Consider the following 144,179-nt stretch of genomic DNA (forward strand, 5'->3'; position numbering starts at 1 on the left):
ATTATGAACATTCATGTACAAGCTTTGTTTCAAAATTTTGGGTCCATATTTAGGAGTGGAATTACAGGATCATACTGTAATTCTGTTTAACTTATTGAGGAACCTCCAAATTGTTGTACATAGAGGCTGCACCATTTTACATTCCCACTAGCAATGTATGATGGATCTAATTTTTCCACATGCTCTGCAATACCTGTTATTTTCCTTTTTAAAAATTATGGATGTCCTAGTGGGTGTGAAATAGTATCTTGTACTTTTAATTTGCATTTCTCTAATGTTAATGATGTTGAGTATCTTTCCATTTGCTTGTTGGCCATTTGTATGTTTTCTTTGTAGAAATATTAAGTACTTAAGAATAAATTGACAAAAGATATGCAAGACCTATACACTGAAAACTGCAAAAGAAATTTACGAATGCATACATAAATAAATGGAGAGATATACCATCCTCACAGATTTGAAGACTCAATATTGCTAAATATCAACTCTATCAAACTGATCTATAGATTCAATGCATTACCAATAAAGTCACAGCCAGACTTTTCAAAGAAATTGACAGATGATTCCAATTTTATATAAAAATGCAAAAAGCTTAGGACAGCCAAAATAATTTTTAAAAACAACTAAGTTGCAAGACTTACACTACTTAGTTTCAAGATTGACTGTAGAACAGCAGTAACCCCAGCATATGGTATTGCATAAAGATAGAGGTTAAAAGAACAAAACAGAGAGTTCGGAATATACCCACAGCTATACGGACAATTGACTTTAGACAGAGATGTCAAGGCAATTCAATAGAGAAAGGATAGTATTTTCAACAAATAGTACTGGAAACATTGGAATAGCATATCTTTCATAGATAAATATGACCATTACTTCACATCATACACAAACATTAACTCAAAATCATGGCATACATGTAAGAGACAAAATCATAATACATGGCATCTGAGAGTTACTGCAGTTCGAGGATGCACTGCCAGGCGATCTTTTCCCCAACGTCAAATTTAATAAAAAGACCAAATGAGGCATGGAATCACAGAGAAATTGCTAAAGCAGAGGCTCTACAGCCTCACACTGACTCCACTTCCCCCACTCCCTTCCTGTGCCCCAAGACCTTCCTTCTCTCTCTTCTCTTCCCCTTACCCAAACCTGCTGTGCACGTGTGACTGTCCCATTTCACTGTAGCCTTAGCAACGCACACCTCGGGCTTCTTTATGTAGGTCAAGGGAGCGACCAGCAGATGGCGCTGCTCCATCCGCGCCGGCCAGACTCGGGCTGGAGCAAGGAGCATTTCGCCCAGCTTCAACAGAGTCAGCTTTCTCGAAATGAATAAACCACGAGAATGAGATATACAGGTTTTCAAAAGTTATACGGCGTGCTAGATCTTGAACAAATAAGAACTTCTGGACTAATCGATTATGTGCTTCCGATTGCTATGCACGCCACAACAGTGAGTCGCAAACACAGCAGGGGAGCAGGGCCGGCTCCCCATAAGTCACCAGGGTCTTTTCAGAACACCAGTGACACTGGGAGACAGGCAGTCCCGTCTTCTGACTAGGCTCAGTGCGGCTGGAGCAGGCTTGGAGGGGGCAACAAGCTGGGGTCCAACCCTGGCTCTTCAGGTCACGAAGGAATGACTTCGCCGGGTCCCTCCCACTCTGTGAGCTTCCCTTTCTTCGTCTGCAAAATGCCTAGTGGTTCAGAGGTTCTGTGAGGAATCGGTGAAATAATGCACATCACTCAATAAATACTGAGCACAGTGCCTGACACGTGGAAGTGGTCAGGAAAGGAGGACTAGTCTTTATTAGCCATTAGTCTTATTCATCAGACCAGCTGTTCAGTCTCAGGGACATCCAAAGGCAGCACTATGCAGTGTCCAGGTCACAGACGTTAGATACAGCAGCTCTACCACTTAATTAGCGCTGTGGGAACACCACTGGGCCTCTCTGAGGCCCAGCTTCCTGACTGGTAAAATCAGCGTGTGCAACACCCACCTCCCAGGCTGTCGTGGGGATCGAATGTCGCCGTGTGCCTGTGGAAGTGCCTGGAACACAGGAAGGGCTCCCTAGGTGGCAGCTGCTGTGGCAGCCCGCACAACGGGAGCACCGCCACCACAGAGCAGCGGCCACGGAAACAACTCTTACTTGCGCCTTGTTTGAGCCTCGTCCATCTACTTCTCACCTGCTCTCGCTCAGTTGCACAGAACGGGCAGCAGATATCCAAAGGCAGAACAAAAGAAAACCTAAAACAGAGGGCATTCTATGCACCAAAAGTTTTCCAGATTTGGAAAAGACAGCCACTCTTATAACGTTGACGGCTGTACTACAGCTGAAGCCCTCAGTGAGCCTCCCTGAAGCTCACAGCCTTCCTCTGCTGGCGCCCAGCTTTGCTGGAAACATCCGGACTCCTGGCATGCCTGCACCTTTGGCCTCCCGCAGCCACAGAGCAAGTCTCCTGGTGCTGACTCTCCTGGAGAATGCCTCTGGGAGGACAAGCGAAGGACAAGAGCCGGACCACATTCCTGTCCCCACACCGTTCCTTACTGTGACTTTGCTTTTTCCCCTGGCAGGGAGCAGCGGGCCTTGTAATGCTTTGCACAGTTTCTTGTCCTTGCTTCCTGAGAACTCTCCTAACCAGAATTACTTATTCCCTACTTGTCTGTTCAACCCATCCAGTGAGGCTGTGGAGCCGGGCTTGTTTTTAGTGGAATGAATTTTGAATCCCAGCATTTCAGAGCCCAAAGATAATCTTGATGTTTTTGTTGTTGCTTTTTGTTTGGTTTGGTTTAATCATCATCACTAATAATATTTATTGGACACTGAAGAGAAACAAAGCTGTGGTCTAGGCACTTTATAATGCTGGGTTCCATTATGCTTTTTATAGACAGGATAGATGAAACAGAACGGCTAATATCAGGTAAAGCACAAGGCATTCAACAAAGAACTCAGTTTTGTTTTGTTTTTGAAAGCCCTCCCCTCCCGCATCATTCAAATCTGGCTTTAAGTAGAGCAATATAATAAATACAGTTAAAATTATGCCACAAAGATGATAACAAAGCACAGTTGAAGGGGAAGAAATAGATAGGGCAAAGAGAGGCGTTTTGTAGCCATCTTCTCGACCACTTCCCGAGTCCAAGCTGTCCTGGCCTGGATAATGGTGACGGCCTCCTAACTGGAAGTCTTCTTGCTTCTATTCTTGTCCCTCCATTCTACACACAACAGCAAGGTTGAGTTTTTTTTAAAAAACACATAGCATGTTTCTTCCCTGCCCAAAGCTCTATGATTCCACACTTAAGACTATGCTGCAAATACCATCCTTGTGTTATTCTCTTGTGCTCTCCCAGTGATCTTGCTACATGTGCCTTGGGAGGATTCGTCCCTTTTTAATTGAAAGCCTCACCCTAATCATCTCATTGGACCTTCTGCTTGTCATTCAGACCTCAGCTTAACGTGTCATCCAAAGGGGCCTTTCCTTACCACCCTCTGCCATGCATGCTCATTGTCTGTTTCTCATTAGAGAATGTGAACCCTAGCAGGGCAGCATCCTCGTCTGTCCTGCCCTCCAGGGATCCCCAACGCTTAGAACAATGCCTGGCACATAACAGGTGACTGATAAATATTAGTTTAATAATGATCTATATCATCTCACTGTATATTTTTTCCGTTTCTTAAACATCCAGTGATTCTCCACTTGCTTTTGTGACACTTTATGTGACTTTAAGCTTGAAAGTGGAAAAAGGAACCAGATATGGATTCTTGTCCTTAAGGTATTTGTGATAACTGCTTCGACTTTTCAAACTTCAGCTCTACTTAAGCCCTTCTTACCTCTAGGGCTCTGAGGATTAGATAATAAATGAAAGTGAAAGCTGTTATGAACTGTGAAACACTGTACTACACCGCAAGAGAGGAAGGATGATGAAAAGGAAGCCCAGAAAAATGAAGTGATAGCAAGTAAACAGAGATTTTCCCATTACACCAAGCTATAAGCACAAATATTAAACAACATGTAAATGCAGAAGTAGGGAAAATACCAATACAACACTCTTAGGAGAGGGAATAAATGCTGAACAATGTTGGAAAACTTTTTTTAATGGATTTTTTTTCTTTAAAAATTTCTCTCCTATTTCTCAAATTGCTATCTATGCCTTGAGGATTTTAAATAAGTTCTTAACACCCTTGTCAATATGCTTTAAAAAATATATATTTTATTGGGGAAGGGGAACAGGACTTTACTGGGGAACAGTGTGTGCTTCCAGGATTTTTTCCAAGTCAAGTTGTTGTTCTTTCAATCTTAGTTGCAGGGGGCGGAGCCCATCACCCCTTGTGGGAGTCTAGGAGTCAAACCCGGCAACCTTGTGGTTGAGAGCCCACTGGCCCATATGGGAATCTAACCGGCAGCCTTTGGCATTAGGAGCACGGAGTTCCAATGGCCTGAGCCACCGGACTGGCCCCACTTTGTGTTTTTTTTTTTTTGTTGTTGTTGTTTTTAAGAAATAAAACTGTCTTTATTTGCAGGCAACAATTTTTTTGCACAGGAAATTCAAAGTATCTACAAAATCACTACTAGAACTAACAAGTGAATTTATCAAGGTTGCCAGATGTCAATGTTTTTTAATCCTTCCCTACAGTCTACATGAACTACTTTCAAACATACAATGGTATTGTTTATAATCTTTTGTCTTTTGTTGTTTTTTTTGTTTTAACCTGGGATGGAATTTTCTGAAATTCTATTCAAATAATCAATTAACCCAATTATTTGAAAGTTCAATAGTGACTACAGAATTATAATGTAGTGGAGAAATTTCAGTTCTTTTAGGTATTTGGAGCTTTTCATAGAGATCGCACAGCAGTTCCAACACGGTAAGCTCTGGAGTTAGGTACCCGAGGTTGGAATTCCAACTCTCACTTACTAATAGTGACTCTAACCAATTACTCAACTTCTAAGAGCTCAGGTCCCTTATTTAAAATACAGGGCTAATAAAAATCTGTGGGGGCAGAGCCCCAGAAAGCAGTTTCCAGGCTCTCGGCCTCACATAGACAGGTGCTGGCTCAGGTAGTAAATGGCCAACTGTGATTGCATGGCCATCAGCTGTGGCTAGTTGGCCGTCAGCTGTAACCAGTGAGCCATTGGCCACAATATAACTGCTGTGGCTACGCGAGGAGAGAAGGGAGAAGAATGGGGGCTAGCAAGAAGATGGCGGCTGGGCTGGCAAGTGTGGATGGCGGTTTGCGGACAGTGTGGATCCAGCCTCCATTGAGAGTATAGTGCCGCCAGAGAGAATATAGTGGTACGACTCCCCTACCTATGGCTCCGTGGGTGTTCCTTTTTGGCCTCACCATATCCTGCGTTCTTGTATGGGGAGCGGGAGCAGAGACCCCGCAGGCCTCCCTGCACGACAAATGGCGCAGCGAGCAGGGTATGGTGCCAGCCAAAGCTCTCCGAAAGGTAGTGGAGCAGTTTGTGCGTATGAACACCCAGTCTGAGGAAGACCAGGAGGAGCAGCTGCCGGAGAGCTGGACCCCCGTGGAGGGGTGTGAGGATGTGGACGGTTCTCCCACCAGCACAGGAAAAGCCATGCAGCTGCTGGAGAGATGGAGCCCCGTGGAGAGGTGGAAAGATGTGGACGGTTCCCCAACCAGCACAGACCGGAGAAAGCGAAGGTCGTTGCAGCCCTGTGGGCTGGGAAGTTCCTGCTCAGGCAGCCCGGATGCAGGACTTATAGTCCCAGGAGGTAACGCTTGCTGAGTCCTCCGTGGAAGATAAGGGTGAGGTCAAGGTTGTCCCTCACCCCAGGACAGCCCTGGTGAATGACTATGGACTATGGGGAATTGCCTTCCATCCCTAATTTAATGGACTGCTTGACTGTTTGTTTGGGAACTGTTGTTAGTGGAACTGGGGGATATTTGCTTTTGTCTCTTGACTGGCCGCCATTGAGAATATGTAAGCACCTTGATTGTGAGTCGCTGTTGTTCCAGCAGGGTACCCTGAGAGGCACAGAGAGAGTATCAGTGCCCTGAGAGCCCTGGCTGAGTCCAGGAAGTCTGGCTGAGCCCTGAAGATACCCTGGCTGTGCCCAGGAAGTCGGGCTGTATCCCAGAGAGAGTGGCAGTGCCCTGAGAGCCCTGGCCGAGCCCAGGAAATGTGGCTGTGCCCACAGAGAGTGGCAGTGCCTTGAGAGCCCTGGCTGAGTCCAGGAAGTCTGGCTGAGCCCTGAGATGCCCTGGCTGTGCCCAGGAAGTCGGGCTGTTCCCAGAGAGAGTGGTAGTGCCCTGGGAAATCCTAGCTGTGCCCGGGGAAACTAGTGGTACCCTAAGAAGTCCAGGACGTCTGGCCGTGCCCAGAAGTACTGGTGGTGCCCTGAGAAACCCTGGCTGTGTCTGGGAAGACAGGTGGTACCCTAAGAAGTCCAGGAAGTCTGGCCGTGCCCAGAAGCACTGGTGGTGCCCTGAGAAACCCTGGCTGTGTCCGGGAAGACAGGTGGTACCCTAAGAAGTCCAGGAAGTCTGGCCGTGCCCAGAAGTACTGGTGGTGCCCTGAGAAACCCTGGCTGTGCCCAGAGAGCCTGGCTGTGTCCAGGATATTGCATTCACCTCCAGGCTCCTTGCACAGGGCCCCTTGCGGAAGACGCTTGTCGCGTGGGTGTGAGGCGAGAGCCTGTAGGGGTGGAGTGTGGGGACAGAGCCCCAGAAAGCAGTTTCCAGGCTCTCGGCCTCACATAGACAGGTGCTGGCTCAGGTAGTAAATGGCCAACTGTGATTGCATGGCCATCAGCTGTGGCTAGTTGGCCGTCAGCTGTAACCAGTGAGCCATTGGCCACTAATATAACTGCTGTGGCTAGGCTAGCAGAAGAAAGAGAAAAATGGGGGCTAGCAAGAAGATGGCGGCTGGGCTGGCAAGTGTGGATGGCGGTTTGCGGACAGTGTGGATCCAGCCTCCAGTGAGAGTATAGTGCCGCCAGAGAGAATATAGTGGTATGACTCCCCTACCTATGGCTCCGTGGGTGTTCCTTTTTGGCCTCACCATATCCTGCGTTCTTGTATGTGGAGCGGGACCAGAGACCCCGCAGGCCTCCCTGCACGACAAATGGCGCAGCAAGCAGGGTCTCCCGCACAACACCCCAACTACCACTTATTTGTTTAACTTGCCATTAAATTCCATTCGAGTCTGAATAATCTTCATTTCAAAATAGCATTTTCGTTATATGAAAATGTAAAAATCCAGCAAGACCAGAAATATGGATATATTTCCCTGGCCTTTCACGTCTGTTGATCTTTATTTACAATCTCTTTTTCAAATACAGTTTACAAGTTCACCCCCATCTCCAGTCTTAATATATAAGTGCTAAGTGGCAGAAAAGTCTAGAATAAATACATCCAAAAATAAAAAATAAAAAAGCAAAGCTGTGAAATTAAGTCACATTCAACAGCTTCTATGAGGGTAGGGTAAGTGTCTGGGAGATAAAATAGAGTAATACACAGTAATTGGAAGTTTTTAGCTAAAACAGATCTTTCAATGATCTTTGTCCTTTGCTCCATGGTTTAAGGGTGTGCATGAGCTCAATGTAATTGAAATTTCCCTTTTTGTCAATAGTCTCTGTACAGCTCATCTACTTCCTCGTCTGTAAACTAATCTCCCACTGTTATCAACAGCTCAGATATCTTCCTAAATGCTGCCTGTTGCTACTTCATCAAAGAAAGCAAAAATATTTCTGATAACATCTTCTCAATCTGTGCCATTTAACTTTTTCCCAAACACCATGAAGAGAAAAATAAAATTTATAGACCCTAGGGTCTCATTCCTCATGGCACTGAGGTATGCATCAGCTGGAAACTTCTGTTCTGATCCATCATATTGAAGCCCTCTTTGAACTCCTGAATCTGGCTGGTCAAACCTGGCAAACACGTTTGTTGGAATTTGTGCTCTGACGGCTCTTCTTGGTGGTCTTTGTCCTCATAGCTCAACATGGTGCCTGTTTAATTCTGAGACTCTGTCCTTCAGAAGTTGCAGTTCATCTAGTCAAAACTCAATCTCATTAAAGCAGAAATGAATATCGAGTCAGCCATCACAGAAGTTATTCAATTCAACAGGGCCTGAGGCCAAACACCAGAACAGGGGTTGCCTTGTGTTTTTTTAAGTTCCTATCAGTTGGATATGAAATAAGACTGACAAAATGGTGGTACTTGTTGAAGTTGGGTAGAGGGTATGTGAGTTTCTTATACTTCTCTTTTAGATTCGGTGTATGTTTGAAAATTTCCATAATAAATATAGGTTAAAATATCCCCTCCCTCAAAAGGGCTGTAATCCAATCAATGGTTTTCAATCTCGTTAAAAAACTTAAACAAAAGGACTCCTTTTACTTTTCAAATAAAATCTTAGGTGGAACCCTAATATGTAAAACAAATCAAAGTCCAGCTGTTCTGGCTGAAGCTGGGGATGGGGTGGAGATTAGAGTCCGACCTCTGGCCTTCCATCCACACCAGTGGAGAGAGCCCTTGAGCCACTCTGTAGTCTCTATGCTTGCTTGTGACTCAAAGTGTCGTCCAGGGACCAGCAGCATCAGTATCACCTGGGAGCTTCTGAGTCTAAGGCTCCCACCCCAGACCTACTGAATCAGAACTTCCATTTTAACAAGATGCCCCAGTGATTCAAGTGTACATCAGAGTTTGAGAAGCACAGCTCTGTGGTAGATTGAGGCTCCAGAGGTTGACATAAGTGAACTTCTTTATTTCCAAATGAACTAAGGAAGGCTTACAATCAAGTGCACCAAGCCATACCACTAGTGGGTGGGAGCAACCAGGTTGCCTGATTTTCAGCTCAGGCACTTGTGCACTCTTGTCAATTGCACTCTGTGGCAGATCCACCTCTGGTCCCAGAGGTCAGGCTCATGCTTTGTTTCCGTAACCAAACCCCAGCCTTGTTCCTGGTGCCCATAACAGGGCTCCTGTCTTATGTCCTTGTATCTAAATCCATGATTTGCTTCCTTCCCTAACACCAAGTTTCTCCAGAACTGGGGTCAAAACTTGTCCCCACTACTTCTGCCTCCCAACACATTCCTCACCCCAGTCCTTGCTAGAAACTGTTTTTGAGTGGTCTGGCAGCCTAATGGGTAAAAGTCTAGAGGGTAGGCATTTGACATTGAGAAGTCCTCAGGCTGGATGGAGTGCAAGGCTGGGATTCCAGTTTCTTGGCAAGAATTAGGATGAGCAATGTGGGAACTGCTGTCCACATCTCCTGCTTATTGTTTAGAGTACTCTTTGAATATGTGATCACCTATTGCTTATGCTGGAGCTGAAGCTGTAAGGCAGGGCAGCTGCCATCCACAATGAATATTTCAGCCTTGTTCTTTCTAAAGATCATTTTAAAACATATTGGACACACCATAATACTCTTAAATAGAAAGCCTTAGTTTCTCGACTCAGAACCACTCACACTGAGTCTGGGGATGCTCAATGTAGGTCTTGTTTTGGGCCACAGTGGCCTGGGTAAAACAAGGAGTTGTGGTGTGTCCTAACCCAGGACTGCAGCAATGGACTCCTCTGTAAAGTCCTGGCACCCTGTTGCCAGCAGCAGGCTGGCACTATGTATTTAATTGGATTCTCCTTACACACCTGAAATGCAGTAGCCTACCAGCAGATAGAGATGAGGAGGGAAGAAAACAAATTCCCTCCTCCAGGGCTTCAGTCTGTCAAATTTAAATATCTGAGTCATGCTACCTTTGCCTCAGGACCCTCAGAACCCACTCAGTAGAACAGAAGCTGGGGAGAAGCCTTCTACCTAGTACCAAGATATAAAAGGGTCTGACAATTAAGTTTGCAAACTTGTTGCAACGATATTGCTAACTTTTTTTTTTTTTTAAAGATTTTATTGAGGAAGGGGAACAGGACTTTATTGGGGGAACAGGGTGTACTTCCAGGACTTTTTTTTCCAAGTCAACTTGTTGTCCTTTCAATCTTAGTTGTGGAGGGTGCCATTCAGCTTCAGGTTGTTGTCCTTTCAGTCTTAGCTGTGGAGGGCGCAGCTCAGTTCCAGGTCCAGTTGCCATTGCTAGCTGCAGGGGGCGCAGCCCACCATCCCTTGCGGGACTCGAGGAATCAAAGTGGCAACCTTGTGGTTGAGAGGATGTGCTCCAACCAACTGAGCCATCTGGGAGGCAGCTCAGCTCAAGGTGTCATGTTCAATCTTAGTTGCAGGGGGCGGAGCCCACCATTCCTTGTGGGACTCGAGGAATCGAACTGGCAACCTTGTGGTTGAGAGCCCACTGGCCCATGTGGGAATCGAACCGGCAGCCTTCAGAGTTAGGAGCACAGAGCTCTAACCGCCTGAGCCACCAGGCCAGCCCCTTGCTAACCGTTTTTGATATCAGAGGGATTGTTCATTACAAATTTGTACCAACTGGGCAAACAGTAAACCAAGTTTACTATTTGGAAGTGCTGAGAAGACTGCATGAAAAAGTTAGACAACTTGAACTTTTCACCAATAATTCATGGCCCTTGCATCACAACAATGCACCAGATCACACGGCACAGTCTGTGATGGAGGTTTTAGCCAGTTAACAAATAACTGTGTTGGAACTCCCTCCCTACTCACCTGGTCTGCCCCCCAATGACTTCTTTCTTTACTAGAAGATAAAGAAAATATTAAAAGGAAGACATTTTGATGACATTCAGGACATCCAGGGCAATGCAACAACAGCTCTGATGGCCATTCCAGAAAAAGAGTTCCAAAATTGCTTTGCAGTGTGGACTAGGTGCTGGCATTGGTGCATAGCTTCCCAAGGGGAGTACTTTGAAGGTGACCATAGTGATATTCAGCAATGAGGTATGTAGCACTTTTTCTAGGATGAGTTTGCGTGCTTTATTGTCAGACTTCATGGTTTTCTCAGTACGAATTGGATATAGGTATGCATCAGGGGAGGAGCACCCTACATTTTGAAATGACTTGGCAATTGTTTTGGAAATGATTTGCTGGAGATGAATGATTTGTGTTAAAGAACTGAGCATTTTCACAACTTAGTTCCATGAACATGTCCAATAGTGGAAGGCTGGCAAAGTTTGAATGTTTTTGGGTTCTTTCTAAACCTTTCTTGGCCAAAATGAGGCTCTCATACCACGTTTCCCTGAAAATAAGACCTAGCCGGACCATCAGCTCTAATGCATCTTTTGGAGCAAAAAATAATATGAGACCCTGTATTTATCATATCATATCATATCATATCATATCATATCATATCATATTAAAATAAGACCAAGTCTTATATTAATTTTTGCTCCAAAAGATGAATTAGAGCTGATGGTCTGGCTAGGTCTTATTTTCGGGGAAACATGGTATACAGTATCCATGAATGCAAGATGCATTACTCTGCTGGAAAAGAAGGCAATGTTTTTGTGCTTGTAAGATTAACTGGGGTGGGTTATCACTAGCCAGCTATGCTGATCAGCAGAAGAAGCCTTCATCTGTCCAGTGAGGTTTTAAAAATTTGAGTTAAATCTCAAGATATCTCAGGGGTTCCTGTTGGATTTCAGTACACAAAGCGGAGTGTGACTGGGGACGTGGACTATTTAGAGTTGTTTATGTCCCTGGTGTCTGTGTCAGGTTTTTAGAATAATATGGAAGTGGCCGCTAAAATCTCTACCACCTCTGGGTGAAACTGAGGAACAATGATCCCTTAAGTAGAATAATTTCTCCAGGCCTCTGTAAATTATGTAAGGCCACTAGTATTTTGATGGGGGATAATAAGTGCAACTCTGAAAAGAAATAATATTTCCTCACCACCTGGCCACTTCACAATAACTACCTAGAATGAAAAACTTCTGGTTTCCATGGATCCTCAAAGATATTTGTGAAAACAAACTCCTTTATTACGAAGCCCCTTCAACGTCCTGGATTAAGGGTATCCTTTCTGAATTGGGGTCTTGGCAGGGAAAGGGGCATGCCAAGGATAAGAACAAGGGTCATGAGTCTAGGAACATGTTAGCTGGGTCCTCCGCTCTAGATCTAAACCAGGCTGCAATTTTCATCTAAGGCTCAAGATCCTCTTCCAAGCTCACTGGCTATTGACAGAATTCCTTTCCTTATGGTTTTTGGACTTTCTTGCTGGCTGTCAGCTGGGGGTTACTATGAGTTCCTAGAAGCAGTCCAAGTTCTTTACCAAGTGGCCCACAGATTTTTTTTAAAAAAGAGAGAAACACAAAAGGCTTGAATAGTAGTGGGAAGTCTGGAATGGCAGGGTGAAGACCTGCTCTATAAACTTACTCCTCCATAAAAGCAAAAAAACACTGGCAGAAATTGTCATGTTCAGAACTCTAGAAATTAACCAGAGGCTTGCAACAATCTGAGAGGCTTTTATTCAAGAAAAATTGCTGAATCTCAGTAAGAACTGTAGGTTTTATGGCTTTTTAACTTGGACTATTCCCCATTCCCTTCTCCCCAGCTTCACAATCACAGTGGCTATGAAAACTATCAACCCAAAAAACGAATAACAAAAAAGCCAAAATGGAAATAGCCCAAATGTCCTCACATTAATAGCATTGACCCCAAGAATGAATGTACCTGTTGAGAAGGGCTCCTGGTGGTTAACTGAGCTCAAATATATAAACAAAGCCTAGGAGCCATTGCTAAACAGGGGCCTCTCACACAAGCCATATTTCAGGGAGAAACCTGCATTGAACTGCCTACCTCCCACACTGAACTGCCTACTAGCACTGTGTTCCTGCCAGCTGACCCAACCCTTATAAAGGAGTTCCTGGAATTGTATTTCAACCAATAAAACTGAGACTTGGGCCGGCCCGGTGGCTCAGGCAGTTGGAGCTCTGTGCTCCTAACTCCGAAGGCTGCTGGTTCGATTCCCACATGGGCCAGTGGGCTCTCAACCACAAGGTTGCCAGTTTCGATTTCCTGCAAGGGATGGTGGGCTGCGCCCCCTACAACTAGCAACGGCAACTGGACCTGGAGCTGAGCTGCGCCCTCCACAACTAAGACTGAAAGGACAACTTGAAGCTGAACAGCACCCTCCACAACTAAGATTCAAAGGACAACAACTTGGAAAAAATCCTGGAAAAATATACACTGTTCCCCAATAAAGTCCTGTTCCCCTTCCCCAATAAAATCTTTAAAAAATAAAAAATAAAATAAATAAATAAAACTGAGACTTTCCCCCATCCAGTTGGAGCTACACAGCTATTAGCATCTTCACCGACCAATCAGAGCAGCTCCATTCTGACCAATCAGGACAGTGCCTTTTGGACCAATCAAACAGTGAGGATTTGGAATACTCATTTGCATAGAGATAGACCAATCAAGGACCACGGGCAGGGACTTCCCTCTGTATAAGTCAGCTCTCTTCTGTCTCAGAGAGTGCACTTTCCCTTTCCACCTAAGAGTGAGGACTGCAATTCCCCGGAGGGGCGTTGCCCGAGGGTCACCTGGCAGCCATGTTGTTCCACAGCCCTGCTGTATCACAATATGAATTGTTTGCACTGCATAAAATTTCCTTCTTCACTGCACCTCAAATTGGGGATTCCTGTTAGTGTTAAGTTGGCACCAAGACCATTGGTTGACAATAGTGGTTATCTCAGTGGGGAGTGAGTTTGAGAGACTTTTGCTTTTATATTTTATAGCACTTCTATACAATTAAATTGTTATAGGAGTGCTACTTTAAAAAATAAATAACACAATAAAGATAAAAGAGAGGAAGACAGTTAACTGAAAAATGCTCTAATAATTAAGGGATGGTAGATGGAAATTGTACCGAACTACTTATGACTATTTTGAATTTCAGACCTATATAAGCCATTGACATTCTTTTTGTTTGATGTCCCATCTTTAACATTTCATTTTAGTGAAAGAAAAAAAAAATTCTAAGAGTTTTTACAGACTCACATTTGACCTTTGGTTCATGATTCTAAGTTCATCAACTGTAAATTCTCTTACCACGATGTTTTTCAGGGGCATAACCATAGCAAGTGGGGAGAGACTACAGTATAGGACTTTATCTGGCAAGTTTGCTCTACTACAACTTGCAGCAACAACTGTGAGTTAAATCAGCTATAATCTTAAAAGCTAACTAGAAGCTGTCATAAGCAGCTTTTTGTTCCTAGTGTTATAGCCCGACCTGGGGACTGGAACTGTTTTTGACAATGCAGATTAATGCATCCTGTGCACAAGAGGCACATTAGCAGGAAGATTAGGTAGCCACCTACTGTGTTAGTGTCTCTGCAATTATTTAGGAGGCCACCTGTATGAATGTGCATAGGAAAAAAAACCTGCCATGAAAAAAATCCCACACCTCCCACTCCAGACACACAATTATTCATGTTTTTGTTTGAACCCTGCCGGGTTCAAATTCGCCTCATAATTATTAGAAAGTATCTCTGCTTAAGACCAGGAAGTAACCATGGTGATCAAATCTTCTACAATTATCTATTGACCCTGGATGGGATTCAGATGGTCTTTGATGTCCCTGAAATCATAGGTATAATTTTGTGTTAATGTGGAGCTCGCTTTGGCAGCACATATACTAAAATGTTGTGTTAATGTGAATTTGAGAGAGTGTCCATTGCTTTCATCAGTCTCCTAAGGTGGCCTGTGGCCAAAAGAAATATAAGATCTACTGATCTAAGGGTTTCTTGGATTGAGACTGGAAAGTTACAGCCTGATGAAAGACATTCCTTCATCCCACCTTCCCCCAGATTCTTCAAAGACAGCTCTGAGTCTGGGGTAATCCCTGTAAGAGCAGTTTCTTTGACACTATGTCCAGGCAGAGGATGGAAGCACTGAGGGGAGAGCTGGAGGCAGAAAAACGTGACAAGACAGAAGGCTGCTTCCAAGCTCCTGAACCAAAAGGGTCTTCAGGAAGAAGGATCTGTCCAAGCTTTGAGAGTAACCCTAGTCTTAACCAGGCTGTGGAGCCTAAAGGAGAGGAAAGCTGGATGTTTCTGGATGTGAGGACCAGGCAATGAATAACTGCCATATTAAGAACCATCACAGATCCAGTTTCTAGTTGGATTCAGGGGAATTGTCCCAGCCAAAATAGGACCAAAGGTGCAGGATGATGGAGATAACCTGCTCAGCCTAGAGTAAAATAACCTGGAACAAGGCAGCAGCATAATATATCGGGAGAAGTAAGTGATATCACAAATCCAGAAATTTCAGTCCTTGGCCAACTGTGTACACTTGAGCAAACCCTTAACCTTTTGAGATTTCATTTCCTTCTCTTCAGACTGTGAGTTTTAGACTCATGACACTCACAAGCATGTATCATTTAGAGTTTCAGGTCTATAACCTTTGTTTATGTTTCCAAAACTTGGGAAAGCCTGACTTAGGAGCTAATTTCAGCCAAGTAAGATGTGGCTCAACTGATCACCTATATACTGTACCTACTGGGACCCTGAGATGCCTCACGCTATAGTAGAGTAGATTTTGATGTCTCAATTGCTATCTCGGAGTGTTCAGATTTGAATGAAATGCTAGAGAGGAAAGGGCTGGAAATGTATTATGCTTAGAGCTGCAGCCAGAAAATCGCTGTCCAAAGAGAAGAAATGCATAAATGAATCCTTCTGGTGGAGGCAGCACTCAGCAGCCCTAGAGTAAGAAGACAGAAAGAAGACAGGTGCAGTTGCAATTGATCCAGGATTGAAGTTCTTCTGGGAAAGTGGAGTCGAAATATAAGGAGGATAGGAAGTCACTGAATGATGTCTGGTCTAATCTGGCTGGAAAGGAATTGAAGACAGACGGGAATGAATTGACTGGATAAACATTGAAGGGTCAGACAACTGAAATCTGGTGAGATTAAAACAAATAAAACCGACAACAACAAACACTACAACAACAAACAGACATGTTATAGGTTGAATGTTTTCCCTCCAAAAAAAAAAAAAATCTGTATATGTTGAAGTTTTAATTTCCAGTACCTCAGAATATGACCTTATTTGGAAATAGGGTCTTTCAGCAGTAATCCAGTTAAAATGAGGTTATTAGTATGGGTTCTAATCCAAAATAACTTTATATGCCCTTATAAAATTGGGAAATTTGGACACAGAGACAGATACATATAGAGGGAAAATAATATGAAAACACAGAAAGAATACCACGTGAAGATGGAGGATTGGAATGATGCATCTACAGTCCAAGGAACCCCAGAGATTGCTGGCAACCCACCAGAAGCTAGTAAGAGGTAAGGAAGGAATCTCAGAGGTTTCAGAGGGAACATGACCCTGCTAACACTTTCATTTCAGGCTTCTGGCCTTCAGAACTATGAGACAATAAATTTCTGTTATTTTCAGCCACCAAGTTTGTGGTACTTGTTACAGTGGACCTAGGAAGTAAATACCAGGTATATAGAGAGTAATGGAGTCAAAAAGCCTGAAGGATAAGAGTTGATTAGAGAGTAGACTCTAATTGAGACCAGATCCCTGAAGCAGTTAGGAAATCTTGAGGGGGTGTACAGAATAATCAGTTTCTTCCAGAGTTGCTGAAAAACCCAGATTTAGAGGTGATTCCAAGTAACTAGGAGGCTTCATTGGAGCCACTGGACTCTTTCTCATTTTAACCGAAATCTCACTGGTGGTCCTAGGGCACCTCAGAGCAAACCAGGGGTTCAGAAACTCCCCAAGGTAATTGTTTGAGATGAAATGAGCCCTGTATTGCTTTTACCAAGCATTGCTACAAGGCCATTTTGTGTGAAACTGTAATGGCAAACAGACTTGCGGTTCACCATAGAGTGACTTCCTTTGGCCGTCACTAGGCAACAAATCAGGATGGATCCATCTGTAGCCAATTACATGTCCTCCAGAAAAAGACACGTTATTTAGGAAGCAAACCTAAAAGTCCTATACAATGCCATAACCACAGCAGAAATCCTTTACTTTTGCTGAACACACACCTTTTGGAATTTCTTCAAAACGAAGGCCAAAACTTTATGCCATACATTGGGTTATAAGTTGTAGTTAAGACATTCATTATTGTATGAGAGTGTCTGGTTTTGTTTTATAAAGCTAGGGTGGCAGGTGACCCATTTCGTTGACCTACTTTCAGTCTAAATTGAAAGTGTCAATTAAAACCCACCTCATGGCAGTTGCAGAGATCTGTCTTTCAAAATCGATGCATTAAGGGAAACTATTACTTCAGGTTTCCTCATAATCAATAACAAAGGTCTATTGGACATCAGCTTCAAAAATGACTAGGACCCAGTTCCTGCCCTCAGGGATATGTGGTACAATCTAGTTGGGAAGACAGTACATATAAATATAAAGATAATAATGCAAAATAGTATAGGGACTATTACCTCATTTAATGCTCACAACAATCCTATGAGGGAGGTGCTATTATTGTGGCCATTTTACAGATGAGAAAATCAAGGCACAGAGAGGTTAAATAAATTGCCTAAGAAAACATAGCTACAAATAGTACCTCCTGTGTTTGAGTCCGGGTAATCTGGTTTCAAAGTCCTCAAAAGACTACACTAGAGTAAAAATGAATGACTTGGAACAGATATTCTACGTCTTGAACTAGGGCAAGAAGATGGACAATTAAGAGAGCAAGGCCTTTTGAATACAATTTCACATTCAGGTCTATAGTAGCTTTATAATATGGATAGCTTTTTCAAAGTACACTAGGTTATTATAGACAGTCAGCTGGTACCAGCCAATTATTATAAAAATCCCCAGACATAGGTGAGCGTGTTAAAGGCTCTAGGTCATTTATACCTCAGTGGAGACTCTTCTCCTCTCTGGATTCTTGCCTTAAACATTTCCATTATCATCCTCTGACTCCAGTGTGATGGTCTTCTATCTGGCCAGTTTAGAAAATATTATGACTAATAAGGTACGTACAACCTTACATTTGCATTTAAAGAACAATAGCTATTATGTATTGAGCACTACCTTATATCAGCCTGTTTATATCTATTAACTCAAGCTTCATAAAAAAACCTATGAAATTAGTGTTATCATTACCCATTTAACATCTAAAGAAACTGAGGTCACAGAGGTTAAAATCCATAGTTAGTGAGTTGTGGCTGGGACTAGGTCTCACTGACTGCTGTCTTAAACATGTACCTTAATGAATTCCATATAATAGCAAATGAGAAAATTATGTCTACATGTCAACTGACTGTGCTATTTTATATTCTTATTAATGTTTATGTGTCCATTTTAGCTTAGCTTATTTTGAATGCCATTGCTATAAGACTCCCTGTCATTAATTTATGCAAAGAAACCAGAATCCCCCTATTTCTATATTGTGTGGCAAACTTCTCTAATCTGGGCCGACTCATTCAATTCATCTACTGTCCCTATTTAAGGGTGCATATGTGTATGTGCATGCATGTGTGTGTGTGTGTGTGTGCGTGTGTGTGTGTGAGTGTGTGTGTATGTTGAGCAACAATTCAATTCAGGATATCTATTAAATGAAGGACCTTACCTATAACAACCTTGCACTTTTAGATGCTGTGACAGAGCTACTACACACACGCACACACACACACACACACACACACACACACACACGACTTGTTTCAATATGGCAGAATCATCCCTACCTAAAGGCCCATTAGGCAGGTGACTTTGGGAGTCCTATCTTGCTCAAAGTCAGGTAAACGGAGTGCTGGGAGAGGTAATAAACCCTTGGCATGGAAAAATAACAATTACCTCGCGCTTGCAAAGTGGTGAGAGACCGGCTTTTCTGACTGCTACTCTTTGGCAGCCACCCTCACTCATCCTGATCTGTGATTCCTTTTCCCGTTAAGACTATCTTGATGTGCATATTAATTTGATTTTATTTGGATTTGAAAAATAGATTGCAGTGATCAGAGAAGGCATTGTGAGGTGATTTTCCCAGGTTCCTGTTAATGGTGACTTAAAATGTTCTATCACCACCTATTCTCCAATCCCACCACCTTCAACCTAGCCCGGGCTCTCATTTTCTCCTGCTTGATGATCACTAGCTGGCGCGGATAACTGCAATGACTTCCCCCTTCAATCCATGCCACATATTGATACCAGAGTACTGGCCCTTAAACATCACGCATGACACTCACTCCCAAGTGCTAAATTTTTTAATGGCTCCCTGGATTTCCAATAGCAGAAAATCTAAACTTATCTGTTAGCCTATCAAGACCCTCTCCCATCAGGCCTCATTCCAGCCACCACCCACCCTTATTTCCCACAGCTTCTAACAAGCCTCTTCTATTCTGGTCAGTGCTGTCCCATTGGCACCCCAAGAACTTAGCAAGCTCATTCATTCACAGATTGTCATATTACAATGAGATACTGTATTTGTTTCATTCAAAAGCATATTTTAAGCCTACTCTGTGCCAGGATCTTGATGAGATGCTAGATCCCAAAGGTGAACAAGACATCTGGTGGAGGTGACAGACAGCTGAAAAGACAATCGTATTGTAGCATGATAAGCTGTATGATGAAGGAGGCTTAGGGAACTGTGGGATCCCAGAGGACAGGCACCTTACCCAGACTTGGGATAACAGGGAAGGATTCAAGAAGAAGTGGTGTTATAATCCTGACACATGAAGAATGAGTAAGAGCTAGCTAGCTAGCAAGGAGCTGGAGAGGAGAAATGACATTCCCAGTGGAAAGAGCAGGAATCAAAGAAGACCACAGAGACAGAGTTGGAATATGTTTCAGATAGTTTTGCATTGTACCTGTACCTAGGCACATAGGAAGCACTCAGGAATAGATTCTTAGTTGACCATTCTGCCTCTTCACCTGCTCGGCCATTTAATAGATTCATTTTGGCCAAAGGATGCTGTATTAATTATTCTGTGGTAACAAACAACACAAAAATCTCAGTGGCTGACTACAACAGAATTTGATTGCTTGCTTTCACGAAGTCCATTGCAAGTCCAGGTGACACTCTGGGGCAGCTTTTCTCTATGTGGTGACTCAGTGATACATGCTACGCTGATTTTGTGGCACCTATATCTCCACCTATGCTTCCCCAATCACTATGGGAAGGGGAAGAGAAAGTGGAGGGTCTCACACAGGCAATGAAATGCCAGTCTCACAATTCATTGGCTAGAATGAGTCACACGGCCCCTTCCCCTCCTCTCCTGGGGAAGTGGAATCCTCTAATGTGCTCAGAAAGAGAAGAGAACCAGTTAGACTAATACCAGCTGGGTGAGTGCTAGACTTCTCTCAAGCAGATATTACTTATGATTATCGTGTGCTCAGTTGGTCTGTTGGCTACTGTGTTCACAGAACAAACTATTCAAATGTTTGGGCTTAGATGTTTTTGTTACGGTTGTTGCTTTTCCTGACTGGAAATTATACCATCATCTGTTCTTGGGTTTGAGCCAACAATGCTAAGTCATCTGGCAAAGTGTTTACATTACTTGAGCCACAGTATTACTGATGCTGTTGTCACCATTTGGAAAATAAGATTTGCACATAGTATTAGTGAAACAAGACAAACAGCCAAGTGGCAGACCCAGGACTGATCCACTACACTCTCTAGGTCTTTATTACCTGATGAATATTTTCTTCATCTGTGTCTTTTGATGGGTGATTCAGCTATTTCCTTGGATCAGGCTAGTTGGAACTTAAGTCACACCTGTTATCCATTTCTGTCTATATTTCCTAAATAAAAACTCTATGAAGTAACATATACCACACAAGTTGCATGTTCCCAAAGTGGGCATCTAATATACCAAGCCCTGAGAAATGGCCCTAATAACTTTTGAAGATATTCACAGGTTATATGGAAAAATGATAAAGGTTAGTTAACACTAGCTTCCTAATTCACCCTAAATATGGATGTTTAACATATTATTGGAGCAATCAGAGAAGGAAAGGTTTAAAAGTTTGATAGTATTGAAGAGGATGCAAACAAGCCAACGTACTCTTACTGAAAGTGAAACTTGGTATAACATTTTCAAAAGGCAATTCAACACTATCTGTAAAAGGATAACTTTTCAGACCCTGTCATCCAACGTTTCCAGTGCTAGAAATTTATCCTATGGAAATATCACTTCAAATGTGCAGACATTTATGTACAAGGGTGTTTATTGCAGCATTGTTCATAATAGAAAAAAAATGGAAACAACCCAAACGTCTATTCATAGACGAACTGAGAAAATACACAATGATGCATTACTTTAAAAAAAAATTAAGTGGCTCTGCATGAACTGATATGGAAAAATGTCCATGCTCAGTAAAGAAAGAAAGTTTAAAAAAGCATGAAATAGTTTGCTTAAACATTGTTTTATCTTAATAAATGCTATTATACACACAATAAAAAATATTTGGAGGAATAGATATCAATTTAACAGTAGTTATCTCTGTAGGGCTGGGATTATGGGATACTTTCACTTTCTATAATACTTGTATAGTTCTGTAATGTTACAAAATTTTGTAATCAGTAAATGACATTATAGTTTTTTTTTTCTAATTTACTTTGAATAAAACCTGACTTCTGAGAAAATCCTGGTTTACTCTACAGCTCAGGAAATAGAATTCACAGCTCTTAACTTGACCAGCCAAGTGTAACAGAGTAGAGCTTAGCAAAAGGGTCTGAGCAATTAAAGCTACAGAATAATGACCAGTCATCAGAGCTTCTGATGGAACCCAGGCCTTGACACTGTCGTCTTTGATCTGCTATCAGGGCCTAATGATCTAAGTGTTTAGTGCTTTTGGGACAAGAGCACAGTTCTCATCAAACCACACTCTTTAAAACTTTCCATGGCTACCAGTTTTCTATGGAATAAATCCAAACCATTTAACATGGCATTGAAGGCCCTATGCTATTTCCCAACCCTATAGCCTATATAGCATAGGGCTTATACAGCATAATGTCTAAGAGTTGAGATTTTAGATCTTTAGCCAGATCTAGGATTTAATTTTCTGCCTCATCTCCATTTCAACAAACTCTAAACTATTTGCCTTTCAAAGCCAAGTTTACCTGCCCTTCCCAGATCTCTATCAGAAAGTATTAAATTGTTTTCCCCTAAACTCCTGTAGGGCCATGGCTATATTGTTTTTATAGCACTTACACTGTCTTATAAAGTAGTGTTTTAAAATGATATCTCTATTAAAGTGTCAGCCCCATGAAGGTAAGAACCTCTCCATAGTGTACAGCATCTTGCTTGCACATGCCAAACTGATAATAAATGTTTATGGAATTGAATGAATAAAGAAGGAATCTCCCTTTTAACAACAGCCCTCCAACTTACACATGCTGCCAGCCGGTGGCAGTAGTCTCCTTTGGCTTTTCTACCATTTAGCACACTGCTGCTCCTCAGAGTCCAAAATCATTCTGCATGCGAGCAATTCTCCGTTTATGACAGTTTGGCAGAGATGAAAGTGCAGAACTCAGAGTGAGATGACGTGGCCTTTTAGCCCCAGATCTGCCACTAACTAGATACGTGATTTTCCAGCCAGTTCCCTCACTTTCTGGATCTGTTTTCATGACTTCAGAAATGAAGGAGTAGGTTGGGATGATTTCCAGTTTGATATTCCATGATTTTCATACTCTGCAAACTAACTCAAGATAACTAGAGCTATGAGAGCCTTGGATAGTTGCCACCATCGTTTCTCATCTATTCTCGAATGTACTTATGGTAACAATACAGACAGAGGCATTTCCTTAAAAATCCTCTTCAAATGCTCTTTCCTTGCTTGGATATAATGGGTCATGCCGGGGCCCAACTCTCTCTGACTAGTGTTGACTCTCAAGAGGAAACTGGGTAGTAATTCTTAGAAGTGGGAGGGAAAGGAGGATAAAGGGGAGGAAACTCAGTTCAGGAACATGGAATCAGCCAAGGCCTCTAACAGTGGGAAAAAACTCTGTTGTACTTATTTTGAAACCTCTGTTTTTCTTCTGTTAAAAATGTGTTTAAAAAGTTATATTCTAGGGGAAAGGAGTAGCTACTTTTTATCATTACTATTATAATTCAAGTATTGTTTTTTTAAGCCACAGTTCGAAACACTGTCGCTGCCTTCCCAGTTGGAGAATAGATAGGAGGCCAAGGTAAGTGCACGTAGGCATAAGCAGAGAAATTCTTGTTGTCTAAGTCAAGCTTTAAAGGCAAGAAAGGGCTGCCAAGTTACTTAGAAAAAGATGTACATAAATAGGGTTTTATAGCTGGTTAACAGATTTAATGGGTATTGAATTTAAAGTTTCGGTACTTATAAAGTTGTAATAAAGAGATATATTCTTTTGATAAAAAGTTGTACTTAGTGTAGAAGTATGATTCCCGCTCCAAGGGAAAACATTCACACTTTTCCCATTATTTAATGGGAGAGGGTACAAATTACAAGAACAGTGATGAAATCTGGGAAAAGGATCCCTCTGAAAGGGAAACTAAAAAGTGGGAAAAATGTTTCCTAGTTACAAGGAACAACTGCTTTAACTTTAGCTGAACCAATGATAGTAATACATCTAAATAATATCTACAGAAGACAGTGAGGGGGGAGGGGGGAAGAGGGAAGAAGACAGGGAGAGGGAGGGGGGAGGCACACATGTACCACACACTCACACACACAACCTGGAAATAAAACATTCACAAACAATACCTTATAATCAGCGCTGGTTTCCTAGGCACGTGACCTGCAGGGTAGTATAGGGCTCCATGTCTGGGCCCCATCCTGTCTTGATATTTTTCATAACTTATTTTAGAACTTGTATTTTGCAAGTGAAGTCAGGTGGAACTGGGGAGCATGCCTGTGTGCAGGTGAGATTCGGGCAATATGTGTGTCTGCTGCCATTTGTTGCTGCCCCATTTGCATATATCCTTTGTGATGCCCCATGAGCACAGAAGTTCAGTGGACCCATGATGCGTGGGAGCTCAGGATGGCTCAGTTGGTTGGAGCGCGTCCTCTCAACCACAAGGTTGCCGCTTCGACTCCCGCAAGGGATGGTGGGCTGTGCCCCCTGCAACTAGCAACGGCGACTGGACCTGGAGCTGAGCTGCGCCCTCCACAATTAAGACTGAAAGGACAACTTGAAGCTGAATGGCACCCTCCACAACTAAGGACAACAACTTGACTTGGAAAAAAGTCCTGGAAGTACACACTGTTCCCCAATAAAGTCCTGTTCCCCTTCCCCAATAAAAAAAAATCTTAAATAAAAAAAGACTCAAAGCAAGGACAAGGTCAATGTGTAACATCTACAACTAAATAAGGTGGGGTGGGGTAGGGGAGTGGTGGTGGTGACAAACCAAAGAGGCCACATTTTCCTTTCCAACCAGAACTAGTTTCCAGTGCATAAAGAATGCAAAGAGTTCTGAGAAACACGACGACCAGGGAACTCTATCATATCCTATTGTGTTACTTTCCTGTATTAGCTAACCACTTATGCTGAAAATGACAACATAGAAGGAAAGGAAAAGATAAGCCAGTCTTTTTCCTTTCATCCTTCCTTAATGGTCAGTAAGCTGAAGGTAGCGAGAGTTGATAGGATGCACGTGTGTGAAGAAGAGAAAAACAGTTGAATTAGTTTTGTGCCCACGGTTCTGGTTAAGAACTAAATATGTAATACATATGCATGTATGAACTGTAAAATATGGATTATGTAATTTTGGTGACTTTGCATGATGTGAGCTAAATGCTGTTACATTTGCATTTTAAACTGGCATTGCAAAACATAAAGGTGTATGGTAAATTCATATTAAAACAATTCTTTTTACTTAGGATGATAAGAATTAGGAAATTAAAAAATACTATGACAAGTCAAGAGAAAGACTGTAGAAGAAAGGAAAAAGCTTTACATTTGAATACATTTAACAATACTTTTTTCCTGCTTTTTGATCAAGGAGTCCCACATTTCTATTTTTCACTGTTCCCTGCAAATTCTGCAGCCTGTCCTGCTTATAACGTGTGGGGCCCCGTGATGCTTTTTACTCTGGTCTTCTTTATTTGTTTTTAAATGTTGCTCATGATCCACTAAATTGATTTCATGACCCATAAAAGTGTTGTGATGGGCAGCTGGAAGAACCCTGCCTTAAAAGTTAGAGTGCATGGTTAACATTCCCCCAAACATTTTTCTCCTCAACTAAAGCAAAGCACTTAACAGCCAAGCCTGGGGTCAATCAGAGGTGGTATTGTCCCCCTTGAGGGAGATAATCAGAGGTATCAGAAAAGTCCCGCCAGCACCTTCGCAAGACTGCTTGATTAGTTATTACCATGACTTCTAGAACCAATGAGATGGGTAATTTGGTCCCGAAAGGCCGTATACATATGTCTCTTTGATCTTACCTCAGAAGTCTCTGTACTCCATCAAAGTAATGCTTCAATTAAGTTTATCCCAAAGCTATTTCAGATACTAGGTCAAGAAGTCACCCCTATTCTATTTCCCATCTAAAAACGTGCATGACTCTGTTATTCCAATAAGGTCATCAGACAAGATTACACAATGTGTGCCAGATATTAACATCCTGCAGAGGAAACTACGTTTCTAATAAAATTAATACTAAGGCAGTTCAGAGCATAAGCTTAAGAGTCAATTAGACACAGATACTAATCCTAGTTCTGTCCCTCCCTTGGGCCTGTATCTTAATCTCTCTGAGTTTTGATTTTCTCATCTGTAAAATGGGAATATTAATACCTACCTCATAATCTTGCTGTGAGGATTAGTTAATGTTTGCAGAGAGCCTAATAGCACTTAGTAAATGATAGCTGTTATTGTTGTCATTTACATTTCCAACAGAGAAATTTAAGTAAAGTTATCTACAAATATATCTTCTGTACACAACTTTCATCCTGAATTGTTCAGTCCAGCCAAAAGAGTTTTTCTTGAGTGCCTGTTCAGTGGTTCTTAATTAGGGGTGACTTCGCCCCACCAGGCAATATTTGGCAATGTCTGGAGACATCAGTGATTGTCACATTTGTGGGGGAGGTGCTACTGACATCTAGTGGGTAGAAGCCAGAGCTGCTGGTAAACATCCTACAATGAACAGAACATCTCCTACCCACACAAAACACAGAATGATCCAATGCAAATGTCAGTAGAGCCAACCAAGGTTGAGAAACCTGCCCTAGTTGAACCCTGGACTAGCATCTATAAGAAAGTGCATAGCTCCTTCAACACCTCCAAAATCCCCCATGACTCCTATCTTCCAAAGTTTCCAGAGCTATCACATTACGTTGCACATGGTGTAATATCAAAGAAGAATATCTATAACTATCTGAAAAAGTTATTAAGATAGTCCTCTTTTTTCCAAATACATGTATCTATATGAGTCCTGATTTTCTTCACATACTGTAACCAGAACAACATACAGCAGCCGACTGAACACAGAAGCAGATATGAGACTCTAGTTGTCTTTTATTGTACCAGACATTAAAGAGATTAAAAAAAAAAGCAAAACAATGCCACTTTTCTCACATTTTTTGTTTTGGAAAATGTAAGGTTTTTTTCAAAAATTCATTTTACCTGTTTTGAGAAATACCTATACTTGATGTCAAATTAAAATAGCAAATAGGACACAGCCCTCACCACCTACCCGGATTACCTGTGATCATCTACGAATCATCATTCTGGAAGAAATGTATTCTAAATAAGAATCTAGCTGACTTTTATCATGTTTTCTATCAACTGGAGTGAGAATATGAGGAATCCTGGAAAATGTGTAACTGGGACTGTTTTGGTAAAAACGGAAGAGTATTCTCATAGAAAAGGTTAAAATATTTTAAGGAAGGGAATTGGTGAATAGAAGGGCAAATATATAAGAATGGGTAGAAATTTGAAGTAGAACATGATGGGATAAGGTTAAAAAGTGAAAAGTGATTTGAAGCTGTATCTTAGTCTACTAATGAAACTGGAGTCAGACTGAAAGTTAACCAATGGGAAACTATTCAATAGTCCATTAGCAGGAAGATAGATAAAGAAATTGTGGTGTATTCATACAATGACATGCTATTTAGCAGTAGAAAGGAATGGACTGCTGACACATATAACATTGGATGAATCCCAACAACATTGAATGAAACAAGTCAGACACAAAAAGTATATACAGTATGATTCCATTTATATAAAGAACAGGCAAAAATAATCAATGGTCATAAAATTCAGAAAAGTGGGTACCTATGAGGAATAGGGATTGACAAGAAAGAAGCACAAAGGGACTTTCTGGGGTTACTTGGATAATAGTAACACAAGTATATACATTTTTCGAAGATACAACTGTATGCTCAAGATCTTTGCCTTTAACTGAATCAAGTTGTACCTCAACAACAACAACAAAAAAGTAAGTCAATGAACCAATGGCTCAATCGTGCTTTGAAAGAATCTGTCACTGATCTCACCTGAGATGCTTGTGTCTTTCCAACTGAAATGGTTGCGGCAAGGCTGTTACCACCTGTGGCCTGTTCTGAGACAATTCCTCCCACCCCACAGTATTTCTAGTCTTACGTGTATGTGCCCTTGTGTCCTAACATGGAGCATCATATAATTCCTCACTCTTCAGAGTACAGGGAGGGCCAGGATAGGAAAAAAGACTTGTTTGTTCAGCAAAAAAAATCCCAAATCATCTACTTCTCCCAAACTCCACTATTCCACATGGAGTACAGGAAGAGCCCCCAATGTGGACTCCCTGCTTCCCATCCTGCCCTGCTACAATCCTTTGTCTACACAGCAACTATGTCAATCAGATGATGCCATTTCCCTGCACAAACCTTCCAATGGCTTCTCACCACATTCAGGAAGAAAAGCAAGTTCTTTCCTGTCTCCTACAAAGCCTCACATGAACTGGTACTGCCCTCTTCACCAGCCACTGTGCCCCTTGTTACTGTGTGTTGGCTACACTGGCCTACTTTCAGCTCAAAAACACCAAGTTCTTTCCTGGCTATGGACACTCATGCAGGCTCTTTCTTCTGCCTAGAAAGCTCTTCTCTGCCCCTCTTCAACTGAATAACTGTGATACATGCTACACAGATCTGTTGGAATGTTACTTCCCCAGAGAGGCCTTCCCGGATTCTCCAGTCTGTTAAGTTCTCCTGTGATTTATTCTTCATAGCACATCATGTTCCTTTCTTTCGTGAAACTTCTCATGATTTATAAGTATATACTTATTAGTTTGCTCATTTGTTTTTGTCTGTATTCCCTACTAGAATGTTGTTTCTCCAGGATCTAGTGCTTATTCACCAATAATCATCTAGTGAATGAATGAATGAATGAGTGAATGAATGCTTTCATCCTGCTAACTACCTTGAAAGAGTTTTATAATGAGTACTTTGGAGGATGCTATGAAGATTGGCCTAACAAAAAAGAAAAGGGAACATTAGTAGAACTACTCTGGACAGACTAGTGAGAAAAGCAATAGTGTAATAATAAAGGGCATCTATTATTTAAATGAGGGCCCCCGGTAATTCTGAGGCAGAAGGTCCACTAATGGGACTCACGCTTTCATTGGTGCTTCAAATACTTAATTAGCAGTGGGTGCTGGGGATACAGCAGGGAGCATGATGGAATGTGACAGAGTTCACATTCTAGTGGAGCAAATGACTGCAATATAATGTCAGGGCTGTGATGATGCTCCAGAGCTCTAGCGTAACAATGGGCCTACCTATTTTATCTCCACCCCCACCATTTAGAAGACTAGCAAGTACCAAGATGTACCACTCTGGCCTGATCACGTTGCTTCTTTGCCTTCTCACCGTTGAAAACTACATCCTGATCAGGTCACTGCCCTTTCTATTTTCACTGTATTTCCCCACTGTGGCTGCACAATGGAATTGTTTGAGGAGTTTTAAAAAGTACTGATACCCTGGACATTCCTCCCCCACACATTCGATTTTTATTGTTCTGGCATGTGGTCTGTGCATGTGCATTTTTTAAAACTTCCAAGATGATTCTAATGTGTGACCAAGATTGAGATTCTGCATTAGAAAGAATGCTGCCAGACACAGTAAGGTTTGGACACCTGTGATTTTTAACAAGTCCTTACCCTTAGCTGAGTGCTTCAACCCTAACCAGACGTTCTCAATGTGGGGTCCTCTGAGGGCCTGAATCTGCTGAGGAGCTTGTTAAATGCAGACTTCTGGACTCTACCCCAGAGTTTTGAGATAAGGCCAATGGATCTGCACTGAAACAAGCATCCTCCGTGGCTCTTATGCACACTAGTCTGAGGTCCAAGGGTCCTAGATACTGACCACTTCCACCAACTGTGGGGGGGTGCAAAGCCCTGTTCTAGGTGATGCGGTGTGTTACAAAAAGAAAGAGTAAATCAAGGACCTCACAGCCTAGTAGACTGTTTGAATATCAGCAATTTCATATTTTCTACCGATATACCTCTGCTATGTCATCCCCCGTACTCTACCTTTGACTTTCGGCTATTTGTATACAGCTTTCCTCTCCTCTTCAAGGCTGTAATGCAAAAATACTCAATAAGATATTAGCAAACAGAATTCAGCAATATATAACAATTCTATGTCATACCCAAATTAGTTTTATTCCAGAAATGGAAGGCTGGTTAAATAGTTTTTAGAAGTGAGTCAATAGAATTCACAATAATAATCCAAACACTTAATTATGATTTTATTCTTGAGTATTTTTGCCTCTAAGTTCATGATGGATATTTCTATAGTTTTTGTTTTTGTAATATCTTTGTCTGGTTTTGATATCAGAGTAAAACTGGACTCATAAAATGAGTTGAAAATGTGTTCCCTTCTACTATTTTCTGGAAAATATGGTAGATGATTAGTGTTAATTGTTTATTAAATGTTTGGTAAAATTCTTTAGTGAAACCATCTGGGCCAATAGATATCTTTTTAGGGAGATTTAAAGTTATAAATTCAATTTCCTTTATTGTTATAGGCTATTCAAATGATTTATTTCATATTGAGTGAGTTTTGGTAGCTTTTGCTTTTCAAGGAATTGGTCCATTTTATCTAAGTTCTGAAACGTGTGTAGAGTTCTTTATTGTATTCTCTTACTATCCTTTTAATGGCTACATTCTGTGGTGATATACTGTTTTATTCCTGATACTAGTCATTAGTGTCATTTCTCTTTTTTCAGTCTGGTTAAAGGTCTGTTAGTTTTATGTACTTTTTCAAAGCACAAGCTTTTTGTTTCATTGATTTTCTGTATGTTTTGTAATATTTTCAATTTCAGTGATTTCTTCTCTTTATTATTTCTATCCTTCTCCTTGCTTCGGGTTTATTTTGCTGTTCTTTTTCTGGGTTCTTAAGGTAGGAGCTTAGATCATTGATTTGACACTTTTATCCAAAGAAAACAAAAACACTATTTTGAAAAGATATATGCACCTCTATGTTCATTGTAACACTGTTTATGATGCTTTTCTTCTTTTGTAATGTAAGCATTTAGTGCCATAAACTTCCCCTTTAATACTGCTTGAGCTGGGTCTCAAAAATTATCATATGTTATATTTTCATTTTCATTTTCATTCAATTCAATGTATTTTTTTATTTCCCTTGAGACTTCTTCTTGGATCTATGGATTATTTAGAAGTGTGCTTTGTAGTTTTCAAGTGTTTAGAACTGTTCCATTGTATTTCTCTTATTCATTTCTAGTTTGATCCCATTGTGATCAGAGAACAAACCCAATATGCTTTCAATTCTTTTAAACTAGTTGAGGTTTGCTTTTTGGCCCAAGGTATGGTCTATCTTGGTGTTAAGTTCCATGAGTGCTTGAAAAGAATGTGCATTCTGCTGTCATTGGATGGAGTATTCTATAAATGTTGATTAGATCCTTTGGTTGATGGTGTTAAATTCTTCTACATCTTTGCTGATTTTCTGTCTGCTTGTTCCATCAATTTTTGAGAAAGGAGTGTTGACATGTAAACTCTAAATGTGGGTCTATTTTTCCCTTCAATTTTATCAGATTTTGCTTCACAAATTTTTCAGCTCTGACACTTGGTGGATTTCTAGCATATTGGCTCTTTTATCATTATGTAATGATGCTCTGACCCTGATACTTTTCTCTGTTTTATTGTCCCTATCTTCCTTTAGGTTATTTGAACATATTTTATAATTCTATTTTGAGTTATCTAGAGTGTTTTTCTAGTGGATCTCTTCATACAGCTTTTTAGTAGCTACTCTAGGTGTTACATTATATATACATATATAACTTATCACAGCCTACTGGTGTCATCATTTTACCAGTTCAGGTGAGTGTAGAAAACTTTATCTCCCATTATGTCCTTTTTACCTTCCCCCATTCATCATATAATTGTCTTAAATGATTGACAACCACATTACAGTACTATTATAGTTTTTGCTTCAACCATCAAATATAATTTAGAAAACACAAGAAAAAACAAAAAGTTTACTGTATTTACCCATATTTTTGTTTATTCTGTTAATCTTCTGTCCTGATAATTTGAGACTCCTTTTATTATTTCCTGACTGTTTATGGAAGTTCCTATAACCATACTTTTCTTTTGCTGGCATCACATTCTTTTAGTTTACCTTCATCTGAGAATGTCGATTTCACCTTCATTCCTGGAATATTTTTGTTGGATATAGAATTTTGGATTGCCAGTTCTTTTTTTCTTTTTTTCAACAGTTGAAAATGTCACTTCCTTCTGTCCTCCACGGTTTTTGGTGAGAAATCTGCTGTTTGAATTATTTTTCCCTATTGGTAAGGTGTCATATTTTCTTTTTTATTTCAAGATTTTCTACTTATATTTAGTTTTCAGAATTTTTATTGTGATTTATCTTGACCTGACTTTCTTTGGATTTGTCCTGTTTGGGGTTTGTGCAGCTTCTTGAAGTTGTAGGGTTTTTGAGGGTTTTTTGTTTGTTTGTTTGTTTTGGGGTGGTTTTTTTTTGCTAAATTTTGTGGATTTCACCCATTCTTTTTTGAACACCTTTTCATCCTCTCTCTCTCTCTCCTCTGTTTGGATTATACTGTCATGAATGTTAGATATTTTGTTATAGTCTCACATGTCTCTGTAATACAAGTTTATATAAAAGGAAACTTTTACTGCTCTATTTTCAACTTCAATGCTTCATTCTTATTTCCTTTCCATTCTGCTGACAGGCTATCCATTTAATTTTTTATTTTTGCTTTTGCTTTTTCAATTCCAAAATTTCAACTTGCTTCTTCTTTATAGCTTTCATTTCTTTTCTGGGATTTTCTATTTTTTATTTTGTTTCAAATGTGTCCATAATTGCTCATTGAAACATTTCTATGACTCCTTTAAAATCTTTGTTGGCTAATTCTAATATATCTGTCATCTTGATGCTGGCACCTACTTATTGTCTTTTCCATTGTTAGAGATCTTCCTGGTTCTTTGTACAACAAGTGATTTTTTTTATTGAAAGCTGGATATTTTTGTATTATGTTGTGAGACTTTGGTTCTTATTTAAACCTACTATTTTAGCTGGTTTCTTCTGACACTGATCTGGCAAGGGAAGAAGAGACACTGCCTCCTTACTAACAAGTGTAGGTAGAAGTTCAGGTTCTCAGCTTGGGCTTTGTGGCACCTGGGGTGGTTCATTACTATTACGCAGGGATGGCAGTCCTGGCTCCTCATATGCTTTCCACTGATATCTGCTCATCTAGGAGAGGTTGGAACTCCTTATTACTGTTCCTCCATGGTCTTCATTGATGTTGGGGAAGTGTGGGTGGTGTGGGGTTACCCAGTTTCCACCGGGCAATGGAAAAATCCTGACTCTTCACTAGGTCTCCTCTGACCCTACCCTAGCTGGGGGATTGAGGAAACTAGTCACAGCCTGTTGAGGGTGGAAGTCTAGGTACCACACTAGGACTTCACTAGCATGGGTGGGTTGGGACCACAGTATTTTCTGTGGGGTTTGGCTGGAGTAGAGTAGTTATTGTTTAAAAGTTTTCTGTCTTTTTTGGTGTTGAGTTAAATGAGTGTTTTATAAATTTTGGATATTAACCCCTTATCAGATGTATCATCGACAAATATCTTCTCCCATTCAGTAGGATGTCTTTACATTTTGTTGGTGTTTGCTGTGAAAAAACTTTTTAATTTGATGTAATCCCATATGTTTATTTTTCCTTTACAACCCAATTGAAAAATGGGCCGAAGACATGAAGAGACATTTCTCTAAAGAGGACATACAGATGACCAATAGACATGAAAAAATGCTCAACCTCACTAGTCATTAGAAAAATGCAAATGAAAACCACAATGAGATTCCATCTCACTCTAGTCAGAATGGCTATTTTGATAGTTGCCAGATGGGAGGGGTTTGGGGGTGGGTGAAAAAGGTGAAGGGGATTAAGAAGTACATATTTGTTGTTGCAAAGTAGTCATGGGGATGTAGGGTATAGCATAAGGAGTATAGTCAATAATATTGTAATAACTGTATATGGTGTCAGATGTGTACTAGATTTATCAGGGTGATAGATGGGAGGAAGGTTGGGGGCAAGGCAAAACAGGTGAAGGGATTAAGAAAGTCCAATTGGTAGTTACAAAATAGTCATAGGGTTGTAAAGTAAGCATAAGGAATATAGTCAATAATATGGTAATAACTATGTATAGTGCCAGCTGGGTACTAGTCTAGTCAGGAGGATGACTTCTTAAATTATATAAATGTCTAACCACTATGCTATTGCGGGGACAGAGCCAGGAGAGCAGTTTCCAGGCTCTTGGCCTTATGTGAAAAGGTGCTGGCTTGAGTTGTAGATGGCCATCAGCTATAACTAGTTGGCCATCAGCTGTAACCAGTTAGCATTAGCCACTAACATAACTGCCATGGCTACGCTAGCAAGCGTGGATTGCCGCTAGCAAGTGGGTTGGTAGAGTAACAGACGGCAGATTGCGGATCATGTGGATCCTGCTTCCTGTGTCTCCAACCCAGCCGCCATCAAGAATATAGTGGTATGAACCCCCTATCCACGACCCCACTGGTGTTCCTTTTCGACCTCACCATATCCTGCATTCTTGTGCGGGGAGCAGGAGCTGAGAGACCCTCTCTGCATGACAGCTGTACATCTGAAATTAATATAAAATAACATTGAATGTCAACTGTAATTGAAACTTTAAAAAGGGGGAGGGGAAGGTAAAGGGGAATAAGAGGTCCAGTTTTCCAAGTAAAAAACAAATAAGTCATGGGGATGTAATGTACAGCATAGGGAATATAGTCAATAATATTGTGATAGTGTGGTATGGTGTCTGATGGTTGCTGGATTTATCATGGCGATCACTGTGTTAGGTATATAAATGTAGAATAACTATGGTGTACTGTGGGGACAGAGTCCCAGAAAGCAGTTTCCAGGCTCTTGGCCTCTCATGGAAAGGTGCTGGCTTGGGTAGTAGATGGCCGTCAGCTGTGGCTAGTTGGCCATCAGCTGTAACCAGTTAGCCAATTAGCCACTGATATAACTGCCACAGTTGCATTGGTTGGTCAGTTGGTTGGTTGGCAGGCAGAGAAGTGGACGGCAGGTTGCAGGTCGTGTGGATCCAGCCTCCAGTGAGACTATAGTGCCTCCAGTGAGACTATAGTGGTATGACTCCCCTATCTATGGCTCCGTGGGTGTTCCTTTTTGGCCTCACCATGTCCTGCGTTCTTATGTGGGGAGCGGGACCAGAGACCCCGCAGGCCGCCTTGCATGACATGTACACCTGAAACTAATGTAATATTGTATGTTACTATTTTTAATTCAAATCTTTTTAAAAAAGAAATTCAGAGTTAGCGGGTTCTTAAGATGATACAGTGGTTCTCAAACTTGAATATGCATCAGAATTGCCTGGAGAGCTTGTTAAAGTACAATTTGCTGGGTGGATTCCCTAGATATTTTGATTGGGCAAATGTGGGGTGGGGATTGGAAATTTGTATTTCTAACAAGTTTTAGCCAATACTGCTGGTTCAGGGACCACATTTTAATATCACTCTCTTAGGGATATGTAGCCCAATGATTCTCAACTCTGGCTGCTCATTAGAATCACCTGGTAAATTTAATTTTTTAAAACTTTATCTATTTGTGTTTTTCCAGGACCCATCAGCTCCAAGTCAAGTAGTTGTTTCAATCTAGTTGTGGAGGGCGCAGCTCACAGGGGCCCATGTGGGGATCGAACTGGCAACCTTGTTGTTAAGAGCACCGCACTCTAACCAACTGAGCTAACCAGCCGCCCCCTGGTAAATTTAATTTTTAAAAAAGAATTTCCCATAATCACAGAACCCACAGAGGTAATACATGATTGTTGTTATTTTAAGCCACTAAGTTTTGAAGTAAATTATTTTGTAATACTAGGTAACTAATACATGTGTCTAGACTCTAAAGTTATGATTTCTCCTTCAAAAGTAGCTCCTCCTGCTTTCCTACCAAGGTTAATGGTATCTCCAAGTTTTTTTCAGTGACTGAGCTATTTTTAACTCACCCTTATCTCTCAATTTACACATAATTAGTTCTCAGGTGTTATAGATTTTCCTTTTTACAGTATCTCTGCCATCTATCCTTATTCTTGGTATTTGTCTCTTTCCAGATTAAACTAAAGCCCAGCTCTAATCATTTTCATAACCCTGCTCTAAAACCGTCAACTTTCACAAAAACACAACTTCCAGATGAAGTTTTATGTATGAATATATATATTCGAAATATGTATATATTTTAAATATATATTCACAGAAATAATGCTTTGCTTGTTCACTGCAATAAATTCAGATTTGTTATAACACAGGTGTATACAAAAAAGTGAATGTCTCACTCACCAGAAGTAATTACTGTTAACATTTGCTATGTTACATTCCAGACATTTTTCTGTGTGTGTGTGTGTGTGTGAGAGAGATAGAGCTACATATTATAAACACATATACAATAGATATGTTTAAGAAACAATTTTTACAAAAAGAGGATCTTTATTTAAATAGAATATTTAAAAAAATATTCTGCAATTTTGTATTTTACCTAACATTACTTCCTGGTTCTCTTTTCATAACAACAGTGCAGATCTGTTTCATTCATTTTCTTTATTTGAAAAATTAAATGTCAATTTCAAATTGTAACAGGGCAAGAACCCAAGGGGGCTTCTCCTAGCCCATTATTCTTTTCCCAGCAAATAGCAACAATTCTGTGTGAAATGATTCTAAATTTCAAGACACATGTATCCAACAAATACATAAAAACACATACTACCAAATATCACAGGACGTCTTGAATTTCCAGTGGGATGCCCTCAGCAGGTAGTCCACCTGGCCCAAAACCCCAAGGAGCTTGGGGAGTCCCAGAGTGATGGCCCCATAAGGGGCTTTAGAGCTCATGTGGTTATCCTTGTTTCCCCCACATTTTGCAGATGAAGGCTCAGAGAGAGGAAGGATGTGCTGATTTCCCTCCTGTCCTGCACTCAGCTTCCAGAACTCTGTCCAGAGTGTGTGTGTGTTGGGGGGAGGGTTGGTCAGCGGTGGCTTAGGGCTGAGGCCTTTGCCCTGTGGCAGGTAAGGGGGCCAAAGTGCAGACTGGAGTTGAGCCCATGCTCCAATCACTTCAGAATATTTGTGCTTCTGTCCTAGGAATGGGGTATATTTGAATGGTTTCAAATGTAGAAGTTGCCAAAGTCAATCTAGGGAGGGGACTGCATTCACTGGCTAATGCTCTGGGTGCTGCCCTTCCCTGGTGATCCAGACCCTTGAGAGAGAAGTCACAGAGCAGGGAGTTCTCCCTTAAAGCAGCTGATTATCAGCCACATCAGTGGCTCCAGAGACCACCCACTTAATCCAACCACCCATTTCACAGATGGGCAAACCAAGGTCTGAAGAAGACACAGCTCCTGTAGCATTCACTCCCTCTTTTCTCATTGTCCGTGCTCTACCTCCTTGAACCTTGCAGAGATAGAGCTGGTAGTGGGTAAGGATGGCTCCTTCTGTGGGGAGCCCCAGGCAGGATGGATCCTGTGAGCTATGCTGGCTGAGAAAGCATCTCCATTCTTACCAGGACACCAAGAGAGGTGGACTTTGACCCACTGATAGGTCAACAGATCAGTTGTCTAAACTGAGCTGATGGGTATGCACTAAACCCCTGGCGGTTTGGGGCTTATGAGTTCCTCTTGTACTACTTTTCATCTCTACTCCTGCTTCCACCCTAAGAGTTTGGGAGTTATAGGAACCAAAAAAGGCAGGGAGGTCTCCTTGCAGATTCAATTTGAACACTTTAGTCTGAAGACTCCAACTAGTTTCATTCACATCATGGCATATTTAGAAAATGCTTACATTATTAGGGCACCCAGGAGTCAACAGGGGAGGCTGCTAGGGCTGGAAACTGAGGGCATCAATACCTGAGCCCACCTGTAGCCTGCTAGGGGCATAGGGATGGTACCATTAAAAGCTCTGCCATGTGAGACCCTTCATAGAGGGCCTTAAAGGGACACAGTCAGGGCTGGGCAGAGTGAACCAGCAAACCCTGCCCAATGTATGCCATTGCCACCATTCCCCATTTCACCTATGGGAACACTGCAGTATAGACCCATACTCCCAAAGTTTTTTCGTTCCCAAAGCACAAGGCTTTCCAAGTCTCTCCTTCCTTCCTCAACTGGACCCAGTGCTGCTCTCTTTTCCTGTAAAAATCTGACCCGTCTTCTTCTAAGGCCCATCTCAAGCACCTCCTTTTCTTAGAAACCACCTTCTCTGATCTCTACCCCCTTCCCACTCCTGCCCCCTGCACCAACTTCCCAGAGAACTAGTCTCACTTCCTCTGCCCATATCCAGGCACTTCAGAATGGTTGTGTTTCCGTCCTAGGAAAGGAACATCAGCATTAAGTCTCTTATGGCCATTACCAATACCTTGTGTCATTGTCTTTTTTCTCACCGACTGTGACCTTCTCAAGTTCAGGGGCAAAGTCTGATTAATTCCTTTGTCCTCTGTGTCTAGGCCAGAGCCTGGTCACAGCAGCCATTAATAAATGGTTAGGCCATTGGGCTGGAGTGGGGTGTGTACATACACTCACAGAAGCTAAAATGTGAGTGGTAGCCACTTCCATTAAACATAGTGGGAAGTGTTTGTTTGTTTGTTTGTTTGTTTGTTTGTTTGTTTGTTTGTTTTAGGAGCAAGAAGGTCTACTAATCCCAGGGTAGGATGGCACGTCTGGTCTGCCCAGTTGCCTCTGAAACTCTAGAAAATTTGACCAAGAACTTTCAATATAAAAGATTCAGATTCAGTCTCCCCAGGCTCAGGAGAAAGCCTGGGGTGAAGCCCTACCTACTGTCCCTGGCAGGGATGGGAGAGGAGAGGCCTGGCCTCTCCTGTTCCTATAGCCAGGTTTGAGTCCCAACATGGTACCTGGGATGTGAGGGAGAAACAGAAGATGATTTGAGCAGAGAAAACACTCTGAGCCTGGGACTAGGCCACACTTGTACCTGCCCTGGGACCTGGCACAAACCCTAGCCACACTGCACAAGCTGTCAGCGATTGCCACATGTCATCCTCCAGGCTCTGTTCTGCCCTGCTCTCTCCCTTGCACTGATTTACCTGTCATCCATTAATCCTGGGAACTGCTCTCATGTCATGCCACCATGCACACTGCTCTCCTGACACGATATATCTCTCCTTCACTTTTTGCTCCACCCTGCATCCCCAATGGGACTGCCTTGGGCAACCTACCAGGCCCTTTGAGTATATTTCCCCACTTGCTATTCTGTCTCCCCGTGGCCTACACCCCTGTCTCTCTTTCATCCCATCAGTACCTGCACCTTCCCCTGCTGCTCTGCCCATCCTGCAGAAACGTGCTTTACCGTACCTCTGCAGTGGTCCATGCATGGCCCTGTGCCTCCACTCAGCCCATTCCTGTCCCAAGGTGCCCCTCAGTCCTGCCATCCCCACCAGTGCCCCCCATGCTCCTTCCCTCCCACATCCCACACTGTGCACCGCTTTCCCATGGCTCCACCAGCCTCCCTCACCATACTGGCACTCCCACGGCATGCTGTTCTGCCCAGCACAGTGCCAGCCTCCTCGGCATAGCGCCCTCAGGTAGTGGGATCTTGGGGAAGTCTTGGGCAATCTCTGTCCTAGAGTGGTAGAGTGGGCCTGTGGCCCCACAGTCCAGGGGCCCGACCCCCACAGTGTCCTTGTCTCCCCATCTCCTGCGCTCTGCGCCCTGCTCCTTGTTCTTGGCAGCTGATCACCCTCAGTTTTCCATTTTTCCTTATCCATCTGCCTCTCCCACCCCACAACAGCTACACTGCCACTTGGCTAAAAGTGGGGACCACTGCAGGTATCAACTGCCCTTCTGTATCTAGGGATTTAATTCCTTTGTCCCTCAAGAGCACCTCTAACCTTCCTTTGAGACTGTTCTATTCTTTTTTCAATTAAAGTTTATTGGGGTGACAATTGTTAGTAAAGTTACATAGATTTCAGGTGTACGATTCTGTATTACATCATCTATATATCACGTTGTGTGTTCACCACCCAGAGTCAGTTCTCCTTCCATCACCATATATTTGACCTCGTTTACCCTCTTCTACAACCCGCCTCCTCCCTTAACCTCTGGTAACCACTAAATTATTGTCTATGTCTGTGAGTTTTTGTTTCTTCATTTGTTTGTCTTGTTCTTTTGTTTTCAGTTTTATATACCACATATCAGTGAAATCATATGGTTCTCGACTTTTTCTGTCTGACTTATTTTGCTCAGCATTATAATCTTAAAATCCATCGATGTTGTTGCGAGTGGTACTATTTCATCTTTTCTTATGGCAGAATAGTATTCCATTGTGTATATATACCACAATTTCTTTATCCATTCATCTATCGAAGGACATTTTAATTGTTTCCATGTCTTGGCCACTGTAAATAAAGCTGCAATGAATATTGGACCACACTTGTCATTATGGATAAATGTTTTCAGATTTTTTTGGGTAGATACCCAGGAGAGGGATTGCTGGGTCATATGGTAATTCTCTTAATTTTTTGAGGAACCTCCACACTGCCTTCCATAGTGGCTACACCAGTCTGCATTCCCACCAACAGTGTATGAGGGTTCCTTTTTCTCCACAGCCTCTCCAACACTTGTTACTATTTGTCTTGTTGATGATAGCCATTCTGACTGGGGTGTAGACTATTGTATCTTTTGATGGCCTTGCCTCTCCTCTGCTGAGACAGACAGGGATGAAGTCCATGTTCACTTTGGTCTGCTGGTCTTTGACTCCCTGGTCAGTGAGAGGACGAAAGGAGGTAGCCCAGGGGCTGGGGGAAACGGGGCTGAGGGCGGGGACGGAACATGAGGTGTGGAATCCAGCTCAGAGCCCCAGCCTCTGCCTCCACATATCTGGTAGATACTCAGGTCTAAAGGGCAAGAAGAGGTTGAAGGATGCTTTTTTGGCAATAGCTCTAACTAAAGTGGATGGAAGCATGGCCATTATTGATAAAAATCAAAGTGGGCCCCGAGTGGGCAGAGGAAGTGCCTCAATCAGGCCCTCACCTCCCAGGGGAAGGGTTCAGGGTCCCTGATGTCAAGTACTTTGAAGGCCAGAGTGGCAGAGAGGAGAGGGGTGGGCTGGAGGGGGCAATAGGAGAGGAGAAAGAAGAGACAGGGAGGAGACAGATTTGGTGTCTCTGGGCCTCTCTCTAGGCTTGGTGGCCCCAGTGTCACACCTTGGTGCCCTTGGAAGGCTCTGAGGACTGCTGCACATCTGTCTACTTCTGCATGGTGCTTTGCAGGCCCTAGGTCTTCTCCATGTCTACTTGAATATAGTTCACCTTCTCATCAGAAGTGACAGGTGACATGGATAGCTTGCGGTGGGGGCTTGGAGAGCTGGGCTGGAAGTCCAGGGTCAGATAATCAACAGTGCCAGTGTTCTTCTTAGACGCTGGACTGTTGGTGACACTGGGAATGGGAGATGCAGACTCTGGGTTTTGCATAGGGCTGTAGTTCTCTTTGCTGTCTCCCAAGTCTGTGCTGGTGATGCTCTGTGTGGAGATGCGGCAGCAGTACTGAGAAGAGCTGGAGTTGAAGGTGTGGATGGCCCCAGACCAAGACTTGGTGACAGGTGATTTGAAGGAGAGCTCATCGATGACGGTGTTGTTTCTCAGATCAAGTGGTGCTGCCTTTGCTTTCTGGTCAGGTTTGAGGTTGTGGTTGACAAGGTGGCTGGATCTCACTCCCTTAGCTGGGGCTTTGGTGCATAGGAAGAGCTATAGAAGGGTAGCCAAGTGGATCAAAGTGATGGGGCTCTGGGCTCATGGGGATGTACATACTCTAGGAATTATCTCCTGCTCTCTCCATGGCCAGCAGTGTGGAGGAACCTGGATTCATGGGCAGGTAGTTGTCTTCGGAATTGGCGCTATCCAATTGGCCTACAATTGTTTACCCTGGCAGGAAAGAACTGACTCCATCAGTCATGGACTGTGCAAACCTGCCTGCACTCTCTCCACCACACTGGGGATACTCGTAGGACTCATAGGAAGAAGATTGGTGAAATTGGCTGTTGGCCATCGCAGGGAGGGCATTGCGCCTGTGGATGGTGGCAGTGGCGGAGACTGAACTGTTATTTTCATGGATTGGCGTTCTCTGTTGAGGGCTCCCCCACTGAGGTGTTTCTGCCTGACTTAGCTTGGGTGGTCGGGGTGGGGGAGCTATGGCTGAGTCCCCAGGAACAGCTACTGCCATGGCATTGTGGTTCTTGTCCAGCATGATTGTCTTTGGAATCTGGTAGGCTCAGAATGGGGTGGCTGGAAAATCCACACTGTCTACCAGGAAGTTCCCAAACTCCCAGCAGAGGGTATTGCTGGACGTCTTGAAAGTATACACATCCTTATTATCTGTCTCCGAGTCTATGAGGCTGCCCTTGGTGTGGCCATGGGAGGCCACCCTCCGGGGGAGTCTTAGGTACTGTCTCTGTATTCTGTATTGTGCTGGCTTGGCTTGGGTAGGCTATAGAAGCGATGGGCTTGACCACTTATCCAGTTGATACAGTGCCCATTGCCCTGGGCAAGTTTCTGTATGGCTGTGTCACCCCAGAGAGGAACGAAGCCCTGGTGCCCTGAGAGAAGCTGGCATGCCTGGCATTTTCTGCTGTCCAGGTTATGCACTGGTACACGTAGAGATACTCCTGAGGTGCACTGGTGGACCAGGTGGTCTGAGCATGGTTCAACACAGAGGTTTGAATATGAACAAGTGTGGCTGGCTACCTACAGTGAGATGGGGCTGAGGGTTTTCATTTTAGGAGAAGGTGATGATTGGAGCTGCTGAGCTCTGCTGGAGAGGAGCAGGGGCTGTGACTGGCTGAGGCAATATTTCTCAGGGAGTCTGTGCTCTCCTCAGCCTGACTGAAGCCACAGTCCTGGCAGATGCTCTGGACCCACTTATTCATGTCCTGCTTTGTCTCAGCCACAAGGTAAAATGTGTACTCGCTGGTCTTAAAGTTAAACACAGAACTACCCTGCAGCTCCTTTGTCTTGAAAGTCAGGCCTGCATCGACCTTCTCACAGAAGCTGAGGCAATAAACCTTTTGACGTCACTCTAAGGAAAAAAAAAATTTTTGGATATATTTCCTTGGGCAAGAGAAACAAAAGAAAAAAATTAACAAATGGGACTACTTCAAACAAAAGTTTTTGCACAACAAAGAATACCATAAACAAAGTGAAAAGACAGCTTTCTGAATGGGGAAAGATATTCACTAATGATACATCTGGTATGGGTTAATATCCAAAATTTATAAATAACTCATACAACTCAACACCAAAAAACAATCCAATTAAAAAATGGGCAGAGAACCTGAATAGATATTTCTTCAAAGAGGACATACAGGTGGCCATTAGACATATGAAAAAATGCTCAACATCACTAACTATCAGAGAGATGCAAATAAAAACCACAATGAGATATCACCGCACACCTGTCAGAATGGCTATCATCAATTAATCAACAAACAAGTGTTGGTGAGGATGTGGAGAAAAGGGAACCCTCATGCACTGTTGGTGGGATTGCAAATTGGTGCAGCCACTATGGAAAACAGTACGGAGGTTCTGCAGAAGATATGAACAGGAAAGACTGAGATTCTAGGACCTAAGCCCAGAGGCTCCTATGCCCTGACTGGAGCAATTCCACTGCTGGGTATTTACTTGAAGAAATCCAAAACACTAATTTGAAAAGATAGATGCACCCCTGTGTTCATTGCAGAGCTATTTACAATAACCAAGATATGGAAGCAACCTAACTATTCATTGATAGACAGATAAAAAAGAGGTGGTATGTATATGCAATGGAATATTATTCAGCCATAAAAAATAATGGAATCTTACCAATTGTGACAAAATGAATGGCCCTTAATGGTATTATATTAAGTGAGGTAAGTCAGACAGAGAAAGACAAATACCATATGATTTCACTTATATGTGGAATCTGAAAAACAAAATAAATGAACAAAAAACCAGCAACAAAAAACCAGAAACAGACTCATAGGTACAGAGAACTAACTGATGGTTGCCAGATGGAAGGGGGGTTGGGGAGCTGGGTGAAAAAGGTGGAGGGATTAAGAAGTACAAATTGGTAGTTACAAAATAGTCAAGGGGATGTACAGTATGGGGAATATAGTCAACAATATGGTGATAACTATGTGTGGTTCCAGGTGGGTTCTAGACTAATTGGAGGGATCACTTCATACTTCATATATTAATAAATGTCTCACCAGTATGCTGTATGCCTGGAACTAATATAATATTAAACATGAACTGTATTTGAAAAATAAATTTTTAAAAAAAAAGAAGAGGGAAGAATTAGAAAATCTGTGTGTTAGCAGTAAAAAAATCTTTCTTTTTTATTAGTGGAAATGGCTTGGTGCAAGACTTAATGAAGACTTTGTCACAGTGCTAATCCTCCCAGAAGTTAAAAGAAAACTTAAAGGTATATCAGTCGTATGGGCTAAGATGCAAAAGGCCTAAACCAAGGGGAAAAAAGGGAGGTGAATTTGAATGATATCTACTGGGTAAAACTCACTAGCACGTGATGGACTGGCAGATGGGAGGGAGGATAGAGGCAGAGGGCTCCAGGCTGCTTGAAACAGGAGAGGCTGGCATTGCCTTTATCACCACTGTGCTTGGAATCACTGTGTATGATGTATATCCCTGGAGTTCCACACAAGGGTGAGAATGCATTTGCCTTGTGAATTCCTGTCTGAAGTTCCATGGGGTGGTGGCCTCAGGGTGGTGAGGTGGGAGGAGGGGGACACTACAGAAGATGTGAAGGGGAAAGACTGAGATTCCAGGACCTCAGCCCAGAGGCTCCTGTGCCCTGACTGGAGACAAGAAGTCACCCAAGGGGCAAAACCTGCCGAGGAGCTTGTCTGGGGGCTGCACTGGGCCGAAGTTTCATCACCAGCTATTTTTATTTTTAGCCTATGCCACCTCTCAGAGTAACCAGTTCTGTAAATGTCCATGCAGCTTTGTTCCCTGTCTCAGTGAGTGGCCCCACAATTTCCCTATTGCCCAAGCTGGAATACTGGACCTCCTTGACTCTTCCCTTTTCCTCACACCCCATATTCAATCAATGGACAAGACCTGACTGTCCTACCATCTAAGGGTACCTGGCATCCATGTGCCTCTCTCCTTCCTGTCACTACTACAATTTAGTTCACTTAATTAAAGAAATAGAACCCTAACTAGTCTTCTGTATTCTTTTTTTTAAAGATTTTATTGGGGAAGAGGAACAGGTCTTTATTTGGGAACAGTGTTTACTTCCAGGACTTTTTCCAAGTCAAGTTGTTGTCCTTTCAGTCTTAGTTGTGGAGGGTGCCATTCAACTCCAGGTCCAGTTGCCGTTGCTAGTTGCAGGGGGCGCAGCCCACCATCCCTTGCGGGAGTCGAGGAGTTGAACCAGCAACCTTGTGGTTGAGAGCCCACTGGCCTATATGGGAATCAAACCGGCAGCCTTCAGCATTAGGAACACGGAGCTCCAACCGCCTGAGCCACCGGGCCGGCCCCTGTGTTCTATTTTTGACCTCATGTAACCCATTCTCCATGCTGAGAATAGAATGATATTACCAAAACACCACTCTGAGAATCCTTCAATTGTTCCTCATTGCTCCCAGGATAAAATTCCAACTCTGCCGTTGGGCCTCACCAGGCTACTGCTTACATTTCCCATGAGTGACAGCTTCAAAGTCATATCCTTCAGGAAACTTTCTCTGCATGTCCCCTGACCGCTCCACCACCTCTAGAATATATGCTCCTTTTCGGTACTTCCATAACACCACGTATTTCCTCTCTCATAGCACTTATATTACACTGCACATACTCTTTTGGTTATTTTCCCCACTCAAATGTAATCTACAAGAGCATGGACTATATTCTTGCTTTTATTTAACACTTATATGGACCTTCATCTGTACTAAGGACTTCTATAAACTCTTTATAAATATTAATTCATTTAATTCTCATCAATTATCATCAATTCTCACAATCCTCTGAGTTGTTATGGTTGTTACCATTATATAGATGATGGAGCCAAGGCAAGAGAGGTTAAGTAATTTGCCCAAGGTCACATTGTTTGTAAATAGCAGAGTTGGGATTTGAACCCCAAAATCCAAGCTCTTAACCACTACTATCTACTGTTTCCCTTGTTCATCCATGTATTCTCATTGCCTGTCACATAGAAGGTCCGCCAATAAATGTTTTAATAAAAGAAAGAATGACTAAATGAATAAAGATAGTGGAAATAACAAAGTCCTTTATGGGAACAGTCGGAAGAAAAGATTTAGCCACAGACTGAGACAGAGATTAAGTTTAGGAGTCAGAGAAATTGAAAGCAAATAGTCCAAGGGGTAAGGAAGACGCCAGAAGTGGCAGGTGATGAAAGGCAAGGTGGCAGGGGCAGGGGGAGCTCAGAAAGGCAAGTGACAAATAGCTCTGCAGTCAACAAAGGAAAATATAGAACAGACCATTGAATTTGGCAAGGAGCTGGCCCCTGGGACCTCAGGGCAGTTTCCAAAGAGTGCTGGGGAAGCCAGATTGCGTGGGCTTGAGGAGGGAGTGAGTGGGTGGATGGTAGAGAAATCAGACAATGAGATTTTACTCCCTGCTGAGCCATGAAAGGTGGGATTTGGGAAGGGGTAGTAATCAGGTTAGGTAAGGTCTTTTAGTCAAGATGTGGTGATTAGGGCCTGCTTAAAGGCAATAAAGGCAAGAGGTAACAAATCTTTGGAGAATAAGAAGTCAAACCAGCCCTCACCAAAACAAAGAGTCTGCTGTATGGTGGTGGACCACACCACGGGCAACTACATGAAATGTAAACATGGGCAAAGTATGCTAGTTTGTTGTGAAGGGAATGAAGGTCAGGAGAGCAGTGCTCTGTAGAAATTCTTTCCTGAGAGATATTTGCTTACTCCAGACATGAGGTAGAAAGGTCTGGTACAGGGGAGTATGGTGACTTGATTTAGAAGCTACTAGTGAAAGAAAAGCAGATAAAAAGCAGAGACATGAAGAGGAAAGAGGAACCATTTTCAAGAGTTCAAAAAGCACAAGAAAACCAGAAAGAAGGCAGGATGGTTAGTGAAGGTCATAGAACTGCAATGAAAAAAATAGTTCTGTTAACTGGCTAGAGGCTTAGCAGTGAAAATGGGCCTCACATTTGGGAGCAGTTGAAAAGAGGATTTGGCTGAGGGAGCCAAACAGCGAGTGAGAAGTAGTGGCCCAAAGAAGAGTCATTTCAGAAGGGAAGTGCAGAGGGTCTGGAGGGGAGTGTTAGCTCAAGGGCTTGGCCTGAAAGGGCCTACTGAGGCCCAAATCCAAAAGTTCCTCCATCCCCAGAGAAAGGGAGCTGGGCCTACCACTATCTTGGTTAGGGGATTACAGGCAGGGCCAATAGACAGGGCTGGCCAACTCGAGGAAAGGAACAGCCGGAAACACAACGAAAAAATGGCAGCCACAGCATAACCAGTGATTTCTGTCAACAACCATTTGTTGAGCATATACTTAACACCAGGCATTGGTTATAGGCTCTGCCTGCTCTCCAGGAATTTACATTCCAGTAGGAGACAAAGTCAAAGCATAGATTATTACCCTATAACACCAGGATGCTGATATTCTGTAGGGGAGACAGATGTAGAAAGGGCTTTGGGGGTTTTAGCATTGATGTGTGCCAAAGAAACGCAACAAAGAGGTCTGTACACAGTCTAGTTAATATAGGGTCTACTTTCCTCCAGGAAGTGAAGAAGAGGCTTCGTGCTGAGGTCTTGGGGTTTCGTTTAATCTGAATAAGTCCATAAATCCACTAGATGGTTATTTTTTGTATTTTGTCACTTTTGTCGTTTTATAATGAGAAATATTTTTCAGAGTCTATATATACATCATTTCAATTCCATTTGAATTATGACAAAAAGGATCAATAACATGCCCTGTTAGAATAAAATAAATACATTGAAAAGCATTCACCTGCTTGGGGAGCACATCCTAAGGGTGGTCCTGTGGGGACTGCATGCCCTTAACCTCTGGAGCAGTGTGTGCCTAAAACCATCTATGCTTCCCTAATATTGGCAAATCAGTTTTAAAAACTGTTTCAATAGTACTTATTCACCTTGGAATCATTTCTAAAAATACTTTGTATGTAATTTTTAAACATAACTTCTTTTCTGATTATAAAAGTAAGGCACACTCATTGTAGAAAAGTTGGGGGGAAGTATAAAGCAGATTTTTTTGTCATCTTAAAATACCATTTGTGAACTGGGGAATATCACCATCGAGATATATATATATATATATATATATATAGTGCCAAAAATGTATATACATTTTAGGAAAGGAAAACTGTATTAAAAATGTAATAATATATACTGATAACAAAAGATGAATACAAGTCATGTTTGACTTCTGCAATTACAAGAGGTGCTCAAAGTGGTTACCATCAGCGTCCAGACACTTCTGATTATGGCAAACTACTGCTTGAGCAACGTTGACCAAAGTGTCCACTTGTATACATTTTTTGGCACCCCCATATGCATATATATATAGCAGATAATATAGAAATATATAATTATTGATATATAACATATTGTTATAATTATAAACATATAAATACATATTTATATATCTATACTATATAGCAATAAATTATATATTATATATAAACAAATATATATTTATCTTTATGATTAATTTATTTATGTAAATATGTTTTATATACATATACAAATAAGGACTTTGTGATATGCCCCAGTTAACAAATGACATCTTATGTATATCAAATATAAAATAATAGGAAGTCTTGTACTTCTTCATCCAAAGGACAGACCAAAACAACCAATCAACCCCAATGCTTTTAACTGGTGAGCTGAAAGTGGCGTATTATTACTTGGAGTTGATTTAACAAGAACTGTGAACTAGACAAAGTTTCTTTCCAGGTGATAATGTTAGGCAGAATTCGTAGACGGCCCCCCTGATCTCCACCCCATGGTGTTACCTCCCGTATGTATAATCCTCTCTCCTGAGTGTGGGTGAGATCTGTGACTTGTTTCTAGTCAATAGAATATGGCAAAGGTGATGGCTGGCACTCTCGTGATTAAGTTACATTACATAAGGCTTCATCTTAGCAGACTGGAGTGAGTGAGTTCCCTGCTAACCCTGAAGAAGCAAACAGCCATGCTATGAATAGCCTTTGGAGAGGGCCACGTGGCAGAGAACCACAGCTGCAGGTAGACCTGAGGGTGGCCTCCAGCCAGCAGACAGCCACAAGGAAGTGAATTCTGCCAACATCCTGAATGAGCTTGGAAGCTGATTCTTTCCCAGTCAAACCCCCAGATGAAAACACAGCCTGGCCAACACCTTGACTGTAGTCTTGTGGGACAGCAGAAAATCCAGCTACACCATGCCCGGACTCTGTGCTCATGGAAACTGGGAAGTAATAAATGTGTATGTTGTTTTGATCTGCTGCATTTATGATCATGTGTTACACAGAAACAGAAAACTAACAAAGCAGCCCCCACCAATCCTGCATTTTTTAGCACTGTAGCCCATATAGGCTTTGCCCTTCTCCAACAATGTTTGTATCAGAATGGAAATGGGGATTTCTAGTGTCTTTTTCATCCTTCCCCCCCCCATTAATTCCCACCAGGTATATCCCACCAAATTGGCCTGAAATGTGTCATGCATATTACTATCTCTGGCTGCATTTTTGTTTATACCATTCCTTCCAATTCAGAATCCCTCCTTTCTCCCTTTGTGCCTCATCCATCTCATCCATGAAACCTTCTGAACTTCTAGACCACTGGACCATTGCTTCTGTTGCACTTTTTATTTGCATCACTTGTTTGTCCCTGATTCATATGCTGCCATGTGGCCTCTTCTGAAATCTTATTTTTCTGAAAATGTTATTGAATATGTATGTGTGGGGGGTGTAATATAATATATAAAGTACAAAGAACATATAATAAGACTATATAAAGTTATTCATGTCTTTCATCCTCAATGAAATTATAAACTCATTGAAGCTCAGGATTCCACCTTGTGTATAAAATACTGCTAGGAATACACACCTCTGCTTTAAAAATCATTACATGAAGTAGCTAAGCGTGGTTGGCCACTTATTGAGCCTCTCCAGAGCTAGATTTGAGAGCATCCTTCATTGTTACCCTAATCTCGCTGAGCTGCACTTTCCTTTACTGAAAAAAAGAAAAATGTCATCTAATGCAATTATTTCAAGGATTAAATTAGGCTAAGGCAGTGCCTGGCACTTCATAGCTACTCAATAAATGTGAATTGAATCAGAATTTAGGTTGACAAACCTCCCACGTGCAAAGACTGTGCAGACACAAGAGTGGGTGGAATTATCACAGGCAGGCCAATACTTCAAAGAGCTCAGTGAAACTGAAGAAGCGTGTGCACACAAAAGGCCAGTTTAGGTAACTGTGTGTAAGCTTTAGTTTCATTTCCAAGTAGATATATGCGGAATGCAAGGCCAGCAAACGACTTACAAATACTGATCAAGAGTGGGGAGGGATCTAAAGGAATGCAAGTAGGTCTTGCCAGGAAAGAAGTTTGCTGTTTCTGAAATGTTTTGGTCTTAGCCACTGGCAGGATTGATCGATTGCAGTTAGAAAAGCGTTGTCTGTGCAGCCTGTCCAAACGTCTGCTTCTGTACTTCTGTATAACTGTTGCTCGAATTCACTTTTCCTTTCGAAGAGCAAGAAGAAAATCCATTCAACCACCCTAAGTATCCTAACGCCTTCCAAGTCCTGTAAAGGAGGGTCCCTAACATTTCCCCTTATCCCCTGCCTGGGTTCAAACTTCAACTCCCAGGGTTCGTCCAAATCCCTCCCCTTGCCCTGTCATCTAATGCATATGCATATACCACATAATTGGCAGCCAATAGTGTGGGTTCTGGTCACATGGTGCCGGTGGTAGGTGAGCGGACAGAAGTTGTGTGTCGGTGAACAGAGATAGCTCTCAGTCTGGGGCGAGCGCTTTAGTGAGCGTGGACGGATGCTTGGGCTGTAGTCTCTGCGGCAGCGGTGGCGGCACTAGTGGTGGCAGAAGAGAGGAAGGGGGAGGGCCCGAGGGCTACACACGCTCACACTTTCAAGTTCCCTTGGAGGGATAGGAGGTGGGGCTGCAGAAAGAGGAGGCCAGGAGCAGTTCCATCCGTCCCGTCCCGTCTCCCCTTTTCCTCTGGCTCCCTGCACCCTGGCTCTCTGAGAGTTGAGGGTTTAGGTGGCAGTACGCGGCAGTGAGGGCAAGAGGACCAGGAGAGCGGGGAGCGGAGCCAGGGGTGCGGGGGAAGATGCCCATCCTGCTATTCCTCATAGACACGTCCGCCTCTATGAACCAGCGCACTGACCTGGGCACCTCCTATTTGGACATTGCCAAAGGCGCTGTGGAGTTATTCTTGAAGGTAAAGGGAGGGGAGGAGAGAGGTGGGGAGAGCTCCGGAGGGATGGGGATTTAGGTATTTCTGTAACGTTTGTGTCGCCCCCTCCTCCCTTTTCCTTTCGCGGCCCCCTCCGTCATCCCTCGTCCCGCAGCTGCGCGCCCGGGATCCCGCCAGCCGCGGAGACAGGTACATGTTGGTCACCTACGACGAACCGCCGTACTGCATCAAGGTAACGGGGCCATCAACGGGGTGGGGCGGGCGGGAAGTGCGAGCCAGTCGGTTGGGGCGGCTTCCTCTCCTGGCCCCCGCCAGAGCAGTCCTGCGTCGCCCCGCGGGGTGTGCGGGGCAGTGGGGGGCGCGCAGAGCGGTGCAGTCGGCGGCTTCCAAGTCGCCGCGGCTCCCAGGGTCGGGGGAGGGGCAGCCCCGGGGAAAAACCGCAGGAGAGCAGGGCCCGTGGCGGCGGCGACCACAGCAGCCTCGGAAGATGGCGGACATTTTGCTTTTGTATGAGCCAGAGAGGGAGACTGAGGGCGCTGCTGAGATGGAAAGGAGGGAGGGGTGGGGAAGAGGACCGAGACCCGCCCCTTCGGGGCGCACCCCGGGCGGCTGCGGCTGAGGCTGAGGGGCAGAACGAGCCTGCGACTCCGCCCCGGGTGCTCCGGACCCGGCGCGGGCTTCCCTGGAGCCCCAGCTCCTCCTTTGGCTCCTCCTTCCCCCCCCCCCCGCTCCCCGCTGCTTCTCCTTTTCCCCCTCTTCCTCCGGCTCCCCTCCCCTTCCTGCTGAGAGCGTGGCAGCGCCAGCCACCGGCCTTCAAAGATTAGACTACTGCTTTTGCACTTCTGCAGTCTTCCATCCACCCTCGCCCAAAGGAAAATCTGTCCGCTGAGCAAACCTCCCAACCCCAGACCGGAGAAACTTTTTCTTTCTTCTCGGGAATTGGTCTGGCTAAGCCCGGCTCTCGGTTACCTTAGTTACTGTTAATGTTTTATTGGAGACAAATCCAAACCGCGACAGGGTGGGGCGGGGAAATGCCCAGGCGGAACCCACCAGGGGCAGAAGAGCTTTTTAGGGACCTGGCCTACCTATTTACATTATCAATTAGGTTTGTGTTAGCCACGTAGGGATTTGTCCAGGGAAGAGGAAGGAAGGAAGGGTAGGACTCTACTGGGCGCAGTTACAATAGTTAAATTGGATGATTTGGTCCACAGGATTCTGACCTACAGGAGAAAAGTAGGGACAACTTCACCTCGGTGGGGTAGTTAATATTTGTTACTAGTGTCGAGGAGATAACCGCTTTGCCTGCAGTGACCCGATGAAATAGAGCTCGGACTATTAAATCAACCTGCCTAAGAGTCCTGCTTGCATATTGAAACTTAGAAAATACGTTACCATAATCCTTGATGTCCTTTGCTAGACGCCCTCTTTTTCTCAGAATTATCTTAATAGTGCTGGGGAGGGGCCATCTGGATGTGCTGTGATTCGTTTCAGCCAAGTGAGGTATTTAACAGAATGGAGCCTACCGAACTGAATAGTTGGGCAAAGAGATGTTTCTTCAGAAATAAAACCAAAGGAGGAAAAAAGAATAAAAACCAAAGGGAGGCTTTAATTTTGTAACGCCTAGTTTCGGTGAACAGTTTGATTAGTAGGTTCCCCTTAAAACTTCTGTTTTTGATACTTTGTTTTCGGTTTTTGATTATCTATTTAGAAAAATTGAGCACGTAGACATCTTTCAAAATACCATAATCTTTCTTAAAACGTCAGTTTCCCAAAAGGGTGTGACCACTTATTTCTTCCATCTAGAAAAGCAGATGTTTGTACTTCCTAAGTCTGAAGGTCTGTATCCTTTGAATACTGATACAGATAAGAACTCACCATTTGTAGCGTGGCCATTTGTAGTCCTCCTTAATTGAAGTAGTAAAAAGGATAAACTCCAAAGCAGTGTGACTTTTTAAAAAAAGAATCACTTATTTAGCATTTTTCTGAATGTTGAGACTCATAATTTAAAAAGGGGTTTTGAACCAACATTAACTCATAGATACAGACAACAGAAAAAATATTTAAAAATGGGTTTTGATTTATAAGACTTTCGTGGCAATGTTTACAGAATCTTTGGAAAAGGAAAAGAAAGTCTCATGTTCCTCTTAACCATCATTGCATCTTTTTACCTAGCATTGTAATCACAGTGTACATATTACTTTGTATTCTGCTTTTTCCACCTATATTGCTCCGTGAATTATTCCAGGCTGCCACATAGTCCTCATACTTAAAATTTTTAGTGTCTGTGTAACTTATCCATGGTATTTTAGAGGCTCAAGATAGTTCTGGGGAAAGTTGGATTTTGTTTTTAGTGGAAATTTCATCTGTTAGCTCTTTTTATCCTGTCATCTTATACACTATATTTCCACCCCCACCCCCCCGAAGTACAAAAGCATTCTTCCAAGTTGAGTCTGATCTTTTTTCCTTATGTAGGTCAGGTATGGGAACATACTTTCTGTAATACTTTTAATTACTAATCATTGGTTATCTTCTTAGTTAGTGTTTAAGATTTCCAAGGTTATTCAGGTTTTTCATTTTAATCTTATATGATAACTACATGTGCTATGAAATGATTAATGATCTTAATGATGTTCTTGTCATGTTGTCATCTATACCTGAATTACTAATAATTTGCCATAGTTTGGTAGCATTTTCTTTTTCTGAGTCTCTTTCAGCCACTCCCTCCTGCCCACCCCCAACCCTCCCCTCAGCATGTGGTAACTATTTGTTCTTTTGCTGTTAGGAACTAGCCATTCTGGTAGGTCTGAAATTTTAGAACAGCTGGTGAATTTTTCTTAAAGTTTAGTCTAGTCTTTCACTTGCTAATAGCTAGGAGCCATAAATGTCTGTTTTCTGTCACACTGATCATCAAATAGGTCTTTCTTTGATTGTAAGCAGGCATCTTAGTTGGTACTTAAAACTTCACTCTCCATTAGCAGCCTGAGGTCCTTTCAGCAAAGTGATGTTAGATAGGGTTTGATTTTTGTAGCTTTTTTTTCTGCAGAATAATGGAAAGTATATTCTTTAATTTCTCTGTGGTTGGAGGGCCATTGTTTATCTCTTCTCAAAATAACTGCTTGTTTCTCAGGTCTTCATTATATCCAACTCTAAACATTGCAAAAAATTTTTTTCTACTAGAAGATTCAATTCTATTGGTGTTACAACACGCATAAGTTGTGCATTTGGTTGGGAGGTTTATTCCTTAATAGGCATGGAACTATTCCCAGTATATCCACTTACAAGCTCTGACAATAAATCTTGTTGTGAAAAGTTACTGTGACTGGAACTTTTCACTAATGTATACTGTTGTGTATGTGAATATAGTATTTCACCTAGGACTTAGTAACTTCTCACAGCACACCCCTTACACATGGCTATGTGCTCTTTTTAAATTAGTCATACCTGTTACTTGCAGTCAGCTCTGCACAGATGGAATTAAGTTTGATTTGGGTGCTATATAAAAAGCATATGAAACGCAAGCATTTTGTGCTACATCTGTTTCAAGTATTCCTTTGCAGACAAGTTTTATACATAGTGTCACAAGTGTTAACACTACATTTATACAGTGGTATCTTTAGTGTACACAGCTAGGATGAAACTGTAATATTTTAAATTTTCCAGTGTAGCCTTAAAAGACTAATACATGATTTTTTAAAGTGGTTTTTTTTGCATATTCTTAATAGTTTTGTCTATGGTTCTGTTGTCTTGTATGTTTTGTTTTGCTATGAATCATGATCTCCTTTTATTCAGTGACTAGCAGAGGTAAGCTCGTCACTACTACTAACTCTGAGCCAACTGAGTGCATCAAGAAGAAAGTGAGCCAGGAGACTGGAGTGTATGATAAAAAGATTAAAAAAGAATAAAAAGATTCAAAATAGTTTGATGTTTTGAGCTACTTTCTTTAAATGAATTTTTTATTGAAGGAAATGCTTTTAAACATAAAACCAAGTCACTTTTCTAGAAATAGCCAAACAGAAGGTTTAAATAGTGGACAGAATGTTTCATTCATATATATATATATATATATATATATATATATGGTTGTTTCAAAGAAACATCCTGAGTCTGTAATTTGCAAACACAGAACATTTGAAAAAGTGAAATTTTCCCTTGAGTATTGCTTTTTCACATCCTGTAGCTAGCTTTGCTTACTGGTTTCTGCATGCCTTTATTCACATGTATCAGTAAAAGGCAACATTTTGGCTTACAGATTTAGGAAGTAAACTTATGCTTGTTTTATGATCTGTGTTCCAAATATTTACTGGTATTTTAACTAAGGCATAGCTTTTTCATATACCCGTGAGTATATTTTGTGGGCCTTATTTGGAAAAGGAGTGAATTTTAGGGGAGCCTTTTGTTGTGGTTGGAGGCTAAGGAATGGCCCTCCAACTGCTTTTGGGTGAAACAGTAGCAACATGGCCTGTGAGAGCAACCTGAGACAATGGAAGGTGCGTTTAAAACTCAAAATGTGATGAAGGCAGTGCACTGATTTTTAAGATGAATTGTTTCTCCCCTGATCTTGCTTCCTTTACACCTTCCTCATTGGCCATTTGAAGCATGTGATAATAGTTATTTTGCAGTAATAAAAGGGGAGAAAAACCATCAACACAATAAAAAAGCAACCTACAGAATGGCAAAAACTACTTACAAATCATATATCTGATAACAGATTAATGTCTAAAGTATGTAAAAACTCATACAACTCAATAGCAAAAAAAAAAAAAAGAAAGAAAGAAAGAAACAAAAAAAAGAAAACAAAACCAAAAACAAAGAATCTGATCAGAAAATGGGCAGAGGATCTGAACAGACATTTTTCCAAAGAGGACATACAGATGCTCAACAGGTACATGCAAAGATGCACAACATCACTAAGCATCAGAGAGATGCAAATCAAAACCACAATAAGATATTACTTCACACTTGTTAGAATGGATAGCATCAAAAAGACAAGAGATAAGTGTTGGCACGGATGTGGAGAAAAGGGAACACTTGTGCACTGTTGGTAGAAATGTAAATTGGTTCAGCTACTATGGAAAAGAGTGTGGAGGTTTCCCAAAAAAATAGAAATAAAACTACCTTATGACCCAGGAATTCAACTTCTGGGTGTTTATCTGAAGAAAATGAAAACACTAACTAGAAAGATATATGTACCCTCCTGTTCATTGCAGCATTATTTACAATAGCCAAGATATGGAAACAATCTAAGTGTCCATTGATGGATGAATGGGTAAACAAAATAAGATATACATATATATATATGTATATCTTATTTTGTTTACCCATAATATTCATATGTGTGTGTGTATATATATATAGATATAGATATAGATATAGATATAGATATAGATATAGATATAGATATAGATATATATGAATATTATTCAGCCATAAAAGAGAAGGAAATGTTGCCATTTGGGACAACATGGAAGGACCTTGAGGGCATTATGCTAAGTGAAATAAGTCAGACGAAGAAAGACATACCAAATGATCTCACTTATATGTGGAATCGAAAAAGAAAAAGAAGCTCATAGAATATAGAATATAATGTACATTGTGGTGACTATAGTTAATAACACTGCATTGCATATTTAAAAGTGGCTAAGAGAGTAAATCTTAAAAGTTCTCATAAGAATAAAATTGCAAGTATGTATGGTGACGAATGGTAATTAGACTTATTGTGTCATTTTGCAATACATAGAAATATCAAATCCATGTGTTGTACACCTGAAGCTAATAGAGTAATATATGTCAATTATACCTAAATGAATAAGTAAATGCTTACAGACGTTTATCCAACCTATGAATTAAGTATAGTTTACTGGAAAGAATTTTAAGCGTGAGGTACTCTGACTGGTAGCTCTTGTCCTTTATACAAAAGTAGAACGTGGAGGAACTTTATTGAAAGCTTATACAGATTCTTCATCACTCATGTATATACCACTGTATCTGTATTTCTGTTTGTTTCATTTTGCAGTGAATAAAATATTCCTGTTTTTTGTAAAAAAAAGAAAAGGGGAGACTTATTGGTAGAAGACTAAATCTCTGGGCAAGAGAGTAAAGGCTATCCAGACTAGGCACCTGCAGGAAGGTGACTGGGAAGGGCTGACAAAAAACATGGGGTCCTGTCTGTCCTGTATCCTAAACCTCTTTTGTATCGATTCATTCTTATTTACTCCTCCCTTGTTTCAACCTTGATCATTCCTCACCTGGACCGTTGTTGTAGCAGCCAATCAATTCATCTCCCTACTTCTGATCTTGCTCTTCACTGATTCTTCCCCCGTATTGACACTAGATTGATCATTCTTAATATACAATAAAGTAAAATAGAAAGTCATTCCCCTACTAAAAATCCTTCAATGGCTCTCCATTACATTTCAGAATAAAATCCAAACTCCTTAGCCTGTCCTCCAAGGCCTTCATGATCTTCTATCTTATCTTTCCAACAGTGTCTCTCCTCTCTCTTCTCTTCTCCTGGATATCAGGCTCCAGCCACAATGAAAAATTAGGCCATCTTCTCCAAATTCACTCTGCCATTGCATGTATTGTTCCCTCTGCCTGGGACACACTGGTTGTTGGCCTGAAGTGCCTCTACACTTGGATCTACATTCTCAGAAGTCATCCTGCACCTCTGCCCCACCCCGACTCCAAACAGTGTAACAACTCCCACTGTGGTCCCTTAACACTTTGTCCAGACCTTAACTGTCTAGAGCAGTTAGCATGTTACATGGTGATTGTCAGTGTTCACGTTGGCCGCCTTAATGTGAGCTCTTTAAGGGCACATATTTGAACTTCTCTATATTTGTACCCCAAGTACCTAAGGGAGTGCCTAAATTTTAGTAGCTACTCAATAAATGGGGAAAAAATATTTCAAGTACTATGTAAGTGTGAAAGCTACCCTGTTCCCCTCACCCCTCCCATTTCCACTACTGTTCTCCAGAGGCTAATCGCCATTAACAATTTCATACTCGTATGTTCAATATTTATTACAGCTAGCATGTTCATTGAGGTTCAGGTTTATAATATGGTGGAATTGTATTTTTACAAGACCAGTGTATATGTGTCCCCTTTCTTTTGTTCATACAGTAAAATACATCAATCTTAATGACTTGATGCATTTTTACATCTTTGTGCATTCATGTAACTGCTACCCCAGGCCAAGATACAGGACATTTCCATCAACCCAGAAAATGCCTCTTGCTTTCTCATGCAATCCCTTTCTCCCCTGCTTGGTAACTGTTGGTCTGACTTTTGTCACCAATGCAGCGATATGATCAAAATGGTCTTTCTGGAAGATAAGTCTCACAGTGGATTGCTACTACAGCAATTTAGGCATTCATTTACCATGGTCATTGAGTACCCTCTCTGGACCAGGCTTTATTATAGGGGACTAAGGTGACACCAATAAAGACCTGGCCCAAGGGGAGATAAGAATAGTAAAATGGTCCTACTTATCAAGGGTCTTGAGAATAGTCATTGGAGATAGATGACTGGAGAATGTGGATTAAAGTGTGGGAGGTGTCAGGAGCAGTAGACGCTTAACCAACAAATTGGAGGTGGGGGGAGGATGGGCAGGACTAGTTGAGATTGGATCGCAAAAGGGCTTTGAAACTTACAAGCTAGAGTTTCTACATCTCTCCCAGGGTAAAGAACTATGAGGTGGATTTGAAGAGAAACAGGGCAAGGCTTGTTATCTGTGTGCTTGTTTGGTTATTATTACATAGAAGCATATGTTGAGGTGGGCTTGGGGGAGGGAGGGAAAAATGAAAGGTGGGGGAGACCCAAAAGATGTAGTTGAAATTGCCTAGTTTTGTATTAGTGCTGGCTATTTGAGAGCTTTTGGCCTTGAGTTTGGGATTGGGGTAAGAAGGACAGCAGAAGGGCAGGGCCATACGTAAGCACAGGGCAAATATTGTCCTTTTCAGTTTGTCTTTGCTTCAGAAAGATAATTAGAACTGCTCAGGAGACAGACGTCATTTCATACTGGCCAAACATGGCAGCTCTTCTACATCTCAGGGAGAAATGTTTCCAGAGAAGGGCAGGATTGAAGGACCCTCTATATGGAGGGTGGGGGAACAGGGATGAAGAAGGGAACCCACTGGTTTTAAGTTCTTAAATGAAAAACTTGGTAAACATGGCCTCCAGTTCCCTTTCACTGAGAGTTTAAATGAGAGATCCAGGCAGTCTTTTTGTGTACATATTGGAACCTTGGAACACACTCTGTCCTGAATACAATGTTCTAAATGGTGATTAGGTTCCCAGACCTTCCTCCCCAGGAAAGCCTTTTTAACCCCTAATGTCACTTAGCCATAGAACTATTGTGTTTGTTATTGTTTCTACAGTGAAATGGATTTGGGTTTCCAAGGTGATTTGTGAAAAATACATCCTTCCCCTCTTCTTCCTCAAACTGTGGCGGACTAGTGGTCCCAGTGAGGGGTGGGGACATTATAAGGGCTCCATCAAAGAAGATTAAGGGCTGAGGTGGCAGTGAGGGTAGGCATGGCTCTTCAAATATACCAGCTATTCATATTTTAGATAGGCTATATTTACACTGTTCGGTACAGCATCCACTAGCCAAGTGTGATTACTGAGCACTTGAAAGGCAGCTAGTATGAATCAAGATGTACTTTAAGTGTAAATTAAACACTTGATTTTGAAGACAGCACAAAAAAGTAAAATATCTCATTAACAATTTTATGTTGATTACAGATTTTACAAGTATTTCTAAGATATTGGGTTAAATGCAATATATTATTATTATCACCTGTTTCTCTTTTTTTAATGTGGCTACTTGAAACTATAAAATTACGTATGTGGCCTCCACTGTATTTCTATTTGACAGCAGTGTTGGTCTGTATTCTTTCTTAAAATATTTATGGTGTTCACATACTAGAAATTGCTTCTGAAGGAGGAGCCTTTCTCTTGAAGTTCTGTTTAAAATGAACACCACCATAATGGACTCATCTGTGCATGAAAGGTTGTCGTACAGTTCAGAGTTGATGGGTTGATAACCCTTGGACCCAGGGCAAAATATGAAAGCATCCCAGTCTTGTGTGTATTGAAAGCCAGTTTGGTTGCTTAGACTTATGGATGTAGTTGGTGATCCAACTGGTTGGGTTAGAAAGTTTTTTCCTGGGGTAAGTTCAGTAGAAGATATATGTGAACTCCTAGTATAGCTGCAGTAATTCAGAATTTTGTGTGTTGCGTGTAATATGTGCTCACTAGTGGCACTAAATGGTCCATGCTTTTAGTATTACTAGAAATATGTAACATATCCCTTATTAAATTTACATAGCTACTTGGATCAAGAATTCCTAAGAACAGTATTCACCATGAAAAGTAGGATAAAGGATAAATTCTCTAGCTTGGCATAATGTAAAACCTAAGAAATAAAGGGGAGTTTGTATCACTGCTCTTATTGAGGGCTTTCTGGATGTCCCCTAGCAGAGCCCTTGTCTCATATCCTAAGAAGTCATCAGTAGCATTAAAAGAAGGGGAGACGTCCAGGTCCACATGATAGGCGTGCTCCCATGAATGCTACTTTCTCTAAGCTCAGTCCTCCTAATGCGGATTACGGAAGTGACTATGTTAGTTTTTGTTACTTTAATGGCTCCCATTTAAGGAATAACACCAATGTTCCATTCTGAGGCTGGGTGAAAGCAGCGATGTGCTGATGAATAGCATGTATAGGAGGTGGAACCATTTTATAGCCCTAGTTTTGGATCCTCCTAAAACCTATCTTATAGTCAAAGGTGTTATCTGGCTTTTACAGATATGATTCAACTTACATCTACTTGTAATAATGAACAATAGTATAATAGCTTTCTAATGATAGCAGCTGACATTTATGCACGAGGCAATTTGCCAATGAATATAAAGTGCTTAATTATTAATCTTCCCAACCAGCCTAAGTTGTAGGTACTATTATATTATTATCCCCATTTAACAGATAAGGAAAACTGAGTACCAGAGAGGTTAAGTAACACAGCTGAATAGTTAACCTAGGTCTGTTTCTATTCCAGTCTTAAATAATGAGTCACTTCATTCTTCGTATCAATGATGATAGAATATTCCTTTTAGTAACTTCTCACTGGTTATTCTCATTATTACATGTGTCCTGGAGCCATGTTTTTTAGACAGAATTGTCATGCTATTGTTTACAGTTGCTTTTGATATAACAGTGCTTGACATAATAGCAAGCACTCAATGAAAGAAAATTATGACTGCCAGTGTTACCATTTTTATTATTTGTCTATTTCTAGGTGAATATCGTAGTGCATTTGTTTGTGAAACACTTTGGCCTTTGATGTCCCACAGTTAGGCCCCTACTTAGAGACAGATGTGGAGTTGTTGTGGCACTAAGCTGATGAAGCTTGAGATAGTGTGTACGTGTTGGTGGCCAAAGCTGTGTAGGAAGAGTGGTAGGCTTGAAAAAGCTACAGTGTAGTTTGTGGCTATCTAGTGGCCTCCAGAAACTGATTTGCCATCCTCATTTTATCAATGTCCTGATAAATGTTTTTCTTATAGGGAAAAGAAAGACATCCAACGTACTCCACAGTAACCATTTCATTTCTCCTAATCCACAACCTGCGAGGGAGACAGAAGTGGTTTTGTACAAGGCCTGAAATTACCACACCACCTTTGTGGAGCCTTATGTATCAGCCTGTGCCTCACTTTATGGTGCAGTCTTTATTTCATCCAAATCTCCCACTCTCCTCAAGCCACACCCCTGCCATATAGCCAGATAGCTTTTTTTCTTTCCTGCTTAGTTAGGTTGATAAGGGGTGGATTTCAGAGAAGGAATGGACATCTCCCCAATCAGCCACTAGGGGCTTAACCAGAAAAAGTTATATATAAGACTTTTGCATTGATGTGCCAGGTGTTTGTAGAAAAAGAAGAGTTCTGTATCTGAAACCATATTCACCTGATTAGACTATTAATGGCAGTTGCTTTTTCATTAGTTATATCCTGCCCTATAGGTTGAGTAGTTTAGTAAACTTAGCATCAAGAGCCAAACTCTGGACTTAAATGCTGTTGAACAAAAGACTTGAAACATTTATGTGTGTGCAAGTAAGGAACAGTACTAGTGAGAAAAGTAAATATGATTTATTAAGGTCTTAGGATTTACTGTATCGTTACTTGGGCCAGTTTACTAATGTTTATTCTCGTTGCCCTTGACTATATTTGAAACTGTTAATACTCCTTCTTCCAGAAACTTAACACCTCCTCTGTTCTGTCTCTCCACTGATCTGTCTCTGATAAGTCTTCCTCTGTCTTCCCAATTCTTTCCCTTGGTGAATGCATCCTACCTCATTCAGGGTTTCAAGCAGTCCTCCTACACTGGTGCCTCTCCATCTTTGGTTTCTCATCCAGGCATCTTTAGCTGATGATAGAACATCTCCGCCTGGCTATCTATCCCACCATCAACTCATAGCAGCTATTATGTGAAGACCTCCTTATGACTCTAAAGCCTATCCCCTTTTCCATATTCTCCATCTTTTAGTCTCCCAGGATTGAAAGCGAGGCATTGTGTGGCATTGATCCTATCCTTCCATAGTCTTCTAAGGCCCATCCCTTTGAAATGTCTCTTACATATATGTTCCTTCAACTTAATTTCTGCTGCCATCACTTGAGTACAGGTCCTGAGCTTTTATGCTTTGACCATTATAACAACCTTCTACGCGGTCTCCCAAGTGCCTCCCAAATTCCTACTCTCTACCCATACCAACTGCTAACTTTCTAAAAAAAACTGGTTTCATCATATCACTCCCCCTTCCTAAGCCTTCAAAGACTCCCCATGCCTTTGGATGCCATTCTGAGCTCTCTAGGATCTCTTCCATGTGTCTATATAAACTTATTTCCCATTATTTTCCCATAGGAGCCCTGAGCTTCAGCCAGACCTGTCTTTTTCACCCGCTGAGTTGGTCTCCCCATTCCTGATGCCAGCCTTTAGAACATCAGTTAACCAAAGGAAGAAGAGATACAGAGCCAGGAGAGCTGGAGGCTCTGGGGAGGAGAGCAAGTGAACTGAAAGCATTCCATTAAGGGTGCGACTTGAGTGGGAGGATGCCACAGAAGGTGCTTTAAAGTGCTATGCTAATAATGAGAAGTTGCAGAAGGAAGAGGGAGGGAGCTGAAGTATGACCTTTAGTGGTTGATTAGCCTGCGCTAGATCAAGATGTTTTGATTTAGGTTGGCCTGAAGTTGCCTGGAGGCACTGCTATTTAATCGGAAGCCCCAGTCTCTCTTCCCATTTGTCTTTGCAGAAGGAAGCCCACAAAACTAGACAGTAGAAATAGGATTCTAGGGAGAATATCTAGGTTTTAATACAGCCATGGCATTGGAAAGCTGGGAGTCCCTCTTGTTTTAGTTCTTGTAAGAGAATGCTGAAGATATGCAGAGCATAGCTCTCCATTTTTCGTAAAAGCTTATGTATGTGTATGGACATTGTAAATTCCATGCTGATGTCTCTGAGCTGTATGTTGGAAGTCTGCTTAAGTCTGGGTACTTCTATAAAAATCAGATTTTACAAAGTGGTTGTAATCCAGCCTGTCCGTAGATCACACCATCCACTGTCATGTAAATCTGGGTTTTGTCACTTTTTGTGGCTCTGTAAAGAGTGCTAGGCTAGAAGGCTAGAGACCGGGGTTCTTAGCCACAGTCTGCTTCTGATCAGATAGATACATGACCCCAGGCAAGTCACTTAACACTTTTTAGATGTCAGTTTTCTCATCTGTAAAATGAAGGCATTAGACTAGATTATTAACACTGTTCCTTCCAAAAAACGTATGAAAATTGTATAACTGAAAGGCAGGAAGTGGAATAATTGAGGCGTGGAACTTGGGGTGATTTCCAAATTGCTTTAAATTTTAGAAAATAGTCCCTGTACACGCTTAATGTGCTATATCACACTTACTAGTTAGTTAGATCGGTAAATGTCACTTCATCTCATTGGTATCACTTATTTTTGGGTCAGGACAGAGTCCTAGCAATGGTTACCTCTGAAGAGTGGAACTGGGAGGTTGGTGAAGAGATAGACTAACCTTGTATGTTGAGATTTTTAACAATGAATGTGTGTTACCTTTATGATGTAAAAAAAGTTCGTAAAATGTTTTTGACAGGATTATTTTTAAAACTTAGTCAAGAGGAAAGAGATGCTGTATAATTTTTACAAAGTAATGAATGGCTCTTCTGCTATCTCCTCTGTTCAACTCTTTCTGCAATGTTTGGGTGGCTTAGTCTAACTCCTATCTTGTGTATTTTTCCAAGGCCACATTTAAAATTTTTTATTTTGTGTATGTATTCATTAAAATGTCTTCTATCAAAACAAAAAATCTAAATAATCGAACGTGTGATCTGCATAATAACATTCATTTTTCTGAGAATAGGTATTGGTCAATAGTTACTGTTGAAATGGTCTGAGAGTGAGAGAGGAAACTGAACATTTTTATCTGAGGGAGTTTGTCAAATTCTTTGAAGATATTTTTTCCTTCAGTAACAGTGCAATTGATTACTGGACGAAGGAGAACAGTTTCTAAAATTCAATGTCTACATGTTAGGATCCTCTAGTGAAGATCAAATTTCTTTTGATCCTGTCGTGTTTTCAAGTGAAGTCTGACAGATGTGCTACTTCATAATTTTTCCTAATTCCCTGGGGTAAGAATTGAAAACTCAAAAATGCATTTTGCAGATATTTTAGACTAATTCTTACGATTGTTGAGCCACTAAAAAATCATACTAGGTAAAGAGACTGGTAACACAAAATGGTGGCCTGTGTCTCAATAGAATTAAACTATAAATAATTTATTTGCCCAGTTTATTTTATTGTTATTTTTTAGTTTATTTTTCAATTACAGTTGACATAAAATATTATATTAGTTTCAGGTTGCCTAGTTTATTTTAAAATATGTGGTCATGAGAGTCTTTAACCATCTACTGAAGAAACAATTCAGCAGGCCACAGAATATCAAGTAAATTTCCGCAATATATTAGGGGGTCAATTTCTTAAGAACTTTTTTTAAAAATAGAAGACTCAAGTAAGCTAGAATTCTTTTATGTGGTCCTACTGGTAGTATTTCCTGAAGTTTGTTCATGAAAATTGGTGGACTGAACCCCAGAATGATAGCATTGAGTGTTCTCAGGGAGAGAACTAATGTCATCAAATAAAATGGAGTTTGAACATTTCAGCAAGTTCAGGACACTAAGAAGTGCCCCTAGGAAAGAAACTTTGAGAAAAAGGAATCCAAGAGAACTGGATATTCCTTTTTTATTTTAATTTTTATTTTCTTCAATTACAGTTGACATGCAATATTATATTAGTTTCAGGTATACCGCATAGTGGTTAGACATTTACAGAGCTTACGAAGTGATTCCCCCACTAAGTCTAGGACCCACCTGGCACCATACTTTGTTATTACAATATTAATTGACTATATTCCCTATGCTGTATTGTACAATCCCCGTGACTATTTTGTAACTGCTAATTTATACTTCTTAATCCCTTCACTTTTTTCACCCAGCCTTCCAACCCCGCTCCCATCTGGCAACCATCAGTTTGTTCTCTGTATCTATGAATCTGTTTCTGTTTTGTTTGTTCATTTATTGTGCTCTTTAGATTCCACATATAAGTGAGATCATATGTTATTAGTCTTTCTCTGTCTGACTTATTTCATTTAACATAATATTCTCTAGGTCCATCCATGTTGTTGCAAATGGTAAGATTTCATTCTTTTTAATGGCCTAGCAATATTCCATTGCATATATGTACCACTTCTTCTTTATCCAGTCATCTATTGATGGACACTTAAGTTGCTTCCATATCCTGGCCACTATAAACAACAGCACTACAATGAACATGGGAGTGCATTTATTTTTTTTGAATTCGTGTTTTGGATTTCTTCAGAGAAATACCCAGAAGTGGAATTGCTGGGTCATAAGATAGTTCTATTTTTAATTTTTTGAGGAAACTAAACCATTTTCCATAGTGGCTGCACCAATCTGCAATCCCGCCAGTAATACACAAGTGTTCCCTTTTCTCCACATCCTCACCAACACTTGCTGTTTGTTGATTTATCGATGCTAGCCATTCTGACATGTGTGAGGTGCTATCTCTTTGTGGTTTTTATTTGCATTTTGCTGATGATTAGTGACACTGAGCATCTTTTCGTGTGTCTATTGGCCATGTGTATGTCGTTTTTGGAGAAATGTCTATTCAGGTCCTCTGCCCATTTTTTAATTGAATTGTTTGGAGTTTTTTGGTGTTGGGTAGTATGAGGTCTTTATAAATTTTGGATATTAACCCCTTATCAGATGTATCACTGGCTAATATTTTCTCCCATTCAGTAGACTGTCTTTTCATTTTGTTGATGATTTCCTTTTCAGTGCAAAAACTTTTTAGTTTGAGGTAGTCCCATATGTTTATTTTTTCATTTGTTTTCCTTGCCCTTTTTTTCGATATTCTTAAAACAAGTAATTTTACAAGAAAAAAATGATATTAGTATGCAGAATACACAGAATAATAAAATGCCTCCTTTGAACCTAAAAGTGTATCAGTCCCCTGAGTTAAGTGAGAAAACCACAAAAAAAGTGAAATCAGGCCAAATTATTACAGCATTAAGGGAAACAAAATTGCATCAAATAGGATCAGAAAATTTAATGCAAGAAGAGAGTTTTAAAAGGAGATACAAGACAATTCCATTCTTTTAATGATACAGCATCTTCCTAATGTGCACTTCACAATTTTAACATCCTCCTTTATAGGTGTGTTAGCTGTAAACAATTTATTAAGACATTTAACACAATAAAAAGGCATTTAACATTTTAAGGTGATTCAGCTGTCACAGCGTTCTGTTTACCTAAGGGGCAAGTGAACCTTTTCTTATAGCTATCAGAATTGGGGTCCATTTTAGTTGTGAGAAAAAAATTGTTGAATTTGAAAAGTTTTAACTTGCACAAATATTCCATATAAGGCTAAGGGGAAAGTCATTTGTCTCCTCCGCAGATAGAGTTGATTGAAAAAGCAGGGCTTCTTATTTTTCATGTCATTCTTTCTCATTGGTCAGTTTACCAACAAAAGAGCACTTTGTGATGACAAAGATGATAGAATGTTAAATTGGATAAGAAAGTAAGTTGGTTGAAAAATGCTGTTGAAATTGATTTATTCAAATTGTCTGTGTTGTTGCAGAACAAGTTTTCCCCAAACTTGTAGAGAGCAGATGGAAAAAGAAAAATAGTTTATCTTCCAACAAGAGAAATGATGTTCCTACTAAATATAGACTCTTTGGCTTTAACTTGAGACATCTGGGAAAATATTCAAACCCATTAAGCATCTAGATTGTAACCACCTAGAAGAGCCCAAGGTCCAGGATAACCCTCTCTATATGGGATAACAAAGGGCAAATATTACCAGGCTGATTTCATTTCCTTTAATAAAATATAAAAAGTTTTGTCAAGGAGAGGGAAACAAACATGTCTCTCTGCATTCCAGCAAGGCTTTTTATTCATTATCAAGGGCTTGGTAGCAAGCTAGGAAGGCTTGGACTGAACTGAACTACTGTTCAAGGAAGTGTTCAGATAGGCTTTTGGGTGTGTGTGCCCCAAGTGGGTCAGTGCAGTGGCTCAGCACCAAGTCAGAGGGATGTAGTAAGTGGTGCTTTTCAGTGAGAGAGCCTTTCAGTGTAGATTGTGACAATCTACAATATAGAAGGATTATTTTTGCTCTTTGGAAAGATTCACTGCCATTCCCTTTCAATAGTTATCACCCTAGAGCATTTTAATTAGCCGATTATTTTTTGATTTACAAATATTCAGTTTATGTAGTTTTTAAGGGATACTTCTCTTGTGAAAAGTTAGATGCAGCTGCCCTAAATATGTTTTTCAGTTACCTTGGATGGGGAAATGAATAGCATGTTCATTAAATTTGCACATTATACGAAGTATAACCAGATCATCTATGTTTTGGAAAAGGGTTACAAGTGACCTTTAGAGATAGAGCAAGGGTTTTCAGAAAGGGCTCTAACACCACTCCCACATCCCCTTCAAGGACGGTTGATCTGCTTTTGTCTCTTTTACTTACTTATACTTCCTGGCAAGATTTCAATGGAGGAAAGGGTTCTTCTATTTGAAATAAACAAATAAAAACAAACAAACAAACAAACAAACAAACAAATAAATACCTAGCAATGAATCAGAGAAATGGTCTGGCCAAAATAGGATGAAGTTCAGGAAGGACAAGTATTGGGATGCTGAGGTTTGTGGGAGCCACTAAATAACACCCCTACCTTTCCCTCCTCCATTGAAACCGATGGAGAAATAAGACACGGGAGCCAGACTGAGTTCTAAATAACAGCTTCATTCCTGTTAAAAGCTAGACTGGATGATATAGCCTAGATGTGTGTTCACAAAAAGCTTCCAAATAATTCACACGCTGACAGACCTCCCCTATGGGTCTGTTGTAGGGGCAAAGCCTACCCCTTAAACACTATATGTCAGAGAACATACCAGAAAATTAGAAAGACCTTCAGCAATAGGCCTAGAGGAAGCATGCCAGTTTCCTGTTGCCAAACCCACTGGTCAGATAAGAAGATGGAAATAAGGGTGCAGAGGTTCAGCAACAGCCCCAGTAACGGGTAAATGACTTACTCTGGACCACTTGCTTTGCTAGTTAGTTACAGCCAGGAATAGACTAGGGACTTCCAAGCCCTAATCCACTGCTCCCATACCCAATTGGTCTGCGTTTAGACATCAGGGAAAGTAGGCTTCAATTCAATGAAATTTGGAAATTCTTTTAAACTTACAAATTTTTAAGCTAATAAAACAAGGCATGTCTATGAGGTGACTACTTTGTTTCCCCGAAAATAAGACCTAGCCAGACTATCAGCTCTAATGTGCCTTTTGGAGCAAAAATTAATGTAAGACTGGGTCTTATATAATATAATATAGTGTAATGTAATGTAATATAATATAATATAATACTGGGTCTTATGTTAATTTTTGCTCCAAAAGATGCATTAGAGCTGATGGTCTGACTAGGTCTTATTTTTGGGGAAACACGGTATGTAGAATAGGTAGAAGAATCTCTAGTACAGTGGTTTAAGTTGGTAGGCACTCAAATTAGGTTACCTGGGTTCAAATCCTGGCTCTGTCATTTACTAGTTGTTTGATCTGGACAAGTTGCTATCCTCTCTGAGCCTCAGTGGGCTCATCTATAAAATGGAAATAGTAATAGCACCTACTTCATGGTTATAAGGCTCAGATGAGAACACATACAAAATGTCATGCTTAGCATAAACGAATTACTGACACATAGGCACTGATAAATATTACCTATGGTTATTATTTGTCGTCATGATCATGATCATGATTTTACTTCTGGGAGACTTTTAAAACTTGATCTGTGAAGACAATAAACTCTGACCTTAGGATTTTACCCATTCCAGTTTACTCCTTTGTCCTAAACTTTTTAGGTCTCCCAGGCTAGAAGTTTTGTAATCAATCATCTTTTACTCTTTCTCTTTTAGGCCCATGATCTGTTTGTCACCAAGTCCTATCTTGTTTTTTTAAAATGTTTCTCTGGGGGTGGCTGGTTAGCTCAGTTGGTTAGAATGTGGTGCTGGTAGCACCAAGGTTTTGGGTTCGATCCCCACATGGGTCACTGTGAGGTGTGCCCTCCTTAGATAAATAAATAAATAAACAGTACTAAATAATAAATAAATAATAAAAAAAAAGGAAATGAGCTTCATTTAAAAAAAATAAATGTTCTCAATTAACCTCTTCATTCCCATCCTAATTCAGGCCCTGATTCCCTCTGGCCTGGATTGCTTTTCAAGCCCTCTAGCTTCTTTTTCCTGACTGTAGCTTCTTCTCCAGTCTGTCCTATATGACACTGCCAGGCTGACCTTCCTGAGGCACTGCTTTGATCCTGTTTCCCCTGCCTTGGAATCTGTAATGAGTCTATTGTATGCCAAAGCAAGGCCAAGGTCTCCCACCTGACCTTCAGGACCTTCTAAAACATCTCTTTCCAGTAGATATATGATGCCAGCCAGACACAAAATTGGGAGTTTTCTAGTAGCCACATTAAAAAGCAAAAAGAAACAAATGAAATATATTTTATTTAACTGAAAACATTCAAAACATCATTTCAACATGTAATTATAAAAATAAATGAGATATTTTCATTCTTTTTTTCTTTTGTTCCAAGTCCTCCAAATCCATTTGTATTTTACACTTACATCACATCTCAAGTCAGACTGGCCATGTTTCAAGTGCTCAGTAGCCATATGTGGCTAAAGGATACTGTATTACTGCCACTGTAGAGTGTGATTTGCTACCACTGTCACCCCCCACACAAGACATACCTAAATCTTACTTCTTCCTGGTTTGTTAAAACAAAACAAGGATGGTAATACCATGACTGTTTTATAAGGTTGTCTTAAGCAAATGTGAAGTGTGGAAGTGCTTTGAAAGCTGTAAAGCTCTGTGAGAATGTAGGGAAGTTATTATCAGGAGTAAAGGTTTTTACTGATACTACGAGAGTAGGATATCTTTGGAATAATTTGAAAGAAAAGACTATTAAGGAGGTAAATGGGCTGTCCTGAATTCACACTTATGAAAAAATGAACTCTAAGCAATGAAGGAAGAATAGAAACATATACTTTCACCCATTAGCTCTTCATAATTATCTTTTTGAAAGAAATTTGTCATATTAATAAGGTTCTCTAAGTTAATTTAATTAATTTAAATTAATCTGTAGGCCTTTTTTCCCCTTCAGCATTCTGAGGAATGGATTTAGAGGCATTTAGTTCTTCTCTTGAAGGAGCTAGACTGCTACCAAGAAGTTCACTGCTTTGGGCAGTAAATGTAGCCCATACCCTTTGTGGTACTGACATAGGAGAAGCATTCAGATTTCTTGTATTGTCTGCTTTGTTGCAAAGAATTGGAATTGACCTAAAAACACAACGCTAGCAATACAGGTGCAGAAATGATTTGTAAAATGTTTTCAATTCATATTATAAGAGGAATTTTAAAGAGTAATTATTCTGTCAGGTTAATTAGTAAGACTACTAACAATCAGAGGACACATTATTTTAAATATTGTTGAGTTATAGTGTGCTTGCTTAAGTGGTACCCAAATCTTATTCCAGCCCTTTACCAAGACACGTAGTCCACTAATTTTTCTTTAGTCATGCCTTGAACTAACTTGTGGCTCTCAGGAGTTCAACATTTGCTGTAGATGTAACTCTGTTTACAGTGTGAGAAATAAGATTGTTAAATGAAGTAACTCTGGAAAAAAAAGTCAACTTTATAAAGTGGTTTCTGGGTAAGGGACCCCACCATTTACAGGTTTGCCCAAACCGGAGACCTCAACCTAACATGTGACCCCCTTCTCCCTCATCCATCCCTCTAATTAGCTACTAAATCCTTATGACTCCACCTCTGAAATACTTCTTTTATCTGCAACCACCTGTCCTTCCCCACTGCAGGCTTTCATCACTTTTCTCATAAGCTATGAAGATCGCAACAATCTTCAAGTTTCCCTGCCTCAAGCTTCAGCCTCCCCTCCCCTCCACAATTTATTCTCTAACTCCCAGCAGAACGATCTTGCTAAAATACAGATCTGATCATGCCACTCCCCAAATTAAAAACTTCAAGTTATTCCCAGGACTGACAGACAAAATCCAAACTACTGAGCACAATGTACAAAGCACGGTACAGTCAGAGGCCGACTTATCAGCCTTGCCTCCTGCCATGTACCCAGAAAAATGATAATCAAATTACTTGCTGTTACCCAGGAAGGCCTATTCTCTTATGAGCTCTGTTCTCTTCCTTTGGACTGCTCCCTCCACTCCTCACCTCAGTGTGGGATGTCCCATGATCTTCATGCCCTTCAGCTTTATCTAATACCCTATCTACTGTGAGAAGCCTTCGCTAACTCTCTGATCATTTGTTCTTTCAGTCTCCCTAACTGCATTCCTTATTCTTTGGTGGCAGGAATTCCTCAAGGCTAATTCCTGTCTATATCCCCAGTATGTAATATTCTGCCCAACATAGCATAGTTAGTCCATAAAAAATGTTGAATAAATAAAGGAATGAATTGATGCTATCCGTCTCAACTGTATACCTTTCTCTTCTACCCCAAAGAAGAAAGCTAAGGGGGCCAGCCCGGTGGCTCAGGCAGTTGGAGCTCTGTGCTCCTAATGCCGAAGGCTGTCGGTTCGATTCCCACATGGGCCAGCGGGCTCTCAACCACAACGTTGTCAGTTCAATTCCTCGACTCCCACAAGGGATGGTGGGCTCTGCCCCCTGCAACTAGCAACGGCAACTGGAACTGGAGCTGAACGGCACCCTCCACAACTAAGATTGAAAGGACAACAACTTGACTTGGAAAAAGTCCTGGAAGTACACACTGTTACCCAATAAAATCCTGTTCCCCTTCCCCAATAAAATCTTTTATTAAAAGAAGAAGAAAGCTAAGTTTTGAATTCAGTGTGATTTGCAATCACGTGCTGTTATTTCTAGGTATTTGATGAGGACAGTTAAAATCACAATCTTTCCTTTTAGCTCAAGTTTAAATTGTCTAGTCTAGTAAGATTTTGCTTGGGCCACAAGGAATTATTCTCATGCTCTACTTTCCCCATCTACTAAAAGTCATATTTACAATCTGGCCAGAAAAACACATGGAAAGATTTTACCTTTAGATCCTTTGATTTATAGGATACTTTAGGAATATTAAAAACAAACAAACAAAAACTAAGCACATCTTTTTTGTTTTTTAAATTTTTATTGGGAAATATTGGGGAACAGTGTGTTTTTCCAGGACCCATCAGCTCCAAGTCAAGTCGTTGTTTTCAATTTAGTTGTGGAGGGTGCAGCTCACTGGCCCACATGGGAATCGAACCAGCGACCTTGGTGTTATGAGCACTGCGCTCTAACCAACTGAGCCAACCGGCCACCCCAAGCACATCTTTAATTTCACAGAATCCCAGATCATTGGACTGGAATGGATCTTAACCAGGATCACCTTCACTTTGTATGGTTATGCGGGTTGTGTACTGTTCAACCTCAGGGGCCACCATTCTCAGGGATTCTAATGTGAATGCATCCTCGAGGGTTGTATCGTGCACAGCCTTGCACATCCTTAAACAGCGTCCCTTCGTTTCTAATGATCTTCATTTTCAGATAATGAAATTTAAGTCCTAAGAACCAACAGGTTTGCTCTAGGTCATGTAGATACACTTCATGGAAGGGTGCAGTTGGTAATCTTCCCGCTTTCTGCCTCTCAGTCATTCTGATCCAAATTGCTCCAGGAAACTGAAACTAGAAATATGGTGTTTGAAAAACTCATAGACACAGACAATAGTTTAGTGGTTACCAGAGGGTAAGGGGGGTGGGGGTGGGGGGTGGAGATGAGGGTAAGGGGGATCAAATATATGGTGATGGAAGGAGAACTGACTCTGGGTGGTGAACACACAATGGGATTTATAGATGATGTAATACAGAACTGTACACCTGAAATCTATGTAATTTTACTAACAGTTGTCACCCCAATAAATTAAAAAAAGAAAAAGAAAAAAAAGATGGTGGTTGCTATAGTTGTATGGATAATGGACGATATGCCTTCAGCTACACATGAAATTTAAATCATGTGGTTTTTCTCTGTATTATTTACTCTTGCTTTCCACCTCCAGCTCTACTGGCCTGATCTGCATGATTTCAGCATTCAGAATGTCACTGCTGCCCTCAGGGCTACCAAGACTCAGGTGGCTGTTTGTCCCACCAAGTTGCCAAGCTGTATTGTCTGCTCTCTGTCTTGCTGGCCTGCTCTGTGACCTACTGTTAGCTGCCATTTTCTTTTTTTGGCTTCTCTTCTTGGCATTTTGTGCCGCTTTGTTTTTATAGCCATCACTAACCAGTCAACATGATTCTCCTTCTATTCTACAGACCATTCAATCACAGCATGTTGACTGTTGACCTTGTGCCTTTGGTTCTTTGCTGCTGCTTATAGATGCCGGGGTGCTTAGGGGATGCTGCTTCTTTGCCAAAACTTTTTAGTTTCTTTTCTTTTTCTCCTTATTCTAGATTTGGGGCTTTCTGAATGCTTGAAGATGCCAGAAGGGTTGTCTCCAAATAGTTGTGGCGCTATTCCTATAATTCCCCTTTTATTCTTGTTTCAAGTGAAAATACTGTTCAGGGGGAAGAATCTTGGTTAGGAAAGTTACTATAAATCAGATTCCCAGTAGCTAATTGTTTCTATCAAGGACAATGCATTTAAAAAATTACTCCTTCCTCTACCCCTTACTCCATGATCGTCATCAGTGTCAAACAAAGATAAATACTTGGTAGGCTTGATTGAGCCTGAATAGAAAACTGGACTTCTTTAACCAAAGCCCTCTAGCCATGATGCACAGATGCACTATTTGCATCTTTGCTCTTAATCGTTAATGCTGGCAGATCTTTCTGAAACTGCTTGCTGTAGTTTCACTTAATCAGTTGAGATATAGAATAGAATTAGATTAAGGAACTATTAATTTGTTAGAGGTTTGATAGTTGCTGTTTAGTGGTTGCTTGTACTTTATATATTGTTCATTGTATAACTGGGAATTTCTTTGTAAATGTTTGGTTTTCAGGCTGGTTGGAAGGAAAACCACGCAACATTCATGAATGAACTAAAAAATCTTCAGGCTTCTGGACTGACTACTCTTGGTCAGGCTCTAAGATCCTCATTTGATTTGTTAAATCTCAATAGATTAATATCTGGAATAGACAATTATGGACAGGTAAAAAAATTTTGAGTGAGTACAGCTAATTTATTTTGGTGACTTGGGGTATGAATTTAAAATTGGGTATGGTTAACAAATTTTCTGCTATTTTTCATAACTTTCAAAAAGAGGCCCACATATCTTTTAAATATATATATATAAATATATATATATGTATATATATATATATATATACACACATATATACACACATATATATATATATATATATATATATATATATATATATATATCTTTTGGGGTCGTCTTATATGTAACTTGATCATAAAATAGTTAAAATCACCCACCCATCAGATCACCAGATATCTGAGAATGGGATTAATAAATTGCTGAGAAATATTAGAACAAGACAATTGAAGAGAAATTTAACTCCCTCATCCTTCCCAATTCAATGAAAAAGCTCTAAGAATGACAGGAAGGCAAAATAGCATTTGCTGCTGCTACCATTGTCCTTTCCTACTGTCATAACTGTGCTCACAATAACCAGAGTCACTCTCCAGGTTGCAGAGCATAAGTCACTAGTGTCCCCCATCTGTGCCAGGATTTTGACTCAGGAGAATGGATTCACGAGTGTGGATGATGCTGCCATTATAGTCTCTTTAATATCTTTTCTTAATGATTACTTGCAAAGCAGAAGGAGAGGAGTATTTGGATGTTACAGTTTGGGAGTTCCTGAATTATAACAATTCCTCAGTTTATTCTGAATGTTACCTCTTCAGGGATTGGTATTTTGATCCCCATCCACTCAGTCCCTAATCTTTCCCTTCTTATTTATCCAGGAAAATTTTATCACACACTTGGGAGATCACTGGCAAGGCAAATGTAAAAGTTTAAATACAATATTATTACTTTACACGGCTCTAATACTTTTTAAATGTATTTTAGGGGAGAAATCCATTTTTTTTAGAACCATCTATTTTAATTACCATCACAGATGGAAACAAGTTAACAAGTACGGCTGGTGTTCAAGAAGAGGTGAGATTTCATTTTTAAATTTTTCGTTTAAATAGCAGAGAACATGCAGCTATTTCTGTGGGAGGCATACATTTCTAATTAAAAATAAGTTTAATCAAACTTTCCATCTTGGTGATCCTTGAAAGATTGCTTCATTTTATTCAGTAAAGTGAAAGAAACGTGAACCCTTTAATTCTTTCTTCATTTTTGTATGGGTTGTTCTGACGAAACTCTTCACATTTTGCCTTATCAGCTTCATCTTCCTTTGAATTCGCCTCTGCCTGGAAGTGAACTAACCAAAGAACCTTTTCGTTGGGATCAAAGGTTATTTGCCCTGGTGTTGCGTTTGCCTGGATTGGCTTCAACTGAACCAGAGCAATTAGGGAGTGTACCAACTGATGAATCTGCCATCGCACAGATGTGTGAAGTCACTGGAGGTATTGGCAGTATTTAACATTCTAAAGGAAGAATTCAGGGCAGCAGTGGTTAGTTTTTCTTAAATGTCATCTCCATCCATCCTTTACTTCAGAATCTTGTAATGCTGCTGCTTAAGCTCATCATTAGTGTTGTATTTTAGGGTTTCAAGTGCTTGTATTGTGAAATAGCATTTTATTTGATTGAATTTGTGCTATTTGTTTTTCCTTCTGGTATAGGTCGCTCCTACTGTGTTAGAACACAAAGAATGTTGAATCAGTGTTTAGAATCTCTAGTTCAAAAAGTTCAGAGTGGTGTAGTTATTAACTTTGAAAAAACGGGACCAGATCCACTTCCTATTGGAGAAGGTACAGTAGAGAACTTTGTTTTCACCCTATAGTGTTACATGGGAGAATGATCTGAGATTGGAAAAACATTAAACTAATCTTAAATGACACTCAAATCATTAAAACAAATATTTTACTAATATAATTTAGACTAATGAGTGATTACATTGAACTCTGCCTTGCCCTATTTTGGGGGACAAATGAAATATGCTAACTTAAATAATTAAAATGCATGTGGGATACATGATGCAGCATTATACAATGCGCAGTTTCCCTGCAATTTTAAGGGTGATGGGGAAACTATAATGAATCAGTCCACAATAAACTTGATGCATTTGCTTTGTGTTCCGTCCCCTAACTATATACATAGGTTGTATTATCAGCATTGCTTCTACCTTTCAGTAAATTTCGATAGTTTTTATTTTGCCTTTGTGGTCATTGAGTCAACTGGTTAGTAAAGAATTCTTTTGTCATCTAATTGGGAATTAAAAGAAAATCTAAATGGAATTTATGACCTATTTTGTCAGATTCCAAAACTGTAAAACAATACCAGGGAATGAACAATTTCATTTGCCAAATTTGGAAAAATAACTAGTGGTTTGGTGTGTTTATGTGTCTAAATCTGAGAAAATTTAAAACTAATTTTACAATAGTTTCCCATAGTCTGCATATTTTGTTCATAATTAAGGATGGGGGGGATGTTGGATTAGAAGGGATGGATTAGATGAAAAGAGTTGCTAGGGAGAACATTCAAAAATCCTACTAGTCACTTTTTTTCATGAATCACTGTCTTGTACTTTGCTTTCAGCTGAAAAATGTGTACAAGAAGATCAGCAGCTGTGAAAAGAAATTCATGCTTTTGTCTGTCTTTTGTTTAACTTTTAGATGTTCTTATGGATTCATCTAGGCCAAGCAATTCATTTGCTGTTCAACCATGGCATAGTTGTCATAAGCTCATTTATGTACGACCTAACTCTAAAACTGGTGTTCCTGTTGGACATTGGCCAATTCCAGAATCTTTTTGGCCAGATCAGAATTTACCTTCACTAGTAAGTAACATAAAACAAAAGTTAAACATCATTCTGGATTTACTGATTACAGTAAACCTTTTTTAAAAGCTTTGAGGCTTTAAGCCATGTCTTCTATCTCTTGCCAGAAGTATAGCTTGTACCGTGTTTCCCCAAAAATAAGACCTAGCTGGACAGTCAGCTCTAATGTGTCTTTTGGAGCAAAAATTAATATAAGACCTGGTCTTATTTTACTATAATGCAAGACCCAGTCTTATATAATATAATTTTTGCTCCAAAAGACGCATTAGAGCTGATTGTCTGCCTGGGTCTTATTTTCAGGGAAACACGGTACCTAAAAACAAGAGAAGACTTCCTTTCTATACTGGCATTCTTTCTTTCAGTTGCCTTTACCACTTGAACTGCCCTCTTTGGATGTTAAAGCATTGTTATTTTGGATGCTGTTGCAATCCGTGACTTGGTTTTATTTCAGAGCAGCTGACTTGATTTACATGGTATACACAATATCTAAGAAGTGCAACATTGATTTTCATGTACAGGATGTGATCAAACAATATGGTGAATGTTTAAAAAAAATTATTACAGTAAAAGACACATTGCCATTAATCCCCCTCAAAATACTTCTTCTCGCTTTGAACACACTTATCCCATCATTCTTGCCCCTTATTGAAGCAGTTCTGGAAGTCCTCTTTTGTGAGTGTCTTTAGTTGCACCATCGTGGTTGCCTTGATGTCCTGAATCATTTTGACTTTGGGGAAGAGCCAGAAATTGCACGGTGCCAGATCCAGTGAATAAGGTGGATGAAGATACACTGTGATGTTTTTATTTGACAGAACTGCCATATACCAGAAGCGATAAGTGCCAAGGAGCGTTGTCATGATGGAAGATGACTTGTGGCACACTTTAAAACACACCTTCTCTTGACCATAGCTCACACCCGACTGACTGCACAGAACAAGCTGAAACTTGTCACACACTGTTACTAAGGTTCGACGTGCTGCTTCCCGTATTGAAGATCCCTGCCTTTCTGTTGGATGGCACTTAGCAGCAACATTCACCATATTTTGTGATCACAACGGAATGGCTCTGTGTGGCACATTACTTCTGGTACGGCAATTTCTGTCAAATAAAAACATTACTCTCTCAAGATCCATCCATGTTGAGAGAGTAATGCTGAGCGAAACAAGTCAGACAGAAAAAGCAGAGAACCATGTGATTTCACTGATATGTAGTATATAAACCAAAAACAACAAAAGAACAAGACAAACAAATGAGAAACAGAAACTCATAGACACGGACAATAGTTTAGTGGTTGCCAGAGGGTAAGCGGGGGGGGGGGGAGGTGAGGGTAAGGGGGATCGAATATATGGTGATGGAAGAACTGACTCTGGGTGATGAACATACAATGGGATTTATAGATGATGTAATACAGAATTGTACACCTGAAATCTATGTAATTTTACTAACAATTGTCACCCCAATAAATTTAATTAAAAAAAAAAAAAAAAAAAAAAAAAACATTACGGTGTGTCCGCATCCACTTTATTCACCAGATCTGGCACCCTGCGACTTCTGGCTCTTCCCCAAAGTCAGAATGACCATGAAAGGTAAATGTTTTTAATCGATTCAGGACATCGAGGCAGCCACGACAGCGCAGCTAAAGACACTCACGAAAGAGGACTTCCAGAACTGCTTCAGAAAGTGGCACGAACAATGAGATAAGTGTGTTCGAGGCAAGAGGGAGTGTTTTGAGGGGGATTAATGACAGTGTGTCTTTTACTGTAATAATTTGTTTTATTTAAACATTCACCATATTTTGTGATCACACCTCGTACATCCTCAAGAAATTCGAACTTGGTCTGCACTTTGTATAGGTTTTGAAACATTCAAAACACGTCATTTTACTTCCTCCTAGGAAGTCATTAAACAACCAGTGGGACTTTGTAGACCTGCTTTTTATCTTTTTGTAATCAATGGACTTGTGTCCTTGTCAATGCACCTTTAAATGATGGGTAATTAAGCAATATTTAAAAAGTGATCTCTAAGCAAGGACTTGTTTTTTGTTCACTGCATTTTGGTAGAAGAGGGTTTGATATTGTAGTTGTTCCTAGTACCAGAGGAATTGGCTTTTTTAGGGGGAGGGCTGGTGTCTAGTAATTAGGGAAATTATATGAAACCTACTCTCCCTTTCATATTCCTACCTCCCCCCAAGAGAGGGGGAGGGGCACGAAAAGATCACTACTTCTCCAGTATAGCATCTTCCTGGTTCAGCTAATCTGTAGTCTGTCTAAGTTTTAGAAATTTCTGACATGAACTGCATTTTTTCCTGGATTACTATTTTTAGGCTCCTGCATTTTTTCCAGGAATGGCCATGAAAGGCTTGAAGGTACAACTGAAGAACCATTTTCAGCCCCTGCTGTGGGTGAGGGTAAATCTTTCCCTCCTTCCCTCAGGGCTTCCAGGTGGTACACTTGTCAAATCTCAGTGCCCAGTTACTCTCAGCCCCTTCAAACCCCAGAATGAATGTTTTAGTTATGAAATTACTTCATTATTGCCCATGATAGGGCTTCACTCATGTCTTTATTGCTTTCTTATAGATTTAAATCTAATAAGCCAGAAATATTTCTCAAGTTTAATTAAAATTAAAATCAGGAAAAACTGGAATAAAGAAATTCCAAGTAACTCACACATAGCTCATATGACCATGCCTTTAGCTTTAAAAGCACACTTGGGGGCCATTTTTCTCAGCTCCCAAAATATCTTGTAGGTTTGTAAGTCATAAAGGTAAGTCAAAAGGTTTTTCCCCTTTTATAAAGGAAACAGAAATATTTTGTCATATTCATATTAGCCTTACAGATCTCTCAGCAAGAATAGGCAGAGCCATGCCCCACCCTTGTCCCTGGGACTTGTCCTAACTCCTTATCTCTCCGTATTGCCCTTGCTGCCACCATTTCTCTCTCTGATGTTCTCCATTCCAACAAACTACACCTGTTAATAAAATGGCTGCTGTATTAATCTGCTCTGGCACCCCAGGCACACAGGCCTTTGCAGCCCAGCCAGATGCATCCCCAGCTCTAGCCATTCAAGGCAAACATGTGGGTGTGACAAATGCTGTGAAAATTAAACTGGAAAAAAAATCTGCTGGGCTCTGGAGTTGTGACTGGTTCATTTTCGGTCTCTATCTTGCCCTTCCCATACCTTCACAATTTTTCATCTTGCTTGTTAGTGGCTCTAGCTCTGTCATTATCTCATTAGAAAGTTTCATGGATTTCTTCTTCCCTCACAGTGTCTGTCACCTCATGGTACAAAGGAATGAAGGGCAGATGACGCTTGGAGGTGACAAAATGGATCTAAAATCCCAAGTTCATCTTGCAGAGCTTAATTAATGACTGCTGAAGCATATTCAAAGCAGTTTTATTTTTCACTTCACTGAAATTGTAGTTATGAGTGTTATAATTTACCTTTCCTCTTCCCATTGCCAAGGGATGGTTGAGATGAAGAATCTAAGTGCCCTCCCCCGATCAAGCCATTGGTGGTACCTAGAGATCAGGAGCCCTATTTCTTAAAACACTAGTCTGTACCTCAGTGATGACTTTAAAGATGTAAAAGTGATTGCAGACTTGTTAGAAATGTAAGCTCACTTGGTAATGGACCATATTTCCCCCTCTTGTTTTTCAGCCTCCGCGAACATCTCATCCTGTTGTGAAGTTCTCCTGTGTAGATTGTGAACCAATGGTAATAGACAAACTTCCCTTTGACAAATACGAACTTGAACCTTCACCCTTAACTCAGTACATCCTGGAACGAAAGTCTCCCCATACCTGCTGGCAGGTACTTATTTTTACCTGTTAGACAAATATCTATAACCACTCTGGGATCTGGAAATTGTTTTAGGAAGTTTCAGAGGTTAATCTGAGGATAATTAGGCTGAGTCTGGTAATAATGTTTCTCAAAAAATGCTATCAAAAGCAACAGGGCCAAGGAAATAATTTCACACTGATAGGAATCATTAACCTACTGTACATTGCCATTTAAGGCAGTCAAATCTGATGAAACCTGTGTATTTGAGGACTTGGAGGATTTCCCTGAAGCTTGTCCAGGGAGCCCGGGTTAAGAGTCCCTAACCTAAGGGATGTAATTCTATTCAACTACGGCTTCTGCAGCTGAAGTAAGCTTCTCAGCCCTTAGTGTGAACTTGACAGATTGGAAGTACAAGATATCTTTGACAAAAAGCCATAAGCCCTGAAACTATTTTCTGTATTCGAGTAACGTAGCCAGACTCTACTTGTAGTACCAAACACACTGTTGTGTGTAGTGTGGCATTTACTTGGACAAAGCAAATGCACATCTACCGGCTCTTCTGAGTATGAACCTTCAGCTGGAAGGGCTTGCTGACTTGTTATAGACTCACCTTTGGATTTTAATTTGTAAAAATCCAGATATGGCAGTCACAGCCTTTTTATTTGGCTGTAATGAGGAAGTCCTACGTTGTTATGATGTTTGTTCTATTTCTAAACTACAGTACCACATAGCAGTCAGTAATTGTTAGCTTCTATTTACACAAGGAACACTTTCAGACTACCATCCTAAAATGTGAGATAATTGCTACTAGCTGTCTTTAAGCTACTTGAATTCTCCAAAGATGCTAAAATTGGTAGAAAAAAGAGAAACAGGCTTAAAGCAAGGATGTAAACGTGCAAGAAACAGAACAATCTCATGAATGTAATGTTGAACAAAAGGAGCCAAACATAAAAAATCACATATCATATGATTTTATTTCATTTATGTTTAAAAAGAGGTAAAGCTTACTCTGTCAGGATAGTGGTTTCTCTCAGGGATGCGGAGTGGTGACCAGAAAAGGACATTAGGAGGTTTTTGGTCATGTTCTATTTCTTGATCTGTGTGCTGATTACAAGTATGCATTCACTTTGTGATTTTTTTTAACAGTACAGAGGTTTTTTTTTAATTTTTCTTTACACTTATGCTATGAATTCTTAGGGAATGGGTTCCAGCAGCTCAGACTCCTTTCCCCTGGTTCTCACAAAGTGTGCTTCTCTGAGTGGGGCAGGCTGGTGTTTCAGTTGAAGCCAGGTACCTTTCTCTTTGGCTTCCTTCCTTTTTTGATCATTTTCCTTCACTCGTTTCAGGAAAGCTGTCTTGGCTCTTAGAGTGTTTAATATGCTCAATACGTACATTAATTCTCTTGGCAAAGATCTTGCCCTTAACTTGTTTACAACAATGCCAACTGCATGCTGGGTAACATTGTAGACCCTTCCAATTTTGCCACAGAAACATTTGTAGGGCATTCATTTTTGAACAGTGCCCATTCCCGTGATGACTATAATATCACCTTTCTTGTAGATTCACATGTATGGGGCCAAAGGAACGGCTCCATGTTTTCTAAAAGGCCTAGAGAACATATAGCAGGCACCTCTCCTCTTTCCCTTTGTGTTGGTCATTTTGGTGAATTACTGGAAGATGGCAGTCCCCCTCTTTGTGATCTTTTATTGAGCTATATACTTACAATTCATGCACTTTTTAAATATATTTTTACATTTCAATAAAATGCACCAAAAATGTACTAGAAATGTAGACAAGTGGTTAATAGAATGCTAACTTAAAGTCAAGATAGGAGGTTTGAATTTATTGGTTGAAAAAATTTTGCAACGAAAACAAATAAAATTACAAATTATACTTTTCCTCTAAAATAAACTCTCTTTTCTATATAGCACATTCCTTGTAAATCTTCTCCACTTAAGAAATCCTGCCCTTGCTTCCTGCACCACCCCTCAAATATTCCATATGCCTTTCTCCTGTACCTTAGGTTACTTTGGTTTAGAGTAGTTTTAATACAGTGAGTTAGTGGGAGTGAAAAAGAATAAGATGAACCAGGAACCAGGAAATTTGGCAAAATCATGATGGAGACTGGCTTCTAACCCTAGCTCTGTCACCAACTATGTGCTCTTGGACCAGACACCTACTTTTTCTAGTCGGTCTCTAATGATCGTTTTGAACCCCTAAATTCTATGAATCTGCAGGTGATAAGGAAATTGGAAAAACTCAAGAGACTTATGGGAAAGAAGGAAGGAAAGTAGGAAGGGAGGGAGGAAAGAGAGGGAAAGGGAGTGAGAGAGGAACAAAATCAGTGCTTTTCCTTTCATAGGAATCATATGTCTGATCCTTGATGGCTGTATGTTACTTTTTTTTTATCCTTTATGATGAATTTTCCCCCTCTTCTCTCATACACACTGAGAAGATCGGGGAAATCCAACGTGTTTCATTAGTTATCTGTTTCTACTAAGATTCAAATTAAGACATGAAATGTAGTAGATAGTTCATGTTTTAGTATAACTCATTCGTTTGTGGAATCAAAAATTACATAGCAAGAATTTATTCTTAGCTATAACTAAATATAGCAAGAATTTAGTGAACTGGTAGGCGATACTTCTGGTACTGAGAATTAGCAAAGTAAATGGATTCTGTTCACCGTCAGGGTTTGCCTTTTGTCTTAAATGATCCTGTTGAAGAACTCATGAGACACAGAGAAAACATCGTAGCTAGAGGACTCCATACAGCACATCAAGTATATGGGACCTGACAATATAGTATACATTAAATCAGGAATATCAGTGAGGAATAAGGTGACAGTCATATGGAATAAACATTAAATATTTTAGTTGTTATTGAATGTTTTCTCTATCAGCATAATTTACAAGATAAATGTCTTCTAGAGTTATCCAAAGCATCTCCTTGCTGCCTTAAAATAATTAGCACTAGTGCCTGGCTTATAATAGGCTATTCAGTAAATACTTCTTGGATGAAAAATGAGTAGGTGGCTAGGGGAATGGGCCATCAAAGGGAAGTAGAGAGCAAGATTTAATAGTAGTACACATGAAGAGTATTAGCATAATCCTTTAAATGGGCTTTGTTTTTGTAGTGGTGTGCTTCAAGCATGGAGCCGTGTTCCATTTTCCTAAAAGTCTTTACTCCGGTCACTTGTTCTTTTAAGAAGTCAATTCGTTTTAACAACTGGTATTGCTTAGTGGTATTTCAGCCTTATTTTCCATTGTGCTAATCAAGTAAATATTTGGGTATCATTGATGTAGCCTGCCATCTCTGAATGGTTACTGCACAGTACAGTTTCATTTCTTAATATAATTTATAAAAGAATTGCAATCTGAACATTCTTATATACTATGATATATTTGACATAACCATAGGTTAAAAGCACTATTCCCATTTTTAAATTACCATTAAATTATGCCATAGATGGTGGCTATGAAATGTTGCTGTGAGTTTGGTTTTACATAAAATCCTTATTGTCGTAACTGTATATCACTTAATGTTCTTCTCAGGTGTTTGTTACTAGCAGTGCAAAATACAATGAACTTGGATATCCATTTGGTTATTTAAAAGCCAGTATGACTTTAACTTGTGTAAACCTCTTTGTGATGCCATACAACTACCCAGTTTTACTCCCTCTTTTAGGTAAGTCAAGTATGTGCTATTTAATCATCTTTAAAATACAACAAAAACGAAAAATATGCATGATGGACCAAGCACTTTAACTGTAGTCACAGTAATTGATACCGAGGTAGATAAAAGTCTAAAAGCTAATTTGGAAGGATAGAATTTGCATACTGTTTTCTGTGTTGTTTTCTTTTTGTTTTCACATAAAATAGAAGAGATACTTAACCTCTGGTATGTGATCCTTATACAGTTCTTCAGGTTGCAAGCTCCAATACTGTCACCCCGCCCCCCCGACCCTCAGTTTTAAGTGCATTTGACTTTTTTCTACACTAGTTTGGGCCAAAAAGTACCATTGATTGGATTAATGCTTCAAATATCTGATGGATTTTTTCAGAAAATAGAGCTTCTGTGGAGGTATTGGCTCACAGCCATTCCTCACAAGAGTATTCAATGCTCTTGAGGCATCAGTTTTAGGCAGGGTAGCAAGTTAAGGTAATAGGTACAAGAGTAAACTCTGCAATACCTATAGTTGTAGAGGTTGTGGTTTCCATATCCAAATTCTAAAAGGAACAACTCCAGAGGCTATTACTCAGATATCACCGAAAATGTGTGTAGAGATTTTTTTCTCATTTAAAGAGCCTTATCTGTTTAAAGTAATATAATATCACGTGGTATCCTTCTAGTTGTAAAGTTGTGAATATTTTTATTTGGTGGAGTTTCTTAATTTTTTGCAAAAAGGACCAAACCTTTACTGAGTTTGTTTTTTAATTTTAATTTTTTTTCAATTACAGTTGACATTCAATATTATATTAGTTTCAGGTGTACAGCATAGTGGTTAGACATTTATGTAACTCATAAAGTGATCCCCCTGATAAATATAGAACTCAACTGACACCATACATAGTTATTACAATGTTATTGACTCTATTCCTTATGCTATACCCTATATCCCCATGACTATTTTGTAACTGCAAATTTGTGTTTCTTAATCTCTTCACTTTTTCACCCATTCCTCTCCACCTCCCTTCTGGTAACTATCCCTCTGCTCTCTGTTTCTGAGTCTGTTTTTGTTTTGTTTTGTCAGTTTGTTTGGTTTTTTTTTTTTAGATTCTACATATAAATGAGATCATATGTTATTTGTCTTTCTCGGTCTGACTTATTTCACGTAGCATAATACCCTCTAGGTCCAGCCATGTTGTCATAAATGGTAAGATTTCATTCTTGTTTATGTCCAAGTAATATTCCATTGTATACAGAGGGTGCCAAAAATGTATACACAATTTAAGAAAGGAAAATTGTATTAAAATTGTAATACTCAACATATACCAATAACAAAAGGTGAATACAAGTCACGTTTGACTTCTGCAATGACAAGAGGTGCTCAGTGGTTACCATCAGCATCCAGACACTTCTGATTATGGCAAACTACTGCTTGAGCAACGTTGACCAAAGTGTCCACTTGTATACATTTTTTGGCACCCCCGGTATATGTACAACCTCTTCTTCATTCAATTGTCTATCAGTGAACACTTAGGTTGCTTCCATATCTTGACTATTGTAAACAATGCTACAATGAGCATAGGAGTGCATATATCTTTTTTAATTAGTGTCTTGGATTTTTTCAGGTAATCCAGCAGTCGAATTGCTGGGTCATATGGTAGTTTCATTTTTAAGTTTTTGAAGAACCTCCAAACAGTTTTTCATGTGGCTGCACCAATTTGCAGTCCAACCAACAGTGAAGGAGGGTTTCCTTTTCTCCACATCCTTGCCAACACTTGTTTGTTGATTTATTGATGATGGCCATTCTGACAGGAGTGAGGTGGTATCTTGTTGTGGTTTTAATTTGCATTTCTCTGATGATTAGTGATATTGAGCATCTTTTCATATATCTGTTGGCCATCTTTATGTCCTCTTTGGAGAATTGTCTGTTCAGTTCCTATGCCCATTTTTTAATTGGATTGTTTTGTTATGTTGGTGTCAAGTTGTATGAGTTCTTTATAAATTTTGTATATTAACCCTTATTGGATGTATCATTGGCGAATGTCTTCTCCAATTTGGTAGGTTGTCTTTTCATTTTGTTGATGGTTTCCTTTGCTGTGCAAAAACAAAAACATTTTAGTTTGATGCAGTCCCATTTGTTTATTTTTTCTTTTGTTTCCCTTGCCCGAGGTGATATATCCAGAAAAATATTACCAAGAGCAATATCGGAGCGTTTACTGCCTATGTTTTCTTCTAGGAGTTTGATGGTTTCAGGTCTTATAACTAGAGAACCACAAAGATTCCACCAAAGAACTATTAGACCGATAAATGAATTCAGTAAAGTAGCAGGATACAAAATTAGTATTCAGAAATCGGTTGCAATTTTATACACCAATAATGAACAATTAGAGAGAGAATTTTTTTTAATCCCATTTACAATTGCATAAAAAAGATGAAATACCTAGAAATAAATTTAACCAGAGAGATAAAAGACCTGTACTCAGAACACTATAAGGCATTGAAGAAAGAAATTGAAGAAGATACAAATAAACGGAAGCATGTACTGTGCTCATGGATAGGAAGAATTAACATCGTTAAATTGTCCATACTACTCAAAGTAATCTATAGATTCAGTGCAATCCCTGTCAAAATACCAATGTCATTTTTCACAGAACTAGAACAAGTAATCCTAAAATTTATATGGAACCACAAAAGACCCCAAATAGCCACAGCAATCTTGAGAAAGAACAAAGTTGGGTGTATCACAATACCTGATATTAAACTATAGTACAAAGCTATAGTAATCCAAACAGTGTGGCACTGGCATAAAAACAGACACATAGATCAATGGAACAGAATAGAAAGCCCAGAAATAAACCCTCACCTATATGGCCAATTAATCTATGACAATGGAGGCAAGAATATACAATGAAGTAAAGACAGTCTCTTTAGTAAATGGTGCTGGGAAACCTGGATAGATACATGAAAAAAATGAAACTGGACCACCTTCTTACACCATATACAAGAATAAACTCAAAATGGATTAAAAGTTTAAATATAAGACCTGAAACCATAAAATGCCTAGAAGAAAACATAGGCAGTAAATTCTCTGACAATGCTCTTAGTAATATTTTTTCCGGATATAGCTCCTCAGGAAAAGGAAACAAAAGAAAAAATAAACAAATAGGACTACATCATACTGAATTTTAATGTAGTTATTAAAAGCACAAGATTTTTAGTGCTATAAATACTATATGTATAAATGTACCGAAAAAACAATTCTTTTAAAATGTTTCAAGGTTAAGAATGGGTCATCAGAATTATATTAACATGATCTTTCTGTATAGCCTATCTACTTTATTTCTTAGTCTAATCTAAAAATATCCACTAAAAGGTGATTGTCACTGATGTAAAATATAAGCTATGTTTGGGATTGATAAGACTACCAACAAAAAATACTTGTATTTTGTGGATTTATTTATCCCTTTTTCTTTTCTTTCCTTTTTTATTTTATTTTATTTTTTTTAAAGATTTTATTAGGGAAGGGGAACAGGACTTTATTGGGGAACAGTGTGTACTTTCAGGCCTTTTTTCCAAGTCAAGTTGTTGTCCTTTCAATCTTAGTTGTGGAGGGTGCCGTTCAGTTTCAAGTTGTTGTCCTTTCAGTCTTAGTTGTTATCCCTTTTTCTTAAATATACCTTTATGACCTCAGTTTTCACAACTATAGGGAGTAGTAGTATTTTTTCCATTTTAAGTACACTTTTTATTTTGAGAGAATTGTAGATTCGTATGCAGTTGTAAGAAATAAAAATAGAGATGATACCAAAAGCACAGACAACAGAAGCAAAAATCAACATGTGGGACTACATCAAACTTAAAACCTTTGGTACATTAAAGGAGACAGTCAACAGAGTGAAAAGGAAACCAATGGAATGGGGAAATTTGAGAATCATAAATCTGCTCATTTTGAGGGCATCTATTTTCTGTCCTTCAGATTGGGTGATTTCTATTGTTCTATTTTCCAATTCACTATTTCCTCTGTCCCTTCCATTCTGCTTTTGAACCCACCCATTGAGCTTTTTATTTTGGTTATTTTATTGATCAGTTCTAAGATTTCCATTTGGTTTTTCTTTATATCGTCTACTTCTCACTCTTTGCTTAGGCTTTCTATTTTTTCACCTGTTTCAAGCCTTTGTATAATTGCTTGTTAAAACATTTTTTGTTATCATGGGTCTTTTAAATCTTTATTGAGTATTTTAAATATCTCTGTTATTTCAGTGTTGGTGTCTTTTTTTAAAAATAAATTTTATTGGGGAATATTGGAGGACAGTGTTTTTCTCCAGGGAGTTGTCCTTTAATCTAGCTGTGGAGGGCACAGCTCACTGGCCCATATAGAAATCGAACCGGCAACCCTATTGTTGAGAGCTCGTGCTATTGTTGAGAGCTCGTGCTCGAACCAAATGAGCCATCCAGCCGCTCCAGTATTGCTGTCTCTTGATTATCATTTTGAATTTGTTTTGAGATCTTCTTGGTATGATGAGTGATTTTCAATTGAGACCTGTACATTTTCAATATTATGAGTCTCTGGATCTTAATTTAAATCTATTTTAGCTTGCTTTCTCTCACACTCCTCTGGCAGAGATTTTGAGGTACTGCCTCAATAGTGCCAGGAGGGGGTTGAAGTCCAGGTTCCCCAGTTGGCCTCTGTTGATACCCAAAAAGAAAGAGCTCCTTGTTATTGCTGTGTAGGGGTAGGAGTTCTGGATCCTCACTAGGAGGATACGTCCCCGCCTGCGAGAAGTAAGAGTTCTTTGTTACTCCTCCCCGCATGGTTTCCATTGACATCAAAGGGGTGGAGGTGGTCTCATTACCACACGGCAGTGGGAAAGCTCTCTAGAACTATTATGGGCTGAATTCCAGTATCTCATCTTTGCTCTAAACTCAGCTTGCCTTCCAAATTATTACTATATGAAAATGTCCAGAACTAGAGTAGCTGGTCTCTCTTTAGAAATTAAGATGCATAGCACTTTACAATAGCGAGACTCACCCTCTAAACCTGGTCTTTGCTGGTCTTGCAGGTAACAGAAGTCAGATGTGGACATAATGGTTAAAAGGAAGCATTCGGTTCTTCCTTTGCCTAAAACCTTTTGTGCCTAAGTTTCCACATTCCCAGACTCCCTAGTACTATGAAGGTCAAATCCTGACATTGTCTTCCTGGTCACCTCTTAGTCTGTATCAGTCTATTACCCAAATGCCAAGTTCCCCTTCTCTCTTGAAACATCTTCTGTCCCCAGGGATACATATGTGGCATTTGTTCCTGGTTCTCCTTAACCTACAACACTGAGAATCCAACCCTGTCTAGAGCATCACCATCCCTTTGCAAACATCTCAAACCAGAAACCCTAGAGGCATCTTTGATTCCTTCCCCTTCCCTAACGCCACACATTCATTTCAGGGCCATCCCATCCTTGACTTAGTTCCCATTCTGCCCTTTGGCTTCAAATATCTATTTCCTGGCTTTTCTATAACCTGTGTCTTCTAAAGAGCATAGGTTTTTTTTCACACCCTTTGAGGCTGGAGGTCCTTGTGCCCCTGAATCATAAACTTGGGTTTCATGTTGAGGTTCTGAAATAGATACTCTTAACGTTTCCACCATTAATTTGCTTTCTGGGTTGTGGAGCTTCCAAGTGGTTAAGAGTATGGACTGTAGGGCATAGCTGCCCTGGTATGAATCCTGGCTCTGCCATTTGCTAGCTCTGTGACCTTGGATAAGATACCTCTCTGTGCTTCAGTTATTGCATCTGTAAAGTGGGAATAATGATAATACCTACCTTACAGGGATTTAGTTGGGATTAAATGAATAGTTAATTGCGCAGAAGTCACCTGGCAAGTAGTAAGTGTTCAATAATGCTATTAGCACTATTATTACTATTGTCATTATCAATGGCTATGTTATCTTAGCTCTTGAAGACATTATTTCATACTAAGGATATAATACTATAAGACATAAGACGGTTCTGCAGTTTTAGTGGGCAGAGCATTTAGTAAAAAGACGAGTTAAGTCACATACACTTCATAATGCCTGGACACATCACTGTATTACTGTGTGGTACATTAACTGTCCATAAAGATGACTCCTGTTTCTTTATTAATTCAAGATTTCCATCAAAAGTCATTAACAAAAGTTTAATGATTTAAGCACTAAAACTTGCCTGGGATAGATAAGTGAGGCTTAATAGAATCAATGAGCTACCATAAGAATCATGTTAATAGGGCAGTAACCAGATTACTGTAGTAGGCAAGGAGACGATGTCTCAATCAAGAAACTAGGAAATTATTTTTTTTCTGTTGAAAGCCAATAACTATAGAAATTAAGGCATTTATAGCAACTTTTCTTTTTTTTAATTTTCTGAAACATGCCACATTCAATTCACCTTTTTTTTTAATTAAAGTTTATTGGGGTGACAATGGTTAGTAAAGTTACATAGGTTTCAGGTGTACAATTCTGTAATACATCATCGATATATCACATTGTGTGTTCACCACCCAGAGTCAAATTCATCTATTTTTTTTAAATTGAGAACTAGGGACTTGTGTAAAATATAAAATTCATTTCCACATTAAGACCAGAAGGAAGATAAGAGAATAATGGAAGGAGGATAATTTGATGTGTATTAATCACTGTGCATTTGGTGCTTTACAGTTTACACTGTTTTTCATTTTGTACAGTGTTTTCATGTACATAATCTAGTTCTAAGAACAGTCGTGTATGGTAAGGCAGTTATCATTAAACCGATTTTGTAGATGAAATGGAGGCACAAAACGTTGAAGTGATTTCTCAAAGCTCACTCAGCTAAGTATGTGGCTGAACTTAGACTCAAACCCATGTCTTCCTTCTCTTTGATGCAGGTAATGGGGAGAAAGGAACTGGAAGATAAAATGTCAGTAGTTTTTAAGGTGGTGGCAGTATCATTTCACTCTCATTCTACATTGTCACTTCCTTGTCTTTCAAATGTTGATTAACTAATTATTTATGACATCTTTACTGTCACTACCATCCTAGACTCCATGTGAATGAAAATTTAATACCATGGAAATCATTTTCTGAGCTACAGAGATAGTGACTAAAGCAGTGGCACCCTAATTGCTCTCTACCCTTAATTTAGACTGTGGAGGATTTTCTTTTTTCCTCCCACCCCTGTTAAAAAAAAAAATCCGACAAGAAATAATTAGGCTAAATTGGCTCCTGGGTGGAATCATTGCAATCAGCATTGTTAGGAATACGGTATTAAGACTATTATTGATTCACATTAGCTAATCTATTTATAGCTAACTGTCTCATCAGTCTTGTGGTATTTAAATTTGTCAATTAGTTTCCCAAATCTGCCTAATTCTCAACAGACTTCACATAAAGACATAGTCTAACAGGATATTTCCATGGTCTCTCTTGCCTTTTTGTTAAGATATGAATGGTCTTTAAAAGACCTGCATGCTACAATGAGCCAGCAGTCTCTTTAGATCTTTTTTCTTTGTTCTTTCTACCCTGTCTCAAAAGAACAAAAAACCTATATTTTATGACTTCGTAAATTCATTTAAATTAGTTTCAGTAGAAGTGAATAATTTATTATAGCAGTAAAAGGAAGAAATTATGTAGTTGCTTTTCTTGACTAAAGTAATTCAGAATTTCAAAGAATAGCCCTATTTGTAGAGAAATTATGCATATGACATAGGAATGGTCTTGTCCCTGGAAGTAAAGCATTGGTTTTGGATTAGAGCCAATAAAACCTGAAGAAACAAAATAGAGGATGAATTTATAATATCTTTGATATTCATAGTAAGTGTGGCAGGTTTATTTTGATGTCTGGGGATATCAAATTTGAATTATTATATTAGAAAAAATACATTTTTACCCTCAGAAGGAAATAATCAGATATTGTGCAAATTTTCATGTCGTGTATATAATGCATTTAGATTATTAAAGTAATTAAATTTAAGTGTGAAAAGATAGGGGGTATCTGTTTATTCAAGGAAAATATCTTTAGTTGTATTAATGCATATGGTATTCAAGAAACATATTTAGTTGTACAGAATTTTAAACTTCAACCTAACATTTCTACTTGCTTTTACTAGTGCCATCACCCAATTGTTAACTAATATTTGAAAGACCCTAAGTTTGGCTCAAAATGTCTGACCACTGAAATCAAAGAAATGAAGAAGGGGGGAATATAGCTAAACAAAATATAGGCTGATTGTGGAGAATCCAAAACACAATTTAGAGCTTGCCATCATTACCTAGAAATTAGAGTCTTAGCTTTTGTTCTCATATACTTTCTAAAGTCTCTTATTTTGACCTTTCAGCAAAAAGTAGAACTCTGTCTGTCTGTCTATCTATCTATCTATCTATCTATCTATCTATCTATCTATCTATCTATCTATCTATCTGCCTACCTATTATTGAGATATAATTGACTTTTAACATTGTATTAGTTTCAGGTGTGCAACATAATGAGATGATATTTGTATATATTTTGAAATGACCATCACTGTAAGTCTAAGTACCATCCATCACCACACAGTTACAAATATTTTTTTCTTATGTTGAGAACTTTTAAGGTCTACTGTCTTAGCAGCTTTCAAATATGCAGTACAGTATTATTAACAATAGTCACTGTGCTGTACATTATATCCCCATGACTTATTTATTTTATGATTGGAAGTTTGTACCTTTTGACCACCTTCACTCATTTTGTCCACCCCCCACCCCACCCCCACTTCTGGCAACCATGAATCTAGTCTCTGTATCTATGAGTTCAGTTTTGTTGTTTTTCACACCCTCTATTTAAATAAATAAAATATTTCATTAATCAGTGACCATGGATTCCCTCTCAGGTGAAAATTACTACGGTAGAGTTACCAATATGTAACAGATCAGAAAAGTAGTTCATGTGGGTCAGAGTTAGTGTTTTAATATTATATTTTATGTAGCTTCACAAATGAAACAGGAATCTGTAACCTGAGAATGTATTTCATTTTCTATAAAAATATTATATATAATTTTGGTAAATAGTACCAAAAAAGACAAACTCCAATGAAAGGTTCATCTAATGTAATTAAAACTTGAGATTTCTGGGAAATGATGTAATAGGCGTGGGTTGCTTGATTTAGATCTTGGAAATTCAGGACTGATGTAATGTAATATTTTATTTGGTTTTCTCTTACAGATGACTTGTTTAAAGTTCACAAGCTTAAGCCAAATCTGAAGTGGCGACAGGCTTTTGACAACTACTTAAAAACTCTGCCTCCATACTACCTATTAGTATGTATTTATGTGTACATATGCATTAACTTTATCCGTGATGATCCTTGTCACACGAAATGTCAATGAACCAAAAATTTTACCCCTGAAATAAGATAGTTTTTTTTTTAATTTATAAATATTTGTATCGCCACTGTCTTCTCAAATTATGCATAAGAGCTGGGAGATGTCACGGTGGCACAAAAAGAACTGTTTATTTTATTTCCTTTAACTGCCATGGTTATTTTTATAATACACATCTATGTTTCTCTTATTAAAACTAACCTTATGAAATTGTAATTTTAGAATTTAAGAAGAATAGGTCTGGATTCATGTATTACATCAATTTCCCTTTTTAACTCTAGAAATTCTCAATATGGGGATTCCCTCTGAAAACACAATTCTAAGATATTATATCTACTTAATGCCTGTTAAATGTGTCCTAGACACAGCGTGAAGTAAGGGTGCTGGTGCGGAGGGTGGGGACATATTCATGATGATTTTGAACTGGTCGCATAATATAAATCAAGATTTATCAAAATAATTTCAGAGGCGGATGTGGTCAACTGTAAACCAAGTTTCTAGAGGTGAAAAGGCAGAACCATTGGTGTCTGGTGTCACTGGGAGGAGAAATTGGGGTGTATTAGTATTTACCATGGCAGGAATGGGGTGCACGATAGAATGCAATGTGAAATAATTTTATGACTTGGGAATTAAGACTGAAAGCAATTTACCTGTTTGAATTTGCTGTTCTTTGCTCTTCTTATCCCACTCTCTTCTGATTTTTTTTACTTTCTGCTCCTTACTTCTCTGCTATTTTCATTGCCACTTTTTAATGTTCCATGTTTGGTTTTATGTGCAGCACCTTGACTTCTAAGAAATGAATCATGTCCCTTTGCCCCTTATAACTGAACTTTGAGTATTTTAAGATTTATTCTATTCTTACCGTTGTGTATTTTGTTTCCTTATAGCCGTTAAAGAAAGCACTAAGGATGATGGGAGCTCCAAATCTGATATCAGATAATTTAGATTGTGGACTTAGTTACAGTGTTATCTCTTACCTTAAAAAACTCAGCCAACAGGTAGTATTGGTAAAAACAAACAAACAATACTCCTTTGCCCTCAGAAGTGCATTTCCTTATTCTCTAGTGTAATGGTCATTTTTAAAAAACTAAATGTGTATCTATTTCTACACTATCACTTAGTACTACTGGGATTCTCTATGGCTTCTAGCTTCACCATTAAACTGAAGTGAAGGGTCTGTCAGTATCATCGGATGCTGTGCCATTTCTCCTTTTGCTTGCCAGTTTGTCCTACCCACAAGCTGGTTGCTGTTTTGTGGCCTAAGAGGGGCAGAGGCTTAATAGAATGATTTCATGGGTCACATTTTGTCTATCCTCAACCTAGTTTCTCCTCAAATCACATTGGGCTAGACCATCCCCCCTTTTTAGGTCAGCACACTGAGGCACAGTGATGTGATGAAATGACTTGCCTGAAATTAGTTTTTAGGCAGTAACTATCCATATGCTTTTCCTTAGAGAGGGGGAGATGAGACCAGTATTCCTCATACTGGAGGTTGATAGGCCCCAAGGGGACCTGAAGAGTGGAGTTCCACCTCCTCTCTTCTTGCCCTGCATCTGTTACTTTATACCCACAACTCATTTACCATTATTCACCTTGTCCCTTGCCTGCCCCTCTCTATTAGTACCTCATCCTCCACTCACCCCTACTTATCATACTTCTCACCTCTACCTAGCCCATTCTTGCGAGATGGAATGTTTGAAAACTATTGAGTTAGAGCTTTACTGCCATACAAATGTATTATGTTATATAACAAATTCATGCGGCAGCTTTATTTTCTTATGCACAAATGTATTCCCAGGTAGGGAACAGTAGTAGCGTTTGCAATGACTACAACGCATTAAGTTGGATATGTTTGGAAGTTGGGCCTTTAAAAAAAACGAGAGTAGTAAGCAAAAGAGTGGCAGATTTCACTGAAGACCCCAAATGCCTCCACAATTTGGGAAGCTGACACACCTTGCTAGGAACTGGCAAAAAGTTAAGTACGGCCTGGCGTTTACCAGCTCCTACCAGTCCAGTGTGCTCATTGCAAAAGAAAGGAAAAGCAAACCGAGATTTCTGGTCTATTAAGTGTCCCCTTAACCCCTTTTCCCCTTTGCTGATAGATTTTTGTTGTTGTTAATGTTTTGCTTTGGTTATTTATTGATTGATTGATCTATTGATTTAATATTTTTATTTGATGTCTATCTTAGGCCTTTAAGGCTGTGTCAGCAGGGTATGGCCACAAGGAAGAATAGTGGACAGTTGAAACTCATGCAAGTTCTGGGACCTTCTGGGACACATTGCTTTTATAGTTTTATAAATGAACTTTCAGGACTATTTATGGAAACAGACCCTTCATTTGCTGTTATCCCTTCTTTCATGACTTAATTTTTTAAAAAGATAATAAACATACTTAATTCCAATAATTAGGGAAAATTAATGAATATCTCTAACCAAACCATAAAAAATTCAGAATTATTTTGGGCTTACTGGACATTGGTGGAATTTTGTCTTTTAGAATAAAAGAAAAAATCATTTGTAATTTAAATTAGTTCTAATTAGTAATTTAATTATTAATTTAATAGCTAAATGTCACTAGTGTTCCTTGAACTATCTTAGATGTATGTAAATAACAAAATATGCCCAATATATTGCTGCAGTTCACTCTTGAGTACTGTTTACCAATATGGTATAATAGTATCTAGTAAGAGGATTGTTTTGTTGTAAGTTAGTAAGAAATTGATTGAGTACATATTGCAAATTATTTACTTGGCAATATTTGTTAAATTAAGCATTACTGTTTTTGGATGGTTCAATATTAGAAATAAAAAGTTTAAGTTTTTCCGAAATAATGCCAATGTATATAATCTGAATTTTAGCACTTGTTTGCATTTATAAATACAGAGTCTTATACCTTTATGTCTGGGTCCAAAATGAATGTTGACTTAGACTAGATTTTACAGTAACAAAATGTGATTTTAAATGTCTATGAATATAATTTTTATCCATGATTTCCATTCTGTCCACGATTCAGTCATTTTGACACTAGACAAGAGAAAAAAATGTATTATATGTCTTTCTAGCCCCCCCCCCCCGTTTGCTGTGGTAGTACAGAGAAGCACAGGAAAATGTTTAATCACCCGTTTTTCTGTGATTCAATTGAAAATTGTTCTCCGGGGTTCTTAAAGTATTATCTTTCTTAAGTAGTGAAAATATCAGTGATAATATAGATCTTTTCATAACATACTATGTACTTTCATTTTAGACGAAACTAGAGTCAGAACGAATACTAGCGTCAGTGGGGAAGAAACCTCCCCAGGAAATTGGAATCAAAGTGAAAAATCATTCTGGAGGTGGTGTGTCCTTGACTCACAGTAAAAATTTTAGAAAACTATTGAAAGAAATCATAGGGGAAACTTCACTGAGACTGACAGAACTGAATACCAAAGAATTTGCTGGCTTCCAAGTAGGGCTCTTAAACAAGGTATTTGTTGGAACTTGCCTGATAGATTTATGTCTTTCATATTACTTTAGTTTTGAAATTATTCCAGTCCTGTTTTGAACTTTATAGTTATTGATGGACCAGTTTAGGAATTATCCTGGCAGCAGACACGAATATGGAATTAAATGTACAAGATCTGTTTTGGGGGTAATGTCTCTGAAAGATAAAGGGGAGGGGAACAGGAGTAAGCTGGGAGAGCCTTCAGGCCACAGTGCTGATCCAGCACCTGTGAGAGGAGGGAGCAAGGAAGGAAGAGTGGGTATGAAGAGCCTCAGGCATTGTGTAGCTGGGAGAGAGTCTTGGCCAGCCCAACAGGGACCTCTGGCACCAAGATTTCCCATGGAGGAGGTCCACATTGGGCAGAAAATCCAGGCCCTAAAACCACCCCCACACACACCATTCTCAGTCACTGGCTGGGGGCAGCCTGGGAAGAGCCTGGCCTCGGCTCAAATGCTGCAGCAGATCCCTGAGGCACTGCAGCTGGAGGCTCAGCTAACTGCACTCCTCGCAGGATCAGCCATTGCTTCCTGGAGGGAGAGCCCAGCAGCTCATCTCCGTGGCTGCCAGAGAAATGCATCTAGATTACAAGCAGTGGGGCTGCAAGGCTGCTACAGGCATAAATCTCAGGATTTGATGTTTTAAGTGACATACTCGCAAAAGGATATTCCCAGTGGCTTTAATGCTCTGTGGGTGTATTAGAATTCAGAATAAGGCCAGCGAAGGCAAATATTCTACTGGGAAAATTCTACTGTAGTCGATTGTATTGAATATAGAGTCCTTCACTAAGATGTTAAGAGGGTTACTTATTAAGTATATAAATTAAAAACATCAGGAGTAACTGAATTCATTTGTTTCATTTCAAATAGGATTTGAAACCTCAGACATATAGAAATGCTTATGATATTTCACGTAGAGGTCTTTTAGACCAGTTAACCAGAATGAGATCCAATCTGCTGAAAACACACAAGTTTATTGTTGGACAAGATGAAGGTAAATGAACACAGAAGTTGTTTTTGTTGATTAGGAAAATGTCAAGCCTGACGTACACAAGTAGGTTATTTTGTAATACTTTAATGTTTAGAATGCCTGTTTTCACTAAATACCTGTATCTCCCCAGGCAAATGTTTATTATTCTCAGCTTTAAGGGGAAGTGTGCATTAATCAGTGCATATATTACAATATCATGCTTTAGCTCTCTAGGCCTCAAAATAACCCCATGAGATAGATACTATTTTATGCCCATTTTATGGATATGGGAACTGAGAGTGAGCATTTTAGTAGTTTGCCCAGGTTTAGTGAGTTGGAAAGTGGCAGAACTCCGTTCTGTCAGATTTTGGAAATTGTATGTCCCAACACTATACCACCCAGCCTACTGTGATGAATTCAATCCAGAATTCCTCACTTACATGAAAAGAATGAACCTGATAGTGTCCAGGATAATTGGACAATGTACAATTCCCCTACACTCCATTTTGTTCATTTTATAAAGGGTCATTTGTCCACTGAGATGTGCAAATCTTAGCCTGGCCAACCTCCTGAAATTATACACCAAGTTTTGTGGGGAGGGTACTTTTCTAGGAAGAGCACCTGTAGACTTAATCAAATTCTCCAAGAGGGTGAAACCCACTAACCAATGTTCCCTGGATGATACAAGAAAACCATGAGGCCTAGGCTCTTTGAAACACAGAATAAACATGGTGTTTTGAGTTGGGATGGTGGTATAAGAGATGTCAGTCCATTCTCAAACTTGGTTTGAAGGGTAAGGGAGTTGTTCTTGGCCTAGTGATTTGAGCTTGTACGTAGGCAATAGTAATGGTGGACTGGTAATGAGTGGGATGAAGAGAGATGATTTTAGGTCCCAGAATAATAGATTCAAGATTTTAGGCTATTGGATGCCGACATACATATTGCTAAGCCAGACAATGATCATGTCTTCTCAAAAGGACCATACACTTCAGCTGTATAGCATGCTTCTTTTCTGACGGCTTTGCAGATTCTCTTCATAGTGTTCCAGTCGCACAAATGGGTAACTATCAGGAATATCTAAAGACATTGGCTTCTCCACTTCGAGAGATTGATCCAGATCAACCCAAAAGACAACATACTTTTGGCAATCCATTTAAACAAGATAAGAAGGTAGGATACCTATTTCTATGTCTTCCTAAATGGTGCTATTCTTGCTATAATTCATTTCTTCTTGGCAAGACAAATATAAATCAGAGGTTCTCCTGTTTATTTAAAAGATCAAATATGATTCCAGGGCTCTTTGTGAATGGAAAGTGGAAGCCTCCTGATGCAAGAGTGTCTTGGTTGAAGAAAACAATAGCTGACATTTAATTAGGTAGTAGAAGTTGGTGTTCGAAATGATCACATTTAATGCTCACAACCATTCTGCAGATAATATTACTGTCCACCCTTTAATAAGAAGAAATCAAAGCTCACAGTGGTAAATGGCTTACCCTAATGACACAGCTGATAAAAGCCAGGATTTGTAACCACATCTTTCCAGCTTGAGTCTGTATTCATTCCTACCACCACAGACTAATTTATTTAATATTAAAATCACCATTTATTTGCTCTGTTTCCAGCATTCAGATGTCTAGTGCTCTATCTAGATAGTGGTGAGGTATGAAATATGAGGTACTAGGTGATGTTGCTTTATTTGGGTTGTCCTACTAGAAATCTAAATGTGAGGTCTGTGTGTGTGTGTGTGTGTGTGAGAGAGAGAGAGAGAGAGAGAGAGAGAGAGAGAGAGAGAGAGAGAGAGAGAGAGACTGATGCAATAATCTCTTCTGTAACAAAAGTAGACTGAAAGGTATTCCACTTCACCCCAATCCTCAATTAATGGAGTTTTTCTGAATCTTTCCATGTCTTGGTTTCCTCATTTGCAGTACTGGAGATAATTATTACACCTAACTCATACCTAGAGCTTTGTGGAGGATTGAGTTAGTACATCTATACCATTTAGAACATTACCTGATATGTAGTAGATGCTAGTAAATATGTTTTCCCCTTTCTATACTGTTTCTTTTGCTTTGGAAAAATAATTTATCATGATTGTATTCAAATAATGGGAGCGCATATTCATGGGCTATCCTTGGATGAGAACAGCTTTTAGCTAACCTTCTATACTGTGGGCTCTCATCTTTTATCTACCCCCAAGAGTGAAAAGCCCCTTATTTCTGTCCAGCACCGAGGTGGACATATTTGAATCTGTGTGAGGTTGCCATCGAGGGAATTACATTTTCCATCTACCTGCCCTTCACCCTCTACATGCAACATTCTGTACAGTGATAATCAGTGTTTCTTAATGATGAGTTGAAAGCACAGAAGCACACAAAAAGGAATGATTTCCCTTACTAAGCGTTGATTCAAAATGGTTTGTACTTCAGAAAGGTAACTGTGAGTTTATTCCCATTTTGATTGCTGGGAGTTGCTCATTCCTCAAGTTAATTATGAATGTATTATGTTTGACCTTGGGCAACACCTTATATTTTAGTTTCCTCCTGATTCCCCTTAGACTGGTTTAAAATTGAGTAGCATTTTCTGAGAACAGAGTCTGTGTGCAGCATGATAAATCTTTGGCCCATGATTAAGACCTATATTGGTTATGGAATATATGATTGTATATACATATGAAGTGTGCTTTCAGTGTTGTCTTTAATGGACTATGTTCATTGATGTTTTTTAGGGAATGATGATTGATGAAGCAGATGAGTTTGTAACAGGGCCACAAAACAAAGTGAAACGTCCTGGAGAACCCAACAGTCCTCTATCATCTAAGAGAAGGCGGAGTATGTCCCCGCTGTTGAGGAAACCACAAACACCACCTACTGTAACTAACCATGTGGGCGGAAAGGGACCACCCTCAGCCTCGTGGTTCCCATCTTATCCAAACCTCATAAAACCCACCCTTGTACATACAGGTATAGAGTAGTGGTTGTGATTTCCTTCTGGCTCCTAGAAGACTAAGACACTAAACAATTTTAACTTCCTTTGTATTCATTTCTTTTGTATACAGTTTAGTTCATTAAATAAACCATTATGAAATCACCAATGTGGTAGGTATAGAGGGCCCTAGGGGCAGGGGGGAACAGAGACCCTGTTTCAAGAATCTCAATTTCTATGAGGGGGAAAATGATCCATACTTACATAGTAATTAACACAAGATGTAGAAAGGGAGAGAGATGAACATGTTTGCTTTGCCAGGGCAGGACATAATGTGGTACGAACATTGAAGCGGCTGCACGGCACCGAAAGATAGAGCAGGTTCCTGAAGCACTAGGAGCAGATGGGCTCAATAAGAAGATGAGTCTACACTTTCTCTCTGTGTCCGCATCTCCTCTTTATGCTCTAAACCAGTGCCATCTGGCTGTGGCTCCTCCACCTCACTGAAACGGGTCTCATCAAGGTCCCCAGTGTCTGCTGTATGTTGCCATTACTTCGTAGCATCATTTGGCACAGTTGTTCACTCCCTCTGCCATGGAAACTTTCTTGAGTTCCCAGACACCACAAACTCCTGGTTTTTTCCTCCTTTATTAGTGACTCGTTTTCATGTACTTTTTCTGGTTTCTCCCCTTCTTTCCCACCTCTACATAGTATAGGGATGGGATGCAAAGCTCAATTCTGGACACACTCTTCTTCACTGCACTCTCTCCCTAGGTGATCCCATGCAGTCTTGTGGCTTTAAATAAGATTTATATTTCAACAACTCAGACATTTATATCTTTAGACTACAACTTGCTCTAAACTCCAAATTCAGATTCAAATTTAACTGTGGGCACGGTATCTAATAGACATATAAAACTCAATAGGTTTCACTTGTATCAACTGAACTCTAGGAGACCTTCCCTCCCCAAAATACCTCTACTTGCAGCTTTCCCCAGTGCAGCTAATGACACCATCCAGCGATGTATTGGTAAAGCTGTGACAGCTGAATGTCCACAGGTGTGGGGATTGTGAAGGTGGAGAAGCCCTGGGTTGTAGTGTTTGCAGATTTCCACAGTGTAAATAGTCAACATTATCAACGTCAAATTATCAATGTGAGGTCACTGAACCAGATTAGGAATAGTTGGCCACAATCCACTCTTGTGAGCAGTTGTGTACCAGCACCGGCATAGCCCTGCCACTATTTACCCAGTAGTTCAGCGGAAAAACCAGAGTCACCACAATTTCTCTTTTATTCTTCTCTCACTTCCATCCATTAGCAAGTCTAGGCAACTTGACCAATATAATTGTATCCCACTGTTTCTCTCTGTCTCTTAGTCTATGCTGCCATCATTTGTCACAAAGCTACCACGTAGCTTCTTATTTGATTACCAGGCTGCCCATCTTCTCATCTAACCCATTTTCTGCCCTGCAGCCAGAGTGATCATGTCAACACGGAAATCAGATCCTGCCGAGTCCACCGTGCAAACCCACTATCAACTTTCCAATGCATTCACAACAGAATCTGAACTCCCGACTCTAGTCTACAGGCTCAACACGACCTGGCCCTGCCATCCTCTCCTAACATGTGTCCTATCCATCTCCTCCTTGTTCTCTCTGCCTCTGTCCTTTACTCTATGGTTTTGGCTGGAACCCTCCTAGGGGCCCTGCGCTTGACTGGAGCTCTTCCTCTGTATGTGCACAGAGTCGGCTCTTCCTCCTCTTCCAGGCTCTGCCCAAAGGACACCTCCTCCGAAGGCTCTGCCTGACCAACCCCCCCTCCCCCCCATCCAGTGAGGCTCCCCCTCCTGCTCTTTGTCACATCCCTGCTTATTTCTCCCTAACAGAAATTCAAACTGTCATTATTTCATTTGCGTATTCCACTTACTGTCTGACTTCCCCGTGAGATATAAGTGCCATAAGGACAGGGATTGTTTGTCTTATTTCAACTGCTGATCCTGATCTCCTGGCACGGTGCCTGGTACAGAAGAGGGTGAGAAAATGAGGGGTGTCAGACTTAGAGTAAAAAGAAACCCAATTATTTGACCTAGAAGAGAATGATGACAATCATATACAGACAAGGATTTTTGATGATGGAACTTTCACACCTAATGTCCACCTCTGTTTTCTCAGAACTTTTGAGGTAGAGAGGAGGGAGGTTGAAGGGGGCCTACATAGTCTGGTGTCAAGATCTGTAAAACATGGCATTTTATAGGTAAATTATAGATATCACAACATCAAGTGAGACTTGCTGCTTTTCAGCTTGTAAAGCACTAAACCTTGAGTGCCAGGGATCGAGAATGTTTGTTACTTGTACTATCTTACTTAGTTTCCATATATGTTTATAGTACCATGCAGAGAATAAAGTGCTTTTGTTGTATTATCTTCCTGAGCTCAATTTGAGGGGTCTCAGACTCCATCTGGTACATTCTCTTGCTTTATGAAACAAATTATTTCCTCGAAACTGAGGAGCAGTGGGCTCTACCTGTGGGGCTGGTATGATGCACCTACCTCGCAGTTCAACTTCTTAATTTGGTTTCCAGATGCTACTGTCACTCACGATGTCCATGAGGAAAAGATGGAAAATGGTCAAATCCCACCTAATGGCTTGTTGTCAAAATCTGCTGCACCAGAGCTTATGAATATGGCAGGAGATGGTATTCCACACAACCAATTGGATTCTCTGTCTGATGACTTCACTAGCCTAAGGAAAGATGGCCTGATTCACAAACCTGGTAGTAATGCACTTATAGGAGGAACCAAAAACTGCAGTGTCTCTGCAGATGATCGAAAAATCTCAGTAGCATCTGCTTTGGGAACTGTGCCAAATACATTGCAAATAACTCCTGCTATGGCACAAGGAATCAATGCTGATATAAAACATCAATTAATGAAGGAAGTTCGAAAATTTGGACGAAGTAAGTAATGAAAGAATATCTATCAATAATATAATGGGAGGTCCCTCTCATTGTATAACTCTAAATAGATTCAAGCTATCTTTTGAGGTGCATTTTTTTGGAAGCATCGGGTTTTCACATAATTTAAAGTGATTCCTCTTGCTTTAACTGAAAAGATCCAATACACCTTTTGCTCTTTTCCCCCTTACTTATTGTATTAGTTTACTTTTGCTGCTGTAACAAGTTACCACAAACTTTGTGGTTCAAAACTATATTATCTTACCATTGTGGAAGTTAGAATTCTGAAATGATTTTCACTGGGCTAACATGAAGGTGTTGGGAGGCCAGCGTTCCTTCTGGAGGGTCTGGGGAGAATCTGTTTCCTTGTCGTTTTCAACTTCTAGAGGCTGCCTGTGTTCCTTAGATCATGGCTCCTTCCTCCATCTTCAAACCAGCAGTGTTAGCTTCTTCTCTCCTGTCTAACCTCTGCTCCCATCCTTACATCTTTTCTCTCTTATTACCTCCCTCTAATAAGGATATTTGTGATTATTTGGGCCTACATGCACAAACCTGGATAATATCCCCATCTCCAGATCCATAATTTAATTACATTAGCAAAGTAAAGTCTCTTTTTCATATCAGGTAGCATATTCACAGGTTCGGGGATTAGGACATGAACAACTTGGGGATCATTATTTAGCCTACTACATTTGATTAGTGTTTACAAGCATTTCCTTAGCAGATGTCATGATTTGAGTGTTTAACGTACAAACTATGTCTATCTTTCCAACCATGAAGAATGATACTGAGGATGTGTAAAGATTGAATTTTATTTCCCATTCATATTTTTTAAAATACTGAAGTTTTGTGTTTTTTTTAAATATCTTCAGAGTATGAAAGAATTTTCATTTTGCTCGAAGAAGTGCAAGGACCTTTTGCAGTCAAGAAACAATTTGTTGAATTTACCATTAAGGAAGCTGCAAGGTGGGTGTAAAGAGGAGCTCTTTGTTCTTTTTTAAGTGGTAGGGCCCAATACAGGACAGGGGGAGAAATAGGCTCTGCCTTGCTTTTCTCAAAACCTGCCCCTCACTCATGGTTAAGGCTGTATCCAGAGGCATTCAGATTGATATTATCTGAGACCAACTCATTCATCCAACTCTATGGAGCCTTGTAGGCTCATCATAGTCTGAGGTGGGCCTGGGCCCTCAATTGGCACTGTTGGTATTTACATGAGGATGCATTTCTATGTAGATTGTCACTTCCATTTGTACCCCACTCAGTGCCTTGCACATCATAAGTGCCTTAAGTATCTTTTGGTTAATAAAATGTCTCTTTAATTTTAGGTTTAAAAGACGAGTCTTAATTCAGTACCTTGAGAAGGTACTAGAAAAAATAGATTCCCACCACCTTCACAACAATGTTAATCACATCAACAGCAGATCATCATGCTAATGCAGAGACCAAGGAGAGAAAAGGACACGTTTTCTGTGCTGTAGGATGGGATATGGTTGAAGCTTCCTAGAATTTTTTAGTCAAGAGAATTGCCTTCTAGAAGCTAAGACAAAGTGGAGATTTTTTATTTATGATTCTCTGGCAGTAAAAGCTGGCTTTTGCTCTTAAGAATTTTCTCTGAAAGTATTAATTTGTTATTTTGTTGTTTCTTTTCCCAATTGAGGAAGGTACTGTTATTAATGCAGCAGGTTAAATTCAGTAAACACTGTCGCCCCTACCACAGGTGACAAGTGTTCACTCATTTGAACTTGGCTGTTCTGGGCATTTCCAGAGTGACTAGGGGCCACCTGTAAGTGGAGCACAATTTAGTGTTCTTACTATGTCCTTTAGAAAGAATTGGTGTCCAGAATCCAACTGGTAATCTTGTGTGTGCCGAACAAAGTTTTCAACAATTCCTAGTTGTGCCTTTTAAACCATGCAATATTCAGGACAGATTAAATCAAAGAGTAAGAAAGCTGCTATTAGGGTAACTTATTTCTCTGTGGGAGGGATCAGGGAGAGTCACCAAACAATCTACCTCCAACTCTCTTTTAATTTGTCTAGAGACATTACCAAGTGCACCTGAGGCTGCCCCAACCCCTGACATTTGTTCTTGCATAAGATGACAGAAAGTCTTCAGGTGAACCTGAACATTCTGTGCTTTGAAAGCACTAAAAAAATAATGTATATATTTCCTTTAATGTTTATACAAAGGTTTATATGGAACAGTATTGTTATGTTTATTGTATTAATTTGCAAAAATTATGTGTACAAAGAGATTTTGACTTTGCATATATAAAATAAATCATTTTATTGATTTTTGCAAGTTTATTAATGCTAGAGAAATTTCTAGTTCTGTCTTTTGTGATTTGTTATTCCTTTCAAAAAAAAGACATACTATTAAATTAAGATTAACATAAGGATTTACACTTGAAAATGTCATTCAAAGAAGTGAGTGATGCTGGTGAAAATGATAGAGTGGGGTATTCTAGGGGTTAATTCCTCTCCAGAAACACTGAAAACACTGGGAAAAACTGTCAGAATCAAGTTTATTGGAACTCTGGAAGACAGTCAAAGGTTTACAGCAACCAAATGAATGCTGAATCAGTATAAAAGCCATTGAAACATGATAGTAGAGATTTGTGGCATTTTGATTATTCTTGCCCCATCCTCCTCAATGGCATAGCAGTGGTCTTGAAGATGGCAGTCTGCATTCCAAGTGTGGGTTCCTTGTTCTGGAGGGAGGAGGGTGGACCTTATGCACAAGTATAACTGTTTGTTTGAACATGTCTGAGGGGGCTCCCCGAAGGTCTGACACAAGGGGATTGACTGCTTTTGTTTCACCTAACTCCAAACTCTCTTAGGGTCAAAAATCGGCTATGTGGAGAATGGTCCTCAAAAACATTGAAAGGCAAGTGAACAATAGACATGCCAAAATCCTGGGAGGAAAAACTGGCGAGTGAGATGCTTTGGAAAATAAGGGATTTAATTTATTTTTTATTATTTTATTTTTGTGTTTTTAAAGTTTTTTAAAATTGGGGTAGGGGAACAGGACTTTGGGGAACAGTGTGTATTGCCAGGACTTTATTGGGGAACAGTATGTTTTTCCCAGGACCCATCAGCTGCAAGTCAAGTTGTCCTTTCAATCAGTCGTGAAGGGTGTAGCTCAGCTCCAAGTCCAGTTGCTGTTGTTCAATCTTAGTTGCAGGGGGCACAACCCACCATCCCTTGCGGGAGTCGAACCAGCAACCTTGTGGTTGAGAGCACTCACTCCAACCAACTGAGCCATCCAGCCATCCGGGAACTCAGTGGCAGCTAGTTGTCTTCATTCTAGTTGCAGAGGGTGCAGCTCGCTGGCCCATGTGGGAATCGAACTGGCAACCCTGTTGCCCAGAGCTCAAGCTCTAACCAACTGAGTCACCCATCCGCCTCAAAATAAGGGATTTTAAATGCTCCCATGCATACCTGGGTATCTGGAAAACCATGTGCATGCCCTGGGCCGGACTCAGAGTCAGAAAAGACCACAGAAAACCATAAGATTTCACCTCTGGCTAATCTTAGGCTCAGCACAATAATGGATAAACCACTAGTCAGAAGATCAATAAGGAAACAGAGGACTTCAACAACACTGTAAACTAATCAGGTATAATGGACACCTACAGAACACCCCATCCAACAACAGCAGAGTACATATTCTTCTCAAGAGCTCACAGAATATTCTCAAGGATTGATCGTATATTAAGCCACAAAACAAGTCTCAATAAATTTTAAAAACTTGAAATCATGCAAAGTAACTTCTTTGCCATAATGGAGTCAAACTAGAAATCAACAGAAGTTGGACCCTCACCTCATACCATATACTAAAATTAACTAAAAATTAACCAACACCTAAATATAAGATTTAAAATTATAAAACTCTTAAAAGGAAACTTTGGAGTAGACCTTCATGACCTTGGATTTGGCAATAGTTTTTTTAAATATGACCCAAAAGCACAAGCAACAAATATATATATATAGATCATTTGACTTCATCATAATTAAAAGCATTTATGCATCAAAGAAATAGAATGGGAGAAAATATTTGTAAAGCACACATTTGATAAAAGTCTATTATCCATAATATATAAAAAAAAATTCTTTCAACTCAGCAACAAAAAGACAATCTAAGAAAAAAATGGGCAAGGAATTTGAAAAGATGTCTCCAAAGAACATATACAAATGGCCAAAAGTACATGAAAAGATGCTCAACATCATTAGTCATTAGGAACATGCAAATCAAAACCACAATAATGTAACACTTTACACCTATTGAGATGGTAACAATCAAAAATAAAAAGAAAAACTAATGTGCTGAGGATGTACATTGCTGGGAATGAAGTACTGATACATGCTACCACGTGGATAAACATTGCAAGTGTTATGCTAAGTGAAAGAAACCAGACAAAACAGGGCACATAATGTATGATTCCATTTATATGAACTATCAAGAACTGGCAAGTCCATAGAGACAGAAAGTATATAACTGGTTGCAACGGGCTGGAGAGAGGGAAATTGGGAAAAGCTGCTAATGGTATTTCCTTTTAGGATAGTGAAAAAGTTCTAGAACCAGATAGATTTGTGATGGTTGCACAATATTGTGCGTGTATTTTAGGTCATTGAATTGTACAGTTTTAAATGGGAAATTTTATGTGTAATTTACAACAAAATGCTCCAGAGCAGTCCAGCCATCATCTATTGCTACTTGATGCCATGTGGAGCAGAATGATTGCCCATCTCTGCCCTGCTCAAATTCCTGACATACGAAATTAAGAGATGTAATAATTTTTTTAAAAACTACTGAGTTCTGGTTTCCTGCACGTAAAGAGTTTGAAGTCTCCACTCCATCCCAACAACAAGTAAAAGGCTGAAATTTACTGAAAAATCAATTCTTCTTAGGTCTGTAAAAGAAGGGAGGACACAGGGCAAATCACGGCCCCCACTATTGGAGAGAATGATGGGCAAATAACAGGGAGTTGTGACTTACTAGAGCAGAGATTCATGACAAGAAACTACCTTGAGAACCAGTGCAGGGGTAGGAAAACCCGAACTAAAATTGAGAAATTGCCGGACGCTCAGTGTGGACAAGTCTGAGAGAAAAATCCCAGCTTTTGGTTGTCAAGATGTCAGTTCTTCCCAACTTGATCTATGGAGTCAATGCATCCCAATCAAAACCCCAGCAAGTTATCTTTTGGATTTCAATAAACTGATTCTAAAGTTTATACAAAGAAGCAAAAGATCCAAAATAGCTAACGTGATATTGAAGGAAAAGAACAAAGTTGGAGAACTGACACTACCCTACTTCAAGATGTACTAGAAAGCTACAGTAATCAAGACAGTGTGGTATTGGTAAAAGAATAGACAAGGAGATGATTGGAGCACAATACAGAACTCAGAAATAGACCCACATAAAATAGTCAACTGATCCCTGATAAAAAAGCAAAGGCAATACAATGGAGCAAATGTAGACAGACTTTACACCCTTAACAAAAATTAACATAAAATGGTTTTCCCAGTAAAGATGGTGGAGTCTGTAAACGCTGTGCTTACCTTCTCCCATGACCACATCAAAATACAACTGAAGTACAAACAACCATTATTGAGAATCACCTGAAGTCTAGCTGAACAGAGAAATCCTGTAACTAAAAACATACAAAAGCCACATGGAGACTTGGAGAAGGGGTGGAGACGCTGAACAGACTGGTCCCAAACCCATGTATGGCAGTTAAAAATTGGGAGGACTATCTCAGCCTTAGAGGTCCCCCCACCGAGGAGCGACGGGTGTCAGCCCCACAGCAGGTTCCCTAGCCCAGGCTACCAGTGCCCAGAAGAGAAGTCCTCGTAACTTCTGGCTGTAAAAAGCATCGTGGCTGAGTGAGACAAGGGCTGCTGGAGTTCCAGGCATTCCTCTTAAAGGGCCCATGCACAGACTTAGTCGCTGACAGACTCACTCTGAGCTCCAGTGCTGGGCAGCAGCTCGAAAGGCTCCAGGGGCACATGGGGAAGAACTGAATTGTCTAGCTTTAATACACGCATTAGAGGGGCAGCTTTCTCCCAGACAGAAGTGCTGGCAGAAGCCATTGTTCCTTTGTCGAGCACCCCTCCCCCAACGCAGCCTACACCCACAAGTAGGCACCATATCCACGTCTTCATCAACCTGGCTAACATTGTTCACCCTGCCCTGGTAATTCCCTGAGACCTCAATCCACCCAACTTGTGGGCCCACCCAAGCCACCTCCAGTGGCTTTTCCATACAGATGGCCTGTCTTGGCTTATGCTGTGGACTTTCCTAAAAGCTCTCAAAGGTTCACAACCCCAAACAAGCATCATCTGGTCTCAGTGTGCCCCATACCTCTTTCTAAACAGCCCCAAGCCCAGCATTAGTGGCAGCCAGCCTCAGTTCCCAGCTTAGCCCCTCCGAGGCACCTCCAAGCCCAGCACAAGTGGCAACCACCTGCAGCACACTTTGTAGCTCCTACTAAAGGGCCCATAGCAGGGCACAGGCAGTGGCTGACCTTGGCCTGCACCAGAGGATCTCCCAAGAGGCCCCAGAACCAACACACATAGTGGCCAGCTTCAGACAACACCAGAGCATCGCCCAACCACCTCCACAAACAACACACCCACAGGGCAGACTGGGCAGGCATCCAAGCCCCACTAAAGTGAATCCTGCTCCATAGGATAAGTCTCTGTACAACAGCTCCTCCACTGTAGTTATGGCCCGTCCTCACAACAAATCAGCCTGAAGGCCAACCACTTTTATTGATGTGCCAACAGCAATCAAGGCTTAACTACAACAGGAGGTTACACACAATCTACACAAGGGACACACCTGTAGCACTCAGCTCAGGTGACCCAAGAGACTGTACCACTGGGCCCCACAGGGCACCCGCTACATAAGGCAACTCTACCAAGACCAGGAGACATAGAGCTCTACCTAATGCATAGAAACACAGGGAGGCAGCCAAAGGGGAAGACAAAGAAACATGTCCCAAATGAATGATCAGAACAAAGCTCCAGAAAAAGAACTAAACAAAATGGAGACAAGCAATCTATCAGATGCAGAATTGAAAACACTGGTTATAAAGATGCCCGTTGATCTCAGTGAGAACTTCAATAAAGAGATTTGAAACACAAAAAAGGAGATAGAAAACATTTACAAAGCAAAAGTTAGAAATAAAGAATACATTAGAGGGAATCAACAGATTAGATAAAGCAGAGGATAGAATCAACAATTTGGAAGATAAAGTAGCAGAAAATACCCAATCAGAACAGCAAAAAGAAAAAAAGAACCCCCAAAATGAGGATAGTTTAATGGGCCTCTGGGACAGCATCAAGTGTACCAACATTCACATCATAGGGGTACCAGAAGAAGAAGACAGAGAGCCAGGAATTGAAAACCTATGTGAAGAAATGATGACGGAAAACTTCCCTAACCTGGTGGAAAAAATAGACATACAAGCCCAGGAAGCACAGAGTACCAAACAAGATGAACCCAAACAGGCCCACACCAAGACACATTACAATTAAAATGCCAAAGCTGAAAGACAAAGAGATAATCTTAAAAACAGCAAGAAAAAAGCAGTTAGTTACCTACAAAGGAGCTTTCATAAAACTGATAGCTGATTTCTCAACAGAAACTTTGCAGACCACAAGGGATTAGCACAAAATATTCAAAGTGATGAAAAGAAGGACCTACAACCAAGATTACTCTACCCAACAAAACTATCATTTAAAATCGAAAGACAGCTTCCTAGACAAGAAAAAAGCTAAAGGAGTTCATCACCACCAAACCAGTATTATAAGGAATCTTAGAGGGACTTTTTTAAGATGAAAACAAAAAAAAGATCAAAACTATGAATAATAAAATGGCATAACTACATACCTATTAACAATTACTTTAAATGTAAATGGATTAAATGCTCCAATCAAATTATATATATATATATGTATGTATATGGCTACAGGAAGCGGAGTACAGCATTAGGAATAGAGACAGTGGAAATGTAATGGCTCTGTGCGATGTTAGAGGGATAGTGGATGGGGGGAGAGGGGTTCACACAACGTGAGGGATATAAATGATAAACGTCTAAGTATTACTTTGTCTTGTGCACCTGAAACTAATAAAAATTTTTAAAAAAGATAGGGGGGCTGAATGGGTAAGAAGACAAGACCCTTACATATGCTGCCTACAAGAGACTCACTTCAGATCGAAAGACACACACAGACTAAAAGTAAAGGGATGGAAATAGTTATTTCATAAAAATGGAAAGAAACAAACAAAAAAGCTGGGATAGCAATACTTATACAAGATAAAATAGACTTTAAAACAAAGGCTATAACAAGAGACAAAGAAGAACTCAGTAATTCCACTTCTGGATATTTATCCAAAGAAACCCAAAACATTAATTTGAAAAGACGTATGTATCCACATGGTCATTGCAGAAATATTTCCAGTAGCCAAGATATGAAAATAACCTAAGTGTCTATCAATAGCTTTGAATAGATAAAGAAGAAGGGGTCCATATATACAGTGGAATGTTACTCAGCCATAAAAAAGAATAAAATCTTGCCATATGCAAAAACATGGATGGGCCTGGATGGTATTATGTTAAGTGAAATAAGTCAGACAGAGAAAGACAAATATCATATGATATTACTTATATGTGGAATCTAAAAACAAAATAAATGAATAAACAAAACAGAAACAAACTCATAGATACGGAGAACATTTTGATGGTGCCAGGTGGATGCAGGTTGGAGAGATGGGTCAAAAAGGGGAAGGGATTAAGAAGTACAAATTGGTATTTACAAAATAGTCATGGGGGATGTAAAGCACAACAAACATAGGGAATATAGTCAATAACACTGTAATAACTATGTACGGTGTCAGATGGGTACTAGACATGTAGGAGTGAACACTTTGTAAGTTATATAAATATCTAATCACTATATTGTACACCTGAAAGTAATATAATATTGTATGTCAACTGTAATTGAAAAATTAAAAAATATATATTTTTTAAAAAAACCAAAAAAATTAACACAAAATGGGTAATAAACTTAAGTGTAAAATGAAAAAGTATAAAACTCCTACAAGATAACATAGGAGAAAACCTAGAGGATTTGGGGTATGGCGATGAATATTACACCAAAAACACAATCCAAAATCCATGGAAGAAAAATTGACAAGCTAGACCTCATTGAAATTCAAAACTTCTGCTTTGTGAGAGATAACATCAAGAGAATGGGAAGTCAAGCCACAGATTGAGAGAAAACATTTGCAAAAGACATAGGTGATAATGCACTGTTCTCCAAAATATACAAAGAACTCTTAAAACTCAACAATAAGAAAACAACTAACATGTCTAAAAAAATAGGACAAATATAACAGACATCTCACCAAAGATTATTGTAATTAGCAATAATTAGAGATAGCAAATAAGCGTGAAAAGATGCTCCACATCATACGTCATCAAAGTAAATTCAAACAACAATGAAATACCACTATATTCCTATTGGAATGACCAAAATCCAGACACTGATCACACCAAATGCTGGTGAGGATGTAGAGCAACAGAGACTCTCATTCATTGGTGGTGGGAACAATCAAAAAGAACTTGAGTCAAGGACTTTAGTCCCACAGGGCAAGGAACTGAATTTTGCCAATAATCTGAATGAATTTGGAAGCACATTCCACTCTACACCTTCCAGATGAGAACACAGCTTGGCTGAACTCTTGATTTCTACCTTTTAAGACCGGAAGCAGAGGGCCAGTTCAAGACTACCCAGACTTCTGAGCTACACAACTGTGAAATAATAAATAATAAATGGGTGTTGTTTTAAGCCACTAAATTTGGGGTAATTTTTAAGTCACTATTTTTTGGTAATGTGTTACACAAAATAAAAAACGAATACACTCTCTGAATCTGCACCCATATGCCCATGTGGATTTCACTAAAACCAGATGGCTAGAAAAGCAATATGGATTATAGGTATTTCTTCACAATATGCAGACACTACCTATGTTAGTTTTCTTCCAGCACAAAAAGAGAAAAGTATAAATAATTTACAGTCTGATTCATTGGATTTATACTTAATTCAAAATGTAGTATATATGAAGAAGCACTTCTGCATTGGTGGAATAAGGGACTATGAAAATTGACTGCAGCATGAAAGCAATGAGAACACTGGCAAATATTGTCAAAATAAACGTTTTCCAGAACTCTGGAAATTAACCAAATGTTTGCAACAACATAGAAAGCATTTATTCAAGAAAAATGGCTAGATCGCAATACAAAGAGTGAACTTTGGGCTGTTGTGACTTGCACTATTCCCATCCCCACCCTCTTCTGCTCCGTGGTAGATTTGAAACCAGAGGTTCAAACTCAGAGGTTCTTTTTAATTTTTTTCTTTATTTTTTCAATTACAGTTAACATTCAACATTTTATTAGTTTCGGGTATACAGCATGTTGGTTAGATATTTACATAACTTACAAAGTGATCCCCCAGGAAGTCTAGTATCCACTTTGCACCATACGTAATTATTACTGTATTGTTGACTATACTCCCAATGCTGTACTTTTCACCCCCATGACTATTTTGTAATTGTCAGTTTGTACTTCTTAATCCCTTCATCTTTTTCACTCTGTCCCCTAACCCCTTCTCCCATCTGACCTCGCTTCTGCAGTGCCTCTGAACCCCAATAACCTGTCAGTCACTGGAGAGGAAAAAACTGATTGGAGCTCCCAACATGTCTCTTCCCAGACAACTCACTGTTTGACGTGCCTGATGAGTCCCTGGAAAGCACCCATCTTGGGATTTGTCCATACTTCTTGTCTGAGAGCTCGCTCTGTGTGGACAGCCCTATTCGCTGCCAGAATGTGTAAGGGAGGGATTCCTACAGTGCAGTGCTGAATAGAAGGGATGTCAATGGACATTCTTGTCTTATTTTTTTTATCTTACAGGAAACACTTCTAATTTTTCACCTAGGAATAATGTACATTATAGATTTCTGGTATATATCCTTCTTAACAAATGCTTTTAGATTTTTCTTTATGAATAGTTTTTGCTTTTCATCCCAGGCATTTTCTGAACTCATTGGGAAGATTGTACGACTTTCCTCTTTTAATCTGTTAATAAAGCGTGCTGGTTATATTGCCTATAAGCTCCAAATTCACTCTTGTCCTGCTCTGTGAAAATGTTCTTGGTCCTTTAAATTTTTTTCTTGTGGCCGTTGTTACTGAAATTTGTCTGTAGAGGGCAGCAGAGACAGTGAAAGGGGAAAGTTTTGCTTCCTAGTTCTGATGTGCTGGCACAGCCAGCTCCTGCTCAGCACCAGGCTTCTCCAGCACCAGTCTCTGAACCTCACATGGCTTCTCCAGAGCCTGACTGGTACGGGGCATGGTGGCCAGCAGCACTCTATGGCCAGAAGCTTCTCTTACACCTTCCTCGGGCAGTAATACTTCTGAGTGCTTCTGGTGAGACACCTCCCTATGTACAACATTCCCAGACACTTTAGAGGCAGATGTCCAACAACGTTCAGAGGGCAGATTTCTAGAACGGTCCACTGGTGTGGCACAATGACAACCTTATTCATATTTTGTGAGTTTCTGCCAGTCTCCTCCAGGAAAGTGAGAATTTCAACACTGGGGGTGGGGATACTTTCCCTTGGGTGCTTTATCTCCTGTGTGTATTAATTAAGTACTTGATTTCACCCTTGTGGGAAGGATCTCTCTCCAGCGCACTCTATCTCAGCCATGTATTGGAAGGAACTTTTCCTTGGGTGAACTCTCTCAGCCCTGGGCAAAGGAATTTTTCCTTGCATGCTACATCTCTAATTCCAGATGGCGGATTTCCAGCCAGTTCCACAGGTGTGGCACCACAAAAATTCTCTACTGTCCATTGAGTCACACCTGGGCCTCTCCTGCAAGGTCTAAACTCCAACCCTTGGGGGTGGGGGTTCCTTGTAGGCTTGCCCTAAGGCTATGGAGAACTTGCATTGGTCATCAAGCTCAACCTGACTTTGCTGACTCTTCCTAGGACAGGGCTTTCACATGGGTGCATTACCTCAAACCTGGAATGGATGGTTCCTCATAGGCTCTGTCTCATCCCTGTATGGTGGGGCTATTTCTGAGGTGCTCTATCTAAATATTGGAAGGAAAGAATCCATAGGTGGTCTCTCTCAGTCCTGAGGGATGACACTTTTAGGGGGGCTTGATCTCAGTCCTAGGGAGGAAGGCTTTCCTTGGGTGCATGATTTCAGCCCTGGAGGGGTATCTAACTCAGAGGTTCTTTTTACAATTTTTCTCTATTTTTCAATTAAAGTTGACATTCAACATTTTATTAGTTTCAGGTATATAGCATAGTAGTTAGACATTTATATAACTTACAAAGTGATCCTCCAATATGTCTAGTACCCACCTGTCCCTATGCATAGTTATTACAATATTATTCACTATATTCCCTTTGCTGTACTTTACATCCCCATGACTATTTTGTGACTATCAATTTGTACTTCTCAATCCCTTCCCCTTTTTCACTCAGCCCCCCAACCACCCTCCCATCTGGCAACCAGCAGTTTGTTCTCTGTATCTATTAGCTTGTTTCTGGTTTTGTTTTTGTTTATTTTGTTTTTTAGATTCCACATGTAAGTGAAATCATGTTCTGCTTTTCTCTGTCTGACTAATTTCACTTAGCATAATACCCTCTAGGTCCATCCATGTTGTCGCAAATGGTAAGATTTCATTCTTTTTATGGCAAAGTAATATTCCATTGTATATATGTACTTCTTTATCCAATCATATATTGATGGACACACAGGTTGCCTCCATATCTTGGCTACTGTAAATAGTGCTGCAGTGAACATAGGGATGCATATGTCTTTTCGAATTAGTGTTTTGGATTTCTTTCAATAAATATCCAGAATGGGATTACTAAGTAATACGGTAGTTCTATTTTCAGTATTTTTGTTTGTTTGTTTGTTTTTAATTAAAGTTTATTAGAGTGACAATTGTTAGTAAAGTTACATAGATTTCAGGTGTACAATTCTGTATTACATCATCTATATCTCACATTGTGGGATCACCACCCAGAGTCAGTTCTCCTTCCATCACCATATATTTGATCCCCCTTACACTCATCTACCACCCCCACCCCCTTACCCTCTGGTAACCACTAAACTATTGTCTGTGTCTATGAGTTTTTGTTTCTCATTTGCTTGTCTTGTTCTTTTTGTTTTTGGTTCATGTACTGCTATTTTTAGTTTTTTTGAGAATACTCCAAACCATTTTTCATAGTGGATGAACCAATTTGCAATCCCACCAATAGTGCATGAGGGTTCCCTTTTCTCCTCATCCTCACCAACACTTGCTGTTTGTTGATTTCTCGGTGATATTTATTCTGACTGGTGTGACGTGATATCTCACTGGGGTTTTGATTTACATTTCCCTAATAATTAATGATTTTGTGCATCTTTTCACTTGCTTATTAACCATTTGTATTCCTTCTTTGGAGAATTGTTTTATTCAGGTCCTCTGCCCATTTTTAAATTGGATTGGCAGTTTTTTTGGCATTGAGTTGTATGAGTTCTTTAAAATTTTGGATATTAATCCCTTATTGGATATATCATTGGTGAATACATTTTCCCAATCAGTAGGTTGTCCTTTTGTTTTGTTGATGGTTTCCTTTTCTGTGCAATAAACTTTTAGTTCGATGTAGTCCCATTTGTTTAGTTTTTATTTTATTTCCCTTGCCCCAGGAGACATATCCAAAAAAATAAAACTACTAAGACCAATGTCAAAGAGTTCATTGTCTATGTTTTATTCTAGGAGTTTTATGGTTTCAGGTCTCTTATATTTAAGTCTTTAATCCATTTTGAGTTTATTCTTGTATATGGTGTAAGAAAGTGATCTAGTTTCATTTTTTTTGCATGTGTATGTCCAGTTTTCCCAGCACCATTTATTGAAGAAATTGTATTCACTGCATTGTATATTCTTGCTTCCTTTGTCATAGATTAATTGACCATATAAGTGTGGATTTATTTCTGGGTTCTCTATTCTGTTCCATTGATCTATGTGTATGTTTTTATGCCAATACCATGCTGTTTTGTTTACTATAGTCTTGTAGTATAATTTGATAACAGGTAATGTAATACTTCCAACTTTGTTCTTCTTTCTCAAGATTGCCGTGGCTATTCGGGGTCTTTTGTGGTTCCATATAAAATTTAGTATTATTTCTTCTAGTTCTGTGAAAACTGCCATTGATATTTTGATAGGGATTGCATTGAATCTATAGATTGCTTTGGGTAGTATGGACATTTTAACAACATTAATTCTTCTTATCCATGAGCATGGTACATGCTTCCATTTACTTGTATCTTCTTCAAATTCTCTCATCAATGTCTTATAATTTTCCGAGTACAGGTATTTTACCTCCTTGATTAAATTTATTCTTAGGTATTTTTTTTTTAATGCAATTGTAAATGGGATTGTTTTCTTAATTTATCTTTCTGGTAGTTCATTATTGGTGTATAGAAATGCAACCAATTTCTGAATATTAATTTTGTATCCTGCTGCTTTACTGAATCTATTTATCAGTTCTAATAGTTTTCTGGTGGAATCTTTAGGGTTCTTTCTGTATAGCATTACACATACCGTGTTTCCCCGAAAGTAAGACCTAGCCAGACTATCAGCTCTAATGCATCTTTCAGAGGAAAAATTAACATAAGACCAGGTCTTACATTATATTATGTTAGATAAGACCTAGTCATATAGTAAAATAAGCCTGGGTTTTATATTAATTTTTGCTCCAAAAGACACATTAGAGCTGATGGTCTGGCTAGGTCTTATTTTCAGGGAAACAACGGTATGTCATCTGCAAACACGGCAGGCATTTGTTCACTGCTGGGCCTTTGCACTAGCTCTTTTCTCTGCAGGAATCACTGTTTCCCATGTCTTTTCAACCTTCCCCTGTCTCCTCAAATGCCACCTCCTCAGAGAAGCCTTTTGTTGCCCTATCTAAAGTAAGACCCCCAGTAATGTTCTCTTTCAGCCCCTTGGTTCTGTCATAAACCTACAACTTGCAGACAATTGGTCTGTTTCTTGGTTCAGTGTCTGTTCTGTGTGCAAAGGATCGGCTACTTGTCTACCCAATATTCAGTCCCCTTTCTTCCTCATTATTGGAAGCCTGATTTTGTCTTGGGTGGCCATGAGTCCTCTAAAAAATATTACCCTCCTTTGCAGTGATGGATAGTCCTTTGACACAGTTCTTAACAGTGAGATGTCAGCTGAGAATATCAGGGAAAACCTTTGCTTTCAGAGACAATTTTTCTATTTCTACTTTTCTCTCCTTGTATCCCTGGAGGAGTCATGATGCCTCGAAGTGGAGAGCTCAAATCCTCTGTCTTAGTGCTATGTGGAGTCATATTGGAGCCCGTGCGCCCCTACATGTGCTTTATGAAATTATATAATGGACTTTTCCCCAGAACATCAAAGTCATTATAAAGATACTGTATTTCCCTGAAAATAAGCCCCAGTTAAGATCATCAGCCAGATGGATGCATTTAGTACATCCATTGCAACACACAACGGACGTATTGAATTATAAAATAATAATATTAACATATAATTAAATATAAATAAATATTATTGACATTAATACTTAAAATAAATGATAATATAAATTATAATTAAGTATTTGTAATTACCCAAGCAGGCGCCTTTAAATGAGAGGTAAACGCCTATGTAAACAGATGAACTCAAGACTTATTGCCGAATGACTAATCGGAGCACAGACACAACACACGAATAACATGCTGTGGGGGCAGAGCCCCAGAAAGTAGTTTCCAGGCTCTCGGCCTCACATAGACAGGTGCTGGCTCAGGTAGTAAATGGCCATCAACTGTGATTGCATGGCCATCAGCTGTGGCTAGTTGGCCGTCAGCTGTAACCAGTGAGCCATTGGCCACTAATATAACTGCTGTGGCTACGCTAGCAGAGAGAAGGGAGAAGAGAAGAGAGGAGAGTGGGGGCTAGCAAGAAGATGGCGGCTGGGCTGGCAAGCGTGGATGGCGATTTGCGGATAGTGTGGATCCAGCTTCCAGTGAGAGTATAGTGCCGCCAGAGAGAATATAGTGGTATGACTCCCCTACCTATGGCTCCGTGGGTGTTCCTTTTTGGCCTCACCATATCCTGCGTTCTTGTATGGGGAGCGGGACCAGAGACCTCGCAGGCCTCCCTGCATGACAAATGGCGCAGCGAGCAGGGTCTCCCGCACAACACATGCGCACTTGATAACGAACGGACGTGGTTATGTCTAATATGAATCTTCATAATTCAATATGTCATGTGTTGTAACCAACGTACTTAATGCATTTGTGTGAAATAAAGAAACATTTGCTGAATTTTGCTGCCTGCAATTTTTCGTCGCTTTTGTGTGAACCATCATTCTTAACTGTCATCATTTTGGTTGCCACTCCTGTCTCGTAAGTCTTCAATTAACACTTGATTTAATGGTAGATTTAAAGGGAATAATATTTTGACCCCCAGACAAGATGAGTGCAAAAAGAAAGAGCTATTCCGTCGAGTACAAGAAAGGAATCGTGGAGGACTCCCAGGGCAAGAATCATACAGCTTTCTGCAAGGAGAAGAAGTTGGATCTCCGAATGGTCCAAAAATGGTGAGCAGAGTACGATAACCTCAGTCAACAAGTGGACGAGGGAAATGCTAAGAAGCACAAGTGTGGATCAGGTTGGCAACCATTGTTTCCTGAGCTGGAACACATCATCTGTGAATGGATTGCTGGTAGGAGAGCAAAGGCTTTGGTGTGTGCAGGGCTGATATTCAAGCATTTGCCCTTGCAATGGCACCACAGTTAAAAATATCCTCAGAAGAATTCAAAGCATCACAACACTGGCTGAATGGCTTCCTTCAGCGATATGAACTGTCTCTAAGATCGACAACACTGTTCAAGCTGGAAGACACTGAAGTTATTAAATGTGCACTTGCATTCAAGTCCTTTGTTGATGGCACCGACTTTTCTAAATACCAACTCTCCAACATGATTGCTATGGATGAAACTGCAGTGTTTATGGGCCAAGGATCTCAAACGACAATTGATCAGAGGGGTGCCTCATCAATCTACATTCCCTCCACTGGTTACGAAAGTGCACGTTTTACCTGTATTTTGGCAATTCATTTGGATAGAAAGAAAGCCCCACCTCTAATCATCACTAAGGGCAAGAAAGATAAGGTTGAACGTGTTTCAGGCATTTATGTTCTTGAAACCGAAAAAGCCTGGTGCACACAGCAGTTATAAGGAAGTGTGTAGGGAGCCGGAGCATTAAGGGTTAAGAAAATGTAACTTCAAGCAGAGTTTGGGAGGATCGCTAAGGGGAACTCCGATAAGCATAAAGAACAAACAGACACCTGCTACCCTGGGAATGGGAAAATATCTAAAGGTCTAAGAACAGTCAGGGCCAAACTTTGAGAAAACATAACTAATCTGTACTTGCTGCCTCAGCCGCTTTATGTAACCTTCTTGTTTCTGTGTGTATAAAAGAAAGCTGAAAAATAAAGTAGGCGCTGCAGTCTAATTAGAACTGCTCGCCCTCCCGATCCCATCTTTGTCTCTTGTCTATTTTTTTCTCAATCCTCACTCCCCACTTCAGGGACCGTTCGTCTCGTCGGCAGGCTCCGACAAGTGGCGCCCGAACAGGGACCCGAATACTGGGGAATCAGTGAAGGACACCGCTTGCAAATGAGACGCGTCAAATAAGGTTGGCGAAAGCGGTGAGATACCATAGTCGGGAGTAAAATAAAATGGGACAGGGGAACAGTAAAAGGCTGTTTACCCACATATTAAGGAGCATGCTAAAAACTAGAGGAATTAAAACCAGTGAAGCACGTTGCTTCGATTCTTAGAGTTTGTAGTACAAATATGTCCCTGGTTCCCAGAAGAAGGGACTTTAAACTTAGAAACTTGGGAAAAGGTAAGAGAGCATTTGCAGGGATATTATGATGCTCATGGACCCTCTGAAGTACCAGTAGACACTTTTTCCTTATGGAATTTGGTTAGGGATGTGATCGATCCTAGACATAAAGGAATCAGATACTCTAAAATGACCAACCCAAACTGGATCCCCCTTGGAAGCAGAGGTGCAAAGATTACAAGCTGCACTCACTTCCCTCTCTGTTCAAATGCAGTTAGTTCAGGCTCGACAGACTGGGCCTTTATTAGAAGCTCAATCAGAATAGAAGCCTAGGTTACAATGAAGCTCTCCTCCAAGTGTAGTTGCAGGGCTAGATCCACTGCCCGAGGCCCCTATCAACAGAAAAAGATTCAAGCCGCCAAGCTGCTAGTACAGGAGCAAGTTAAAAAGGGACACATTGCTTCCTCCAATTCTCCCTGGAATTCTCCCATTTTGTTATTAAGAAAAATCTGGTAGATAGAGATTATGACAAGATTTACAAAAGTTAATAAAACCATGAAATTAATGGGAGCCTTACAGACAGGCTTGCCCTGTCCTGCAGCCACACCAAAAAACACATATAAAATTGTTTTGGACTGAAAAGATTGTTTTTATACTATACCTTTAAATCCTGATGACTGCCCTAGATTTGCTTTCAGTGTTCCTTCTGTTAATTTACAAAATCTTTTAAGAGATATCATTGGCTAGTGCTACCTCAGAGAATGGCTAGTAGCCCTACATTGTGTCAAAAATTTGTATCAGCTGCAATAGAACCTACCCAAAGGACATTTTCAGATATTTACATCATCCACTACACGGATGACATACTTCTTGCCCACTCTTGTGAACCAAAGTTGCTTGCTGCTTTTGCTCATTTACAAAAAAGCTCCACAATTATGGGCTAGTTATAGCCCCCCCCCAAAAAAAATTCAGCAAGTGCCTCCTTACTCTTATCTGGGATATTGTTTAATGCCTCAGGCCATTGTGCCTCAAAAAATACAAATCCGGCGAGATTGTTTAAAAACGTTAAATGATTTCCAAAAGCTACTGGGAGACATTAACTGGATTAGACCTCAGTTGCAGTTGACAACCGGTGAATTACAACCTTTGTTTAAAATATTACGTGGGAAAGCTGATCCTACTTCTCCCCGCGAGATAACACGGGGAAGAGGCTTTGCTTGTATTTCTCCAGGTCCGGAAAAAAAAACCTTTGTGAATTCCTGGTCGGTGTTAAACCATACCGTGAACGACAGCCCACAGAAAAAGAGACATCTATAGATACCCATCCACGCCCCTAGGGTGTGGGAAAGCTCACTTTCCGCAGCTGCAGAAGGACTTTCCACTTCAGACCCTGTTAAATGGATAAAGACTTTGGGTAGAGGGTTTGCTGGGGATATTGCTATTCTGTTTATTGTTCTGTTTGTTTTACATAGTCCTCAGATGTGGACAAATAGCCCTCCAACGGGCTGTAAATGAAACAACTGCACGTTCTGTGTTTCTCATGCTTCAAAAACAAAAAAGGGGGAGATGTAGTCACACAACAGCCTAGCCGACTGTCCCCCCTGTCTTTCCTTAAGGAAAGAAGAGTCTGTAAGACTGTGCCTTTCTGGGACTCTGTTCCATCCTTGTGTTTACACCTCATGTCTCTCTGTCTGGTCCCCAAAAGATGGTTCGCAGCCAAAGACGGGTAAGATATCTCACGGGAGATACAACCTAAGCCAGGCGGAACCGAGTGGGGACCCCCAATGAGCTGCCTTAGAAGACCCAAAAAGGAGCCTTTCCTCCCCTTCCCCCTGCCTGGCAAAAGCCACTGCTGTCTCTGGCTTTCCTCTCTCACCTGATTGTGAGAGAAGTCATGAGGGCAATGAAGATCAGTTCTCTCCACTTATCTCAACAGAGCTGTTACAATATGAGTGACTTGACCCTGAGAAGGTAAGACATCATGGGACTTTATGCTTCGGCTGTTAACAGACAAAGGGTGATTGGAATAAACATTTTTCTGCTATGAGGTATGAGTCTCACAGACCGTGTAAGAAAAAATGTTACTCTTGATCTTATCCAGTTTCATAAAGAGGTCTTGACACTGCAAGAGGCCTCTCCTTTAAATACAGGTATAGCTGATACTCTCAACAAACTTGTCTCTAGTTTTCACAATGTATTTCCATCATACTCTTCAATGCTTCAAATTATGGCCCCCCCTTGTAATTCCACTTGTTGTGATCCTCCTGATACTGTGTTTCCTCCCCTGCATCGCAAAAGCTGTGATGGGGACAGTCACAGATATTTATGGAGAAATTCACAAAATAAGGCTCCACATGGCTAATAAACCAAAAGCCACTGCCCCTGTCTAACCCCAAAGGAGATCGGTAGCCAATGACGGGTAATGATCAGTAAGCGTTTTTACAACCTAAGACAGGAGTCGATCGCTTTGATGATCGATATCCAATGACGGGTAAGTGAGAATGTCTGTACTGACTACCTAAGCCAGACACGATCTCAAAAAAAAAAAAATAAAAAAGGGGGATATGTAGGGAGCCGGAGCATTAAGGGTTAAGAAAATGTAACTTCAAGCAGAATTTGGGAGGATCGCTAAGGGGAACTCCGATAAGCATAAAGAACAAACAGACACCTGCTACCCTGGGAATGGGAAAATATCTAAAGGTCTAAGAACAGTCAGGGCCAAACTTTGAGAAAACATAACTAATCTGTACTTGCTGCCTCAGCCGCTTTATGTAACCTTCTTGTTTCTGTGTGTATAAAAGAAAGCTGAAAAATAAAGTAGGCGCAGCAGTCCAGTCAGAACTGCTTTCCCTCCCGATCCCATCTTTGTCTCTTGTCCAATTTTTTTCTCAATCCTCACTCCCCACTTCAGGAACCGTTCGTCTCGTCGGCAGGCTCCGACAGAAGTGGGTCCATTTAATGCTGCCACTTGTTTTGCGAGGTGGCCAAAGAGGTCTTCTAGTCTGGGATTCAGCCAGCACTCACCGCGCTAAAGACATGAAGAACTTCCTTGCAGAGAGAATAGATCAAATAATGATTCCCACAGGAATGACTGCCTATCTCCAGACTCTTGATATGGCAATAAACAAGCCATTCAAGGACCATTTGTGCATGGAAATCAATGACTACATTGAAAATAGAATGGAGAGAAATCAGCGTGGAAACTTTGTGAAGCCTAGCCTGCAAGAGGTCAGGACTAGGGTGAAGAATTCATGGGATAAAATCACTGACAGCTTTATATACCACATATCAGTGAAATCACATGGTTCTCTGCTTTTTCTGTCTGACTTGTTTCGCTCAGCATTACTCTCTCAAGATCCATCCATGTTGTCACAAATGTTCCTATATCATCTTTTCTTACTGCCGAATAGTATTCCATTGTGTATATACAGCTGTATTGTCAATGAACTACAAGTGGGCTACGTGGACAAGAAGTGCTCATTTAAGGAGAGCGCTATTGTTGGACATGAGAGATTGGGGCCAATGTTTCTACAGGAAATGGAGTCGCAAGAAATTCAAGCCGGAATTCGGGGTTTGGAGAGTTATGACGATGTTCCAGAAGAAGATGACATGACTGTGTTTGAATAAATGTAGATTTTTGTACATGAATAAATGAATAAATGTAGATTGTTGTACATGAATAACTGTAGATTGTTGTACATGAGTAAATGTAGATTGTTGTACATGAAAAGTAAGACATCCCCTGAAAATAAGCCCTAATGCATCTTTTGGAGCAAAAATTAATGTAAGACCCAGTCTTATTTTCGGGGAAATACGGTCATAGAAAAATTGAAAAGTAGGTGTACCCAAACTCACAATATTATTTTTCAATTTGAATATTTTTATACCCCAAACAATTTATTATGATTTTATTTTCTGGCTTTAATGGAAGCAAACTCATCAATCATATTTTCAAAATATACTTATTTGCTGATAATTGTTTTTGAATAGAGAACTGCCATGTGTGACAATTTCTTTTGCCAAGTGATGACCTATAATGCTTTTTAACTTCAGCTTACTGAAAGTTCTTTTTTTAGAAATACATATTCTAAAAATCACTTTTTATTAGTTTCAGGTGTACAAAGCAACATAATAGTTAGACATTTACACCCCTCACAAAGTGATAACCCCCCTCCCCCAAGCTACTACCCCTCTGACATCTTATATAGCTCTTACAATACCATTGACTTCCCTATGCTGTACTCCACATCCTGTGAATACATATATATATATATATATATATGACTATATATATATTTATGTGACTATATATATTTAATTATAGTTGACATTCAATATTACTTTACTTTAGCTTCAGGTGTACAGTGCATTGGTCAGGTATCTACACAATCTATGAAGTGATCCCCTTGATAAGTCCAGTGCCCATCTGGCATCTTACATAATCTTTACAACATTGCTGATTATATGCCCCCATTCTGTATTTCATATCCCCATGACCATATTGTGTCTACTAATTTGCTCTTTCTAATCCCTTCCCCCTTTCCCCCGTCCCCTCTCTCCTCCCAACTAGCAACCAACAGGTTTTTTTTTAATTTATTGGGGTGACAATTGTTAGTGAAATTATATAGATTTCAGGTGTACAATTCTGTATTACATCATCTATAAATCCCATTGTGTGTTCACCACCCAGAGTCAGTTCTCCTTCCGTCACCATATATTTGATCCCCCTACCAACAGTTATTTTTCTATACCTCTGAGTCTATTTCTGTTTTGTTTGCTCATTTATTCTGTTCTTTAGATTCCACATATAAGTGAGATCATACAGTATTTGTCTTTTTCACTTAGCACAATAGTCTCAAGGTCCATCCATTGAAAGTTCTTGTGCAGGATGTCACCGTGTCTCTTGTTGTTCAAGAAAAGTCTCAAGTCTACTTGTAACTTTGGATACGACTGCACAAAGAAAATTCATGATGCAGTTTGAAGAGATCCAAACACAATTCTGATATGTTGCAAAATATTGATATTGCCTGTGCTTTAAACCAATTATTTTAGATAAAATTTCTACAGAACATATATTGTCAGAATATGTGACAAAGATTTTGGTACTGAGAGAGGTTCTAGAGAACAAATATTAAAGATGAGTTCTCTGAGATTGTCCTGAGTTTCTCGAATTCCTTCTTTAATCTGATTAGATTTAAAGCCATTAGTGACATTTATTCCAATTTTTAAAGGGGACTGGTAGTCCTTTTCAAGAAGTGGCAAATAAGTTTATCAAAGTATCACGCTTGGATACTTACAACCAAATCCCTATAAAAGACAAGAGTATAGATGAGCAAGTACATGCTACCTGTGAACATTTAAGTCAAAATAAGGAGTATAATAGAGATGATTGATTGCTCTAAAGTGCTGGAGAACTTAGGGAAGAAAATAATGTGCTCAGGACCTTAAAGTCCAAGCTCAAGGTCCACACAAAGCAACCGAAAGCTTCTGTGAACTGGCTATTGTTAGCTCCTGTAGCTACAAGGCCAAAATTTGGGAAATCCAGTTCAATCCTGTGATTGGCTGAATTACAACACAAGTTGAATTTCCAAAATCTCAAGGTCTCTACAGTTATTGTGAGGTCACTGATTAGGAATGAATAGGATCCTGAAAATTGGAATGGGAAATAGATGCAGACTCTGATGAAGCTGGGGACTTTGAACCCCTAAATTCCATGAAATGATTTGCCAATAGAAGCAAAACTTCTTCCTGTCTGAGGAGGTTATTTCCTCTTTGCCTGAAAAATCTGTAATATTTGCCTGAAGCAGAAGCCTTGCAGGACACAGTTGCTTTTCCTCAGAAGGTTCATCCACCACCTCTCTTTCCTTCAAAATCCTGTAACAAGCATCAAGTTCCCACATGCCAAAAAGTAAGTGGTAAAACATGACCCTTGCAGAGGTACAGAATTCGCCAAAAAGAACTGTACAATTTTAAAATGTATATACACAAAATCTTAGGGAATTTGTGTGGAAATAGTTATTTGGGGTGAGGTATGAGGGTAGAAGGAAAATACAGCTGAATCAAACCAAACTTGCTGATATGAGCTCTAATAGCTCTGGATTCAACCTTTTTGCGTCAGGGGTTAGGGAAGCCTCTCGTAGTTGCTTGGTCGGTTCGTTCAGGCTGCTCTAACAAAAATACCATAGACTGGGGGGATTAAACAACAACCATTTGTTTCTCACAGTTCTGGAGGCTGGGAAATCCAAGATCAAGGCACCAGAACATTTGGTGTCTGGTGAGGGTTTGCTTTCTGGTTCATAGACAGCTGTCTTCTTGCTGTGTCCTCACTGGTGGAAGAGGGAAGGGAGCTCTCTGGGGTGTCTTTTATAAGGACACTAAACCCATTCATGAGGGCTCCACTCCCATGACCTAATCACTTCCTAAAGGTCCCACATTCTAATACTATTACATTGAGCATTAAAATTTCAACATGAATTTTAGGGGGACTGTCATGCGGGAGACCCTGCTCACAGTGCCATTTGTCGTGCGGGGTGGCCTGCAGGGTCTCTGCTCCCACTCCCCACATAACGCAGGATATGGTGAGGCCAAAAAGGAACACCCACGGAGCCATAGGTAGGGGAGTCATACCACTATATTCTCTCTGGCGGCACTATACTCTCACTGGAGGCTGGATCCACACTGTTCTCAAACCGCCATCCACACTTGCCAGCCCAGCCGCCATCTTCTTGCTAGCCCCCATTCTTCTCTCTTCTTCTAGCGTAGCCACAGCAGTTATATTAGTGGCCAATGGCTCACTGGTTACAGCTGACGGCCAACTAGCCACAGCTGATGGCCATGCAATCACAGTTGGCCATTTACTACCTGAGCCAGCACCTGTCTATGTGAGGCCGAGAGCCTGGAAACTACTTTCTGGGGCTCTGCCCCCACAGGGACATAACCATTTTAGTCTACTGTAGTTGGTTGATTGAAAAAAAGTCCCAAAGGACTTAATTAAGGAGAAATACAAGAACTTCCTTAGCGCACTTCAGAGGAAGAAATCCAAAGGCTTAAGGAGATTGGAACTTTAGAGTGAATTTATCATATAAGATGTATTCACTCACCTCAGGCCAGAAGATTCAACTTTCACCAAGTCTGCGGTAAATTGCTTTCTAGTGGGGAGCCCAGGCATCTTTGAAGAGCTCTGTGTTGGCTCTTTTTTTCTCTATTGGTCAGAAATTACTGTGGGCTTGCCCTCAAGGAAGGGCCATGCTACACTGCCAAATATTTATGCTGCTAATCGTTATTCAAACCTGCAGCCAATTACTAGGGTGATGAGCAACGGTGAAAAGTTAAGTAATCAGAATTCTAAGAGATTATTTGATGCTGGCGCTCAACTAATGTTTGGAGAACTAAAACTTCACTGTAGTTCACAGGCCAGAGAAGTGACTTATGCATGTCCTTGGACCAATATATTTTTACTGCATGTCCATCTCAGTGGTTGGCTTCTGAATTCACCCTCTGGTTATTTCCTCAGATACAGAATGTATAATCAGAATAGACATATTCAGAAAATGACAGAATTCCCATTTTGGTTCTCTGACCTGTCGAATGAGGGCTAATATGGTAGGAAAGGCCAAGTAGAAGCCACTAGAACTACCTATCTATAAAGAAAGTAAACCAAAACCAATATTTCATCCTGGAGGGACTAGAGTAATTGTGGCACCATGAAGAATGAAAAGTACAGGGTGGTTACTTTATGACATGCCTTTCAACTTACCTGTTTTTCCTATACAGAAACAGACAGATCTTAGAGAATGACAGCCAATTATAATAATCCCAACCACATGATTATTCCAACTGCAGCTGTTGTTCTACATGTGGTTTTGTTGTTTTAACAATCAACATATCTCCAGGTACCTGGTATACAGTATTGATTGGGCAAACGCTTTTTCCCCTATCAGTAAATATCACCAGAATTTGGCTTCAGCTGGAAAGGTCAACAATGCACCATCACTTTGTGTGTGTGTGTGTGTGTGTGTGTGTGTGTGTGTGTGTGTGTGTAAAGAAGATTTTGCAGGTCTATTCAAAATGCTGGCATTCTGTGAGGATGGTGGACTCCTGTCCAAAATCAATCCCCCCTGCTCCATCACTTCTTACTTTAGACTTACATCAACTCTTTTAGCCTTATGTCATATTCTAGTCCTTGGAGACTTTGATCACCTTTCCCTTACACTAGACATGGCACTATTTTTTTTTGCATTGATAGCATTATTCTGTTTGAGAAGAAAGTAGCAACTAATATAGACACACTGACAACACACTTGAAAGACAGAACATGTTAAATAATTCCCATATAAAATAAGGGATCTTCCAAACTAGTGAAATTTTTAGTGATCTAGTAGTCTGGAAAATGTCAAGATAGTGCTCATAAGTGAACAGCAAGTTCCAACATCTTGTCTTTCTTATCAGTAAAAAAGAATCACAGCAACACATTAACCTACTAGGTGCGCATTGTAACATATAACTCATTGGCATGTGGTACCCACTGACAAGTGATCCAAAAACCTGCTGGCTTAGAGTGGGGCCCAGGAAAAGAGAAAATTATCTGGTCCTGAACTTATGGCCTCATGGGGAGCCCCCTGTGACCAGCTGACTTAAAAAACATCTTGCCTGATTTTCAGTTGTTACTTCACATCATGCAGGCACCTATTGCTGCATACCAATCAACATAAATTTAGCAGCTTAAAACCACACAAATATATTATCAAATAATTCTGTAGATCAGAAGTCCAGGCTGGTTTGATTGGCTTCTCTGCTTAGGATCTCACAAAATCAAAATCAAAGTGTCAGTCATTAAGTGGAGACTCAGAGAAAGAAACTGCTTCTGAGCTCTTTCAGGTTATTAGCATGTCTAGTTTCTTAAGGCTGTAGGACTGAGTTCCCCATTTTATTGCTGTGCCAGCTGAGGCCACTATGAGTTCCTAGGACCACCCCCATACCTCCTTAGGTGCACCCCTCCATCTTCCAAGCAGTAATAGTTCATCATGGTCATGGAGGCAGGGATGCAGATTATGTATGGGCCACAAACATGAACTTCTACTCACCAAGACTGATCTTGCTACACACACTGCTAGCTGCTCAATTGGCCAGCAGGGGAGAGCAACAGTGAGCAGCCGATATAGCACCATATCCTAGAGCTGTCAGTCAAATATCAAGTGTCTAGTTGATTATTTTGGTCTGCTTCCATTGGGGAAAGGCAGCTTTTGTTTGTACTCAAATAGACACTTGTCTGGATACGCATCTTTCTTCCCACTCATAGTACTTTGAGAAAACCAACATTTGTGAACTTAGAAAATGCCTTATCTACCATCATGTTATTCCACACAACATCACTTATAAACAAGGAACTTATCCTCAGGGTACATGCTCATGGAACTCACTGATTTTATTATCTACCCCATCATACTGAAGTGTCAGTTTCAATGAAACAACAGAATGATCTTTTGAAGCCACAGTTATGGTTCTAATTTGGCAGCAATACCTTGTGGGGTTGGGGCAATATAATTTGGGAGGCAGCAATGCTCTATCTCAGCATCCAGTATTTGGAGCTGTTTCTTCTATAGCCATGATTCACATTTTCATTAATGAATGGGCGGCAATGTGAGGGCTTCCTCTCACTATTACTCCTAGGTACCCAATAGCAAGATTTTGCTTCATGTCCCCACAATTTTAGACGTTACTTGAGGTCTTCATTCCAAAGGAGAACACTTTTCAACAGGAAACCTAACAATGACTGAAATGGAAGTAGACACTAATGGCTGGTCATGTTGGATTGTTCATCTCTCTCAATCAGCACACAATAATGGGGTACAGTCAGGGAGATGGAACCTAACTATTAAAGAAAATTGGGTTGCAACTACACAAAGCACTAAAGAGGAATATGTCTGGAATGTTTGGAGTTCTTCTAGTATTCTCATGTTTTGTGATTAAAATCAAAGTTAAAATTGTGACAATCAATTTAGGCAGGACATCTATTGGTCCAGATCCATTGGTAGTTAAAGTTTGAATCATCTCCCCAGGCCAAGCCCTCCAGCAGCTTAGGTTTGTCTCAGGCAAAAAGAATGCACAATGGGTAGTGTAGAAGATAGTCATAAATACCAGCTACAACCCTATGACCTGCTGCAGAACTAGGACTACCGTGTAACCTGATTGTAGCCGAGCCCCTTGTGACTTTAATGCTCCTAGTATTTTTGGCAGCTAGAATTAAACAGTTTAATTCTTAATTAGGCCTTTGTTCACATGTTAACTGCTCTTCTTGCTCAACTTCTTTTGTTCTCACAGGATAATTTTGTGTTGCTGATGTGCTGTTTGTTTGTGGGGCAGGAGGAGGTAATTTCAGGGTCTCGAGAATTTACGAGTCTGTTTTGCAGGAGGGAATTCTCCAAGGTAGCTGCAACCAGCTGCTGGAGCCCAGGAGTCTGATGTGAAAAAGTGTTACCTATGACTAAAGAAACAGACTTCTCTCTCGGTTCCCTACAACTCCTCCTCTTTTTCCCCCCATTTAAGATTCCTCTGCTGGGTCCCCAGAACTTCAGAGATGGTCTTTAGACATTAGTCCGCCATCTTTCCAGGCTGCCAGTCTCCTGAATAAAACCTTTCCTCTTCACGCAACACTTGTCTTTCAAGTATTAGCTTTTGAGCAGTGAGCAGACAAACTTGTTTTGTTTTCTGGTAACATGATGCATTAATAATATCCCTCACTTCAGGTGGGAAAACAAGCAAACAAACGATCCTTTCATATGCTTTATTAGGGCAAATGCCCAACTTTTACTAACAGAAATTTATAACATTAAAGTTTTAAATATTTTTCTTAACCTGTGGAGGACAATTATCTTAACTAACATGCTAGGAGGCTTCAACAATATCCTGTTCCATTCTAGAATACAGCAATCTGGTTCTTGTTTCTCATGGGTCATTTTGATAACAGGATTATGTGTTTGGGGTTAGCTTATCTTTGTTGAGAAGGTGCTCAGAATGTATTTCTTCAAGTACCTTCTCAAGTTTCTGAATTAAGTGTCTTCTTTTAAATCGAGAAATAAAAAGACAAGTCATTCGCTAAAAGATATGCAAAAAAAAAACAACAAAAAAAACAAACACCTATGATGCAGGAAGCACTGCAGGGAATGGAAAGAGAAGCTTACATGAGAATACAAAATGTACCTTCAAGATAAGAGACAATCTAGCAAATACAAAGTGTGTCAATTCAGGGTCAAAACCCACCTCAACCTTGACCTTGGAAGAATGAGACAGACTCAGATAATATCAACCTAAATAACCGTGGAGACAATGTTAACTCTGAGTGAAGACTAAGGTTTGAGAAAGTAAGTCAGGGCCTGTACCCAACCCTCACCCCAGCAATGCATAGGGACCAACTGTTAAAAAAAATTGGAGAGTTCCTCTTTACACCCACCTTCCTGCTTCCTTGATGGCAAATTCAACTATTTGCTTCTTCACTTCTAGATGTCCTTGTATACGTTCAAGCAACTTGAAGACCCTTTCATGTTCTGAAGATATTTTAAAAAATAAACTTTCAGTATTTCTCAAATATGAAGAGGAGGAAAAACTCAATCTTGGTGTATCCACTACCTTAGTAATCATTCAAGGTCTACAATGTTACACAGTCCTTTAAATGTTTAAATCAAGACACCTGAACATATCTATCAACAGAACTCCTGTAAACAATAACCAAGTAATAAAAAAGAGGGGAAGTATATATTGTGACATTTTAGTCCAAGTAAAGAGGAACTATCCTAAATTATGGGAAAACCTGTTTCTGGCAACAGATGAGCCTCTAGAGGTAGGTAGGTTGAATCTACTGTAAATCACAGAATGAGAGAGACTTCTCATGGTTTAATCGATTAAAAATGCTATACTACTTACTTCGTCCAAACTTTCGAATTTCCTTCCTTAATTGATGTTTTACATCAGCATTGGTTTCCCATCGAGTTGATGGCAATTTCTTCGACATCATTCCCAACCCAGACATTGCTATGATTTTTGGGCCATCTGCGGAGAGATAGCTGGCAATGATGCCTCCTCCAAGAGCATTACTACCAGGTTTGTGAATCACCCCACCTCTGCTGAGACTGATTAAGTCATCCGACAGAGAATCTAATTGGTTGGGTGGAATACCATCTCCTGCCTTATTCATAAGCTCCAGTGAAAAAGATTTTGATAAGGAGCCATCAGGTGACATTTAACCACTTTCTCTCTCCTTCTCATGAATATTGTGAATGTTGGGAGCATCTGGAAACCAATTTAGAGGTTGAGTAGCAATTAGGTGTGTTATATCAATCCCATATGAATATCCATGTGCTCCTCAGTGTCAATTTTCTTTTTTTATTTTGTAGTGAGGGGATAGGCCAAAGAGAAATTCTCATGGGGAAGTCAAATGGTAAGCGCAAAATGAACAAACAAAATAATTACAATTTGAATTCATGTTAGGAAAGAGGTAAGCAGGGATATGACAGAGATGGGGAGCCTCAATGGACAGGGGGTCAGGCAGAGCCTTCGGAGGACATGTCCTTTGGGCAGAGCCTGGAAGAGGAGAAAGAGCCGGCTCTGTGCACATAGAGAGGAAGAGCTCCAGGCTGCGTCAAGGACAAGCGCAGGGCCCCTAGGAGGGCTCCAGCTGAAACCATAGAGTAAAGGACAGAGGCAGAGAGAACAAGGAGGAGATGGATAGGACACATGTTAGGAGAGGGTGGTAGGGCCAGGTCGTCTTGAGCCTGCAGACTAGAGTCGGGAGTTCAGATTCTGTTGTGAATGCATTGGAAAGTTGATAGTGGGTTTGCACGGTGGATTCGGCAGGATCTGATTTCCATGTTGACATGATCACTCTGGCTGCAGGGGAGAAAACGAGTTAGAGAGGGACAAGTTTGAAAGCAGGGAGATAAGCTAAAAAGCTACTGTAGTTTGGTGAACAATTCAGCAGTGTGTACTAGAGGGATAAAGTGATGTTAGCATTCAGGAATAATTACAATATTTAGAGGAGATTTTAAAAAAAAAACATCACCCCAGTCAGAATGGCTATCATCAAGACAAATAGTAGCAAGTGTTGGAGAGGCTGTGGAGAAAAAGGAACCCTCATACACTGTTGGTGGGAATGCAGACTTATGCAGCGACTATGGATGGTAGTGTGGAGGTTCCTCAAAGAATTACGAATAGAATTGCCATATGACCCAGCAATCCCTCTCCTGGTTATCTACCCAAAAAATCTGAAAACATTTAGAGATAAAGACACGTGTGCTCCAATGTTCATTGCAGCTTTGTTTATGGTGGCCAAGACATGGAAACAACCAAAATGTCCTTCGATAGATGAATGGATGAAGAAGTTGTGGTATATATACACAATGGAATACTATTCGGCGGTAAGAAAAGATGATATAGGAACATTTGTGACAACATAGATGGATCTTGAGAGTGTAATGCTGAGCGAAATAAGTCAGACAGAAAAAGCAGAGAACCATGTGATTTCACTGATATGTGGTATATAAACCAAAAACAAAAGAACAAGACAAACAAATGAGAAACAAAAACTCATAGACACAGACAATGGTTTGGTGGTTACCAGAGGGTAAGGGGGGTGGGGGGTGGGAGATGAGTGTAGGGGGATCAAATATATGGTGATGGAAGGAGAACTGACTCTGGGTGATGAACACACAATGGGATTTATAGATGATGTAATGCAGAATTGTACACCTGAAATCTATGTAATTTCACTAACAATTGTCACCCCAATAAATTTAATTAAAAAAAAAACAAAAACAGAAAAAAAGAGGAATGAAATGTTGCCAATAAGGAGAAGAAAACCAGTAGATTGTGGAGTATGGGAATCCAAGAAAGTTTCCATAAAGGAGAGTGTGAACAATTGTGTCAAATGTGGCTGAGAAATTAATGGTAGTGCCTGTCGTGCAGGGCGGCCTGCAGGGTCTCTGCTCCCGTTCCCCATACAAGAACGCAGGATATGGTGAGGCCAAAAAGGAACACCCACGGACCCATAGGTAGGGGAGTCAGACCACTATAGTCTCACTGGAGGCTGGATTCATACGACGTGCGACCTGCTGTCCGCTTTTCTGCCAACCGACTGACTCCCCTTGTCTCAACTAGACTCTCCAGCGCATCTGTGGCAGTTATATCAGTGGCCAATTGGCTAACGGGCTACAGCTGATGGCCAACTAGCCACAGCCAACGGCCATCTACTACCCGAGCCAGCACCTTTCCACGTGAGGCCGAAGCCTGGAAACTGCTCTCTGGGGCTCTGTCCCCACACCATCCTTCTGAGAATTATCATCCCCTAGGAAACTAATCAAACTGCATTTTGAATCCAAAATGTTGAAGATCAGGGCCTGGATAAAAGTGATCATTTGAAGGTTGAGAAGTATAGGAGGCTAAACCATACTCAAACATGGCTCCAGCCCATAGGAACCCATTACTACCTTGGTTTCTTAATACTCCCACCTGGGACCTCACATCGGCTCTGCCTATCGAAATACAGAAGGGAACTCTTCTCCCTCAGCTACACTCCAGTCTTTGGATTAATAAAAAGTGGAGTTTTGGCACCATATGGGAACTTTGGTAGACAGAATTTCTTCACACTAAGGTAAAAGTATACATATAAAAAATTGTCTCCAGGCTTTCATAATACTAAATGTGAAAAGTGGTTGTTGCTGAGTAGTGGAATGACTAGTGATTTTCAAACGTATCTTTTTTTTTTTCTTTTTACTTTCCATAATGAACACTGTTTGCATAGGGTGCTTTCAATTGCAGGAGCAGAAAACTCCACTCATTTTGGCTAAATGATACGAGAACTTAACACACAACTGAAAATTAGCTTTAGGTGAGGCTTAATCTAGTGGAACAATAATATCACCAACAGCCTAGTCTTGTTCCATTATTATTTTCTGCTTTCTTTGATGCCACTTTCATTCCAGTTCTGGCTCCTCCTCATGAGTTACAAGCTACTTCAGTCATATTTAGCAGGAAAAAGTGGTTATATTTTTGTCCTAGCATTCCCAGAAGAAGTCCTAATGTTTACTGTGATTGTACTTTTTTTTTCTTTTCCCCTTCTTCCACCTCCCCCCACCCCACTCCAGTTCAAGCCGCTGTTTCTCAGTCCAGTTGTGTAGGTCACAGCTCCCTGGCCCATGCTGGTATTAATAGCCTTGCACTTCCCCTGGCTGAGGCAGTCAGTCACCAGTTGCCGGTCCTTGGTCATCGGTCGGCTGCTCACAGCAGCTCACAGTAGCTCTCGCTGGCCAGTCCTGGCAGCACACGGTAGCCCACGGCAGCACACGCCGACTTCCAGCTGGTCACAGCAGCCCAGCTCCAGGGACAGCCATTGTTCACAATCTTAGTTGTAGAGGGTGCAGCTCACTGGCCCATGTGGGAATGGAACCGGCGACCTCGGTGTTAGGAGCATGGCACTCCAACCACCTGAGCCGCCGGGCTGGCCCACTGTGTTTGTACTCTTTAGTTCACATTCTCATACTTGAACCAATTATTGTGGTAAAAGGGGCATTAGGATGTGCTGATTTGTTTAGCCTAGGTCAAAAATAGTAAATGTGCAGATTGAAAGATACAATTAATAATCTTGATTTGTGGCAGCAAATAAAAACCTGTATCCAACAATCAGAAAAATTCCTCTCAAGCAAACATTCCTCTCATGCAAAAATGGCTGTATTCTGAAAAACAAAATACAATATTTAGTTTCATGTCAAGAATGTTGTCTAACTAAAGTGAAATTAAACTAGAAGTCAATAGCAACAAGAAAAAGCATTCTGAAATTTTAAATACACTTCTAAATAAATATTTACAATTGAACCATGAGGAAAATATTACATAGCAAAACCTGTGGAATGCAGTTCAAGTGGAACATAGAGGGAGGGGTATAGCTTCCCATGTTTATATTAGACAAGAAAAAAGTCTGAAAATTAATAATTTCTGTCAATTTAAGAAGATGATTATAACAAATGCAAAGAAAGTAGAAAGAAGGAGCTTTATTTTAAAGTAAACTAAAACTAATAATGAAAAAAGAAAACAACAATAGAGATGATCAACAAAAGCAGAAGTAGGTTATTTGGAAACAGTAATAACATGGAAAGGAAGAATTAAAACTGTCATTATTTGCAGATGACATGATATTATATAGATAGAACCCTAAAGATTGCACTAAAAAACTGTTAGAACAGATAAATTAATTCAATAAAGCAGGATAAACAATTAATGTTAGGAAATCAGTTGTATTTTTATACACAAATAATAAACTGTCAGAAAGAGAAATTAAAACAATCCCATTTGTCAGACAGAGAAAGACAAATACCATATGATCTCACTTATATGCGGAATCTAAAGAAAAGAATAAGTGAATGAACTAATCAGAAACAGTTTTGGAGACATAGAGGAAAAGCTGAGGGTTGCTAGATGGGCGGGGGGGTGGGGATAAGGGGGAAGGTGAGGGGTTTAGAAAATAGTCGGTAATCACAAGATGGCCATGGGGTTTTGAAAATTAATTTGGGGAACGTAATCAATAATGTAATGATTTTGTAGGGTATCTGATGGACATGTGTCCCATTTGGGAGACCACCTCAGGGATGATGTAGATGCCTGATCTCTGCACTGTACACCTGAAGCTGAACAATAATGAATGCCAACTATAATTTTATATATATATATGCATATATATGTATGTATATGGTTACAGGAAGTGGAGTACAGCATTAGGAATGGAGACAGTGGAAATGTAATGGCTCTGTGTGATGTCAGAGAGATAGTGGATGGGGGGAGGGGGGTTCACACAGTGTGAGGGATATAAATGATAACCGTCTAAGTATTGCTTTGTCTTGTGCACCTGAAACTAATAAAAAAAAACTAGCAAAAAAAAAACAACAAAAAACAAAAACCAATCCCATTTGCAATGGAATAGAAAGAAAAATACCTAGGAATAAATTTAACCAAGAAGCTGAAAGACCTGTACTCAGAAAACTACAAGACACTGAAGAAGCTACAAATAGATGGAAGCATATACCATGCTCATGGATAGGAATAATTAACATCGTTAAATGTCCGTAGTACCCAAAGCAATCTATAGATTCAATGCAATCCCTATCAAAATACCAATGACATTTTCCACAGAACTAGAATAAATAATCCACAAATTTATATGGAACCATAAAAGACCCCGAATAGCCACCTCAATCCTGATAAATAAGAATAAAATTGGAGGTACCATTCCACCTGGTATCAAACTATATTACAAGGCTATAGTCATCAAAACAGCATGGTACTGGCATAAAAACAGACACATAGATCAATAGAACAGAATAGAGAACCCAGAAATAAACCCACACATACACGATCATTTAATTTATGACAAAGGAGGCAAGAACATACAATGAGATGGTCTACTCAATAAATAGTGCTGGGGAAACTGAACCGATACATGCAAAAAAAAAAAAGAAACTGGACCACCTTTCTACACCATGTACAAGAATAAATTCAAAATTGGTTAAAGACTTAAACATAAGACCTGAGGCCATAAAATTCCTAGGAAATAAAAACATAGTCAGTAAACTCTCTGACATTGCTCTTAGTAATATTTTTATTGATCTGTCTCTCAGGTGAGGGAAACAAAAGAAAAAATAAACAAATGGGACTATATCAAACTAAAAAGATTTTGTACAGCAAAAGAAATCATCAACAAAACCAAAAGACAGCCTACTGAATGGGAAAAGATATTCACCAATGACATCAAATAAGGGGTTAATATCCAAAATTTATAAAGAATTCATAAAACTCAGCACTAATAAAACCAAACAATCCAATTAAAAAATGGGCAGAGGACCTGAATAGACATTTCTCCAAAGAGGACATACTCACGGCCAATAGACATGAAAATATGCTCAACATCACTAATCATCAGGAAACTACAAATTAAAACCATAATGAGATATCATATCACACCTGTCAGAATGGCTATCATCAATAAATCAACGAACAGGGGTTGGCAAGGATGCGAAGAAAAGAGAACTCTTGTGCACTGTTGGTGGTATTGCAAATTGGCGCAGCCACTATGGAAAAGGGTTTGGAGGTTCCTCAAAAACTTAAAAATAAAACCACCTTTTGACCCAGCAATTCCACTTTTGGTATTTATCCGAGAAAATCCAAAACACTAATTCGAAAAGATATATGCACCCCTATGTTCATTGTATATAGCACTATTCACAATAACCAAGATATGGAAGCAACCCAAGTGTCCATCAATAGACAATTGGATAAAGAAGGTGTAGCACATATATACAATGGAATATTACTTGGCCATAAAAAAGAATGAAACCTTAACATTTGCAACAACATGGATGGATGGACCTAGAGGGTATTATGCTAAGTGAAATAAGTCAGACAGAGAAAAACAAGTACCATATGATCTCACTTATGTGTAGAATCTAAAGAACAAAATAAACAAACAAAACAGAAACAGACTCACAGATACAGAAACAAACTGATGTTTGCCAGATGGGATGGGGGTTGGGGACCTCGGTGAAAAGGTAAAGGGGTTAAGAAACACAAAACTAGTTACAAAATAGTCACAGGGATGTATTAAGTTGGTGCAAAAGTAATTGAGGTTTAAAACATTAAAAATAATTGCAAAAACCACAATTACTCTTGCACCAACCTAATAGTATACAGCATAGGAAATATAGTCAATAACATTGCAACAACTATGTATAGTGCCAGGTTGGTACTTGACTAATGGGGGGGGGGCAATCATTGCATAAATTATGTAAATGTCTAACCGCTATGCTGTATACCTGCAACTAATATAAAACAAATTGAATGTCAATTGTAACTGAAAAAGTAAACAAATAATTTTTAAAAAAGCAGAAGAAACAATGTTGCATATAAACTGAATTATTCCTCATAAGCTGAGTTAAGGGTGATGGGGGCAGCCACTTCTTCAGTGTTTTCCAAGAAGAGGGACACGTATGATCATATATGTGAAGTCAGAAACAGCTGGTGTGTTTGGGGGAATTGCTAATGATTCACGGTTACTGACGATAAACTAAGAGGTGGAGAAGGCAAAAAATAAGGCTAAAGGTATGTTGTGAGCAGGGGTCAATCATACAGAACCTTGAATTCCTATATTCAGCAGCATGAATTTTGTACTGTAGGTGAAGGAAATCCACTGAAGGATTTTAAAGATGGGAACTTAAAACTGAGGGGGGAAAAGTTTTATATTAAAAAAAAAAAACTAACTCAATAAATGGTGAAATGATCAATGTGCAAAAAAATTTAACCTTGGCCCATACTTCACACTTCACACCAAAATTAAGTGAAAATGGCCCATAGACCATCATATGTCAAGTGTTAAACTATAAAACTTCTGGAGAACAGTAGAAGAGAAAATCTTTGTGACCTTGGGTTAGGTGAAGAGTTCTTACCGTGTTTTCCCCAATATAAGACCTAGCCGGATAAACAGCTCTAATTAAACTTTTGGAGCAAAAATTAATATAAGACCCGGTATCATATCATATCATATATCATATCATATCATATCATATCAATCATATCATAAGACCCAGTCTTATATTATAGTAAAATAAGACCAAGTCTTAAATTAATTTTTGTTCTAAAAGACGCATTAGAGTTGATCATCTGGCTAGGTCTTATTTTTGGGAAAACACGGTAGATACCACACCAAGAAGCACAATCCATAAAAGAAAAATATCTACAAACCACATTTCTGACAAAGGACTGCATCCAGAAAATAAATATTTTTTAAAAAACTTTTAAAACTTAACATTGAGGGGGATAAATAAAAGAAAATGGACAAAAATCTGAAGACATAATAATTGTTACAGACAAGATCTACTATGAATGATAAAATTAGTGGGGGAAAGTTTGAGGAGAAACAGGATATTTGTGAAGTCTAAATTATCTCCCCCAAATATACATTAATTACAAAAGGGGAAATATAACTTTATAATGGAATAATCTAGACGACAGCACCTTAACCCAATGATCCATGTTAACATCTGCAGAAAGAAGGCATGTGGATATCATGTTCCCCCTGATATAATGCACAGAGAAGGGTACATAACTTTTGTGATATTCCTGCTAAAAATGCATCACTACCAATCAAATCATGAAAACACAACAGACACACCCAAAATGAGGGATATTCTACAAAATGACTGACTAGTATTCTTGAAAAGTGTCCAGGTCATGAAAGACGAGGAAAGACTAAAGAAGTCTCACAGATTGGAAGATACTAAGGAGATGTGATAACTAAATGCAATGTGGAATCCTGGATGGGATCGTGAAACAGAACAAGGACATTAGTGAAAAAGTTGATAAAATCCGAATGAAAGTCTGTAGCTTAGTAAATTAAAGGGGGGGGGGGAAGGAAACACTTGTAACAACACAGATGAACTTTGGATGCAATTGCTCAAGCTAAAGTTTACCCTAACAAATAAACAATATTAAGAATGAAAAGGAAGCATAACCATAGATCCAGAAAAGGTTTGAAAAATGGAGGGAATACTATTAGATACTTTATTTCAGATATGAAAATTGACATGAAATAGACACACTTATAGAAAAACAAAGGTTACCAAAATTTACCAAACAAGAAATTGAGTATTGCTGTATCTAGTAAAACAATTAACAAACAATTAATAACCTTCCTATCCAGAAGGCTTCACTGATGAGTCCTCCAAACATTTATGGGGAAATAATACAAACCCTGTTGGAAAATATAAAATAGGAGACTAGTCCCCAACTCATTTTGTGAGGCCAGTATAAATCTGACATCAACATCTAACAAGGACAGTAGAAGATAGGAAAACTGTAAGCCAAGATCTCTTTTCTAAAATAAACACAAAAAATCCTAAACAAAAGATTCACAATGAAAAGAAAAAAAAAGACAGATAAAAAAAGATATACATTATGTCGTGGTGTCGTATACTTCAGGAAGGCAAGATTGGTTTAAATTCAAAAATCAATGTTGATTAGAAAGCAGTCAGCAACCACAAGATTGCCACGGGGTTATGAAAGTTAATTTTGGGAATGTAATCAATAATGTTGTAAAGATTTTGTAGGGTATTCGATGGACACTTGTCTCATTAGGGAGACCACCTCAGGGATGATGTAGATGTCTGATCACTGCACTGTACACCTGAAGCTGAAGCTGAACAATAATGTCAACTACAAGTTTATATATATATATATATATATATATATATATATATATATATATATATATATATATATATTTTACAAGAAGCGGAGTACAGCATTAGGAACAGAGACAGTGGAAATGTAATGGCTCTGTGCGATGTCAGAGGGGTAGTAGATGGGGGAGGGGGGTTCACACAGTGTGAGGGATATAAATGATAAACGTCTAACTATTACTTTGTTTTGTGCACCTGAAACTAATAAAAAAAATCCATAAGCATCTAAAACTTCATAATTCTGTGGCTAAAACTTTATTCCAGTGCTTCTACCTTATGAATACAGCATGTATCTCAATGATTGGTAGTTCAATTTAAAATACATTTTTTTCATTGTTGCTTTAAAAAAAATCAATGTTAACCATATTTTTTTAAAAAAAAGAAAAAAATGCATGATTTTTTTGGGGGGAGATGGGTCTAAGTTCAACACCTATCTACTCATGAATAAAAGTTATCAGCAAAGAAGTTATGGAGGGGTGGCCAGATGGCTCAGTTGGTTAGAGAGCGAGCTCTCAATAACAAGGTTGTCAGTTCAATTCCCGCATGGGATGGTGGGCTGCGCCCCCTGCAACTGAAGATTGAAAACGGTGATTGGACTTGGAG

The 144,179-nt window shown here is 39.9% G+C and overlaps 1 protein-coding gene and 2 pseudogenes across 8 annotated transcripts; 1 reads left to right on the forward strand and 2 right to left on the reverse strand.

Annotated features, from left to right (window-relative positions):
* Positions 1 to 7,512: 7,512 nt before the first annotated feature.
* On the reverse strand, positions 7,513 to 7,957 carry LOC141569584 (myosin regulatory light chain 2, smooth muscle minor isoform pseudogene; annotated as a pseudogene).
* A 32,498-nt stretch (positions 7,958 to 40,455) lies between these two features.
* On the reverse strand, positions 40,456 to 43,884 carry LOC109436226 (GRB2-associated-binding protein 2; annotated as a pseudogene).
* Positions 43,885 to 50,194: 6,310 nt separating this feature from the next.
* Positions 50,195 to 106,688, forward strand: LOC109436244 (integrator complex subunit 6-like). 8 transcript variants are annotated; one of them, XM_019714684.2, is made up of 18 exons: positions 50,195 to 50,686; positions 50,817 to 50,894; positions 74,323 to 74,472; positions 75,361 to 75,450; positions 75,683 to 75,866; positions 76,083 to 76,211; positions 77,076 to 77,239; positions 80,897 to 81,049; positions 84,574 to 84,706; positions 93,889 to 93,983; positions 94,934 to 95,044; positions 97,291 to 97,509; positions 98,394 to 98,517; positions 99,521 to 99,663; positions 101,219 to 101,321; positions 103,998 to 104,372; positions 105,242 to 105,335; positions 105,695 to 106,688. In XM_019714684.2, the coding sequence occupies exons 1-18, from the start codon at positions 50,576 to 50,578 to the stop codon at positions 105,801 to 105,803; spliced, it is 2,565 nt and encodes an 854-aa protein (XP_019570243.2). In that variant the 5' UTR covers positions 50,195 to 50,575; the 3' UTR covers positions 105,804 to 106,688. The 8 variants fall into 8 exon arrangements, with proteins under 8 accessions (XP_019570243.2, XP_019570242.2, XP_074180409.1 ...); XM_019714682.2 differs by having other exon boundaries at positions 50,438 to 50,686; positions 101,219 to 101,453; XM_019714683.2 differs by lacking the exon at positions 94,934 to 95,044 and having other exon boundaries at positions 101,219 to 101,453.
* The last annotated feature ends 37,491 nt before the right edge of the window (positions 106,689 to 144,179 follow it).

This window comes from Rhinolophus sinicus, chromosome X (assembly GCF_036562045.2).
Source record: "Rhinolophus sinicus isolate RSC01 chromosome X, ASM3656204v1, whole genome shotgun sequence".
Classification (NCBI taxonomy): Eukaryota; Metazoa; Chordata; class Mammalia; order Chiroptera; family Rhinolophidae; genus Rhinolophus; species Rhinolophus sinicus.

Bases quoted from the DNA above. Each gene is read 5' to 3' on its own strand.
- LOC109436244 (XM_019714682.2), top strand. From the start codon at position 50,576: ATGCCCATCCTGCTATTCCTCATAGACACGTCCGCCTCTATGAACCAG. The intron at 75,451-75,682 runs GTGAGATTTCAT...TTGCCTTATCAG, and splicing joins CGGCTGGTGTTCAAGAAGAG to CTTCATCTTCCTTTGAATTC. The intron at 97,510-98,393 runs GTATTTGTTGGA...CATTTCAAATAG, and splicing joins AAGTAGGGCTCTTAAACAAG to GATTTGAAACCTCAGACATA.